This window comes from Salvelinus namaycush, chromosome 3 (genome assembly GCF_016432855.1).
Source record: "Salvelinus namaycush isolate Seneca chromosome 3, SaNama_1.0, whole genome shotgun sequence".
NCBI classification, from domain to species: Eukaryota; Metazoa; Chordata; class Actinopteri; order Salmoniformes; family Salmonidae; genus Salvelinus; species Salvelinus namaycush.
The window spans coordinates 11250896-11395074 of NC_052309.1; the positions used below are offsets into that span (position 1 = coordinate 11250896).

The 144179-nt window shown below is 43.4% G+C and overlaps 4 protein-coding genes, 1 long non-coding RNA gene and 1 pseudogene across 5 annotated transcripts in view; 1 reads left to right on the forward strand and 5 right to left on the reverse strand.

Moving 5' to 3' along the window:
• Positions 1-7886: 7886 nt before the first annotated feature.
• Positions 7887-9021, reverse strand: LOC120044207 (C3a anaphylatoxin chemotactic receptor-like). Its single transcript, XM_038988806.1, has one exon. It carries the CDS (start codon positions 9017-9019, stop codon positions 8018-8020), a length of 1002 nt encoding a protein of 333 aa, XP_038844734.1. The 5' UTR covers positions 9020-9021; the 3' UTR covers positions 7887-8017.
• A 24398-nt stretch (positions 9022-33419) lies between these two features.
• On the reverse strand, positions 33420-34362 carry LOC120044789 (annotated as a pseudogene).
• Positions 34363-41710: 7348 nt separating this feature from the next.
• Positions 41711-49051, reverse strand: LOC120044932 (C3a anaphylatoxin chemotactic receptor). The gene is made up of 2 exons (XM_038989678.1): positions 47864-49051; positions 41711-43252 (listed from the first exon to the last, which is right to left on the reverse strand). The coding sequence occupies exons 1-2, from the start codon at positions 47866-47868 to the stop codon at positions 42184-42186; spliced, it is 1074 nt and encodes a 357-aa protein (XP_038845606.1). The 5' UTR covers positions 47869-49051; the 3' UTR covers positions 41711-42183.
• Positions 49052-50180: 1129 nt separating this feature from the next.
• LOC120044208 lies at positions 50181-67958 on the reverse strand. Its single transcript, XR_005476526.1, has 4 exons — positions 67871-67958; positions 53412-53487; positions 53124-53195; positions 50181-50562 (listed from the first exon to the last, which is right to left on the reverse strand). It is a non-coding gene; the product is annotated as an uncharacterized LOC120044208 (long non-coding RNA).
• Positions 67959-68784: 826 nt separating this feature from the next.
• LOC120044790 (adenomatous polyposis coli protein-like) lies at positions 68785-113198 on the reverse strand. The gene is made up of 16 exons (XM_038989462.1): positions 113037-113198; positions 100744-100896; positions 93327-93411; positions 93050-93245; positions 92437-92545; positions 92149-92265; positions 91292-91375; positions 84891-84971; positions 84149-84250; positions 83732-83893; positions 79541-79763; positions 79109-79204; positions 78635-78774; positions 78116-78310; positions 77756-77970; positions 68785-76805 (listed from the first exon to the last, which is right to left on the reverse strand). The coding sequence occupies exons 2-16, from the start codon at positions 100876-100878 to the stop codon at positions 70364-70366; spliced, it is 8382 nt and encodes a 2793-aa protein (XP_038845390.1). The 5' UTR covers positions 100879-100896; positions 113037-113198; the 3' UTR covers positions 68785-70363.
• Positions 113199-123652: 10454 nt separating this feature from the next.
• LOC120044209 (band 4.1-like protein 4) overlaps positions 123653-144179 on the forward strand; it is a 104464-nt gene continuing 83937 nt past the window's right edge. Inside the window, exon 1 of the mRNA XM_038988807.1 lies at positions 123653-123751. Coding sequence (XP_038844735.1) covers positions 123653-123751 — 99 coding nt within the window. The remainder of the gene's footprint in view (positions 123752-144179) is intronic.

The following is a 144179-nucleotide window of genomic DNA, read 5'->3' on the forward strand; positions in this document are numbered from 1 at the left end:
TGGGCGGTTGCACAGACAAAGGAAACTAGGTTTCTAAAGAGAAAGGGAGACAATCACATTTCTCAATCAATTAACAAGCTCTCAATTAGGAGCACAAGGCAGAAGCACACATTAATTAGAGGGTGAAAAATATGTCAGTGCCCCATTTTCTGGTCTTGAAGAAAGAGTAGAGAATACTGTAGAAAGAATCTCTAAGATCACAATTATTTTGTATTCTGTGTAGAATTAAATTCCAAAGACAGTGGCAACACTGAGACAGAGGAACTTCCTGTGAAGAGACAGGCTGTTGACCCTCACATAAAAAGGGTTTAATTAAGTTTCTTCCCAAATGTGAGATTTATTTTCAATAAATATTTTTATAAAATAACCAGTAAAACTAACTATTGAGACCTACAATAAAACACAAATGTTTGCTGGTCGTTCGTTGATCACCTCTAACTACAAACTGGCATTCTGCTACAAATATTTAAAGTGCAATTCCGCCACTTTTCAACCTCCTATTTATCATCTCCAGCACCAAACCAATGTTTACAAAACAGCATGTTTCTATGATCTGTGGTTAAAAAGTTAAGAAATGTCCTAAAAAATATATTCTCTGTGAAATCCCAGGGTAAGATTAAAAGTAATTATACCCCTCATTGGCTAGAAGGGCATTCTAGAATGACATTAAAACCAGGTTACCGGACAGTTGGAAAATATATCGGGACACCTTGCAATCATGATGTACTGTAATATGCACCTGCACCAGTGGAGGCTTCTCAGAGTAGTAAGGGGAGGACCATCCAACTCAGTGAATTTCATTTTTTTCATATATATAGTGAAACATTATCCTTTTTAGATCAAACTGTGCTAAATATATTCACTTTGCCAAATAACTGATTAAAGGTCTACAGTAGCCTCAGCAGCACTCTCTGCGGTAGTACCATGGTGTAGCTAGCTAATTTAGCCTACTCAAACACCCGGCTCAAACAGGGAGGAATGCTATTTATGTTAGCTAGCTGGCTAAGGCTATCCAACACTGGAACTCTTCCAAGTCAAGGCAAGCTTTCGATTGTATTCATTTATTGCCACCGGGGCCCGCCGGTGTAACTTGCTGCTTGCTGTACACTGTACTACATGATTGTAGCGGGTTTACTAACGCGTTTGTTCTAGTAGCTATGTTTACTATGACGTTAACTAATATGCTGACAACAATTTAATGTCGGCTGTGTGTAGCGGTTAGCCGTTATGGTATGAAGGTTTGGCTTGGAGAGTTTTTTTTCGCCTGGTCACAGACAGTTGTTGTGTTGTGCACTGAAATCAACAAGCCAAGGGAAAAGGTGAGAGGAGAAGAGCACATAGATGCAAGAAGGAATTATACAATGAGCAAAGTGATGATGCTGTTTGTATCTGGCTGTTATTAAAACCTCTTTGGGCTAGGGGGCAGTATTTTCACGTCCGGATGAAAAGTGTGCCCAAAGTAAACTTTCTGCTACTCAGGCCCAGAAGCTAGGATATGCATATTATTAGCAGATTTGGATAGAAAACACTCTGAAGTTTCTAAGACTGTTTGAATAATGTCTGAGAGTATAACAGAACTGATTTGGCAGGCAAAACCCCGAGCACAATCCATCCAGGGGGAAAAAATGTTGAGCTCAATCTGTTTTCCATTAGGTTTCTATGGCAATCCCTTTTTAATAGAAATATGCTTGCAGTTCCTATGGCTTCCACTAGATGTCTTTAGACATCTTTAGAAATTGGTTGATCAAATCAAATCAAATGTATTTATATAGCCCTTCGTACATCAGCTGATATCTCAAAGTGCTGTACAGAAACCCAGCCTAAAACCCCAAACAGCAAGAAATGCAGGTGTAGAAGCACGGTGGCTAGGAAAAACTCCCTAGAAAGGCCAAAACCTAGGAAGAAACCTAGAGAGGAACCAGGCTATGAGGGGTGGCCAGTCCTCTTCTGTTCAAATGTTCATAAATGACCAGCATGGTCAAATAATAATAATCACAGTAGTTGTCGAGGGTGCAGCACCTCAGGAGTCAATGTCAGTTGGCTTTTCATAGCCAATCATTAAGAGTATCTCTACCGCTCCTGCGGTCTCTAGAGAGTTGAAAACAGCAGGTCTGGGACAGGTAGCACGTCCGGTGAACAGGTCAGGGTTCCATAGCCGCAGGCAGAACAGTTGAAACTGGAGCAGCAGCACGGCCAGGTGGACTGGGGACAGCAAGGAGTCATCATGTCAGGTCGTCCTGAGGCATGGTCCTAGGGCTCAGGTCCTCCGAGAGAGAGAAAGAAAGAGAGAAAGAGAGAATTAGAGAGAGCATACTTAAATTCACACAGGACACCGCATAAGACAGGACAAGTACTCCAGATATAACAAACTGACCCTAGCCCCCCAACACATAAACTAATGCAGCATAAATACTGGAGGCTGAGACAGGAGGGGTCAGGAGACACTGTGGCCCCATCCGATGATACCCCCGGACAGGGCCAAACAGGAAGGATATAACCCCACCCACTTTGCCAAGGCACAGCCCCCACACCACTAGAGGGATATCTTCAACCACCAATTTACCATCCTGAGACAAGGCCGAGTATAGCCCACAAAGATCTCCGCCACGGCACAACCCAAGGGGGGCGCCAACCCAGACAGGAAGATCACGTCAGTGACTTGATGTTTTTCCTTTGAGAAATGAAGAAGTAGCCCTGTTATTTTCATGTGTCACTCCAGGATATAAAGAAGCAAATTATTGAACAAAAGGACCTTTTGTGATGTTTATGGGACATTTTGGAGTGCCAACAGAAGAAGATCTTCAAAGGTAAGGCATGAATTATATTGTTATTTCTGACTTTTGTGTAGCACCTGCCTAGTTGAAATCTGATTTTCATGTGTTGGTATGCTGGGCGCTGTCCTCAGATAATCGCATGGCCTGCTTTCGCCGTGAAGCCTTTTTGAAATCTGACACTGTGGCTGGATTAACAAGAAGTTCATCTTTAAACCGATGTATTACACTTGTATGCTTTTGAATTCTTATTATGAGTATTTCTGTTTTTGAATTTGGCGCGCTGCAATTTCACTGGGTGTTGTCAAATCGATCCCGCTAAAGGGATTGGCGCATGAAGGGATCCATAAGAAATGTAAAGTGAACTGTGTGTGCTGGTGATCAGGGGTGTATTCATTCTGCCCATTCTGTTGGAAAAAAAATCTTAAACGGAAGCAAACGGAACAGAACAGGGATTGACCTACCTACATTTTGTCCATTAAACTCTTGTTTTGGTTCCATAACGGAACATTTTGCAACTGTTTTGACTAATGATTACACCCTAGATCAGCCAGATGCAGGCAAGAGTGTGCAAGGCGTTATTGAATGTGTCACTCACTGTCTGTCAGCCTGATTAGTCCAATTTGTCCCTCAACTTAAATTTGTAAGCTAGGTTGTAGCAACCTCATGATGGGTATTGTCACGCCCTGATCTGTTTCACCTGTCCTTGTGCTTGTCTCCACCCCCCTCCGATCCAATTCCTGCTGGTTGAGTCTCCGCAGGTTCCCGTGGTATTGGGATTCTCTTGGCTCCAGCGATACAATACTGGTGCCATCGTGGGCTGGAGCCTGTTCTGCCACACTCATTGCCTGAAGTCAGCTCTGCCTGCCCCGTGACATCTTCCTGGGGGCTTAGAAATTGCCCCGGACTTCTCCACCAGCTCTGCAGAGTACGAGGACCTCTGGGAGGGGTTTAGTAAGGCCAGGGCCACTTCGCTTCCGCAGCACCAACCGGTATCCAAGAAGGTCAAGCCTGAGGCGCTGGCACACCGCTTTAGTGCCGCGGCTACACCCCCGGAAGCTCGAGACCTTTCCCCTCCCCACTCCAAGATCATTAGCCCCTCTGCTGTTCATCCTCTGTTGCCCCGTCCCCTCCATATTTTTCCTACCTTTTCTGTGTCTAGAGTTAAAACCATGTTTGACTGCCCCTTGTCTCCCACCCCTCTTCCCTGTCTCATCGACGGTCGACCAGCATAAATGGTGAGATGCCTCCTGAAGGTTCGACCTCGGGGCAGGGGATTCCAGTACCTGGTTGGTTGTGAGGGTTATGGCCCAGAGGAGAGGTGCTGGGTCTCCGCTAGGGACATCCTGGACCCAGGCCTCAACTCTGAGTTCCAGCGCCAGCACCCAGCTCAACCAGGTATGCGCCCAGGTAGGACACCAGGTGGCGTCCCTAGAGGGGGTGGTACTGTCACGCCCTGATGTTTCACCTGTCCTTGTGCTTGTCTCCACCCCCCTCCAGGTGTCACCCATCTTCCCCAATTATCCCCTGGGTATTTATACCTGTGTTTTCTGTCTGTTTTCTGTGCCAGTTGATCTTGTTTGTCAAGCTTACCAGCGTTTGTCCTGTCAGCTCCTCTCTTTTCCCAGCCACTCTTTTTCTCGTCCTCCTGGTTTTTGACCCTTGCCTGTCCTGACCCTGTTCACTAATTGGTCTTTTGACCAATTAGATTAGCTCTGAAAAAGATCTGATGTGATTGGTTAAATGTATCAGATTTGGGATGCCTGTGTAAACGCAGCCATTGTGTTTGAAAATCAAATATTCTACATACATTCAATGAATGACAATAAAAAGGGTAATTCAATTTTCTTTGTGGTGTTTTAGTTTTTCATGGCCAAATAATTCAAAATTGATTGTGAAGCTTAAATAAATAAAAAATATTTAACCTTTATTTAAGATTAATTACGTTACCTTAAGATGATTTGGACATGATGCATGTTTGGACATGATGCACGGAAAATGCTAATATCTTGGATATTGACTTGAATTGTTTGGTGCCACAAACACTAAAAAGTTACAATTTGGAGATAGTGGACTGGTAAACAAGACCAAAGCATGGTGTGCTGTATTACCTTGTCCATATTCTGCTTACAGGGTAAGGAAACCAATATGTAATTTGAGCGAACTATGCCTTTTAATTTGTTCATGAAATGGTTGAAAAGATATCAATTCTATGGCTAGATGAAATGTTGGTAGAAAACAGGGCCCTTAAAACTTCATAGGGATAGGGGGCAGTATTTTCACGTCCGGATGAAAAGCGTGCCCAAAGTAAACTGCCTGTTACTCAGGCCCAGAAGCTACGATATGCATATAATTGGTAGAGTTGGGTAGAAAACACTCTACAGTTTCTAAAACTGTTAAAATAATGTCTGTGAATATAAGAGAACTGATTTGGCAGGCAAAACCCCGAAGACAAACCATCCAGGGGGGAAAAAATTGAGGTCATAGTATATCCCAATGGCTTTCTATGGGAAGCCCTATTTAATAGGAACCTGGTTGCAGCTCCTATGGCTACCACTAGATGTCAACAGTCTTTAGAAATTTTTCAATGTTTTTCTTTTGAGAAATGAAGAAGTATGGCTGTTCTTTGTAAGTGTCACTCTGAAGGTCTCTAGTATATTGGTGGCGTGAACTGGAACGCCCTTCACGTTGTTTTTATCCGGTATTGGAAACAGTTTATCCCGTCTTAAATTTTAGCGATTATTTACATTTTAGGATACCTTAGGTTGGATTAGGAACGTTGTTTGAAATGTTTGGACCAAGTTTACAGGTAACTTATTATATACTTTGTAGTCAGGTTGGGCGAGTTGGAACCGGTGTATTTCTGAATCAAACGCGCCAAATAAATTGACATTTTGGGGATATAAAGAAGGAATTTATCAAACAAAACGACCATTCATTGTGTCACTGAGACATTTGGGATTGCAAAAAGAAGAAGATCTTCAAAGGTAAGGCATTTATTATATCGTTATTTCTGACTTTTGTGTCGCCACCTGCCTGGTTGAAAATTATTTTCATGTGTTTGTATGCGGGGCGCTGTCCTCAGATAATCGCATGGTCTGCTTTTGCCGAAAAGCCTTTTTGATATCTGACACTGAGGCTGGATTAACAAGAAGTTAAGCTTTATTTTGATGTATTACAGTTATATTTTCGTGAATCTTGAATATTGATATTTCTGTAGTTTATATTTGGCGCTCTGCAATTTCACTGGATGTTGTCAAATCGATTACGCTAAAGGGATTGGCGCGCGAAGGGATCACTAACAGGTTTAACAGAAATATACACTCATCAATACACATTTAGCAAAACTTGATGCACTAACTGTAAGTCGCTCTGGATAAGAACGTCTGCTAAATGACAAAAATGTAAAGTGTAAATGTTCAGTATTTTAGTGATGAGGTGTTATTATCATCACACTTCCATTCTGAGACCTATCAGAATGAAACCACTCATTTGATAAAAAGGTTTCAGAGGTTTCTTGGAAAAGGTATCCATTTCAAACTGTTTGTTCCTTTTCCTGAGTGGAGCGGTGGTAGTCTAAGAGTGAATTGAGCTTTGTATTTACAGAATGTCAATGCATTTATGCGCATTGAGCGTAGAAAATGCACTCTACAGAAATAATTATAATTATAATTATTGTTCAGCATGTCCTTTTTTTGCATTTGTGAGAATAAGAGACAAGAGAATTATGTTTGCTTTTTCGTTATTTGTTTGACGTTTAAAATAAGTGAATAGAAATAGAATTACTAGAACAGACATTCCATTAAGTACACTGTCAAATTGCAGTGGTGTGAGGGGCTTTGTCCATTCTAGTTGTCCTATTTTTATGGCTCCTACTTTGTTTAGGAGGAAAGTAACACAAGGTCTGTGTCTACACAGGCAGCACATTTCTGATCTTTTTTCCACTAATTGATCTTTTGCCCAATCATATCTGTTTTGTTTTTTTCAAAATGTATTTTTCAGATTTGATTGGTCAAAAGATCAATTAGTGAAAAAAAAATCAGAATTGGTCTGCCTGTGTAAATGCAGTCATAGAGGCTAGAAGGGTACTTAAAGGGGCAATCAGCAGTTGAAACAATTACCACGCGTACACCCCACCCCTGTTTCTGTAAAAATATAAACGGGTGGGGATAGACCTCTCTCAAATTCATAGACAGAGCTATGGATGCAAGGAATGAACGTTATTGATATCAACATTTTACTTTAACTAGGTTTTGAGGCTATTTGGTGTTTGTTTACAAACGTTGGAGTAAAAAAAAGCTTATTTGGGGTTCTGATGGGGTACAACAGTTGAACTTAGCTCATGAGGCATAAGTTGCATTCTTCAAGAATCAATGGGTACATATCATCCATTTATAAGTTCAAAAAAGGATGTAGCAAATGCTGATTGCTCCTTTAAGTTCAAATGTGCATTTCCATTTCCAAGCAGCGGATCAGATAATAGTTGACTCCTCTTGTCCAAACTAAACTCCAGCCCACCCAACATGACAGTCATCACATACCAGGAGATAACTGAGAAAATGAAGCTGTCAGCGAGAGTGATCAGATTTTCTGACATATAAATGAACCCAAGCTGTTGTCACAACACTTCAATATTTAATCAGTTACACAGTGACTTCTCTAGCATCATGAGATTAGTCAAGTTTATCATATGGGGTTAGTGTGGTACTTATCATTGCTCTATAGCACCACTATGTGGCTTTAGTGGAGAACGTCTATGCCAACCAGCCAGTTGATCTTCAGACTGTTCATTTTTGAAAATGACAGATATTACAGTAAGCATGAGAGGAATGTGTAAGTGGGGGATGGCTGTAAAAATGTCTTTTTTTTACTTGGAATGCCTTTATTAGAGTAATCTAGACACTGGCTCCCAGTTCCTTTTCTACACACCAATAATAAAGAATATACAGTTCCAGTCAAAAGTTTGAACACACCTACTCGTTCAAGGGTTTTTCTTTTTCTTTCTTTTTCTTTTTACAATTGTCTATATTGTAGAATAATAGTGAAGACATCAAAACTATGAAATAACACATATGGAATCATGTAGTAACCAAAAAAAGAGTTAAACAAATATATTTTATATTTGAGATTCTTCAAAGTAGCCACCCTTTGCCTTGATGACAGCTTTGCACACTCTTGGTATTATCTATAACTTAAGTATGCTGTTTTATGAATACGACCCAGGAGAGTTATCAGACATTTCAGACTCAGACATGAGACACAGATGTGTGTGTTATGGCATCCTCACTGAAGACATTCTCAAACACTTTACGGAAAGAGACCCTGACCCTGTCCTTGAAGTCCTGGCCCATAAACACATACAGGACAGGGTTGAGGCAGCTGTTGACGTATGCCAGAGAGATGGCCAGGGGGTACCAATTCCAGGCTTCACCTGCCGAGGCAAACCTGCCATACCCAATCACCATACCTATGGTATGATACGGCAGCCAGCACACAAAGAACGCTGCCACCACGCCCAGAATGAGCCAGAAGGTCCTCTGAGAGTTGAAGCGAGCGCTGCTCACCCTCCTGCCGATGAGCAGGTAGCAGACAGCGATGACCAACAGGGGAACGAGGAAGCCGAGGACCAGCCTGGGAACATGGGTGGCTTTGATGGCCAAAAAGAAGCCCCTAATGTTGTTTTCGCCAAGGGGGTGTACAGAGGTGCAGATAATAATTTCGTCATTGTCGACACTATCGATGGTCCCATTATGGATCATGGTGGGGAGGCTGAGGAGCAAGGCCAGGACCCAGGCCAGACCACACAGCAACCAGGCCAGGGCGATGCTCCGGTGGTTCTGGGCCAAGACAGGCAGGATGATCAGGACAAAGCGGTCCAGGCTGATGAGAACCAGGGTGAAGACGCTGGCAAACATGTTGAGATACATGACAGAGGGGATAACCTTACACATAGCCTCTCCGAATGGCCAGTGTTGGTTCAGTATGATTTCAACCAATGAGAAAGGTATGGAGATACAGCAGAGGAGGTCTGCTACAGCCAGGTTTACAAACCAGACAGTGTTGACTGTCCTCTTCATCTTCACTCCAGCTATCCAGATGACAAATGCGTTTCCTGGGATACCAAGGACACAGGTTATGCTGTAGATGACCATGGACACCACCCGTATGGACTGATTTAGCTGCTCTGATTGATCAGTTTGAATGAACATGTCATAATAATCCTCCAAGTACTCCTCTGAGAAATTCATGTTGTCACTAGGGGAGGAATTGTTTGATACACAATGTCACTCATTGTAAAACACACCATTTTCTAAATGTATATTTTAACTTAACTTAGCATTGCAGTAAGGGTTGTCAGTGTGGTCATTCTTATAACCAGTCATAATTCATGTCAATGGTCTTGCTGTTTATATACCATGTGGCTGCATTAACAGAATTGAAATTCAAACATTAGCACCTTCAATGTGGAAAATGTTGGTCCTTAGTTTCTACTGTCATGAAACAGAGGGGTGTCAAATCCTCTTCACAAAGTTAAACAAATATTAGAAAATAATACTATCAATTATTTTTCCCAAGTTAATTATTTAAAAGGGGCTACGTAAGAGCACACCTAAAATTCAACTGAACATTTATTTCAAACTCACCTCTTCTTTCAGGTCTCTGTTCTGATTTTGTCACTTATCTTAAGGTTTTTTGTTTTTCAGGGATAGAACGTGATAGGGAGGGGCAAGATCGATGGGACGTAGGTGACAAAATACGTAGTAAAGTTAAAGAAAGAAGAAGTATTGAAAGTACCCGCTGGGCACACCACATAATTTCAACGTAGATAATTGGGTAATATTTGGTTGAGACATTGAGACTACAACCAACTCAAAAAGACAGGCAGAAGTTAGCTGAATTTACAATGAGTTATTACTATGCATTCAACCATCTAAATGCACAACCAAATTCCAATAGAAAAACAATGTCTACTTGTCGATTTAGTTGTTAGCCAAATGTTGATCACTGCGATTTCAACCATTTAAAAATACAGCAAAGTTCAAATGGGAATACAATGTCAGATATTTTGTTTATTTCTACAATATATTATGTTATCCCTGTGCTTCATCTAATAGCAGAACCAAACTACCTGGATTGCAGTTGAGATTACATTAAAAGTACATGGTGAAAGTAATCAAAGCCATTCGAGATTCTGCACAGATTAATACAGCACTTGTGAAGATCTCCACAGACCTGCCTCTACCTATGCATGCTATCTTATACTCAAAATGTGGCCATGGATGTGTTACTCATTTTAAGGCTGATGTTACATTTGTTTGTAAAATAGCCTTAACTTTAGGCTATTTACAGTATTACAAAAGTAATATCGTGTTTGGTTGACAACGCAACCAAATATCAACATTTAAAGGAGACGTAGCCTACTGCTTGGATAGTTTCATCTGAGCCACTGGCTTGATCCCATTCATTAACTTCGATTTTTGGTTGAGTTGGAGATGTGACTACAACATATCATTTGTTAACATGTCGACAAGTTATTAGGCTATTTATTGTATTCCAAAAGTGATACTGAATTGTGTCAACAGAACCAAATATCAACATTTGAAGGAGATGTATCTAATTTGATATGCAGTGGTGTAAAATACTTAAAGAGAAAGAGTTTTTTGGGGTATCTGTACTTTACTTGACTATTTATATTTTTGCAAACGTTTGCTTTTACTTCACTACATTCCTAAATAAAATTATGTACTTTTTACTCCATACCTTTTCTCTGACACCCAAAAGTACTCGTTACATTTTTTTAATGCTTAGCAGGACAGGAACATTGTCCAATTTACACACTAATCAAGAGAAGATCCTTGTTTAATCCCTACTGTCTCTGATCTGGCGGACTCACGGACTCAGGAAACACAAATGCTTTGTTTGTAAATCATGTCAGAGTGTTTGAGTGTGCCCCTGGTTATCCGTAAATTAAAAAGATTAGCTTAATATAAGGAATGTGAAATGATTTATATTTTTACTTTTACTTTTGATACTTTGTATATTTTAGCAATTACATTTACTTTTGATACTTAAGTATATTTAAAACCAAATATTTGTAGACTTTTACTCAAGTAGTATTTTACTGGGTGACTTTTACTTGAGTTTTTTTATTAAGATATCTTTTTCTCAAGTATGACAATTGGGTACTTTTTATGTGACAAAACAAGCAAGTACAGCGTAGAAAATCATTGCAAACCATCTAAAACCATTGTGATATATCTTTTCAATAACCCAAAATATTGTATTGTCAGCTAACCCTAGGCCTATTGTCTATGTTTAGTTCTATTCTGGGTTGAATTGAAACAACAGCTGTTGATGACATTGCATGTGCCATATGGGCCTTAGTATAATTGATGAGATATGAGTGATAAAGTATGGTCACATTTCATTTGCACTTTTAAACCTACCCTTAAGAATGACTTCTATAGCAACAGTGAATCTATTTAGGTGCTACGCACGAGTTCACCTAAAATTCAACTGAACATTTGCATCAAACTCAACTCTTCTTTCAGGTCTCTGTTCTAATTTTGTCACTTATCTTAAAGGTTTTTTGTTTCAGGGGAAGAATGTGATAGGGGGGGGGGAAATCTATGGGAAGTAGGTGACAAAATGAGTAATAAGGTTTAAGAAAGAAGAAGTATTGAAAGTACCCATTTGGCAAACCACATCATTTCAACATGGATAATCACATTTTAGGAAAGACCCAGATGCAGACGAAGTAAGTAGTGTCGAAGTAATACACGTTTATTACTAGAACAGGGGGCAGGCAAAACGACAGGACAAGCAGAGGTCAGTAATCCAGATCAGAGTCCAAAAGGTACACAACAGCAGGCAGTCTCAGGGCAGGCAGAGGTCAATAATTCAGTGTGGTGGGACAAGGTACAGGACAGCAGGCAGAATGGTCAAAACTGGGAAAACTAGAAAACAGGAATTTTAGAAAAGCCAGGAGCAAGGGGAAAACCACTGGTAGGCTTTACGAACAAACTGGCAACAGACAAACAGAGAACACAGGTATAAATACACAGGGGATAATGATGGTAGATGGGAGACACCTGATGGGGGGGTGGAGACAAGCACAAAGACAGGTGAAATAGATCAGGGTGTAACAGGTAATACTTGGTTGAGACATTGATTAATGAGATTACAACCTATACACACCAACTCAAAAAGTTTACTGAATTTCCAATGTGTTATGACTATGATTTCAACCATCTAAATGCACAACCAAATTCCAATGAGAAAACAATGTCTGTTTTGCGATTTAGTTGTCAGCCAAATGTCTATCACTGCGCTTTCAACCATTTAAAAGTTATCTCCATAGACCTGCCTTGACCTATGAATGCTATCTTTTACATGCCCACTTTATAGGATTACATAAGAAGAAATGTATAGTTGTTTTTGTTAACATTTCGACAAGTTATTAGGCTATTTATTGCAATAAAAAAGTGATACTGAATTGTGTCAACACAACCAAATATCAACATTTGAAGGAGATGTATCTTCTGCTTGGATAGTTCCATCTGTACCACTGACTAAGTCTGGCTTTAACTCTAGTTTGTCTACAAATTAATCCTTTGATATGTGGTGGTGTAAAGTACTTAAGTAAAAAATACTTTAAAGTACTATTTAAGTAGTATTTTGGGGTATTTGTACTTTACTTTCCTATTTACATTCTTGCCTACTTTTACTTTTACTACACAACATTCCAAAAGAAAATGATGTACTTTTTACTCCATACATTTTCCCTGACACCAAATGTACTCGTTACATTTTTCATGCCTAGCAGGACAGGAAAATGGTCCAATTTACACACTAATCAAGGGAAGATCCCTGGTAATCCCTACTGCCTCTGATCTGGTGGACTCACGGACTCACAAAACACAAATGCTTTGTTTGTAAATTATGTCTGAGTGTGCCCCTGGCTATCCGTAAATTAAAAAGATTTGCTTAGTATAAGGAATTTGAAACAATTTATACTTTTACTTTTACTTTTGATACTTTGTAAATTTTAGCAATTATGTTTACTTTTGAAACTTAAGTATATTTAAAACCAAATATTTTTTTACTTTTACTCAAGTAGTATTTTACTGGGTGACTTTCACTTTTACTTGAGTCATTTTCTACTAAGGTATCTTTACTTTTACTCAAGTATGACAATTGGGTACTTTTTCCACCACTGTTAATATGAGGTATTCACGTCTCCAACTCAACCTAAATTCTAAAAAAGAACAGGACTAACAGGATTAAAAAAGAACAAGACATAGAACAAATCTACTGCTTTTTAGACATGCTTTCAATAAGAATGACAGAAGTCACATTTCTAGGTGAATTTGGTCGGGTCCCCCCAAAATGTACATACTGTATTGCAGCTTTAAATTAAGTTTGATTTGATTTAGTCCTATTCGTTAATCTAGATTTTTGGTGGAGATGGAGGCCTATGATTTCCTAATCTGGCCCTGGATACATCTCCTTCAAAAGTTGATATTTGGCTGCATTGACAACCAAACACAATCCGATATCACTAAATATCATTCCATTTCAAATCAACCAGAGCTTGAAACCCTAGGCCTATTGTCTATGTTTAGTTCTATTCTGGTTTGAATTGAAACAACAGCTGTTGATGACATTGCATGTGCCATATAGGCCTTAGTATAATTGATGAGATATGAGTAATAAAGTTTGGTCACATTTCATTTGCACTTTTGAACCTACCCTTTAGAATGACTTCGATAGCAACAGTGAATCTATTTAGTTTTGAAGTGGAGTTTTCGCAACAATCATTCTCACGATAGTACATTGGTAATAGTCAGTGACAAATACCATAGCTAAACAGGGTTTGGTTAAAACCCTGGATGGGAGACCAAAGGGTAGCTGTAGATGGATCACTTCTCCAGTAGGAGGTGCTGCCCAGCCTAGAGTTTATTTTCTGATAGTGGATATAGATCTGACGTGGTTTTAAAGGTAAATATTCAACATATTGTATACAAGGTTTGTCTGTTGAAATTTGGTTACCATGATGACATAATCCTGTGGTTGAAATGTCACCTTCAAAACAACAGTTGATTACTTTTTTCAAATCCAATGTATTTCCACGTAGATTCCACGTCACAATATGTTGACAATATACGTTGAAACAATGTTGATTCAACCAGTTTGTGCCCAGTAGGTAGTGTCACACCCTGGCCGAGAGGGATTGTGAATATACTCATCCTAATACCATGGTTTTGACTATCAATCAATCAATCAAATTGATTATATAAACCCCTTTTTACATCAGCAAAAATAACTTTACAGATACCCAGCTTAAAATCCCAAAGAGAAAGCAATGCTGAAGCACAGTGGCCAGGAAAAACTCCCTAGAACGAAGGAACCCAGGAAGAACCCTTGAGAGGAACCAGGCTCAGAAGGGTGGCCTCTACTGGCTGTACCAGGTAGAGATTATGTGGCCATTAACTGGTTGCCTGACAATTCAAACTGAATTCTTCCGCTGCTCTGTTTGCTACATACTTCAGTCTGAGACTGCCATCGTTGAAGTTAGTTGTGGTGACGTCAAAATGAGGGGTGTTGTGCAAATCAAATTCATCAGCGATTGGATCATCTCTAACCAATCCAAGTATCAAATCCAATGACACATTTTCAAAATGCTGCTTTACCCACGTGTTTTCTGGCTCAACCCATCGGTTTCTGGGACCAATCAGAACGGTTAGAATATGTTCACGTTTGGTGAAGGACCAGGAGGTACTCAGATACAGACTCATTGTGGAGAAGACTGTGTGGTCCCATCTGGCTCAGTTGGTAGAGCATGGTGCTAGCATCACCAGGGTTGTGGGTTTGATTCCCACAGGGAAGCAGTATAAAAATGTAGCCTCTGACTACGTCACTCTGGATGAGAGTGTTTCCTAAAATGTAAGAAACTAACGTGTGTGATTTGGCTGGAGCAAGAAGTCAAGGTGGCCAGGCAAATTAAATGGTGGAAAATATATGAATATTATAGATAGATTAATACACATTTAGCTAAACTTATGGAAATGTTTAGTCTTAGTGAGGATGTGTTCCCATCATTACACTTCCACTTTGAGGCATGTGAGAATAAAACCACTCATATTAATAAACAACAATGCATGTAAAAAGTTTCAGATGTGTCTGGGAAAATGTTTGTTCCTTTTCAGAAACATTTAATTTTATCTATCTATCACTTCTCCACTCAGAAAAAAGGAAGTAACATTTTAGAGGTCTATCACTTCTCCACTCAGAAAAAGGAAGTAACATTTTCCAGGACACCTCAAACTCTTCACATGCATTTTGATCTATTCAAATGAATGGTTTTATTCTCACAAGCCTCAGAGTGGAACACATCCTCACTAAGACCGAACATCTATCAAATCAAATCAAAGTTAATTTGTCACATGCACCGAATACAACAGGTGTAGACCTTACAGTGAAATTCATAATTACAAGCCCTTGACCAGCAGTGCAGTTTTAAGAAAATATTATTATTTTTTAAAAGTAAGAGATATGAATAACAAATAATTAAAGAGCAGCAGTAAATAACAAAAGCGGGGCTATATACAGGGGGTACCGGTACAGAGTCAATGTCAATGTGCGGGGGCACCGGTGTCGAGGTAATTGAGGTAATATGTACATGTAGGTAGAGTTATTAAAGTGACTATGCATGGACAATAACAGAGAGTAGCAGCAGCGTTCCAGAGGGGTGGGGGGGGGGGGGTGGGGCAATGCAAATAGTCTGGGTAGCCATTTGATCAGGTGTTCAGGAGTCTTATGGCTTGGGGTAGAAACTATTTAGGAGCCTCTTGGACCTAGACTTGGCGCTCCAGGACTGCTTGCCGTGTGGTGGCAGAGAGAACAGTTTTTTAGACAATTTTTAGGGCCTTCCTCTGACACAGCCTGGTATAGAGGTCCTGGATGGCAGGAAGCTTGGCCCTGGTGATGTACTGGGCCTTACGCACTACCTTCTGTAGTGCCTTGCGGTCGGAGGCTGAGCAGTTGCCATACCAGGCAGTGAAGCAAACCGTCAGGATGCTCTTGATTGTGCAGCTATAAAACCTTTTGAGGATCTGAGGACCCATGCCACATCTTTTCAGTCTCCTGAGGGGGAATAGGTTTTGTCGTGCCCTCTTCACGACTGTCTTGGTGTGCTTGGACCATGTTAGATTGTTGGTGATGTGGACGCCAAGGAACTTGAAGCTCTCAACCTGCTTCACTACAGCCCCATCGATGAGAATGGGGGCGTGCTCGGTCCGCCTTTTCCTGTAGTCCACAATCATCTCCTTTGTCTTGATCACGTTGAGGGAGATGTTGTTGTCCTTGCACCACATGGTCAGGTCTCTGACCTCCTCCCTATAGGCTGTCTCATCATTGTCGGTGATCAGGCCTACCACTGTTGTGTCATCAGCAAACTTAATGATAGTGTTGGAGTCGTGCCTGGCCGTGCAGTCATGAGTGAACAGGGAGTACAGGAGTGGACTGAGCACGCACCCCTGAGGGGCCCCTGTGTTGAGGATCAGCGTAGCGGATGTGTTGTTACCTACCCTTACCACCTGTGGGCGGCCTGTCAGGAAGTCCAGGATCCAGTTGCAGAGGAAGGTGTTTAGTCCCAGGGTCCTTAGCTTAGTGATGAGCTTTGAGGGCACTATGGTGTTGAAGGCTGAACTGTAGTCAATGAATAGCATTCCCACATAGGTGTTCCTTTTGTCCAGGTGTGAAAGGGCAGTGTGGAGTGCAATGGAGATTGCATCATCTGTGGATCTGTTGGTGCGGTATGCAAATTGGAGTGGGTCTAGGGTTTCTGGGATAATGGTGTTGATGTGAGCCATGACCAGCCTTTCAAAGCATTTCATGGCTACAGACGTGAGTGCTACGGGTCGGTAGTCAATTAGGCAGGTTACCTTAGTGTTCTTGGGCACAGGGACTATGGTGGTCTGCTTGAAACATGTTCGTATTACAGACCCAGACAGGGAGAGGTTGAAAATGTCAGTGAAGACACTTGCCAGTTAGTCAGAGCATGCTCGGAGTACACGTCCTGGTAATCCGTCTGGCCCTGCGGCCTTGTGAATGTGTACCTGTTTAAAGGTCTTACTCACATCGGCTGCGGAGAGTGTGATCACACAGTCGTCTGGAACAGCTGATGCTCTCATGCATGTTTTAGTGTTACTTGCCACGAAGCGAGCATAGAAGTTATTTAGCTCATCTTGTAGGCTCGTGTCACTGGGCAGCTCTCGGCTGTGCTTCTCTTTGTAGTCTGTAATAGTTTGCAAGCCCTGCCACATCCGACGAGCGTCGGAGCCGATGTAGTACGATTCGATCTTAGTCCTGTATTGACGCTTTACCTGTTTGATGGTTCGTCGGAGGGCATAGTGGGATTTCTTATAAACTTCCGGGTTAGAGTCCTGCTCCTTGAAAGCGGCAGCTCTACCCTTTAGCTCACTGCGAATGTTGCCTGTAATCCATGGCTTCTGGTTGGGGTATGTACGTACAGTCACTGTGGGGACGACGTCCTCGATGCACTTATTGATAAAGCCAGTCACTGATGTGGTGTACTCAATGCCAGCGGAAGACTCCCTGAACATATTCCAGTATGTGCTAGCAAAGCAGTCCTGCATTTTAGTATCTGCTTCATCTGACCACTTTTTTATAGGCCGAGTCACTGGTGCTTCCTGCTTTAATTTTTGCTTGTAAGCAGGAATCAGGAGGATAGAATCATGGTCAGATTTGCCAAATGGAGGGCGAGGGAGAGCTTTGTACGCGTCTCTGTGTGTGGAGTAAAGGTGGTCATCAGTCATCAGTTTAATGAAACATTTTAAGAGTGAAGTGTGTTTTTTTTTTCAATTTAATGTTTTATTAGGTTTTCTTGTTTTTCAATCAACCAACAAAACACATTCCACATTCACAGATGTGACAGACTTAAAAAATATATAAAAAATATTAAAAAAGATATTAAAAAGATATTAAAATAATAATAATAAAATTAAAATAAAATAGATATATATATATTATATATACATACAGATACACACACATATATATATACACACACATATACATACACACAAAAACAAAAATATATATATATATATAAAACTTGCAACAGCACTATCAAGGTTCTTATTAGCTATTTCCAGCCTTAGCTGAGACGACGAGCAAATAATTAGTTTTTAGATTTTACAGCACCTTACACAACATGTATCTGCTCATTTCCCTAATCACCCCATTCACTCTGTCCAATTTTAAATATAGTTGAGTAGTGGAGACCAGAGTCTATCAAACTTGGGCTGTCTCTTGCGGAGGTCATAAGTGAGCTTTTCGAGAGGGAGAAAGTCAACAATCTGGTCAATCCACATTTTAAATGTAGGAGAGGTATTAGAGGCCCACAATAGAAGAATACATTTCTTAGCAAAGTATGTAAAAGTCATGAGCAAATTTTCTCTGTCAGGATCAAGAACAAAGTCCTGCTGGGCATTAAGAAGATAGATACACGGGGTCATATCAAACTGTACATCTAGTATTTTCTGTGCAGCAGTATGTATAGATTGCCATAATCTGGCAATCTCTCTACAGCTCCAAAATACATGCATATAGGTTCCACTTTCAGAGGTACATCTTTTACAGTTAGGAGAAATGTCTGTCTTCATTCTATGGAGTCTCAGTGTAATACAATTTTTACAAAAATTTGTAATTAGATTCTTTCATTAAGCTAGCTCCACTCAGTGATGAGCCATTGACATATGACCCCAGCTATACAATTAAATGTCAACTAGACACAGGATCAACAGTGAATGTCATAAGCTATGGGGACCTACAGCAAGTCATGCAAGATGGCAATCCAGTTCTCCTACCCAGCGAAGCTCTACTCAAGCTATATGACGGCACACTGATAAAGCCAACAGGAGAATGCAATCTCAAAGCAGATCATGATGGACAAATATTTCATATCAAATTTCAGGTCATGGAGACACCCCAGATTCCTCTGCTGTCAGCTGACACGTGAAAGACTCAGCCTACTACATGTGAACCACAGCCATGTGTTACATCACGTCGACACCCCAAGCACCACATCCACTGAGGTCATCATGACAACTGAGGAGATCATCTCCAAGTACAAGGACGTGTTGGATGGGCTTGGCTGCCTTCCTGGAGAGCTACACCTCGAAGTAGACAATGCAGCCCTGGCCTATGCAGCAGCTACCAAAACGGATACCTATTCCACTGAAGAAAAGGATCACAAAGGCCACAGAGCCTACACCGTGGATCAGTAACAAAGTTGTCATTGCAAAACCTGATAAGCTACAAATATGCATGGACCCCAGTGCACTCAAAAAAGCCTTACTGAGATGGCACTTCCAGATGCCCACAATAGAAGAGATTCTACCAGAGATATCCAACGCAAAGGTATTCTCAGTACCCGATGCCAAAGATATAGATGGCTGAGAATGCCATTTGGAATTAAGCCAGCAGCTGAAGAATACCAGCACAGACAATGTGAAGCACTACCGACTTAAAAGGAGTGAGTGTGATCGCAGATGACATTCTACTCTATGGATGTGGGGACACACACGAAAAAGGCGATGGCAGATCATGACAGAAACCTTACAGCTCTCCTGCAGGGAGCAAGAGATGTCAACCTGAAGCTGAACAAAAATAAACTACGGTTAAAGCTACCTAGTGTGACATACATGGGTCAACTTCACACCACAGAGGGCCTTCACCCTGACCCAGAGAAAATAACAGCCATTCAGAACATGGGTACATCAACTGACGTCAAGTCACTACAGCGGCTGTTGGGGTTTGTGAACTATCTTGCAAAATTCATGCCCTGCCTATCTGATGTGTGTGAGCCGCTCAGAAGACTGACTGACAAGGACGTTGACTGGACATGGCTACCACAGCATGACACAGCAGTTGAGACTATCAAACAGTTAGTTACACAACACCCAGTGCTCAAATACTACGACCTGAATGACGAAGTCACACTGCAGTGTGATGCCAGTGAGACAGGTTTGGGTGCAGCCCTTCTATAGAAAGGACAACCTGCTTATATTTGCCTCCAGAACATTGACTCAGACAGAACAAAGAAATGCACAGATTGAGAAAGAATATCTTTTCATTGTTTTTGCATGTGACAAGTTTGACCAGTATCTGCATGGCAGCGAGTTAATCACAATACACAGCGACCACAAACCGCTTGAGACGATCTTCAAGAAATCCTTACTCACAGCACCCAAGCGACTGCAGAGAATGTTGCTAAGGCTACAAAGATACCAACTCCACGTGTAATACAAACAAGGCAAAGAACTATTGTTCCACTGGATATCATAAGTTGAATGCACCAATTTGTAAGTCGCTCTGGATAAGAGCGTCTGCTAAATGACTTAAATGTAAATGTAAATGTAACTACATGTAGCTGACTTCCTGTCCAGAACAGCTCAATCAATCAGAGAGCACAGACAAATGCAAACACCAGCCACGGTCTACGCTATGGGTCTAGCCACAACTGACCTGGAACAGGTGGATCACACCAGTGATGTCAACATCTCAGCTAAGACAACGGAGTCAATCAAAGCACACTGTTCCCAGGACCCACTGTTTCAGGCTCTGTACCCACAAATCAACAACGGCTGGCCTGGACCCAAACAGGCTGTGAGTCACGCACTGAAAGATTTATGAACGTACAAAGAGGAGCTCACCACAGAAAATGTTTTCATCCCTGACATGTAACGTGGTGACTTTCTATACAAAATACACTCTAGCCACTCAGGCATAGAGGCCAGTCTCAGAAAGGCACGTGATGCTGTTTTCTGGCCAAGGATTACGGAGGACGTAAATATCTTTATCAGCAAATGTGTCACCTGTAACTCCATCCAGAAGAGACAACAAAAGGAGACCCTCATCCCCCACCAAATCCCTCCCCTCCCATGGTCCAAGATCAGGATGGACTTACTCACAGTCAACAAAAGCAACTACCTCATCATGGTCGATTATTACTCGGACTACTGGGAGCTTGACGAGCTGAAAGACACCACATCAGACACCATCGTTGAATGCTGCAAAAGGTAGTTCAGCGGACATGGTGTTGCCCACACTGTTGTTTCTGATAATGCCCCCCCCCCCCCCCCCCCCCCCCCCCTCCGGAATGGACTTTCAAAAATGTGCTGATGAGGGGTACTTTAAACATGTGACGTCATCACCGTATCACAGCCAAAGCAATGGCAAAGCGGAATCAGCAGTGAAAATTGCCAAAAGCTCCTAAAAAAGGCTGCGATGGATGGTGAAGACCCATGGAAAGCAGTGTTGGCATGGCATAATACTCCAACAGAGGGACTTAACAGTTCTCCGGTACAGCGACTCATGTCCAGGCGCACACGCACGATCCTACCCACCATGAAAAAATTGCTCAACCCCAAGTGGTACAAAATGTAATTCCAAGAAAACAAGCAAAAGGGCTGACCGCAAAACTACACTATGACACACATGCCTGTGACATGCCCAACATCATCCAAGGACAAACAATTGTTCTCTACTAGCAAATGGTAAAAATACAGCAGAAAATACATTTGTGCAGTGACTGAACAACGCAGGATCCCCCCAAACGACCAACAAACAAACACGGATGAGGATGACTGGGGACCATGGAACGAACCTGTTCCAAGCAGGTGGTGAACAACAGGCAGCTGATATGGAAGCAGCCCCATGCCTGAAAATATAACTCTGACACACCAGAACCAGGGCAAATATCAGGCCGCCTGTGAGATACTCCAGAGACTATGTTGTTTAATCTTAAAGGTTCAAATTGTTGGTCTTTTTTTTTGGTAAGAGGGAAGAGGGTAGTCTGCTTATTGACTTTAAAGTTGATGCTTATTGAAGGTACTTGAATAAGAACACAGTTATATATTTTTGTTAACAGTGTAATGTTTTCATTGGCAAGGGACTAACCCCAGTTCTCCTGTTTATGAGTCGAGGAGCAGTTATCTTCATTTGTTGTGTAAAGGAAGATGTTATGAGATGTCGCCAAGCCAATAGATGGCGCTGCTGTTATCTGTATCTGAGTGTGATGCTATATAGTACTAGTGAGCCAAATTAGGCATTACTTACTATGCACTGAATGGAGCTGTATGCATGCTACCGAGTGATGCTTAAGTAAATACTTTCTAATCAACATTATCTTGGTCTTGTATAGAACAAACAGCACACAAAACAGGCCCGAACAACAATGCATTGGCAGGGCATTTCAAGCAAAGCCAACTAGCAGTGATAATGTATTGGGCCTATACCTTACTGCACAGACCTCATTGCTACAGTACTGTTTTTAATTGGTTAATGTTGCATAGGCTTAAGTTTTTTATGTCATGTTCCAAAACAATCTGAGCAGTTGATCTTGGCTTGCATTTTGACTCAGAAAAGGTTGGTGATCACTGTTCTAGAGTTTTCCCTGTTAACACTATCAACGTTTCCCTTTACTGTGGAAATTGTAATCAAATCAACACAATATCAGCCACTTTCAATGCAACATACTGAAACAAAACAAACTATGCAAGAGATTTTATTGTAGGCAGAACGCATAGGAGTAAGATTCTATTGCATTGACGTGCACTACTCAGCCCGTACTCTACACAGACCTGTGCGGCATAAACAATAAACAAGCTGCGGTAGGCCTATATGCAAATAGACCATTGCCATCTGTTCCATTTACTTTGAACTGGACTGTGTTTACAGCATGAGCGGTCGTGAGTAGCTGCGCTTGTTTTGAGATCAAAGTGAGAGCTTCATGTAGCCACGTGTGCACATTTTGTATATATCCTTATTTAGTGAGTTATTACCCCAGTTATAGATAATTTGTAGTCAGCAATAGGGGAGTGATTGCTTCCTACAAGAGCACAAAATGTGTACATTTCTAAACATCTTTGTAAAACAAGTCAGGTAAAGAGCTTTTTATTTGTCTTAAAGGGACAGTGTTGTATTTTGAGACAGGTTTGAATAAGCTAAGTAGCCAATAGGCAGAGGGTAGCATGATTTCTCTGATTTCTCTGTAATAATGGTATGGGAATAATTTTAAAGTGGTTTCTTGCATCAAACAACATTATGATTAAATAGCCACAGTAGCCTACTTGGCCACTGTTAAAACTAACTTGAAGCGGGTACAGCCTCAGTGTTCACAGTAAACGTGCGCTGGAAGTTGTACAGGGTACAACACTGTACTCTACCCATACTTTTATTTTTGAGAGTATGTGGATGTCGGTTCTTGGTAAAAAATATATATGTCTCCCGGGTGGCGCAGTGGTCTAGGGCACTGCATCGCAGTGCTAGCTGCGCCACCAGAGTCTCTGGGTTCGCGCCCAGGCTGGGCTGGGTTTGCGCCCAGGCTCTGTCGCAGCCGGCCGCAACCGGGAGGTCCGTGTGTAACAGGGTTATATTGGTGATTCCCCTTGCCACTTTATTGTTAAGCCAATGGGTTTTTGGTTTTAGTTTTGTCTTGCCGTCACCTACTCAACATGGCATCTTATTGGCTGGTTTGCGTAGCTTGCTTACGAGGGAGGATGTTTCAGTTAGAATCGTCCCAGTGAACAAGCACCAAACCAGCGGTAAGTTGTTGGTTGCAAAGCACTGTACATCAAAAGTGATTTTTATACTCCCAAGTGATGATTTAAGTGTACAATTTATATAAATTTGTTTGTAAATGTTATTCGAACATCACACATAAGATGCAGTGTTTTTTGGAGAATATTGGTTGTGCATTTTGGTTGTAAAGAATTCCCGCCAGTACTAGCTAGCAACTTACTGTGTCTGGTGGGGGGGGGTCATATATTTTGTACAGTGCGTGAGTGCAGAGTTGGATGGTGAGCCGTGCATTGCATGACGTGCAATTTTGTGCTGTTCCTATCAGGTACATTGTTAAAGATATTATATTGTATATTGTAATTGTATTATTTTGGTAACTACATGGCCCAGTGAACAAGCACCAAACCAGCGTGCGTGAGTGCAGAGTTGGATGGTGAGCCGTGCATTGCATGACGTGCAATTTTGTGCTGTTCCTATCAGAATAAATCTCCATGACTGGTGCTACACGTTGGAGTTCGTGTCGAGAATTGATTGTACACAACGCAAGAAGAGTACTGTTACAGTGGTGCCGTGACCGTTCTTCTGGATCGGATCATCCTTCGCTGGATTTCCATCTCAGAACTTCGCCGTGGTTGCCGTTGAAGAACCAGATAAGACGTTGCTGGTGCAGTATAGTGCGATATCGCATTTCGCCACAAGAGGGCGCCGCCAACGTTTTATTATCGAAATTGATGATTTCTCTGGCTGAGACACTTCACAGATAAACTATATAACTTTTGTGTTACTTGTTTATTTGAAATTCTAATGTATATCTGATATGAGTAGGGTGAGTTTTACCTGTGTACTAGATATAGGTTAGATTTTGACGTGAGGTTAAAGAAAGAAATATATATATGCATTTTTTTTGCTAGTTACATTTTTATTAGTGTGTTGATTTCCCATTGTTAAAATGGAAGGTGTTGGGAGAGGTAGGGGTTTCCTGTCATTTAATCTGTCACCATCTGTTGGTAGGGGTTCAGGCAAAATTCCAGTTGCTTCTACACCTATGCCTAAACTGGAGGGTTTTGGGAGTTTTGATGATAGTGTACCCATGGAAACGCCCAAGGATGTGTATGACAGAGTTTTGCCAAATACAGGGAGTGGGGAGGTCTCCATGGATTTCATAGCAGACATAGTACAGCAGATTGGTCATTCCATTGGGGAGAACATTGCCTCCTGTTTGGAGTCAAAGGCAATTGTTGGACATGTTGGGGACAATGTTATGGGGAATGCATGCAGCTCTAGGGGTTTGGATGTGTCAGGCCTGAACCTGGTATTGAAGTCTGATATCAGGGAACCAGTGTACTTTCGGGGGGATGGCTCTGAAAAGTGCACAGTGCATGAGTGGGAGGATATGGTCATGGTTTACATGCGTAAGAGGGGCGTATCTGTGATGGACCAAGCTGTTGAGGTTATGGGTAGGCTTATGGGAAGGGCCCGCGATGTTGTTAAAGTGGGCATACGCAGCAATCCCTCCGTTGATTTATCTAAAGGCCCGAGTCCCATCTTTGACATACTGAAACAACATTTTAGTGACACTGCTTTTTCAAGCATGCCCCTCGCTGACTTTTATGCCACATTACCTCTGACTGATGAACAACCATTTGAATATTGGCTCAGACTGAACAGGGCTATGGAGGTTGCTGAAGATTGTCTAAAGAGACAGAAAAAAAGTGTTGAAGACCCATCTCGTGAGCTCACAGTCATGTTCATCAGACACTGCCCTAACGCTGAACTGTCCCTTATCTTTAAGTGCAAGCCATTACAGCAGTGGACTGCTGCAGATGTTCATGAGAGGCTGGATGAATACAGGAGGGAGCAGAGGTACTCTCACTTATCTAAGGTGATCCCAGCCATCACAACAATGAAGCAGGAAGTTGGTGCTGTCATGCCGATCACCATGCCTGCTGTGAGGCCCATCATGGAAGTACCCAATACGTTGCCTTACCCAGCCCAGACTATTCAGGGCTCAGCTGAGCCGATGGAACGTATCCTTGCAATGCTGGAGCGTGTGCTGGAGCAGAGACCACAACAGTCTGACCATAGGTTCCAAAAAGGGAATAGGAGCAAAGTGAAGTCTAATGGGCCATGTAACGTGTGCGGGGATGCTGGACATGATACTTACTTTCACTGCAGGGCCAATCACCTCTGCTTTCTTTGTCATGTAGCTGGCCACGCACGCTCTCAGTGCCCCAAGGCCGCAGCTCTGAGCACAGCTGGTGGAGTCCCTACAGTAACCACTGCTCAGCTTCCGGGAAAACTAGTAGGCCTGCATGTAGAAGGGGAGAGTGTTGGGCCTTTTGTAGAGTCCCCATCGGTGAGAGCTGTTGATTTGGAGTCTGTATATAAAAGTGTTTGTGACGAAATGGAGACTGAGAAGAGTATCATAATGCAGAACACACAGAGGCTTTCTGCACATGATGATTTATTTTATGCCAAGGTGTTAATAGGAGGAGAAGTGGAAGTGAGAGCTATGCTTGACAGTGGATCCATGGCTTGTACCTTGAGCTCTAGGGTCTTACCTGAACTGTTGCGTGCAGGAGTGTTGAAAAGTCCATCATTGAGTCCTACAGAGGTAGTCTTGGTTGGTTGTGGTGGGTTGAAGACGAGGCCTTTGGGAGTATGTGAGCTGGAGATGGAGGTGTACGGATGTAGAGTTGCCGTGCCTACACTGGTGGTTGAAGGCCAGAGTGATGACCTCATCTTGGGCAGCAATCTCCTAAAGCACTTGATTCGCCACCTGAAGACGGATGGAGATCTCTGGAAGAGGGTTTATACTCCTGTGTGTGACGGGGGTGAGGAGAGCAAGCTAATCAATATGATGGCTAATGTGGAGAGATGGAGAGACGGTGAAGTACCTGACAAAGTTGGAACTGTGAGACTAAAAGGGGCTGTGACTCTAGAGCCTATGCAGGAGCACTTAGTCTGGGGCAGACTACGAAACACTCAGAATCTATCAGCGGGCAGTGCTGTTCTCATTGAGCCCAGCAGTTCAAGGTCAACACCAAGGTCAATACTGGTAGGGAGGACAGTAGCTCTATTGCGGGGGGATGGGTGGCTCCCTGTTAGAGTGATAAACCCTTCTCAGAAGACAGTGACTTTGAGACGAAACGCCACTCTAGCCGATGTCTTTCCTTGCATGGCTCTAGAGGACTTTGACTGTTCGTGTGTGAATGATGATTCATCAGCAGCTTTGCAGCAGCAAGTGCAGAGAACGGCTGATATACTCACTGACTGCCAAGATGACTTGACACTGACTGATGACGGTTCCAGCCAACTTCACGATACTGACGGACCTGACAGTTCAAGCGATCCTGAGGTCTTACGTGACTTAGGTTTGACTGATATTGATGTCAACTCCTGTCAAGCGTCTCCTGCTGGTAAGAAGAAACTCATCCAGCTCATAGCTGAGTACCAGTCTATTTTTTCCAGGCACAAGTTGGATTGTGGAAAAGCTTCCGGATGTCTTCACCGCATTCAACTGAGTGATGAGAAACCCTTTCGGATGCCCTACCGACGCCTTTCACCAAATCATTATGAGAAGCTCAAACAAGCATTGAATGAGATGGAAGAACGTGAAATCATAAGGAAGTCTAGTAGTGAGTTCGCCTCTCCCCTTGTCCTTGTATGGAAGAAGTCTGGAGACCTGAGACTCTGTACTGATTTTCGTTTGCTCAATGCTCGCACCATCAAAGACGCCCACCCACTCCCTCACCAGGCTGACGCACTGGCTGCTTTAGGTGGAAATGCCTTTTTCTCGACAATGGACCTTACCTCTGGCTACTACAATGTGGAAGTGCATGAGGATGACCGGAGATTCACAGCTTTTACGTCGCCATTTGGATTGTACGAATACAATCGTATGCCACAGGGGTTATGTAATAGTCCTGCAACCTTTATGAGGATGATGCTAAACATCTTTGGGGATCAGAACTTTCTTAGCCTGCTGTGTTACCTTGACGATGTCTTGGTCTATGCGCCCACTGAAGATCTGGCTATACAGCGCCTGGAAATGGTTTTTGAGCGTCTCAAGGCTCACAACCTGAAGTTGGCGCCAAAAAAGTGTAACTTTCTGCAGAGGTCTGTGAAGTTTCTGGGGCATATCATTAGCGCGGATGGTGTAGCTACAGACCCTGAGAAGGTGAAGGCCATTACAGGAGTAACAGAAGCTGATCTGATGGAAGATGGCACTGACATTCCATCTCAGAAGAAGTTGAGGTCATTCCTTGGGATGGTGGTGTATTATCAACAGTTCATTGAAGGTTGCTCGACCATTGCAAAGCCTCTCTTTGGGTTGACTACTGGACACAAGGCTCCACGCTGGAAAAAGAAGCAACGCTCACCTGTCAGGAAGTTGACGGCTGCCGACTGGACAACAGAATGCAGACAGGCCTTATTCCAGCTGAAGCAAGCCTTACTGGACCAGGTTTTGTTGGCCCACCCCAACTTCGAAAAACCCTTTCTACTCTCGGTGGATGCATCCAGCAATGGCTTAGGTGCTGTGCTGTCCCAGGTGCAGGAACAGGGAGCTACAGCGAGACCTATAGCCTTCGCGAGCAAGTCCCTCAGTTATGCGCAGTCGAGGTATCCTGCGCACAGGCTCGAGTTCTTTGCCATGAAATGGGCTATCTGTGACAAGTTCCACCACTGGCTACGGGGGCAGCACTTCACGGTATGGACGGATAATAATCCCTTGACATACATTCTGACCAAAGCAAAGCTTGATGCTTGTGAACAGAGATGGGTCGCCAAGCTGGCACCGTACGAGTTTGACATCAAGTACATCCCTGGAAAAATAAATGTTGTTGCAGATGCTTTGAGCAGAGAGCCCTTCGTACGACCCAGTGCACTCCATCGCCTGACAAGGGTCCCGTACGAGACCTTACTAGCTGAAGCCGACGCTGTGCGCACAGACAGAGTGCAAGATGTGTTTCGCTGGTCCAGCCACCCCTTTGACAAAGCCTCTGACTCCAACGAAGTGGTCATTAGCTGTCAGGCTACTGTTGACCCCCCATCTGGTGCTTTATCAAGACATGAAGTTGCAGCTGTTCTTCATTCACACAGGGGCTGGGGGGATGAAGTGGGCACACATGCACTGCTGTTGCCACAGCTTCCACAAGCTGTTATGCCATCAGAGCAGACCGATGTCGATGTTCTGCCACACGACCTACTGATGAGTAAGCAGCGTGATGACAACGTGATCAGCAGAGTGATCTTCTTTGTGGAGAGGGGGAGAAGACCATCCCGGAGAGAGCGTGCCCATGAGAGTGTTGAGGTTTTGTGTCTTCTCAGAAGTTGGGACAAGTTGACCATGAAGATGGGTGTACTGTATCGTGTTTCAAAGAATGTGGTTACAAAGAGGAAAACGTATTTGTATGTAGTTCCAGCCTCCATGAAAGCAATGGTGTTGAAGGGTGTCCATGATGAAGCTGGTCACCAGGGCCAACAGAGAACAGTCTACCTGACAAGACAGAGGTTCTTCTGGCATGGCCTGGAGAGGGAGGTAAAAGCATATGTGAAGTGCTGCAGGAGATGCGTCGTGAGCAAGACTCCTGAACCGGAAGCAAGAGCTCCTCTTGAGAGCATAATAACAACTGAGCCTCTTGAACTAGTGTGCATAGACTTCTGGTCTGCAGAAGATTCTTCAAACAAGTCCTTGGATGTGCTCGTTGTTACTGACCACTTTACCAAATTGGCTCATGCCTTCTTGTGTCCGAACCAGTCTGCTAAGTCAGTAGCTCATCAGTTGTGGAACAACTATTTCTGTGTCTACGGGATGCCTCGCCGTATACACTCAGACCAGGGAGCCAACTTTGAGAGCGCTTTAATAGCCGAACTGTTGAGTGTTGCAGGTGTTCAGAAGTCTCACACCACGCCGTACCATCCGATGGGGAACGGGTCCTGCGAAAGGATGAATAGGACGTTGGGAAACATGATCCGGGCCCTGCCAACGAGAGCAAAGCACAGATGGCCTCAGGCGCTGAAGTCCCTCACGTTTGCGTACAATTGTACAATCCACGAGACCACAGGCTTTGCCCCTTTCCTGCTAATGTTTGGGAGGACGCCAAGACTGCCTGTTGACATAGTCTTTGGCTCTGTCATAGAGAACCCAGAAGTTGTTGACTATGACCAGTTTGTTAAATCTTTGAGGAGAGATCTGAAAGAAGCCATGAATGCAGCACAGGCATCTGCAGCGAAGCAGTTGAAGAGGCATGCTGACCTTTATGACAGAAGAGTCAGAGGAGCACCAGTGGAGATTGGGGATCGAGTGTTGCTGGCTAACAAGGGGGAGCGGGGAAAGCGGAAGCTTGCTGACCGTTGGGAGGATACTGTCTACCTTGTCACTGGGTTGAATGCTGACAGTCACACTTTTAAGATTCAGAACAGCTCCACTGGACGGGAGAAGACGGTACATCGCAACCTGATAATGCCAGTCAACTTTCTTCCTCTTCCCCATGCTGCCGTTGATGAGGGAACAGACATGTCTGGATTAACAGAGTCTGAGGGCATGAATGACAGCCTTATGGTCTCAGCTGCCATGGACACTGCAGTGGATGATGATGCTGAGTACAGAACAAGAGTGTGGGTGTCAGAATTGCCTTCTGAAGGAACAGGTGACACAAGCCTGGAGGGTGATGTGCGATCCTTGGATGCTCAGGATGTTCCACCTTTGGATTCTGTGGAAGATATACTGCAGCTGGAAGGTCTGCCTCGATCAGAGAGTCTTCAAGAATCTGACCGAGACCGTAACAGTGTAGTGAGTGAGCTAATTGACCAGTCTACTTACGATATCCGTACTGACCTACCAAACTCGGACCATTCCTTACCTGATCAGTTACAGACGGACTGTGTTGACAGACCCACTATTGCAACAGTACAAAACACTGTTACCCCTTATGCAGTTGAAGGTAGTCGGGGTCGTATTAGGTCAAGGGCAGGAAGACTATTTAAACCAGTGTCAAGACTGATTGAGATTATGAATCAGCAGACAGTTAGCTCTTGAAGGTTCAATATGTGAATAGAGGGTCAACGGTATTGACATCTTTTATTTGTTTTGCTTTTACATCATTGTGACCATGATTAGAGGTTGCAGGATGGTAATGTGACGGATATGATCAACTCTCTTATGGTAGTTTATTTTATTACTTGGATGTTTTAAAGTCACTGAGTGTACTTAACATGTAACAGGCATGTTTACCTATGAGGGCTAAGGGGATTGATCAACCGCTTTTCACTCTAATTCTCAAGGAGAATAGTCTAATGACTGGAATATTTAGTGACTGATTTAAAGCAGGGTCTGCATCCTTGATATACACAGCTTTACCTTTTAGTTTCTCTATTAGGTAGTCTAAAAATATATCTAATTTTTTTCTCTACATTATTCTGTACATATGTTGAGTGTCTCTGTATCTGGTATGTTTGCACAGTGCCGTTTTGTATTTTTATTATTTTTCTTTGCAAGTGGAATTCAGTAGGGGGGAGTGTAACAGGGTTATATTGGTGATTCCCCTTGCCACTTTATTGTTAAGCCAATGGGTTTTTGGTTTTAGTTTTGTCTTGCCGTCACCTACTCAACATGGCATCTTATTGGCTGGTTTGCGTAGCTTGCTTACGAGGGAGGATGTTTCAGTTAGAATCGTCCCAGTGAACAAGCACCAAACCAGCGGTAAGTTGTTGGTTGCAAAGCACTGTACATCAAAAGTGATTTTTATACTCCCAAGTGATGATTTAAGTGTACAATTTATATAAATTTGTTTGTAAATGTTATTCGAACATCACACATAAGATGCAGTGTTTTTTGGAGAATATTGGTTGTGCATTTTGGTTGTAAAGAATTCCCGCCAGTACTAGCTAGCAACTTACTGTGTCTGGTGGGGGGGGGTCATATATTTTGTACAGTGCGTGAGTGCAGAGTTGGATGGTGAGCCGTGCATTGCATGACGTGCAATTTTGTGCTGTTCCTATCAGGTACATTGTTAAAGATATTATATTGTATATTGTAATTGTATTATTTTGGTAACTACATGGCCCAGTGAACAAGCACCAAACCAGCGTGCGTGAGTGCAGAGTTGGATGGTGAGCCGTGCATTGCATGACGTGCAATTTTGTGCTGTTCCTATCAGAATAAATCTCCATGACTGGTGCTACACGTTGGAGTTCGTGTCGAGAATTGATTGTACACAACGCAAGAAGAGTACTGTTACACGTGGGGCGACGCACAATTGGCATAGCGTCGTCCGGGTTAGGGAGGGTTTGGCCGGTAGGGATATCCTTGTCTCAGTATGTAAAATGTAATATGTAATATGTAATATGTAAAATGTAAAAATAAAAATAAAATTAAAAATTAAAAATTAAAAAAAAAATATATGTAATAAAAATGTATGCACTCTACTGTAAGTCGCTCTGGATAAGAGCGTCTGCTAAATGACTAAAATGTAAAAAAATATATATATGTACCGGGTGGCCCTGCTGAAACATTAATGCATTTCCAACCAAAAGGTTGCAAGTTCAAATCCCCAGAGGATTTATGCACACTGTACGTCAAGTGTCCCTGAGCATTGCTATTTGTATGTTGGTGTTGTCAGATAATCTGAATTATTGAGTTGATTCGGGGAAACTTTTAGCAAATGCCAATTATTCTATTGCCAATCTCTATCACCAAACAGCGTTCCCCCATAAGGACATATGACAGAACCCTCTATTGGTTATAGTTTTTTAACTATCTCTATCATAACCACATACCTGGTGGCATAGCAGGAAATTCAGGTCACTGGCAACAAAGAGTTTGTGAGTTCAAAGCCCAGGTGAGATTCAGTCCGAAGTGTGCTAACAGTAAATCATGTTACAAAATGTTACACTTATCCTGTAAAATTACAAAAACATACCTGAGTTATAGTAAATATTATAATGTACAAGAGTGTACTGTAATCAGAATACAGCAGCATATTGTCATTTTACAACAATGACACCTTAATTCAACTGTAAAAACACAGTTCAGCTGTTAAAAATAGGATGTAAGTTGGTTCTGTATTTTTACTGTAGCCGGTAACTTACTGTCAAATCACAGGTAATTTTTAACAGTATGTGCCATAAGCACATGTACAGTATCATATACAGTAAGCTCCAAAAGCATTGGGACAGTGACACATTTGTTGTGGTTTTGGCTCTATACTCCAGCACTTTGTATTTGAAATGATACAATGACCGAGGTCAATGTGCATACTATCAGCTTTAATTGGATGGTATTTTCATCCATATCGGATGAACAGTTTAGAAATAACAAGACTTTTGTACATAGTCCTCCCATTTTAGGTGACCGAAGGTATTGGGACAAATTCACTTATATGTGTATTAAAGTAGTCAAAAGTTTAGTATTTGGTCCCATATTCCTAGCACGCATTGACAACATCAAGCTTGCGACTCTACAAATGTGTTGGATGCATTTGCTGTTTTGGTTGTGTTTCAGATTATTTCGTGCCCAATAGAAATTAAGGGTACACTCCTAGAAAAAAAGGGTTCTAAAAAGGTTCTTCGGCTATCCCTATAGGAGCACCCTTTTTGGTTCCAGGTACAACCCTATTGGGTAAATATCATATCCCCCCCACCGAAAAATGACTTCCCTGTTATTGTAATGTTGAGAGGTTAGCATGTCTTGGGGGTATAATATTTTTTCCTCTGCAACTTTGTCACTCATAATTATTCACGATGCATTCATGATGACACACACACACACACACACACACACACACACACACACACACACACACACACACACACACACACACACACACACACACACACACACACACACACACACGCACACACAAATGTTCCAATACAACAAGCTTATAAAACCATTAGAGGTTCTTCAATACTTTGTATAGGTACATAAACTTAGAGGTTATCATCAATTTTTCCCTCATAAGTGTCCAAATAAATACGAAGGGGAGTATAATGTTAAACATGCTGTTTATGAATACGACCCAAGACATTTCTGACTTAGACCTGAGCCACAGATGAGTGTGTTGTGACATCCTCGCTGAAGACATTCTCAAACACTTTATGGAGAGAGACCCTGACCCTATACTTGAAGTCCTGGCCAATGAACACATACGGGACAGGGTTGAGGCAGCTGTTGACGTATGCCAGAGAGATGGCCAGGGGGTACCAATTCCAGGCTTCACCTGCCGAGGCAAACCTGCCATACCCAATCACCATACCTATGGTATGATACGGCAGCCAGCACACAAAGAACGCTGCCACCACGCCCAGAATGAGCCAGAAGGTCCTCTGAGGATTGAAGTGAGCGCTGCTCACCCTCCTGCCGATGAGCAGGTAGCAGACAGCGATGACCAACAGGGGAACGAGGAAGCCGAGGACAAGCCTGGGGACATGGGTGGCTTTGATGGCCAAAAAGAGGCCCCTAATGTTGTTTTCACCAAGGTATGGTATGGTAATTGGGTATGGTACATCGATGGTCCCATTATGAATCATGGTGGGGAGGCTGAGGAGCAAGGCCAGTACCCAGGCCAGACCACACAGCAACCAGGCCAGGGCGATGCTCCGGTGGTTCTGAGCCCAGATAGGCAGGATGATGAGGACAAAGCGGTCCAGGCTGATGAGAACCAGGGTGAAGACGCTGGAGAACATATTGAGATACATGGCAGAGGGGAGAATCTTACACATACCCTCCGAATGGCCAGTGTTGGTTCAGTATGATTTCAACCAATGAGAAAGGTATGGAGACACAGCAGAGGAGGTCTGCTACAGCCAGGTTTACAAACCAGACAGTGTTGACTGTCCTCTTCATCTTCACTCCAGCTATCCAGATGACAGAGCCGTTGCCTGGGATACCGAGGACACAAGTGATGCTGTATTTGACCATGGACACCACCCGTATGGACTGATTTAGCTACTCTGATTGATCAGTTTCATTGAACATGTCATACTAGGTAGACATACTGTAGTCATGGTCCTCTCTGAATAACTCCCATTCATGTTGTCCCTAGAGGAGGAATTGTTTCACACACAATGTCTTACACAATTTTATCATTTTATGTTTCGTCTTAACTGAGCATAAAACTGAGGATTCTCAGTGAGTTCATTCTTGTAACCATTCAAAATGATTAGTTGTTGCTCTTTTGAAAAAGATGCAAACTCCTGTATAGCGGCATTTCCTGCTAATGCAGTAGGTTCCAGTATCACCCTACACTCATTTTCCCAATGCCCGATAGTCCCACATCTAAAACAGGGAGCTATCCCCTTACGCTTTGACGTTTTTTCGCTACGTTCCTTAGTCTTATCTTGGCCATTGAAACTATCGGTAGTGATTTTCTCTATGGCCCTATTAATTATTAATTATATTCCACTCTCAAAACATTGTCTTGAATTAAATTCACTAACCCTGCAATTATCGTTTGGATCACAGGGTTCAAACCTGCCATCAAAGCAGAAGTGCAAATTCTATCAATACACTCCCGTTCCCAGTCTTTCTGTGGCAGCATACTGGAACTCATTCTGGGTTTATCGTGATGCATTTTTTTGTTGATAGAATGCTGACATCAAAACGCTGGTATATTGAGCTTTTGATTCTGGTTTTATGTTTTTATGCCAAGTCATAATTGCCTCCCTGAATTCTTTATTAGATTTGAATTCTCCGTCAGTGGGAAAATGTTGTCCAATTTTATCTAATTTGCTAAATTTATCCCATATTCCAGCTGAATTGGTAGAATTCTCGGGCGCTTCTTTCAGCGCCTCTATGGCTTTATTAAACTCTGCTAGCTCTATATTACAGGGAGTAACGGGTCCGTTTGTCACCATATCAATAGTTATTCTGAAAGCCTTGAACCAGCATCTTTTAGACGCAGGCAGTTTATTTGAAAAGGTCAAAGGTATAATTGAGCCTCCTATAAATTTGCCTGACACCCCTGTGCACTCCTTCACCAGGTTCTGCTTTTCATCCTTCTCTGTTTCAGAAGTGTGTAAAGCCCTGAAAGAAATTGATTTTAAAAAATCCCCTGGCCCTGATGAACTAGACCCCCGCCTCCTACACCTAGCCGCAGACATCATTGCTCCCCCTTAACATGTATTTTTAACCTCACGCTTGATGTTAAGGAAATCCCCAAGTTATGGAAATCTGCTTTTGTACTGCCTCTCCTGAAAGGTGGAGATCCTTCGCTACTTGACAACTATCGACCCATATCAAAATTGTCTGTACTGTCAAAGGTACTGGAGTCCTTAGTTAGTAGGCAGTTAAAGACCCTCTTCCAAGAAAACAACATCTTAAATGGAATGCAATCAGGTTTTAGGTCTGGCCACAGCACTGTTTCAGCAACATTGAAGGTTTTAAATGACATCCACTGTGCTCTTGATAAGAAGTTACATTTTGTGTCTGTTTTTATTGATTTGTCGAAGGCTTTTGACACCGTGGAACATGCTGTGTTAGTGCAAAGGTTAATTGTGGAATTACTGGTCATGCTCTAGACTGGTTTATAAATTACCTATCAAATCGTACACAATGTGTAATGGCGGATGGTTGTAAATCTGTGTCCATAGAGGTGTGCTCAGGTGTTCTGCAAGGTTCTATTTTGGGCCCACTGTTGTTCATTTTGTATATCAACAACATTGGGGATCTTATTGAAACAGCGGATGTTCATTTTTATGCATATGATTCTGTTCTTTATTCAAGTTGTAGTAGTTTATCTGTAGCTTTTGAAAATGAACAAAAAGCATTTAACATCATACAACAGAATATGTATGATTTAAAGCTGATTCTAAATTCGGATAAAACAAAATGCATGGTATTTTCAAATGCCAGGCATGTTACAAATCATGTCATTGCTACATTGGCTGGACATACTATAGAGCAAGTTAAAGTGTACAAATATTTGGGTGTGTGGGTTGATGATAAGCTGAGCTTCACTGTGCATGTAGAGAACTTGATAAGGAAGCTCAAGCTGAAAATAGGATTTTATTACCGGCATAAGGCTTGTTTTTATTTTGAGGCCAGGAAGGAGCTGGTACGATGTACATTACTGTCGGTTTTAGATTTTAGTGATGCTATATATATGCAGGCCTCAGCCACTATCCTGAGAGCTCTTGATTCAGTGTATCATTCAGCCCTCAGGTTCATTACAAATCAGAAACATCTAACACATCATTGTGATCTCTACAGCGCTGTTGGCTGGTCGTCATTGACCTTGCGTAGGCTTAAACACTGGTATACACTGATTTATAAGGCCATATTGGGTAAAATGCCATTTTATCTCTGTTCTTTTTTAGTCAGGTCAGTAAATTAATATCAATTACGGTCCATTCTGATTTGCTTCTAACAGTACCAAAAATTAGAACAGGTCAAGGTAGAAATAGTTTGTTACTTAGCACCGTGGTCCTGGAATTCTCTCCTGAACATTTTAAAATGTGATCTAGTTTCATTGGTGGAGTTTAAACACTTGATCGATGTATATATCATAGAAGAGTGTAATTGTTTTTAGGCCAGCTGTTTTTAGTCAAGATGTTTGTGTTTTTAATGTAATATATAATTGTTGTACTTTATGTGTGTTTATAGTTTTGTTTAATGTTGTGTTAGTGCATGTAAGTTGTTTTGTCTGAAACGTTGTTCCCCCTGCTGCTATTGGACCAGGTCTCTCTTGGAAAAGAGATATTATCCTAATGAGAAAAAACCTGTATAAATAAAGGTAAAATAACTTTTTTTAAATTATTCCCTAAACACTCCCGATGGTGTTCAGGGTATTTTAGATTTCTTCACTCCCGTCTATAATACACACCTTTTATTAACTATGTTCTAAGATAGCACTACACACTTCCCCGGATAATAATAAATTGGTCATGGCACTTCATACTTTGTATTAGAACCGATACCATAGTATCTGCGAATTTATTACTGGAGAATAATGGCTTTTTGTCGTATCTCCTCCAATATCCCTATTATTGATAACACACACCACCAAAATCTGTCTTCCTATTTCCACATAATCTGCCATGGTTCAGTATCCCAACAGGGCACACAACTAACCTCCCATTCACACACACACTTTTATGGCTACTACAACTAGGCTCTCACCCTGTTATAGGTTATGCAGGGAACCAACCCCGCTGGATTTGACCCCCTAGGACTCACCCTTCGCAGGTTCCAGCCTACACGGGCTTACCTTCCGGGACTCACCCTATATTTATAGTAATCACAGATATTAACCCACTGGGGTTTACTATTGACTTTATAGTACTAGCAGGAACCAACCTACTAGGGATTTACCCCCTAGGACTTACCCTACAGGTACCAGCCTGTATGAGTTTAACTTCCGGGCCTTACCAGTTATAATAAAGCTATGACCGGTCGTTACACAATGGGCCTATAGAATTAAACTTAGGCTCTCCAGGTCCGTATCCCATAATTAGTTCAGCCAACGATTCTCATCTCCCCAAGATGTCAAAATGAGTGTACAGATATAGGAACTAGCCTACCTTGTTTGTTGCCAGCTCTGCTCCTGTCACGTTCTGACCTTTCTTTCCTTTGTTTTGTCTTTATTTAGTATGGTCAGGGCGTGAGTTGGGGTGGGCAGTCTATGTTTGTATTTCTATGTTTTCCTATTTCTGTGTTTGGCCTGATATGGTTCTCAATCAGAGGCAGGTGCTTTGTGTTGTCTCTGATTGGGAACCATATTTAGGTAGCCTGTTTTGTGTTGGGTTTTGTGGGTGGTTGTCTTCAGTCTTCGTGTGTCTGCACCAGATAGAACTGTTTCGGTTTCGTTTATGTTCACCTTTATTATTTTGTATTTCTTAGTGTTCAGTCTATCTATGTTTGATAATAAACGTGATGGACACTTACCACGCTGCGCATTGGTCCTCTGATCCTTCTAACTTCTCCTCCTCAGACGAGGAGGAAGACGACAGCCGTTACAGCTCCACTGATCTGGCCTCTTTGGTTTGACTACAAATCGTGGTGAATCCTGCCGACGCCGCCATCTGTTAGTTATTTACTCTGCAAAATAAGAACCTCACGGACACTAGAGAAGTTTTAACCAAGTTTAATTCTTCCCAAAGGTTCTGTACAGCTGTAATTCAGACAACCCAACATTTCTCCCATCACAGATATACAGTGGGGCAAAAAAGTATTTAGTCAGCCACCAATTGTGCAAGTTCTCCCACTTAAAAAGATGAACCTCCAAAGATTTTCTATGGGGTTGAGATCTGGAGACTGGCTAGGCCACTCCAGGACCTTGAAATGCTTCTTACGAAGCCACTCCTTCGTTGCCCGGGCGGTGTGTTTGGGATCATTGTCATGCTGAAAGACCCAGCCACGTTTCATCTTCAATGCCCTTGCTGATGGAAGGTTTTCACTCAAAATCTCACGATACATGGCCCCATTCATTCTGTCCTTTACACGGATCAGTCGTCCTGGTCCCTTTGCAGAAAAACAGCCCCAAAGCATGATGTTTCCACCCCCATGCTTCACAGTAGGTATGGTGTTCTTTGGATGCAACTCAGCATTCTTTGTCCTCCAAACACGACGAGTTGAGTTTTTACCAAAAAATTCTATTTTGGTTTCATCTGACCATATGATTCTCCCAATCTTCTTCTGGGTCATCCAAATGCTCTCTAGCAAACTTCAGACGGGCCTGGACATGTACTGGCTTAAGCAGGGGGACACGTCTGGCACTGCAGGATTTGAGTCCCTGGCGGCGTTGTGTGTTACTGATGGTAGGCTTTGTTACTTTGGTCCCAGCTCTCTGCAGGTCATTCACTAGGTCCCCCCGTGTGGTTCTGGGATTTTTGCTCACCGTTCTTGTGATCATTTTGACCCCACGGGGTGAGATCTTGCGTGGAGCCCCAGATCGAGGGAGATTATCAGTGGTCTTGTATGTCTTCCATTTCCTAATAATTGCTCCCACAGTTGATTTCTTCAAACCAAGCTGCTTACCTATTGCAGATTCAGTCTTCCCAGCCTGGTACAGGTCTACAATTTTGTTTCTGGTGTCCTTTGACAGCTCTTTGGTCTTGGCCATAGTGGAGTTTGGAGTGTGACTGTTTGAGGTTGTGGACAGGTGTCTTTTATACTGATAACACGTTCAAACAGGTGCCATTAATACAAGTAACGAGTGGAGGACAGAGGAGCCCCTTAAAGAAGAAGTTACAGGTCTAGGTCTGTGAGAGCCAGAAATCTTGCTTGTTTGTAGGTGACCAAATACTTATTTTCCACCATAACTTGCAAATAAATTCAAAAAAAATCCTACAATGTGATTTTCTGGATTTTTTTTCCTTCTCATTTTGTTTGTCATAGTTGAAGTGTACCTATGATGAAAATTACAGGCCTCTCTCATCTTTTTAAGTTGGAGAACTTGCACAATTGGTGGCTGACTAAATACTTTTTTGCCCCACTGTATATATATCCCACTTAAGACACTCCTTCTCTCCAATCCTTACATCTTATGGTTCCACAGGAAGAGGGTAGTAAACCTATATTACTCCCTTCAGTGGATCTGACCTCAACCGCTCATTCGCCTAGTCCACAGATGTCCATCTGCCTCCCCTATAGCAATCCTTTGATCTCCTCCCGTCCACCCAGCACATTCCACAGCCACTCTGTCTTTCTACAGATCTCACTCCTTAAATATACTATGCATCTGATCTATCATGTCTTTAATATCTCAATGTTCAAAATGTCGAATCGAACAGAGGGTACTATGGTGTTGTTGACCAGCTGGTGATACAATAGGACAGGTGAGAGAAGATCATTGCATGTAAATACATCTTGGCTGCCTGTGTAGAGAGTGAGTTACATTTCAGAGAATATATCTGATTCTGTGGACATATTTTTTATGTGTTTTTTAAAAGTTTAAAGTATAGGATAATGCCCTGATATTTAAACTCTGTCTGTTTAGATTTTTTTGTCTGTGGATGAGTGTCCGGGTAAGCCGGTTCGTTTAGTTTTGTGGAGAAGTGCATGCTTTTTTAAATCAAAGCACTTGAGATGAAGTTGGATAGCTTGGAGAGGATGTTATCATTAACAGTGTCAAAGGCTTTTCTGAGGTGGAGGAGAACTGCACCTACAACACCGTTTGTCCAGCTTGGCCTTGATCATCTTTAGGAGATCGCAACATATGTTTTCTGTAGAGTCTGTAGAGTGACCTAAACCCAAACTGCATGGGGTGAAGGGGAAAACTACCCACATTCAAGTGGACTGTTAGCTGTTCCATGACCACTTTCTCTGCAACCTTGGAGATGACAGGGAGGATACTGATTGGTCTGTAGTTGCTCATGTCATATTGGTCTGGTGATTTATATATTGGTGTTACAATAGATGATTTCGATGCCTTAAGAAATGTGTTTTTCCGTATTGAAAGGTTCATTATTTGGGTGAATCAGGATTCCTTTGTACTGTTTTAGAAGTGTACTTTGAAAGACCACAATGTCATTGGATTTAAGGTGTTTTTTTCTCCATTGATGTGCTATGCAAGGGATTAATGCTGTTTTCTTCCTTTCAGTTAGATGTGATGAAAAAATGACTGAATAAGAATAGACATTATCTCTCGTATACAGCATGTGACTATGTGATTATCAATGACCAAGGACACAGCTACTGATCAAAATAATTGATTTATTTGATAAAATATGCAACTGAGATTGGATGGTATAACATTTAAGTGTAATTATTGTCCACATCAATACACTACAGCATGGACCGGCCAATGATAGTCATACAGGACATAAGGCAGATTCCAAGTTTAAATACAGAAAGATAATTACTGGAACGGACATTCCCTTAAGTGTACTTTCACATTGTTGTGGTCTGAGGGGATTTGTCCATTCTAGTCATCCTATTTATATGGCTCTTACATCCATTAGGAGGAATGTAACACAGGGAAGATAACAAGGGAACTCAGGGTGAAATGTAAGTTTGTTTTCGAGCAGAGGATTAGCTAATAGTTGACTTCCTCCTGTTCCAATTAAACTCCAGCCCACCCAATGAGTCATCACATACAGGAGATAGCTCTGAGTAGGCCTGTCAGCAAAATGGTATTCTGATTGTTCTGACACATGAAAATTAACATTTCAATCTATTCATTTCCAGGGACAACTTCACTGGCAGCATATGGGGTTAGTCAAGTTTAATTATGGTGCTTCTCGAAGCACCACAATGTGGTTATCTAGAGACTTTTTATTTAACCTTTAACTAGGTAAGTCAGTTAAGAACAAATTCTTATTTACAATGACAGCTTACCCCGGCCAAACCTAGATGCTGGGCAAATTGCGCCCTATGGGACTCCCAATCACGGCCGGATGTGATACAGCCTAGATTCGAACCAGAGTCTGTAGTGACACCTCTTGCACTGAGATGCAGTGCCTTAGAACACTGCGCCACTCGGGAGACCAACTACACCAACCAGCACCAGTTGATATTTCTTGGTTTGTTTTTTTAAATGATAGATGCAGTGCTACATGAAAGTGTAAGATGGGTGGGTGACAAACTTTTTTCATTTGGTATGTCTTCATCAGAGTAATCTACAGTGTTGTTACTTCCTTCCTCCACACCCCACTAATAAGAAAAACAAGTGTAACAGAAGAGAGTTTAGGACAAATTGCAAACAAAAACCCAACAGCTTTATACAAAAAGCCATGCATGCAACATTTCAAATAAGGCATGGACTGAACTTTAAACCCTCTTTTGTTATTGTCAGTCTTAATTGCTTGTAAAATGTTTTATATATCAGATTATACTCATTTTAGGTCAGACATTTCTGACTCAGACTTGAGCCTCAGACGAGTTGGTGGCCCGTGAGAGCTGTGACTGTCCCTTGGAGTACACAGAGGAACGCAGAGTCACATCCTCGCTGAAGACCTTCTCAAATATTTTACTTAGAGAAACCCTGGCCCTCTCCTTGAAGTCCTGACCCATGAACACATACAGGACAGGGTTGAGACAGCTGTTGACGTAAGCCAGAGAGATGGCCAGGGGGTCTAGAGCCCTGGCCATGTCCTGGGAGGCTTCCTCGCCATACTCGATCATCAGTCCAATGACGTGATAAGGCAGCCAACACACAAAGAACGCTGTCACCACAACCAAAATTATCTGGAAGGCCCTCTGGGATTTAAAGCGGCCGCTGCTCACCCTCCTACCGATCAGCAGGTAGCAGACAGCGATGACCAGTAGGGGGATGAGGAAGCCGAGTATAAGCCTGGTGACGTGGGTGGCTTTGATAGCCGACTGGTTGCCCTCAGTTTTGTCTTGTAGGTGGTTATAGATGCACAGTGTTATGTTCATATCATCATGGACTTCTATTTCTCTGTAGATCATAGAGGGGAGGCTGAGGAGCAGGGCCAGGACCCAGGCCAGACCACAGAGCAGCCAGGCCAGGGTGATGCTCCGGTGGTTCTGGGCCCAGACAGGCAGGATGACCAGAGCAAAGCGGTCCAGGCTGATTAGAACCAGTGTGAAAACACTGGCGAACATGTTGAGGACGACCATGGACGGAAGAATCTTACACATAGCATCTCCATAAGGCCAGTGAGGGTTCAGTATGATGTCAGCTATGGAGAAGGGTATGGAGACACAGCAGAGGAGGTCTGCTACAGCCAGGTTTACAAACCAGACAGTGTTGACTGTCCTCTTCATCTTCACTCCAGCTATCCAGATGACAAAGGCATTGCCTGGGATACCGAGGACACAGGCAATGCTGCAGAGAACTATGGACACCACTGATATGGATCGATGCCCTTGTTCTGACACAGAGATTTCATATAACGGGTCATAATACAAGTCAAACTCCCCATGATCTTCTGTGACATAATGCTTTGAGAAATTCATGTTGTCCCTATGGAGAAATTGACACAGAATGTCACTCATATTCTGACTTAATCATTAAAACACAATCTATGTTCTAATTTAATGTTTCATGGCATTGAGGATTGTCATTGACGTCGTTAATTCATGATTGATGGAAACTGTCTGTATGGCATGTGTAACTACATCCTGCTATCAGAGCATTTCCTATTTTTCAGTAAGTAAATCTGTACAATCCATTTAGTATGTTATGTTACGAATAGTATGTTTAAATTTATGGATGTCCATCAACCATTTTATATGTTCCAACTACAATTTGCATTATATGTTACGAATTTGTAAAACATGTTACAAATTTGCAATAGTATGATATGTTACGAATTCTAGCTAGGTGGCTAACTTTAGCTAGCTCGCTAACGTTAGCTAGGTGTCAGGGTTAAGGTTAAGTTTAGGACTTAGGTTAAAGGGTTAATGTTAGGCTAAAGGGAAGGATTAGCTAAAACAGTTTTAACTTTACACATTTTTCGCCCGCTTTGAGGATAAAAACAGTGCCACCGACGTGGCCCTCTCCCAAGGGCATAGGGCTCTCGTTCTCTGTGGCCGACGTGAGTAAGACATTTAAGCGTGTTAACACCTCGCAAGGCTACCGGCCTAGACGGCATCCCTAGCAGTATCCTCAGAGCATGCACAGACCAGCTGGCTAGAGTGTTTACAGACTTATTCAATCTCTCCCTATCCCAGTCTGTTGTCCCCACTTACTTCAAGATGTCCAACATTGTTCCTGTACGCAAGAAAGCAAAGGTAACTGAACTAAATGACTATCGCCCCATAGCACTCACATCTGTCATCATGAAGTGCTTTGAAAGGCTAGCTAAGGATCACATCACCTCTACCTTACACCCTAGAAGACCAACTTCAATTTTCTTACCGCCCCAATAGATCCACAGATACAGTCGCCATTACACTCCACACTGCCCTGTCCCATCTGGACAAGAGGAACACCTACGTAATAATGGCATTCATTGACTATAGCTCAGCCTTCAACACCATGGTACGCTCCAAACTCATCATTAAGCTTGGGGCCATGGGTCTGAACCCCGTCCTGTGCAACTGGGTCCTGGACTTCCTGACAGGCCGCCCCCTCAGGTGGTGAAGGTAGGAAACAACACCTCCACTTCCCCGATCCTTAACATAGGGACCCTACAAGGGTGTGTGCTCAGCCCCCTCGTGTACAGCCACACAAGCCCACACAGAATGGGAGCGCCGAGTGCTCAAGCGAGTAAAAATCATCTGTCCTGGTTACAACACTCACTAGAGTTCCAAACTGCTTCAGGAAGCAAATTCAGCATAAGAACTGTTCGTCGGGAGCTTCATGAAAGCCAAAGATCACCATGTGCAATGCCAGGTGTCGGATGAAGTGGTGTAAAGCTCACTACCATTGAACTGTGGAGCAGTGGAAATGCGTTCTCTGGAGTGATGAATCGCGCTTCACCATATGGCAGTCCGACAGACAAATTTGGCTTAGGCAGATGCCAGGAGAATGCTACCCTGCCCCAATGTGCCAACTGTAAAGTTGGGTGGTGAAGTAATAACGGTCTGGGGCTGTTTTCATGGTTCAGGCTAGCCCCTTAGTTCCAGTGAAGGGAAATCTTAATGCTACAGCATACAATGCCATTCTAGATGATTCTGGGCTTCCAACCTCATGGCAACAGTTTGGGCAAGGCCCTTTCCTGTTACAGCATTCCCCAGAGCACAAAGCAAGGTCCATACAGAAATGGTTTGTTGAGATCGGTGTGGAAGAACTTGACTGGCCTGCACAGAGCCCTGACCTCAACCACATCGAACACCTTTGGGACTAATTGGAACGCTGACTGCAAGCCAGGCCTAATCACCCCAACATCAGTGCACAACCTCACTAATGCTCATGGCTGAATGGAAGCAAGTCCCTGCAGCAACGTTCCAACATCTAGTGAATAGCCTTCCCAGAAGAGCGGAGGCTGTTATAGCAGCAAAAGGGTGGACCAACTCCAAATGAATGCCCATGATTTTGGAATGAGATGTTCGACGAGCATGAGTCCACTTACTTTTGGACATGTAGCAGTGATTCATATGTTGATGATGTAAAGAATAGTTGCTGGTCTGTGGTTTGTGAATGTGGAGCAACCAGAAGCTGCACTTGACACATGAAATTGCTTATTCCAGTTGCTAATAAGCATGCACCCATTAAGAAAATGACTAAAAACGAGTAAATCCCCTTGGATTGATGAGGAGTTGAACAATTGTATGGTTGAGAGGGATGAGGTAAAAGTTATGGCAAATAAATCTGGCAGCCCAACTGATCGGCAAACGTACCGCAAATTAAGAAATCATGTGACAAAACTAAAATAAACTATGAAACAAAAGGTCAATTATATAAAGAATGATAGTAAAAATGTTGGGGGCACCTTAAATGACATTTTGGGGAAAAAAGCCAACTCTGCTCCATCATTCATTGAATCAGATGGCTCATTCATCAAAGCCCACTGATATTGCAAACTACTTTAATTACTTTTTCATTGGCAAGATAAGCAACCTTAGGGATGACTTGCCAGCAACAAACGCTGACACTACACATCCAAGTATATCGGACCAAACCAAGAATTGTACTTTTGAATTCCGTAAAGTGTGGAAGAGGTGAAAAAATTGCTGTCTATCAACAATGACAAGTCACCGGGGTCTGACAATCTGGATGGAAAATTACTGAGGATAATAGCAGATGATATTGCCACATCTTCAATTCAGGCCTGGAGGGAAGCTAAAGTCATTCCGCTACCCAAGAGTAGTAAAAAACCCTTTACTAGCTCAATTAGCCGACCAATCAGCCTGTTACCAACCCTTAGTAAACTTCTGGAAAAAAATTGGTGTTTGACCAGATATAATGCTATTTCACAGTAAACAGACTTTCAGCACGCTTATAGGGAAGGACACTCAACAAGCACAGCACCTACAGAAATGACTGATGATTGGCTGAGAGAAATTATAAAATGATTGCGGGGGCTGTCTTGTTATGACTTCAGTGCAGCTTTTGACATTATCGATTATAGTCTGCTGCTGGAAAAACGTATGCGTTATGGCTTTACACCCCCTGCTATAATGGGGATAAAGAGATACTTGTCTAACAGAACACAGAGGGTTCTTTAATGGAAGCCTCTCAAACATAATCCAGGTAGAATCAGGATTTCCCCAGTTTAGCTGTTTTTTAAATTTTTACTGACGACACGCCACTGACTGAGTAAAGCCGGAGTGTCTATGTATGCAGATGACTCAACACTATACACATCAGCTACTACAGCAACTGAATGACTGCAACACTTAACAAAGAGCTGCAGTTAGTTTCAGAGTTGGTGGCAAGGAATAAGTTAGCTCTAAGTATTTCTAAAACTAAAAGCATTGTATTTGGGACAAAACATTCACTAAACCTCAACTAAATCTTGTAATAAATCATGTGGAAATTGAGCAAGTTGAGATGACTAAACTGCTTGGAGTAACCCTAGATTGTAAACTGTCATGGTCAAAACATATTAATACAGTAGTAGCTAAGATGGGGAGAAGTCTGGTGCCACAAAAAAAGGACTTAGGAAAATTGCAATTGGCTAAGAACAAGGCAGCACGGCTGGCCATTGGATCTACACAGAGCTAATATTAATAATATGCATGTCAATATCATCTGGCTCAAAGTGGAGGAGGTATTGACATGTTGAATGAACCGAGCTGTCTGTCTAAACTACTGGCACACAGCTCGGAGACCGATGCATACCCAACAAGACATGCCACAAGAGGTCTCTTCACAGTCCCCAAGTCCAGAACAGACTATGGGAGGCGCAGCGTACTACATGGAACTCCATTCCACATCAAGTAACTGATGCAAGCAGTAAAATTAGATTTAAAAAAACCACCTTATAGAAAAGCAGGGACTGTGAAGCAACACAAACATAGGCACAGACATTACCAAACACACACGATAACATGTACTACGCACACACATAGATTTAGTACTATGTAGATATGTGGTAGTGGTGGAGTAGGGGCATGAGGGCACACAGTGTGTTGTGAAATCCGTGAATGTATTGTAATGTTTTAAACATTTTATAAACTGCCTTAATTTTGCGGGACCCAAGGATTTGCGTACAGAATAATACGAAATGCTCTGAGACTAGGCTGGTGACTAACTGGGGATACATAATAAATACAAATGTAGTGTAGCCAGTAGTTGAAAAGTTGCTAATTAACTAAGATGATAAAGCTGTTCGTGTTATACGCCCGCCCATCCACCCTACTTTTGCCTTAAGTAACCATCTGTCTTATGCAACCATACCATATCATACTAAATGGAGTGTCTCGGATTTACGTACAGAATAATACGAAATGTTCTGAAACTAGGCTGGTGACTACAATACAGTCAGAACGTTGTTTGTTAGTTTGCATAATTAGGAACTGAAGGGTAAATGTCTCCTCACAACACCACAAAACTGCTGGAAAAGGCCTTTACAATTTACTGCTAAACTATTGTCTATCACAGTATCTTCCATCCACAAGTAAATAACTTAAACAGGTGCTACAAAAGTTCACCTACAATTCTACTGAAAATACAAATCAATCTTACCCCATCTTTGAGCTTTCCTTTCTAAATGGTTTCAGTTTTAACCACAAGAGAGAACTGAGGCAAACCCACAGGAAACTACATCAGCAGCTGTTGATACCATCTAGCTAACAACATCCGAAATATACAGTAGGCAAATCCTTACTAAAGCAATTTCCCCCACTTCTAACCAGATACATCTCTTGCACATTATTGGAATAAACTCTGCTGTCAAATGAAAGCTGAAACGATGGCTAGGCGTAGACTTACAGAGCTACAGTACATCCAAAGCATTTGACACGGTTGATCATTAAATATTACTTTCTAAATTGCATTAAGGTTCATGATTACACATATAATTGGTTATATAGTCATGTTTATGATAGAGAGCAATTTGTTTATGCAAACGGCTGTGCATCTACCAGGGCCAAGATATCCTGTGGAGTGCCACAGGGTTTGATAATTGGAACTTTGTTATTCCTAATCTATATCAAGGTCCATGCTGCTGTGTGTTCCATACTTCCCATTCTCTTTGCTGATGATACCAATTTGATTTTATTACACAAGAATTTTGATGCACTAATTAATGAAGCCAAATGTTCTGAATGGTTCCAGAGAAACAAATTATTTTTAAAATGTAAAAAGAATATAATCTAACTTTATTGTATTCACAAGTAAGAATAAGAAATATTGTAAAAAATATATAAAAAGTGCCAGAATCTTAAAATCGGTGGGAATGAAATGAAACAAGTCACATCCACTTGATTCCTCTGAGTTCTAATTAATGAAAAGCTATCCTGGAAAGATCGTATTCAATTTGTCTGTAGCAAAGTGAAGAAATCTGTTGGTATCATCAGAAATATTACTGGTTTGGTTAATCAAGCTTGCTTACTCCATACTATAGTTTAATTTAGCCATATCTCTATTACTGTAATATTGTTTGGGCCGGTACATACGCCTCCTACCTACACAAATTACTCATCATACAAAATACATTTGCAAGACAAGCCACCTCTAATTTCCCGGTTCCGTCTGCACCTTTGTTTAAGAAACTCAATATCTTGTCTATTTATGACATTAATGTATGCCAAATATGCATTTTTCATCTACAAATACTCATACTTCCCAGGTGCATCCTGTTTCTATTGATCATCCTTGAGATGTCTCTACAACTTGACTGGAGTACACCTGTGGTAAATTCAGTTGATTGGACGTGATTTGGAAAGGCACACACCTGTCTATATAAGGTCCCACAGTTGACAGTGCATGTCAGCAAAAACCAAGCCATGAGGTCGAAGGAATTGTCCGCAGAGCTCCGAGACAGGATTGTGTTGAGGCACAGATATGGGCAAGGGTACCAAAAAATGTCTGCAAAATTGAAGGTCCCTAAGAACACAGTGGCCTCCATCATTCTTAAATTGAAGAGGTTTGGAACCACCAAGACACTTCTTAAAGCTGGCGGCCCGACCAAACTAAGCAATCGAGGTAGAGGGGCTTTGGTCAGGGAGGTGAGCTCCAGAGTTCCTCTGTGGAGATGGGAGAACCTTCCAGAAGGACAACCATCTCTGTAGCACTCCACCAATCAGGCCTTTCTGGTAGAGTGGCCAAACGGAAGCCACTCCTCAGTAAAAGGCACATGACAGCCCGCTTGGAGTTTTCCACTCAGACCAGAAACAAGATTCTCTGGTCTGATGAAACCAAGATTGAACTCCTTGGCCTGAATGCCAAGCGTCACATCTGGAGGAAACCTGGCACCATCACTACGGTGAAGCATGGTGGTGGCAGCATCATGCTGTGGGGATGTTTTTCAGCGGCAGGGACTGGGAGACTAGTCAGGATCGAGGCAAAGATGAACGGAGCAAAGTACAGAGAGATCCTTGATGAAAACCTGCTCCAGAGCGCTCAGGACCTCTAACTGGGGGCAAGGTTCACCTTCCAACAGGACAACGACCCTAAGCACACCGCCAAAACATCACAGGAGTGCCTTCAGGAGAAGTCTCTGAATGTCCTTGACTGGCACTGCCAGAGCCCGGACTTGAAGCTGATCAAACATCTCTGGAGAGACCTGAAAATAGTTGTGCAGCGACGCTCCCCATCCAACTGACAGAGCTTGAGAGGATCTGCAGAGAAGGATGGGAGAATCTCCCCAAATACAGGTGTGCCAAGCTTGTAGTGTCATGCCAAAGAAGACTCGAGGCTGTAATCACTGCCAAAGATGCTTCAACAAAGTACTGAGTAAAGGGTCTGAATACTTAAGGAAAAGGTTTACGTTTTTTTTTTTTTATACATTTGCAAAAATGTTTTTGCATTGTCATTTAGGGGTATTGTGTGTTCATTGATGAGGGATTTTTTTTTAAACATTTAGAATAAGGCTGTAAAGTCAAGGGTTCTGAATACTTTACGAATGCAACGTATCCCCAAAATATGTATTTTTACAATTATATGTGACTGATGGCATAAACATCACAAGTAGGCCTATACAAGATAATGACATCACATAAATGAGTCTTCTTTCATTCTTTCTGCCATTGTACAAGTTCCTTGCGAAATACTTCCTTTCTTTGTTGGTTTCGCACAGCAACATGGGGGCCTTTGTGTGGCTACTTCCTCTTTCTTGCTTTTCCTGCTGCCCTCCCCTTGCTAGGAGCCAGAGTCTGCCACCGCACCGGTCTGGGTCTTCAGTTTGGGGATCATCTCAGCACAGTAGATCATCACGTCTTTACCTTCGGGGACATTCAGACAGGATAATAAAGCTGTAGTACTAAAGTGTGTTTTACACAACTGTGTTGCATCCACAAACTGGAATGTGTAACATGTAGGAGGGCATTGTTAGAGAAGGACCATAGTGCAGAACTTTCAAACATGGATCAGAAAGAAGAATCATTTTAAATAACCCAAGGCAGGTGATTTTTTATTTCACCTTTATTTAACCAGGTAGGCAAGTTGAGAACAAGTTCTCATTTACAATTGCGACCTGGTCAAGATAAAGCAAAGCAGTTCGACACATACAACACAGAGTTACACATGGAGTAAAACAAACATACAGTCAATAATACAGTAGAAAAATAAGTATATATACAATGTGAGCAAATGAGGTGAGATAAGGGAGGTAAAGGCAAAAAAAGGCCATGGTGGCGAAGTAAATACAATATAGCAAGTAAAACACTGGAATGGTAGATTTGCAGTGGAAGAATGTGCAAAGTAGAAATAGAAATAATGGGGTGCAAATGAGCAAAATAAATAAATACAGTAGGGGAAGAGGGAGTTGTTTGGGCTAAATTATAGATGGGCTATGTACAGGTGCAGTAATCTGTGAGCTGCTCTGACAGGTGGTGCTTAAAACTAGTGAGGGAGATAAGTGTTTCCAGTTTTAGAGATTTTTGTAATTCGTTCCAGTCATTGGCAGCAGAGAACTGGAAGGAGAGGCGGCCAGAGATGACCAGAGAGATATACCTGCTGGAGCGCGTGCTACAGGTGGGTGCTGCTACGGTGACCTGCGAGCTGAGATAAGGGGGGACTTTACATAGCAGGGTCTTGTAGATGACCTGGAGTCAGTGTGTTTGGCGACGAGTATGAAGCGAGGGCCAGCCAACGAGAGCGTACAGGTCGCAGTGGTGGGTAGTATGTGGGGCTTTGGTGACAAAACGGATGGCACTGTGATAGACTGCATCCAATTTATTGAGTAGAGTATTGGAGGCTATTTTGTAAATGACATCGCCGAAGTCGAGGATCGGTAGGATGGTCAGTTTTACGAGGGTATGTTTGGCAGCATGAGTGAAGGATGCTTTGTTGCGAAATAGGAAGCCAATTCTAGATTTAACTTTGGATTGGAGATGTTTGATGTGAGTCTGGAAGGAGAGTTTACAGTCTAACCAGACACCTAGGTATTTGTAGTAGTCCATATATTCTAAGTCAGAACCGTCCAGAGTAGTGATGCTGGACGGCGGGCAGGTGCAGGCAGCGATCGGTTGAATAGCATGCATTTAGTTTTACTTGTATTTAAGAGCAGTTGGAGGCCACAGAAGGAGAGTTGTATGGCATTGAAGCTTGTCTGGAGGGTTGTTAACACAGTGTCCAAAGAAGGGCCAGAAGTATACAGAATGGTGTCGTCTGCGTAGAGGTGGATCAGAGACTCACCAGCAGCAAGAGCGACATCATTGATGTATACAGAAAAGAGAGTCGGCCCGAGAATTGAACCCTGTGGCACCCCCATAGAGACTGCCAGAGGCCCGGACAACAGGCCCTCCGATTTGACACACTGAACTCTATCAGAGAAGAAGTTGGTGAACCAGGCGAGGCAATCATTTGAGAAACCAAGGCTATCGAGTCTGCCGATGAGGATGTGGTGATTGACAGAGTCGAAAGCCTTGGCCCGGGGGCTGTTCGATGCTAATGCAGAACGCCATAGGATGTTTTTGTGTTGGTTAAGGGCAGTCAGGTCTGGAGAGAACCAAGGGATATATCTGTTCCTGGTTCTAAACTTTTTGAATGGGGCATGCTTATTTAAGATGGTGAGGAAGGCATTTAAAAAAAATAACCAGGCATCCTCTACTGACGGGATGAGGTCAATATCCTTCCAGGATACCCGGGCCAGGTCGATTAGAAAGGCCTGCTCGCTGAAGTGTTTCAGGGAGCGTTTGACAGTGATGAGTGGAGGTCGTTTGACCGCTGACCCATTACGGATGTAGGCAATGATGGTAAATGATTGATGGTAAAAAACTAACTGCATTGCTTCCCGTTTTTCTAACTTCAGCCATAGGTCATTGCTTCTCCCCTTCACAAACAAGCACTCATGTGACGCGAACTTGTCTGAGCAGAGAGTTCCATCCTCCTGCTTCAGCTGTACACACACTCTTCCTCTGAACGTCACATCCCTGTTCCACTCTCTAGAGTACATCTCGTTCTGTGATAGATAAGTAAAATAACAGAGACTTTTAAATTGTGCAATGCCATACCTTAACCTACTATGATTACATTTGGTCCTGTGTAGTTCAGTTGGTAGAGCATGGCGCTTGCAATGCCAGGGTTGTGGGTTCGATTCCCACAGGGGACCAGTACGAAAATATATGCACTCACTACTGTAAGTCGCTCTGGATAAGAGCATCTGCTAAATAACTAAATGTTAAAAATGTTTGACAATGGAAAATGGCTGTTGTGGATTCACCTAGGTGGGAGCTACTGCTACACAAATGGTAGTGAATGAGGCGAGTTACCCTCTTATTTAAAGCATGTAAAAGCACTTAAACGTATGCAATTCATTATTGGATGTAAGATCTGCCATTACCTCCATAAGAACATTTGCCCCCCCTACTGTCAACACATGACGGATCTCAGCACAAGAAGGGTTCTCCACTGCCTGGTTGGGGAGACAGAGATGAAAACCAAGATGTCAGACATGTCCCTCAACACTCGTGTTGACAAACTACAACAACAAAAAATCTGTTTCAGAAAGAGTTTGTGGTAGACCAGTGGTGGGTGTGTGTACACATTCACCAGGATAGATCTGCAAAAGCAAGTGGTCGACCATGTATTGAACCAAACAAATAAAAATAATCCTGCAGGTTTGGTTTACCTTTTCAGCGGGTATCCGTCTCCCCTCTGCTAGGGTCTTCTTACTGTTTACATAGGAAGGGTATATGCAGATAAACCTACAAAAGAAAGATGAAAAAAAATGATTACCTTTCTCCTAGCAGCAGGATATTATGCTGGCAGCATGATCACAGATTTATTTCCTCCAAAATAAGAGTCCTCCTGCAAAGACATGTTCACTTTGGGAATATCCATTTTTTGTTTTGCACTCTGGTGCAGTACAACGGTCTTTCACAGCATTGCAAGCACCTCTGGGGGAAAAAATAAATAAAAAGATTGTTGTACGCATTTTATTTTTTAAACCACCAATTATTTTGAAAGTTTATACAAATACTGGTATGTTGAAAGCTATTGTGTAGGCTATATTTAAAGAAATATAATTTTAATAAAATACAACTGTGGCCTCCCGGGTGGCGCAGTGGTACACGCCATACAATACACGTATATGGGACACTTATTGGCTGGTAGAGAACTTTTCTACGTGTCTCAGCTAAAGCAGGGTGGGAAATACTCAGGGGGACTGTGTTATAGACATGCATTTAGTTCTGCATGTTATAGTAATTCCCAAACAATAAATACATGTACTGTTGTGTTGAACATCAGTTGTAAAGACAAAACAACATTTGCTGTCCCCAGTCCACCTGGCCTTGCTGCTATTCCAGTTTCAACTGTTCTGCCTGCGGTTATGGAACCCCTACCTGTCCCAGACCTGCTGTTTTCAACTCTTAATGATCGGCTATGAAAAGCCAACTGACATTTATTCCTGATTATTATTTGACCATGCTTGTCACTTATGTTCAAAATGTTCATCTTGGCCATGTTCTGTTATAATCTCCACCCAGCACAGCCAGAAGAGGACTGGCCACCCCTCATAGCCTGGTTCCTCTCTAGGTTTCTTCCTAGGTTTTGGCCTTTCTAGGGAGTTTTTCCTAGTCACCGTGCTTCTACACCTGCATTGCTTGCTGTTTGGGGTTTTAGGCTGGGTTTCTGTACAGCACTTCGAGATATTAGCTGATGTACGAAGGGCTATATAAAATAAACTTGATTTGATATTTTTTTGCTTACCCTGTTTGCTTCCAGTGTGAAATAAAATGTAAACAAAGACAAAATAAACAATGATCGACTGGCATACCTGTTAACGACCTAGATTAACCTAATGGTGATGGTAATTGATACACCGTTACACATTTAAATCAGCCCAAGGCCAGCCTTGACATGCCAAAAAAAAGCAGCAGGTAAATCGCTTGGCCTGACAAAAAAAAAGATAATTTTTTGGGACAAGATACATTTTTTTACAAGTGATTATTATTTGCCCGTTGTCTTACTAGAAGGCCTAAGAAAGCACAATGAGGATGAAATACACTTGATCAGTTTTATACTTTATAAAATAATGGTTGTTTTTACTTGTGCTCCTTTCAACCTCCTTTCCAATGGCTGGGTAGCATTTCCTACAGAATGCTCTCATCCGATAGGCCTACCAGTAAAAGGAGTGGTGTCATATCCCCTCAACCAGAGAAATGAGCCAATGGACATTTAAAAACACCTTGTTAACTCAGCTTGGAGAATTAACCTTCAACTTGATCCATTCAGAGACAATCCTCATTGCTTTATCCTACCGCTTTTCAATTATTGCATTGGAATATCATTTATATTCCTGAATTGATTGCATTCAATACAAACTGACCCCAACCCTAAATCCAACACTCAAATGAGATGAGGATCCCACTGCATTCAATGCATTACTGTTCCAAAGGCTATCCAAGTCACTTTAATTTAGTGTTTTACTCCGTGTTCAAGTAAATAGTTAAATAGTTTGTTTCTTTGTAATTTGAATATTCAGTGTATAGGCCTACATTGCGTAAAAATACATGCAAATCATGGTCCTGTTTTGTTCTAAACTCCCTTTTTCAGGACCCTGTCTTTCAAAGAATTTGTACATTTGTAAAAATCCAAATAACTTCACAGATCTTCATTGTAAAGGGTTTAACTTCACTAGGGTAGGGGGCAGCATTCGGAATGAAAAGTGTGCCCAAATTAAACTGCCTGCTACTCAGGCCCAGAAGCTAGGATATGCATATAATTAGTAGATTGATAGAAAACTCTAAAGTTTCCAAAACTGTTAAAATAATGTCTGAGTATAACAGAACTGATATGGCAGGCGAAAACCTGGGGAAAATCCATCCAGGAAGTACTATTATTTTGAAAGGCAGTTTTTCCATTGAAAGCCTATCCACCATACAAAGACTTAGGACCCAGTTCACGGTCTCTATGGCTTCTTCTACATGTGGCCAGTCTTTAGGCATTGTTTCAGGCTTTTACTCTGAAAAATGAGGGAGATACAGCACTTTCAATGAGTGGACAGTGAAAATGATCGGGAAAGCGCCTTTCTTGTTTCTCCTTTTCTATTGACGAAACTTTTGTCCGGTTGAAATATTATTGATTATTTATGACAAGAACAACCTGAGGATTGACTTTAAACATCGTTTGACATGTTTCTACAAACTTTATTGTACTTTTTTAAAAACTTTGTCTGGATGTTGAGAGTGCGCATTGTGCCTTTGGATTACTGTACTAAACGCACTGATGTTTTGGGTCATAAAGAGGGACATTATCGAACAAAACAAACATTTGTCTAACATGGAGACCTGGGAGTGCCACCAGATGAAGATCAAAGGTAAGTGATTAATTTTAACGCCATTTCTGACTTTTGTGACACCTCTCCTTGGTTGGAAAATGGCTGTATGGTTTTCTGTGGCTAGGCGCTGACCTAACATAATCGAGTGGTGTGCTTTAGCCGTAAAGCCTTTTTGAAATCTGACACAGCGGCTGGATTAACAAGACGTTTATCTTTAATCCTATGTATAAAACTTGTATTTTTCGTCAATGTTTATGATGAGTATTTCTGTAATTTGATGTGGCTCTCTGAAATTTCACCGGATATTTGTTTGGAGACAATGATTACTGTACATAACGCGCCAATTTCAACTGAGGATTTTGGACATAAAGATGAACTTTATCGAACAAAATACACATTTATTGTCTAACATGAAGTCCTGTGAGTGCCATCTGATGAAGATCAAAGGTTAGTGATTAATTTAAATCGCTATTTCTGACTTGTGAGCCCTCTCCTTGGCTGGAAATTGGCTGTATGGTTTTCTGTGACTAGGCGCTGACCTAACATCATCGCGATGTGCTATCGCCGTAAAGCCTTTTTGAAATCGGACACTGTGGTTGGATTTACAAGAAGTTTATCTTTAAAATGGTGTATAATACTTGTATGTTTAAGGAATTTTAATTATGGGATTTCTGTTGTTTTGAATTTGGCGCCCTGCAATTTCACTTGCTGTTGTCGAGGTGGGACGCTACCGTCCCACTGGTACCAGAGAGGTTAAACACTGTTTCCCATGCTTGTTCAATGAACCATAAACAATTAATGAACATGCACCTGTGGAACGGTCGTTAAGACACTAACAGCTTACAGACGGTAGGCATTTAAGGTCACAGTTATGAAAACATGGGACACTAAAGGAGGCCTTTCTACGGACTCTGAAAAACACCAAAAGAAAGATGCCCAGGGTCCCTGTTCATCTGCGTGAACGTGCCTTAGGCATGATGCAAGGAGGCATGAGGACTGCAGCTGTGGCCAGGGCAATAAATTGCCATGTCCGTACTGTGAGACGCCTCAGACAGCGCTACAGGAAGACAGGACGGACAGCTGATCGTCCTCGCAGTGGCAGACTATGTGTAACACCTGCATAGGATCGGTACATGTGAAAATCACACCTGTGGGACAGGTACAAGATGGCAACAACAACTGCCCGAGTTACACCAGGAACGCACAATCCCTCCATCAGTGCTCAGACTGTCCGCAATAGGCTGAGAGAGGCTGGACTGAGGGCTTGTAGGCCTGTTGTAAGGCAGGTCCTCACCGGCAACAGCACCACCCATGGGCACAAAACCACCGTCGCTGGACCAGACAGGACTGTCAAAAAGTGCTCTTCACTGATGAGTCGTTGTTTTGTCTCACCAGGGGTGATGGTCGGATTCATGTTTATCGTCAAAGGAATGAGAGTTACACCGAGGCCTGTACCCTGGAGCGGTATCGATTTGGATGTGGAGGGTCTGTCATGGTCTGGGGCGCTGTGTCACAGCATCATCGGACTGAGCTTGTTGTCATTGCAGGCAATCTCAACGCTGTGTGTTACAGGGAAGACATCCTCCACCCTCATGTGGTACCCTTCCTGCAGGCTCATCCTGACATGACCCTCCAGCATGACAATGCCACCAGCCATACTGCTCGTTCTGTGTGTGATTTCCTGCAAGACAGGAATGTCAGTGTTCTGCCATGGCCAGCGATGAGCCCGGATCTCAATCCCATTGAGCACATCTGGGACCTGTTGGATCGGAGGGTGAGGGCTAGGGCCATTCCCCCCAGAAATGTCAGGGAACTTGCAGGTGCCTTGGTGGAAGAGTGGGGTAACATCTCACAGCAAGAACTGGCAAATCTGGTACAGTCCATGAGGAGGAAATGCACTGCAGTACTTAATGCAGCTGGTGGCCACACCAGATACTGACTGTTACTTTTGATTTTGACCCCCACTTTGTTCAGGGACACATTCAATTTATGTTAGTCACATGTCTGTGGAACTTGTTCAGTTTGTCTCAGTATTTGAATCTTATCGACATACAAATATTTACACGTAAATTTTGCTGAAAATAAACGCAGTTGACAGTGAGAATGTTTCTTTTTTTGCTGAGTTTAGTAAGGAATCCCCCTCACTAGTCACCTATCAAATCATAGTAATGACATTTCATCGTTCAGTCATGCCAGACTTTCTGTACGTGTATGGTTACAGTGCTATCAACTGGCCCCAAGCGCAACAAAACCCGCTGGCTGAGACAGATCTCGGGTAGAGAGGTGAGGAGTGGTTAATTTGCATAACTGTATAAACACTAAAAATAACTATTTTGTATTGCATCTTCTCTGGTTTACAAGTTTAGTTTTATTTCCCCTTATTATTCATTTTACAGTAACACCTACAGTCCAGTCTTCATTTACCATGATCATTTTAGTATATGGACATTATTTCCAAAACAAAACTAAAATGAATTAGTGTTACAAAAACACTCTTTCCTTAGGTTTGTCCTGGTGGTGGGTGATTCTAATCTTCGTGCCTTAGTGGATGATATTGTGCACATGCAAAACCGAGCTGGTCTCACAGGTCTTGCTACCCTCCGTGGCTTTTGGCTTCATGTCCACTCCTGGAGACCGATGTTTGTGGACTGTTACCACAAGGCCTTGCCCCGGACATTGTCTATTAGCTCCTAGTAACAACCTTATAGACCGTCCATCCATCGACCAGGCAGGAATAGAGTTTTAAAGAACTACTCCGTGTTGCTCTGTTGAAGTGGACTCGGGTAATTACCATTACTAGTTCCAAACACATAACATAAGTGAAATTCACAATTTCCAAGACAATGTTTTGCAAATTACTAAAACTCTGCAATGCTTCTGGTAATCATTTTCAGATCTTTGTCCTTGACTTCCCACGTGGAATAGATCGTAAAAATGGCCTACAATACCAAGAGCAGCTGGAATTGGAGTATAAAAGCCAAGCATGGGAGCTACAGTATATCACAAAAGTGAGTACACCCCTCACATTTTTGTAAATATTTGAGTATATCTTTTCATGTGACAACACTGAAGAAATGACACTTTGCTACAATGTGAAGTAGTGAGTGTACAGCTTGTATAACAGTGTACATTTGCTATCCCCTCAAAATAACTCAACACAGCCATTAATGTCTAAACCGCTGGCAACAAAAGTGAGTACACCCCTAAGTGAAAATGTCCAAATTGGGCCCAATTAGCCATTTTCCCTCCCCGGTGTCATGTGACTCGTTAGTGTTACAAGGTCTCAGGTGTGAATGGAGAGTAGGTGTGTTAAATTTGGTGTCATCGCTCTCACACTCCCTCACTTACTGGTCGGTCACTGGAAGTTCAACATGGCACCTCATGGCAAAGAACTCTGAGGATCTGAAAAAAAGAATTGTTGCTCTACATACAGTGGTTTAACTGGATAGGTTCCACTCAGAACAGGCCTCGCCATGGTCGACCAAAGAAGTTGAGTGCACATGCTCAGCGTCATATCCAGAGGTTGTCTTTGGGAAATAGACGTATGAGTGCTGCCAGCATTTCTGCAGAGGTTGAAGGGGTGGGGGGTCAGCCTGTCAGTGCTCAGACCATACGCCGTACACTGCATCAAATTGGTCTGCATGGCTGTCGTCCCAGAAGGAAGCCTCTTCAAGATGATGCACAAGAAAGCCCGCAAACAGTTTGCTGAAGACAAGCAGACTAAGGACATGGATTACTGGAACCATGTCCTGTGGTCTGATGAGACCAAGATAAACTTATTTGGTTCAGATGGTGTCAAGCGTGTGTGGCGGCAACCAGGTGAGGAGTACAAAGACAAGTATGTCTTGCCTAGTCAAGCATGGTGGTGGGAGTGTCATGGTCTGGGGCTGCATGAGTGCTGCCGGCACTGGGGAGCTACAGTTCATTGATGGAAGCATGAATGCCAACATGCACTGTGACATACTGACGCAGAGCATGATCCCCTCCCTTCGGAGACTGGGCCGCAGGGCAGTATTCCAACATGATAACGACCCCAAATACACCTCCAAGACGACCACAGCCTTGCTAAAGAAACTGAGGGTAAAGATGATGGACTGGCCAAGCATGTCTCCAGACCTAAACCCTATTGAGCATCTGTGGGGCATCCTCAAACGGAAGGTGGAGGAGTGCAAGGTCTCTAACATCCACCAGCTCCTTGATGTCGTCATGGAGGAGTGGAAGAGGACTCCAGTGGCAACCTGTGAAGCTCTGGTGAACTCCATGCCCAAGAGGGTTAAGGCAGTGCTGGAAAATGATGGTGGCCATACAAAATATTGACGCTTTGGGCCCAATTTGGACATTTTCACTTAGGGGTCTACTCACTTTTGTTGCCAGCGGTTTAGACATTAATGGCTGTGTTGAGTTATTTTGAGGGGATAGCAAATTTACGCTGTTTACAAATTTACGCTGTATACAAGCTGTACACTCACTACTTTACATTGTAGCAAAGTGTCATTTCTTCAGTGTTTTCACATGAAAAGATATACTCAAATATTTACAAAAATGTGAGGGGTGTATTCACTTTTGTGATATACTGTAGGTGTGACTTACAGAAGGGCTTCGTCCAATGCCTTCCCAAAAGTGCTTCTGCTCCCACAATAAAGTACACCGGAGTGATAATTATGGGATGCCAATTTTGGTCATGCTGATCAAAGACACTTCGTTCGAGGGACTGAGGGGTACATGGGTGCAACTAGGCCTACTTCTGCTGGGACCCAAAGTGTAAGAAATCTTATTTTTTTCAATGTTAAATTGTGTAATTTTTTTCTACTTAGTTTCTCTGCATTTATGCAAAGTCCAGTCCACAAATAAGGTGTCTAATGCATCACAACGATTTCAGGATGGGGACAGAGGCAAGGTTGGCTAGACCAATGGCACCACTGATGAACCCCCAACAGCTGTGGCTTCTCCATCAGTAGCTAAGCTAAGACTTAAGGCCACCAATTCTACTGGACCCCCAGCAAAACCCCTGCCTGCAGCTTCACCTGCTGACCCACTTGTTCCTACACCTTCTCCATCAGTTTAGCCATGGAGGCATGATGGTTTTTTGTGCCACGCTGGCGTGCAAAAAAGTACTTTCAGGTGATCCGGAGGGTATGCATGTTATTTACTGTTGTCCTTGACAGAAATAGTATCCACATTTCTTTAAAAGCTGCATATAGGCCTAGGCGATCGTGTTATGCAGCTAAAGGAAGGAGTAGGCAGGGATGTAAGGTGGTGAGGCAAGAACTATGTACAGGGATGGAATCTGTGCAGGACACTGGTGTTAAATCGGGAGGACCTAGTGCTTTAGTAGGAGTTGACCATACTGATAAATACAGTTGAAGTCAGATGTTTACTTACACCTTAGCCAAATACATTTCAACTCAGTTTCACAATTCCTGACATTAAAATCCTAGTAAAAATTCCCTGTCTTAGGTCAGTTAGGATCACCACTTTATTTTAATAATGTGAAATGTCAGAATAACAGTAGAGTGATTTCAGCTTTTATTTCTTTAATCACATTCCCAGTGGGTCAGAAGTTAACATACACTCAATTCGTTTTTTGGTAGCATTGCCTTTAAATTGTTTAACTTGGGTCAAACGTTTTGGGTAGCCTTCCACAAGCTTCCCACAATAAGATGGGAGAATTTTGGCACATTCCTCCTGACAGAGCTGGTGTAACTGAGTCAGGTTTCTAGGCCTCCTTGTTCACACACACTTTTTCAGTTCTGCCCACACATTTTCTATAGGATTGAGGTCAGGGCTTTGTAATGGCCACTCCAATAGCTTGACTTTGTTGTCCTTAAGCCATTTTGCCACAACTTTGGAAGTATGCTTGGGGTCATTGTCCATTTGGAAGACCCATTTGCGACCAAGCTTTAACTTCCTGACTGATGTCTTCAGATGTTGCTTCAATATATCCACATAATTTTCCTTCTTCAGGATGCCATCTATTTTGTGAAGTGCACCAGTCCCTCCTGCAGCAAAGCACCCCCACAACATGATGCTGCCACCCCCGTGCTTCATAGTTGGGATGGTGTTCTTTGGCTTGCAAGCCTCCCCCTTTTTCCTCCAAACATGACAATGGTCATTATGGCCAAAAAGTTATATTTTTGTTTCATTAGACCAGAGGACATTTCTCCAAAAAGTACAATCTTTGTCCCCATGTGCAGTTGCAAACCGTAGTCTGGCTTTTTTTAAATGGCGGTTTTGGAGCAGTGGCTTCTCCCTTACTGAGCGGCCTTTCAGGTTATGTCGATATAGGACTCGTTTTACTGTGGATATAGATACTTTTGTACCCGTTTCCTCCAGCATCTTCACAAGGTCCTTTGCTGCTGTTCTGGGATTGATTTGCACTTTTCGCACCAAAGTATGTTCATCTCTAGGAGACAGAACGAGTCTCATTCCAGAGCGGTATGACGGCTGCGTGGTCCCATGGTGTTTATACTTGCATACTATTGTTTGTACAGATGAACATGGTACCTTCAGGCGTTTGGAAATTGCTCCCAAGGATGAGCCAGACTTGTGGTCTACAATTTTTTTCTGCGGTCTTGGCTGATTTCTTTTGGATTTTCCCATGATGTCAAGCAAAGAGGCACTGAGTTTGAAGCTAGGCCTTGAAATACATCCACAGGTACACCTCCAATTGACTCAAATGATGTCAGTTAGAAGCTTCTGATAGGCTAAAGCAATGACATCATTTTCTGGAATTTTCCAAGCTGTTTAAAGGCACAGTCAACTTAGTATATGTAAACTTCTGACCCACTGGAGTTGTGATACAATCGTCTGTAAACAATTGTTGGAAAAATGACTTAGGACATCTACTTTGTGCATGACACAACAGACATGCCAAAACTATAGTTTGTTAACAAGAAATTTGTGGAGTGGTTGAAAAACGAGTTTTAATGACTCCAACCTAAGTGTATGTAAACTTCCGACTTCAACTGTACATGTCAATTTATTCTGATATATGCTAACAGAGGATTGTCACAATAATGCTGTTGAACCACCCAAAATTGAATGGGGGTGGCCATGATGTTGGGGAACACCAGAAAGAGGAGAATATTTTATCAGGCTATTTCAACGGCAATACAGTCGGTGATGACGCATAATAAAAGAAACAAATCTCCATTTAGGGTGGAAGTCCAAATTCTGCAATGGCCAAATGCTAGAAAAGATGCAACGTCAAGTAGTGTCAAGTGGCTTAGTTACCTTTGGAATGCCAACTGTGGTAACATACAAGCTCTCGTGTAGCTGGAACCGGCAGATTTTTTATGGAATATCTACATAGGCGTACAGAGGCCCATTTCAGCAACCATCACTCCTGTGTTCCAATGGCACGTTGTGTTTGCGAATCCAAGTTTATTATTTTAAAAGGCTAATTGATCATTAGAAAACCCTTTTGCTATTATTTTAGCACAGCTGAAAACTGTTGGTCTGATTAAAGAAGTAATAAAACTGGCCTTCTTTAGACTAGTTGAGTATCTGGAGCATCAGCATTTGTCAGTTCGATTACAGGCTCAAAATGGCCAGAAACAAAGATCTTTCTTCTGAAACACAGTCTATTTTTGTTCTGAGAAATGAAGGCTATTCCATGCCAGAAATTGCCAAGAAACTGAATATCTCATACAATGCTGTGTACTACTCCTTCACAGAACAGCGCAAACTGGCTCTAACCAGAATAGAAAGAGGAGTGGGAGGCCCCGGTGTACAACTGAGCAAGAGGACAAGTACATTAAAGTGTCTAGTTTGAGAAACAGATGCCTCTCACAAGTCCTCAACTGGCAGCTTCATTAAATTGTACCAGCAAAACACCAGTCTCAACATTAGTGAAGAGGCGACTCCGGGATGCTGGCCTTCTAGGCAAAGTTGCAAAGAAAAAGCCATCTCTCATTTGTATTTAAGTGATAAAAAAACAAACGGGTTAATGAATGTATCGTTAAAATGCATATACTTTGTACGTAGAGACACCATCATATCTCTATAGAATCTACAAACATTGAGGAAAGGAGTTATATATTTTTATGAAGAATGTAATGAGGGCCTTTACAGAATCTCTGATATCAGTGAACAAGTACAGTCTTGTGAGTCAGATGTTATTCAAACATTTCCCCAATTATCTTGATTGTAAAGTTCTTTCTGTTTTGACATTTCTGAAGAAAATGTCCACTTTCAAAAGAAAGTCACAAAAGATTACTTAAAGCAAACAGTAAGTGTCCAAATCAGCAATTCAGAAAAGTAATTTCACAGTTGGATGCAGTGAAAACCGGACAGACTACGTAACCATTTCTTCAACAGAGGCTTCAAAACAGCGATATGCGACATAGAATCTTCTGTGAAGGAAACACTACCTGAAGATTTTATTTAAAAAACAATACCATATCATATTTCATAAAGAGACATCAAATAATTCCTTTCACTGCAAGCATCCCAAGAAAACAAGATGTGTAAAACATGTAATACTATTAACAACTTTTAGCAGTCAAGCTCTAATGTCATCCATGCTCCAAAGTCATTACTTGTGAAGGTAGACACACTAGCAGAGAGCTGTTTACACAATAGCTTGAATATATCCTGCTACATATATACAGTGACAAGAAAAAAATATGTAAACCCTTTGGAATTACCTGGATTTCTGCATAAATTGGTCATAAAATTGTATCTGATCTTCATCTAAGTCACAACAATAGACAGTCTGCTTAAACTAATAACAAAAACTATTTTACGTTTTCATGTCTTTAGACAGGTAGAAAAGTTATCTTCAAGCCCATATTTATCCCATGCACAGTCTATTACAGTATATGCCATTGTTCTCTGCCCCCTCTATAGAGCCCAACGTGCTGCTGGGTATGTAGGACACAGTCCACCTCCAAAACTACACATGTTTGGTTAGTAGAGACCCGATTGAGTATTTCCCACTCCACTTTAGCTGAGATGTAGAAAAGTTCTCTACAGCCTAATATTCTCCACATTGTACAGTTGAAGTCGGAAGTTTACATACACTGAGGTTGGAGTCATTAAAACTCGTTTTTCAACCGCTCCACAAATTTCTTGTTAACAAACTATAGTTTTGGCAAGTCGGTTAGCACATCTACTTTGTGCATGACAAGTAATTTTTCCAATAATTGTTAACAGACAGATTATTTCACTTATTATTCACTGCATCACAATTCCAGTGGGTCAGAAGTTTACATACACTAAGTTGACTGTGCCTTTAAAAAGCTTGGAAAATTCCAGAAAATTATGTCATGGCTTTAGAAGCTTCTGATAGGCTAAGTGACAATTTGAGTTAATTGGAGGTGTACCTGTGGATTAGAGGTTGACCGATTATGATTTTTCAACGCCGATACTGATTATTGGAGGACCAAAAAAGCCGATACCGATTAATCGGCCGATTTAAAAAAAAAAGTATTGTAATAATGACAATTACAACAATACTGAATGAACATTTATTTTAACTTAATGTAATACATCAATAATATCAATTTAGGCTCAAATAAATAATGAAACACGTTCAATTTGGTTTAAATAATGCAAAAACAAAGTGTTGGAGAAGAAAGTAAAAGTGCAATATGTGCCATGTAAAAAAGCTAACGTTTAAGTTCCTTGCTCAGAACATGAGAACATATGAAAGCTAGTGGTTCCTTTTAACATGAGTCTTCAATATTCCCAGGTAAGAAGTTTTAGGTTGTAGTTATTATAGGAATTATAGGACTATTTCTCTCTATACGATTTGTATTTCATATACCTTTGACTATTGGATGTTCTTATAGGCACTTTAGTATTGCCAGTGTAACAGTATAGCTTCCGTCCCTCTCCTCGCTCCTACCTGGGCTCGAACCAGGAACACAACGACAACAGCCACCCTCGAAGCAGCGTTACCCATGCAGAGCAAGGGGAACAACCACGCCAAGTCTCAGAGCGAGTGACGTTTGAAACGCTATTAGCGAGCACCCCACTAACGAGCTAGTCATTTCACATCGGTTACACCAGCCTAATCTCGGGAGGCTTGAAGTAATAAACAGCGCAATGCTTGAATAATTGCGAAGAGCTGCTGGCAAACGCACAAAAGTGCTGTTTGAATGAATGCTTACGAGCCTGCTGCTGCCTACCATCGCTCAGTCAGACTGCTCTATCAAATCATAGACTTAATTATAACATAACACACAGAAATACGAGCCTTTGGTCATTAATATGGTCGAATCTGGAAACTATCATTTCGAAAACAAACCGTTTATTCTTTCAGTGAAATACGGAACCGTTCCGTATTCAACAATTTAAATTCAACAATTTAAAAAAAATATATATATATACACATACTTGTGTATTGATTTTAAAGAAAGGCATTGATGTTTATGGTAGGTACATTGGTGCTTTTTTCGCAAATGCGCTTGTTGAATTATCACCCGTTTGTCGAAGTAGGCTGTGATACTTTTTGGAGAAATGTCCTCTGGTCTAATGAAACAAAAATATAACTTTTTGGCCATAATGACCATTGTCATGTTTGGAGGAAAAAGGGGGAGGCTTGCAAGCCAAAGAACACCATCCCAACTATGAAGCACGGGGGTGGCAGCATCATGTTGTGGGGGTGCTTTGCTGCAGGAGGGACTGGTGCACTTCACAAAATAGATGGCATCCTGAAGAAGGAAAATTATGTGGATATATTGAAGCAACATCTGAAGACATCAGTCAGGAAGTTAAAGCTTGGTCGCAAATGGGTCTTCCAAATGGACAATGACCCCAAGCATACTTCCAAAGTTGTGGCAAAATGGCTTAAGGACAACAAAGTCAAGCTATTGGAGTGGCCATTACAAAGCCCTGACCTCAATCCTATAGAAAATGTGTGGGCAGAACTGAAAAAGTGTGTGTGAACAAGGAGGCCTAGAAACCTGACTCAGTTACACCAGCTCTGTCAGGAGGAATGGGCCAAAATTCACCCATCTTATTGTGGGAAGCTTGTGGAAGGCTACCCAAAACGTTTGACCCAAGTTTAAGTTGTTTAAGGCAATGCTACCAAATATTAACTGGGAATGTGATGAAAGAAATAAAAGCTTAAATCACTCTGTTATTCTGACATTTCACATTCTTAAAATAAAGTGGTGATCCTAACTGACCTAAGACAGGGAATTTTTACTAGGATTGAACGTCAGGAATTGAGAAAAACTAAGTTTAAATGTATTTGGCTAAGGTGTATGTAAACTTGACTTCAACTGTATATTTCATTACTATTACATGAAAAAAAGGTTAAAACAATTTGTTTTAATAATTCTCATTGCATTTTCTTTGTGTCACAATAGAAGTGGCCACTGATTAATATGCAATATCTCTTGAATGAGTTATCCACATTGCAATATTTTGAAATGTGGGCGTTTATTTTGAAGGTTTCTTCATTACCATACAAAAGTGGTGTCATCTTTTGTGCTAGCTATTCATTGTCAACATTGCCTGGCTAGCTTGATGACTAGCTAACTGGCCAGGTGTTCAGCCAACTCATTCAACTTAGATTCAGTGCACTGACACAGCGTTGCACATCGAATATATCTTGCTAGCAAACTGACTACCATTTCAACTTAAAACGTATATTGTTTTATATGCAACAATGAAATAAGCATTGGTAGCCAACTGACTTCCATATTGCCTAGCCATTTTCACTTGCACGCCAAGTTAGCAAGCTAGCTTACAGATATATGACTGTCTTCTCTAAGCTTGTTTTCTTGTCACATGTATGACTTATACTCACAAACATTTCATGGGACAAGAAGAGACATGCATCTTATATTACCTACCTTTCTTTTCAGATGGATTATCACTTAGCAGAGCCATCTTCTCAAAAGGTACCAGGCTCACTTCGCATTGGCTTCCTCGTCAGCTAGCTGGAGCAACTACCTGTTTACAATGCGATTTAATTAGCTGATCCGTAGTTCTGTGATTGGTCAGCCCACCGGAAGTTAGTTTATTATTGTTGTAATTGGACAATTCCGTTTAAAGAGACAATAATGATGCATTTCAGATCTGGTAGTGGCCAAAGATTGCAATGTACAAAAATGATCAAACTAGTAATGCCTGCTAGTGATGATAATCCTGCTAAACATAACCATAACTGAGGTCTCAAAAAAGTGCTTCCTCCTACGTGACACCTTTTGTGGGTGATGCAGTATCCTTCATCACAAACTACACATCAATTCATAATTTCTGTAATTTATGCAGGGAGAAACTTCCCAAGTTCTCCCATGTCACCCTGCTCCTCCGTACACTCTACTGGCTTTCAGTCGAAGATCACATCTACTACAAGAGCATGGTAGCCTACAGGGCAGTAAGGGGAACTGCCCCTCCCTACCTTCCGGCTATGTTCAAACCCTACACCCTAAAATGAGCCTTCCGTTCAGCCACCTCTGGTCTCTGGGGCCCATCCACCACCCTCAGCCCAGTCAAAGCTCCCCTCAAATGTGTTTTGTCAACACTTGCACTTTACTTTTCCTCCTTACTAGCTCAGACTTTGCTGATAGCTACTTTTAGGAAACAACTACTTATGACTGAGATATGTAGTTGTCCCACCTAGCTACCTAAAATGTAATATGTAATGCCTGGAGAATATGTAAAAAGAATTAACACTGATGGAAAGTGCTATGATGGGTGTGATCTGATTGAGCTGATTTACTGGGGATTCACCAGTTTCTACATTTTATTCATGATATCCCATTGATTATTGATGAATATAACTTATAAATGCCTCACCAGCTTAGTTCAACTGTCGTAAACCATCAGAACCCAAAACAAGCTTTATCTTCAATTTTTGTAAACATACATGTAAATAAACTGTATAGCCTCAAAACATGGTCAAAACTATAATTTTGATATAATGGATGGTCACAGACCTTGCATACATAGTTCTAATTTAAGCGGTTACATTTCTCCAGCCCCATTCCACAGCTTTTTACCAAAACAGTGGTGAGGAGACCACTTCATCATTTCAAATGCGGATTGCCCTTTCATGTTACTGCACTCGTACAACACAATAAATGTGTATGTAGTTGTGTAATGAATTCATGCCTATAGCTATATCCCCTTGGCTTGTATATCAAAACATAGCTGCACTAAGGACACGAGTTCATCATTCACTGTAAGCAGACCTTAAGTTCCATTCACTACCAAAATATCTTCAAGGCAGATGATAATTAAACACTTGCACTGTTCAGTAACACTGGACACCAGTTTTTCACCCCATTTTAACATTATTTATTATGTTGATTTACAATTTGGAATGTGACTTTTTTCCTTTGAATATCCGACCACAAATGTATTGCATGGGGGAGAGAAAAAAAGTATTTCAGACAGTGTAATTTTTGGGTAGAACAAAATAGTACATAATCTCCTCTGATTATGTGCTTTAGCATTACAGTGATTACAGGGGAAACTAAAACTACCTTTAAAAAAAAAAAAAGATAATCCAACACCAAAACCCTAGTAATATTTGTGTTCATACAGTCCTTCAGAGTCTTAGTTAAAAAGCAACTAACTCACCTGATAACAATTAACCAACAAACAGCAGAGCCATGTATCGGTCTACTCTCATATAATCTATTTTCCAATGAAAATATTTCTCATTCGAAAAAGTTGTCAAGGTTAACTTGCGGTTAATTCCTTTACTTTCAGAGCACACATGAAATAGTGTACAATTTTACACTACAGCTACCAACATGTCATGTGACGACATAAATGTTAAGCTTTACCATCTGGGCAGTTTACATGCAAGGATGGGAAGCTTATAATACATTTGCATTAGTAAAAATTAGAATTACTTTTATTTCTGACCTAAATACAGGCATATAATTGTATTTTTTTTATCGAATGGAGTAGTATTAAAGTCGATCTTCAAGTGTTTTAACATCCCAAATATGCAACTTTAAGTGATTATCTTTGTCAAGTCGGACAAGATTCAGGATCTTGACAGGGGTTTAAATTAAATACATAATTAAAATCTGTACAGTACAAATTCACATACATTATCCTTCAGAGGTCTCCCTCTCTCCCTCTGATAACCAGTGTCCCAGCCACATTCCTACCAGCAAAAAAACAGGGTCCATCAATTAGGCATTAACTACAATAACAGTCTAGTGACTAACTATTTACATGTTTATTTTTTACACCAAAAATTGTGATGAATCTGTTCTTTGCTTTGATTGTGTTTGTTGTAAATAATTATTTACAACAGAGATCACTTGGTATGTTCAAGACATTTCCCCTAGATCATCTGTGTGTGTAGTCTAGCCTCAAGTGACTTAAACTGAGGTTACAATGTAGGACCCACTTTCACCAGCACTTTCTCCTTTAGAGTCTCTCTTTTTTGCACTGTTGGTTACACTGACAGGCGTGGGTATCTGTGAGGGTCGTGGTGGTGTGGCACTGTCAGCACTGCTCTTCCTGGAACTAGGGGTGTAGTTGAAAGGGCTGACCCTGGCAGCCACAGCCCCACTCGGTGAGCTGTGTTTGCTAGAGGTGGAGGAGCTAAAAGGGGTGCGTTCAGCAAGAGACAGTTCATGGGCCTCTGGGATGATGCTTGGGTTACTCTGAGCAGGCTTGAGGTCTGGCACTTTCTTATCAATACTCTCACTGCTCCTAAACAAGTTTAAATTAGTCTCTGAACCTAGCCTAAGAGCATTTACACTTTCATTTGTGGACTGTTTGGGATGGGTTTCACTTGTCAAGAGATCAACAGAGGGCATTTTGACTATAACACTGTCAATTACTGGAGGGGTGTTTGCTGTTGGGGATTTTCCAGACCTTGGGTTGTTAATGGGACAGTCCTCAATCCTCACCCACACATCCTCAGTCTTGGACACTGCAGGGCTCATTTGGTACCCCATGGCCATGGTGTCCATGGACTCTATGGAGGAAGAATCACGGCCTTCTGACTGAGACATTTCACTATCCTTTATCTTCCTCCATGTTCCTTTTAAAGGGTTTCCATCTTTGCCGTGTGGGGACCTTTGGGCTGGACTCAGTGGTTGTCGTTCATCCTCACTTTTGCCCTTTTCACTTGACTCAGAGGAGGCAGAGAGGATGGAAGAGGAGCTGCCGGTTCTCTTCCAGGTTCCAACCCTTGGGAGAGAGGAGGAGTGTTTGCTGTTCTCCCTCTTCCATGTCCCTTTCCTGTTAAGATTAGGGAGCCTAGAGGGGCTTTCTGAATGGGACCTGGAGATGTCATGCTTCCCTCCTCTTTGAGGCTTCTCATCCACATTTTCGGAGGAATTTGGATTTTGAGGGGACTTTTTCCAGTTGCTTCCTTGACAGGGCAAAGTTAACGACATATCTGGCAAAGACGGACTCGACACAGGCGTTTGAGACTGGCTGGTAGAGGAGGGGGACAGAGACTCGAACGAAGCAGACTCTTCCAATTTCCTCTTCAGTGTTGGACTAGGGGCCTCTTTGATGAACGTTGACTGGCGAACTAGGGCAGGTTTCTCCGACCGGTCTGACTCACTTCCACTAGACTTTGTGGACGACATCCTGGACAAATCTTGCTTCTTAGAAGGGCCAGCAACTCCACACTGGTTCAGACTCTTTGAGGCTGATTCACTCCTAGGGATTCCGCTAGTGCTTCTCGTCAAGCCAGTCTGCTTGGGTGGCGTTTGCTGACCCACCGGTCTCCCAGGGGAGGTGTAGGCCATCCTGCCAGAACCAGAAGACTTAGTTGACAATGTGCTTGGAGAAGCAGTGCGAGGCACTTGGGATAATTTGTTTGAAGGGCCGAGACCATTTCTTCCAGGTGACACAGAGGTGCGACCAGGTGACTGCATGGGTCTGGTGGTCAAGGACTGCTGAGCTGGTCTGGATGGTGTGGAGTCTCTGGATCCAGATCGTGATGAAGCTTTACTTGATCCCGATTGAGATCCAGGCTGATCCCTGGCTGGACTAGGATCAGATTTAGCAGGTGGTTTGATGCTTCTGGGTGAGTTACTGGAATTCTGCCCTTGAGTGGGGGGAGTTTTTGAGACAGAGGCGGGACCACGTGGTGGAGGCTTCTTTTGGACTGGGCTAGTGCTTGGAGAACTACTTCTAACGCCAGGGACCTGGATCATTGTCCTCCCACGAGAAATCATGGGAACACTAGGGGCAGTCGGCCTCTGCTGTAATGAAGCTGGGGTCTCAGTGCTGGCACGTGGTTTTCCTGTTATGAGACTTTTGTAGACTTTCTTGCCCCCTTTAAGAGCTTTTGCTGCCTCCTCTTCCTTTTCTTTTTTTTGGGCTTCTAAAGTGCTCTTTTCACCAGGCTTTAATATCCGTGGGCGTCCTTTGTCGGATGCAGATTTATTATCCTCTGAATTTACGGGCAGGTGAAAAGGGGAGCCAAGGGATATTCCAGATTTGAGGGAGAGGATTGAGTCAGAGTCAGATGAGCCTTGTCTAGAGAGGCTAGCAGCTGCCTGGTGCAAACTGCTGACGATGGAATTGGCACCCTCTTGGATGGCCTTCCAATCAAAAGATTCAGAGTCTGGAGATAAGGCTTGTTCAGAAACTGGACTATGTGTATCAGTGAGATCCAATGTGAGATCAGGCTCCTCCATACTTTTCTCCTCAGTGGCATCTCCTTGGTCATTTCCGCCCTTATTTCTGGCTGTCTGTTTCTTCTTTTTTGGCATGGCTGAACTGATGCACTCTTGTAGAAGGTCATCTTCTGAATCAATGCTTAGTGAGCTGAGTGAACTGTTTCTTGAGAAACACACAGGGGTGTCTTCTACATGAAAGGCTTTTGGTGCGTAACCAGAGGCTTGGGGTTTAGAAGTAGCTTCTACCTGAGTTACATCCTCCACTTCTTTTGGCTGGAGGTCTTTGTTGTTGTTCTCTTGGTCAATGTCACTTAACGAGCTGAGAGATGAGTTTCTAGAGAAACACATTGGTGTGTCCTCAATGGAAAACTTCTGCTTCTCATCTGGCACTGGTCCCGCATTTTCTTTGGATGGTTGTGGAAAGACTGCCTGCTTCTGCTGCAGAGGTTTTGTTGGAGCAGTCAGTGGTACATTTGTCCTGTTTGTTCTTGCGGATGGCTCTCCACGGTTTTTCGTTGACACTTTTCTCTGGTCTTTGTCTTTTCTAAGTTGTGCCTTTTCCTTTGAGAGATCAGGTTCATCATCCTCAAAATCCAAGGAACTCAGGGAGTCATTGCGTGAAAAGCAATAGGGTGTACCCTCTATTGGTGTGTAATTCTGTGGCGAGTCAAAAGCAAACCCTGGCCGTGGCCTCTCATCTGCATTTGGTGGCTTATCTGGGAAATTTCTGGAGGCCATTTTTGGCTCAAGCATTTGGGTTTCTTTGTTTTTATCAGGGTATGAAGCAAAGTTGAAAGGGGGCTGGGGCTTTTTAATCATCCTAGCTCTGTACTCACTACTCTGTGGCATTGGTTTAACAGGGGATGTGGGCTTCTTCTTTTCAACCTCCTGTTTGACTAGACTAACAGGAAAAGCTGATGAAGGGTGCTGTGGTTGATCATTCATTTTCTGTACTCTAAAGGGCTTGTGGATTTTACCTTTTGGCATGGCTGAACTGATACACTCTGCTAAGATGTCATCCCCTTCATTTTCTACAGCGGCAGCTTGTGTGAAGGAGGAAGTAACACCTCCATCTTTTTCATCTGTACTTTCCCCTTCTGGAATAGTATCCCTTATTTGACTGGAGGATACTTCTGCACAAGGAGGAGCACAGCTTTCAGCATTGGCCAGCTCATTTGGGGGTGAATCAATGGTGAGGTCGCTGAGAGATGTAGCTGTTGAGAAATTTATAGGGGTTCCCTCTATGCAGTAAATCCTAGGCATGTCCTCTCCATGGGTGAAGCCAACAGTCTTCTGTTGTCCTCGGGTTTGTGAAGGGAGTAACTTGTACACAGGAAGTTGGCTTGGTTTATGGGCAGTAGGTGGTGGTATTCTAGAAGTAGTGTTGGAAGGCGATTGCTTTTTGGGTTTTCTCGATGACTTTGTTGGCATGGCTGAGTTTATGCAAGCCTCCAGTATTTCTATATCGTCATCATCTGAATCATCCAAAATGTCTTTTTCCACCTCACCAGGTGAATGCTTCTCTTGGCTTGGGGATTCTGTAGTGTCATCATGCTCATGCTCAGCCTCATTTCCCTGGTCATCTTCGTGAACAGGAGACATGATCTTGAGCTCATTATCTTTCTGAATGTAAGGTTCATCTAAGCTTAAAGCACTGAGGCTGGATGCACAAGAGAATCCATCTGGGGTACTCTCTGTCGCAAAGTGTAGGAGGGTGTCATTATCCGGAAGCACCTGGACTCTCTGGACAGCAGCGTGTACAGCAGCATGCCTTGGAGCCAAATCCGCCCTCGGCGGCGGCGGCGGAGGCACCTTTTTGTGTTTCATTGGTGGTGGATGTTGATGTTGTGAGGGTGGTGGCGTTTTGCTTCGGCTCGGAGGCATGGTCTGACCAGGGCTGTCGGGCAGATCACTTGGGCTGATGATTCCACTGGGCATCCCGCTGCACAATTCACTCTGTATAGAGCTAGCGATGGAGTTGCTCTCAAAGCTGTCCAGGGAGCTTACAGATGTGCATCTGCTGAACATGAGGGGCGTCTCCTGCACATAGTGTTCTGGGGGGCTTTTGGGAGTCTGGGCACCACTTTTGGATGGTGATTTGGCTCCTGATGAAAACTCAACGGCTTTGTGATGTCTGGATCCGTCTCCATGAACTTGACTAGTCCTTGGAGGCTTTATTCGGACATACTGCACAGACGACTGGCCCTCGGTTGTGCCTTGTTCTTGGGCGTGACTGCCAGTGGACTCTTTCTCAGAGATGGGAAGAGTTGGGTAGTTGCTAGCAGCATTCACATTCCTCTTGCACCCTTCCATTTCGTCCTCATCTGAGGACAAGGATGACAGAGAGCTACCCCTTGAGAAACAGATGGGTGTGTCCTCAACACAGTACGTCTGTAGGGTCTCTTGATTGACGGTAGGAGGTTTGCATGTTGTGTTCTTCTGGCCTGGTCGAGTTGGCCCTGACCTCGTTTGAGCCGAGGATGGATGTAGCTGCATTTGTCTCCCTGCATTCTTTTTGGATGTCACGGATGATGTTGAACCATCTTGGCTTAGATGGTCTTTCACTGAGCTCTGAGTGGAGGATGACTTTGAATGACTAAACATGGATTTTTGGGAGGAGGTGTCGGAGTACTTCAGACTGTAATCAATTGGTTGTTCCGTATGAGGCCCCTTGTTGTATTTCATACTGTAATTGGTCGGCTGGTCATCCTGTTGTTCTTCCTCTGAGTATCGCTCACTGTAATTGGTTGGTTTGTCATCACCGTAATCATCCACAGACTGGCACATAGTCTGGTTGTTCATCTTTTTGTTCATTCCTTGAGTGGGACCAGCATTGCTTTGATCTTGTTGGTGTTGGTTGGTGTTCCTTGATCTGAATCCTTGTTGCATTTCTGTTTGCACAAACCTGGGCTTGTACTTCAATTTCTCCTCCCCCTCACTGTTGCCCTCCGTGTACATGGGGTAGCCTGGGCTTTGAGATCGCACAGACCTCTGATCTGTCTGTTTCATCTCCTCCATGTGCTTAGGCCTCGCCCATCTCTCATTTTGGCTTGGACTTTGCTGACCAGAGTTCAGCTGCTCGTCAGAATACTTTAGGCTGTAGTTGATAGGTGTGTCAACTTCTCCGTCATCATCTTCCATGTGGTTGGCATTGTGGATCTTATGAGCAAGGTCTGCAGGATATTTTCTATAGACACAACACTTCCCCTCATCATCCTCAGAGTATGAGTCCACAGATGGCTTCATCTGTCCTCTTTTGCCATAGCCGTCAGTGCTGTTAACGCTGTTGAGACTGTCGTTGGATGCCTTGTATTCCAACTTGGGCATTGGACATGGTCTGCCCGAATGATCGGGTTTATTATAGGGATATACATTTGAATGACCATGTGCTGCAGTTGTACAGTGAGGGTCTTGATTTGGGGTCTCCGGGGACCGGTCATCCAGGCCAGTCAGTAAGTGAATGCTGTTCACTTCCTCCATCACCATGGCAATCTGAGCAGCTGTTGTGGCGGGCATTTGCATTCTCTTAGAGTCATGATCTGGGTGGAAACCACTGGGTGCACCCCTCTGTCTGTCTCTGTCCTGGCCCCGATCCCTCTCGGCCCTAACACTGTCTATGTTCCCCCTTGGGTTGTCTCTGGGTGACGGGCTCGACAGAACTGGTGTGTTCACGTAAGGGGAGCGCACAGGCACACTGTTGGGGCTAAACCCGTCTGATCTAGAGACACCATCGTAATCACTGTAGACATTCTGCTTGTGCCTGCTTTGTTTACCCCTGTGGGACGCCTTGGGGCTTAAATTGTCAATATTGTCGAACGTCTCCGAGAGGTGCTGAGAGTCCAGTTCCTCGATCAGGGCTTTCTGTTTCCTGACGTGAAGAGAGGGCAGGCTAGATCCAGGAGACATGATGTTGGCATCCTTGTATTTGGCGGGCCTGTTGGCCATGAGGTTCCTCAGTGCTGCGGCACTGCCCATAGCGATCATCTTGTGCTTGGAGTGGATGAGGTTCTTCAGCATGCTCACAGCACCCATTTCCCACAAGGCCTCCTGGTCCTTTGCATTGCGGGCCGAGAGGTTCCACAGCGTGCCACACGCGTTGCTCACGATAGTAAGGCTGTGAGACTTCAGGTGCTGCAGGAGTGTCTGAAGACAGCTGTTCTCTCTCAGGATTTGTCTACAGAGAGAAAAAAAAAGCAACACACGGTCTTATAAGCTTTCAAGTGTAAGAACATTAAACATTATTACAGAGGAGTCAGTATAATAACATCAAATATTTAACAGCACAACACTATAATGAATAGCGATGCACCGATGCCATTTTTGGCCGATAATTTCCTTGCCCCCAAAAAAACGATACGGATAGCGATACTTAATTTTAGAGGCCTTTTAAGCATTCTAGTACAGTTAAATAGTTAACACACACATGGACATAGCGGTCTAAGGCACTGCATCTCAGTGCAAGAGGCGTCACTACAGTCCCTGGTTCGAATCCAGGCTGTATCACATCCGGCCGTGATTGGGAGTCCCATAGGGCGGCGCACAATTAGCCCAGCGGCATCCGGGCCGTCATTTTAAATTAGAATTTGTTCTTAACTGACTTGCCTAGTTAAATAAAGGTCACACACACAGACAAAAAAAGTTATTTTGTTGGCATTTACGTATGTCCCCATTACCAGTAAAACAATCAAAACCTATTTCTTTGACTAACGTTCTGTTCATTTGTTTCATTCTCAACCAGGATTACTATGGTAAGAATTCCATGAATTCCATTATCTTGGCTTTAATGGATTTCGCCTTTGAGTTGTCTCGCTGAAATGTTCTTACTCTTTCAAATGCCTGCTCGACTTGTTGACTGCTCGATCCACACAGCAGACATTGTGGGCTTGGTCAGGTGTGTTGCACGTGAAGCGCAACATTTTACGTGGCGTCATTACATCCTGTACCTACATTGTATAGGTATGCACAGCAGCTTTGACATCGGTTTTTAACATTGGCGTTAAACTAGACATCGGGCCGATACAGTTGTTGGCATTTTTAGCAAACATCGGCCGATTCCGATATATTCACCGATATATCGTGCATCCCTAATAATGAATGATTTTTTTAAAAATCGAATAGACATACCTGTGATCTTCATTTGTAGCGATGAGACTAGACACATTGCGCAAGATGCCTCCTCCACTTTCAATGATGGCGAGGGTGTTGGTTTGGCTTCGGTACATCAAAGTGCTAACCAGGAAGGCCAAAGCACCCTCTACAGCACAGATATCAGCTTTGTTTTCAGTGCAGTGAGCTGACAGGTTCCACAGGGCACTGAGGACACTCTTCAGAGTAGACTCCTGTGAAGGGAGAAGAGGACATATTTATCAGCCAGTGAATACATATTTAGGCAAATCTTTATCAAATTCCTATTGTACATTTCATTCACATATTTATACATGTGCTCCTTATGTATTTGTATCAAAGTGAGTGGTGATGTCTCACCTTCTGTACCTCCAAGGCACACTCCATCAGAGCCCTGACACTGCCCACCTCACGGAGGGTCTTCTTACTGTTCACATCTGCACGCCAGGACAGGTTCCTCAACACACTGGCAATCACCTGCTGTAGATCCTCACTCTCAGACTTCAGCTGAGCCACCATGGCCCTCATGCATCCCTTCATGGAACATAGAGTGGCCTGAGGATGGAAGATACAGAAAGATGCTTACTATTCATTTGAAGCCATACTTTATGAACAAGCACAGAGATTGCTTATCCTCGAAGACACTATTGCCTTTACTTTCAAGTGTGTTTACACATATTGGCCGGTTTCCCAGATCCAGCCTACTCCTGGACTACAAAGCGTGCTTAATTGAGATTGAAAGAGCTTTTAAATACAGGAATAGGCTTAATTTGGGTCTGGGAAACCAACCCTAAGGCAGAACATTTGCAAAATATTAGGTCAGAATTCCACACACATCAACTACATCTAAGGTTAAATCATCCAGAACCAGAAGCTAACCTTATTGGCCACGTCCCCGAAGGTGAGGTTGGTAAGGGCCATGCCAGCGTATCTCCTCAGAGTGACGCTGTAGTGGTCGCTGGTGAGGCCGTATATTTCACAGTCCACTTGGAGGAGCTCCCCTATAGCCTGCAGCCCCCCTGGGAACACACAGCACAGCAGGAGAAATGTCAATCAATCATTGAATGAGTCTGCCCCATGAATGTTCTACTATATGATGTCCTATGCAAGACATTGCATAAGAGCCTACATCTTTACAGGGATGAATACATGCATTAACCTAGCTCTTTTCTGTTTTGGTTTCTTGGGTAATGAAACATTAAACCGATCAAATAAAGATTTTGTTTCATCATTTCTCTTTTAAGATAACTGCCTGGAAAGCAGTGGCAAGTGTTGCCAAGTGGACTATCCTGGTTAAATAGCCTAAATAAAAAATTGCATTTGGTCAGAACAACAGTTTGAGTGAATGCTTACCGAGCTCATTCATAGCGTGCCTGTGCTCTTCATCAAAGGACAGCTTCATTAGAACACACACCGCTGGGCAGATCTGATGCTCCACGGGAGAGGGCACTGGGACAAACACAATCCATTCTAATAAAAACAGATTCCCCCTCCAAATATCCATACCCTAACTAAAAGACAGTTCATCCATCTGAAATAAGTAGGCCTTACTCAAGTTGTCCTGCATTACCCATCCAATTATCCATTTAATACATTAAACAAATCAAGTACAAGTGATCTGAGCAGGAGGTACTGGGGGTTTACCCCTCCAAATACACAATGAAAAACAAAACCAACAAATCATTACAACCGTCGCTTTAGTCCTTACTGGGTTTTTGTCATACATTACTCATCCAAATAACCATACCCTAACCAAAGCATACAATACATCTGAGCAGGCCTTACTGGGGTTTTTATCCTGGTCCACTCCCCTCTCATGGTTCTCCTGCCACTCCCAGCAGGTCTCGCAGTAAACTCTGATCTGCTCCAGGAGGTGCAGCACTCTGATCTCTCTGCGCCCTCTCTTATCGTCAGGCTGGGAGTGGATAATGTTATGGAGGGCGGCGCTGGCTCTCGCCCGGGCCTCCTTGCTGCCTCGGGAGTTCCCCAGCAGCACTGAGTCCTTGAATTGAATAGAATTTTATAAAATAAAAAAATCAGTTTCACTTGAAAATAGTCATAAAAACACTCCTTTCCAAAGTGGTCCTCGACGGAATAAATAACACCTAGCCTAATGATCAAATCAAAGTTTGTCACGTGCGCCGAATACAACAAGTGTAGACCTTACAGTGAAACGCTTACTCACAGGCCCTAACCAACAGTACGATTAAGTAAAAAAAATAGGTATTAGGTGAACAATAAATAAGAAATAAAAAAACAGCCAATGAAATTGCAGGGCACCAAATTCAATCAACAGAAATCTCATAATACAAATGTCTTAAACATACAAGTATTAGACACCATTTTAAAGATAAAATTCTCGTTAATCCAACCACAGTGTCCGATTTCAAAAAGGCTTTTCGGCGAAAGCAGAACATATCATTATGTTAGGTCAGCAACTAGTCACAGAAAGCATACAGCGATTTTCCAACCAAAGAGAGGGGTCACAAAAAGCAGAAAGAGATAAAATGAATCACTAACCTTTGATATTCTTCATCAGATGACACTCCCAGGACAACATGTTACACAATACATGTATGTTCTGTTCGATCAAGTTCATATTTATATCCAAAAACCTCAGTTTACATTTGGCTTTGCCTCCAAAACATCCCGTGAATTTGAACAGAGCCACATCAATTTACAGAAATACTCATAATAAACATTGATAAAAGATACAAGTGTTATTCCCAGAATTAAAGATATACTTCTCCTTAATGCAACCGCTGTGTCAGATTTCAAAAAAACTTTACGGAAAAAGTACACCGTGCTATAATCTGAGTACGGCGCTCAGAGCCCAAATAAGCCATAAAGATATCCGCCATGAGTCAACAGAAGTCAGAAAAGCATTATAATTATAAATATTCACTTACTTTTGATGATCTTCATCAGAATGCACTCCCAGGAATCCCAGTTCCACAATAAATGTTTGATTTGTTCGATAAAGTTCATCATTTATGTCCAAACACCTTTTTGTTAGCGCGTTCAGCCCAGTATTCCACATTCATGACACACGATCACTAGGAGCAGACGAAAAGTCAAAAAGTTCCGTTACAGTCCGTAGAAAAATGTCAAACGAAGTATAGAATCAATCTTTAGGATGTTTTTAACATAAATCTTCAATAATGTTCCAACCGGAGAATTCCTTTCACTTCAGAAATGCAATGGAACTCAAGCTAACTCACATGAACGTGCATGGTCAGCTTGTGGCAATCTGGGAGAGACCTTACTCAATCCCCTCTCATTCGCCCCCATTTCACAGTAGAAGCATCAAACAAGGTTCTAAAGACTGTTGACATCTAGTGGAAGCCTTAGGAAGTGCAATATGACCCCATAGACACTGTGTATTCGATAGGCCAAGAGTTGAAAAACTACAAACCTCAGATTTCCCACTTCCGGGTTGGATTTTTCTCAGGTTTTCGCCTGCCATATGAGTTCTGTTATACTCACAGACATCATTCAAACAGTTTTAGAAACTTCAGAGTGTTTTCTATCAAAATCTACTAATATGCATATATTAGCAACTAGGACTGAGTAGCAGGCAGTTTACTCTGGGCCCGCTTTTCATCCAAACGTGAACATGCTGCCCCCTATCCCAAACAAGTTAATTTATCATCGAATCACAGCCTACTTCGCCAAATGTGGGATGATTTAACAAAAGCGCATTCCTGAAAAAAACACAATCGTTGTACCTAACCATAAACATCAATGTCTATCTTAAGATCAATACAACAAAGTTTTTATTTTTTTACCTGCATATTTAGTTAAAAGAAATTCATGTTAGCAGGCAATATTAACTAGGGAAATTGTGTCACTTCTCTTGCGTTCATTGCACACAGAGTCAGGGTATATGCAACAGTTTGGGCCGCCTGGCTAGTTGAACTAACTCGCCAGAATTTTACATAATTACAACATAACATTGAAGGTTGTGCAATGTAAACGTAAAATTTAGACTTAGGGTTGCCGCCTGTTCGATAAAATATGGAACGGTTCCGTATTTCACTGAAAGAGTAAACGTTCCGTTTTCGAAATTATAGTTTCCGGGATTTGACTATATTAATGACCAACGGCTCGTATTTCTGTGGTTATTATAATTAAGTCTATGATTTGATAGACCAGTCTGACTGTGTGGTGGTAGGCGGCAGCAGGCTCGTAAGCATTCATTCAAACTTTACTGCATTTGCCAGCAGCTCTTAGCAATGCTTGCTTCACAGCGCTGTTTATGACTTCAAGCCTATCAACTCCTGAGATTAGGCTGGCAATACTAAAGTGCCTATTAGAACATCCAACAGTCAAAGGTATATGAAATATAAATGGTATAGAGATAAATAGTCGACGCGTCAATTTCTATAATAACTACAACCTAAAACTTCTTAACTGGGAATATTGAACCACCAGCTTTCATATGTTCTGAGCAAGGAACTTAAACGTTAGCTTTTTTACAATGGCACATATTGCACTTTTCCTTTCTTCTCCAACACTGTTTTTGCATTATTTAAACCAAATTGAGCATGTTTCATTATTTATTTGAGACTAGATTTTATTTATGTATTAATTTAAAATAAAAAGTGTTCATTGTCCATTCAGTATTGTTGTAATTGTCATTATTACAAACAAAAAATATATATATTTTTAAAATAAATTAAAATATAAATTTTTAAAAAAGGGCCGAGTATCGGCTTTTTTGGTCCTCCAATAATCGGTATCGGCGTTGAAAAATCATAATCGGTCGACCTCTAGTATGTACGTACAGTCACTGTGGGGACGACGTCCTTGATGCACTTATTGATATATATCCAGTGACTGATGTGGTGTACTCCTCCATGCCATTGGAAGGATCCCAGGAACATGTTCCAGTCTGTGCTAGCAAAACAGTCCTGTAGTTTAGCATCTGCTTCTTCTGACCACTTTTTTAGAGACCGAGTCACTGTTGCTTCCTGCTTTAATTTTTGCTTGTAAGCAGGAATCAGGAGGATAGAATTGTGGTCAGATTTACCAAATGGAGGGCGAGCTTTGTATGCGTCTCTGTGTGTGGAGTACAGGTGATCTAGAATTTTTTTCCCCTCTGGTTGCACATTTAACATGTTGATAGAAATTAGGTAAAACTGATTTAAGTTTCCTTGCATTAAAATCCACGGCCACTAGGAGCGCTGCCTCTGGGTGAGCAATTTCCTGTTTGCTTATTTCCTAATACAGCTGACTGGGTGCAGTCTTAGTGCCAGCATCTGTCTGCGGTGGTAACTAAACAGCCATGAAAAGTATGGATGAAAACTCTTGGCAAAAACTCTACTTCAGACGAGCAAAATCTAGAGACTTCTTATATTTCGTGCACAAGCTGTTGTTTACAAATATGCACAGACCCCCTCGTCTTATCGAGGAGTGTGCTGTTCTATCTTGCCGGTGCAGCGTATATCTCGCTAGCTAAATATCCATGTCATCATTCAGCCACGATTCCGTGAAACATAAGCTGTTACACTTTCTGATGTCCCATTGGTAGGATATTCGTGATCGTACCTCGCCAAATTTATTGTCCAATGATTGCATGTTGGCAAGTAATATTGACGTAACGGCAGCTTTCCCACTCGCCGTCTATGGGTCCTTACGAGGCACCCCGCTCTGTGTCTGCGTCTCTTTCTCTTGCCAATGACGGGGATGTCGGCCTTGTCGGGTGTTCGAAGTACATCCTGTGCGTCCTGCTTGTTGAAGAAAAAAATCTTTGTCTAATCCGACGTGAGTGATCGCTGTCCAGAAGCTCTTTTTTGCAGTAAGATACGGTGGCAGAAACATTATGTACAAACTAAGTTACAAATACGGCGAAAGTTTATCACTTCAAAGTATTAATTAAAACACTCCTTTCCAAAGTGGTCCTCGACAAAATAAATAACACCTATACCATTGACAAAGAATAAGACAAAGTTACCAAACAAAAACATTACAAACCTTGTCGTTGCCATGGAGGAGTTGGATGAGTAAGGGAAGACAGCCTGACTGGCGCATGGCGATGCAGCTGTCCTGGGAGCTGGACATGGCCAGCAGAGTGCGAGACATGTCATCTTTATCATGGGTCCCCAGCATGGAGAGAAGGGAGTAGACCATCTCCACCTATAGGGTTAGAGGGCCGACCGTGAGAAAAACTACTTTGAAGACACGCCCTGATGATACACAGGTCAATTTATAGGTTATTTATATCGAAATGGATCAAATTGTCCCACTTAGGATGCAATCTAATTTATGTGAGCTACCCTCTGTTTAAAAAAAGCTATTTCTATAAAATGTTTAAACTAGATAACATTTCACATTTTTGGTTTGGGCATACAGACAGCACTCAACCTGAGTGTTAGTAGAATCTCTGGATACCTTGGTGCCCAAGTGACTGGTCAGTCTGCGGGGCACAGAGTAACTACCCCCACCCAAACTCATTTCACTGGCAGAGTCCTGATCAAGGCGAGAGTTGGAACCCTAGATGAGAAACATTTATTTTGTTAAACTTTTTAAAAGCTTTTTTAAAATTAAAATGTATTCATATTGCTTGCTCGCAATTTCCTACAGTATAACATCATTGCCTTTCTCATAAAAGCCATTAGTGTGTCACAGTGTGACAGTTTTTTCCATAGAACATTCCCAGCAACCTCATTCATTCTGCTAAGAATCGAGGGAAGTGAGACTACATTACATTTTAAAAGTCATTAAAATATGAATCCAACGGTTTAATCGCAAGCCTCAGGGATAAAACATACTCTGGAGTAAGACACGAATCATTAGCATTAAATGGAAAGTTAAGGCACAAAGCACGGCAAAAAAAGGCAGCTCACGACAGCTCAGCCAAACTCTCCTAACCAACATTACCAGTCAGTCCAATGGCGGAAGATATTTTCTGGAGCATTATAGGACCAAAGGAAGAAAATGAATCCGTCAAACGTTAACTAAGAATCTCTGGGGGTGCAAGCACTGTGTTAGTTTGAGATGGACTACATTGCAGTCAAACTATGCAGAATCACAGTCTACAAATCACATTCCAATATGCTACTCATAATGATTTAATAACGATCCCTTCAAACATGCCAATTGTCTTGGATCAGGTATGGAAGGCGAGTCTTACCTGAGAACACCCAGCGCTAGGCCCACCACTGTCCCCTGAAGCCTGGCCTCCCTCATCCTGGGCAGCCGGGTCATGCTTGCTCTGCATGAGGGAAAGAAAGAGGGAAAGAAGGGTCAGACCTCCAGAGGAGCGAACCATTCATGTAGCAGGCTAAATGAGAGATGAGGAATGAGTCAACAGAAAGAGACAGGAAGCAGAACCAGTCACCTGAAAGGAAGGGAAGAAGAGGCAGAATCCGTTCAAAAAGAGGAAATAGAAAACAGCAGGCGGAGAGACTGGAAGGAAGGAAAGCGAGAAAGTGCAAGACAGAATGAAGGGGAGTGAGAGAGAGTGGGCGAGGGAGACAGGGAGTGATGGCAATAGAGAGATCGAGAGTAGGCGTGAAACTTTTTTGATACGTTTTTATTACAGTACTGGGTGGGGTGAATATATTTTATGTGACACAAACAAAAAAGGTAAACTAGTAAATAGCCTACAGCAAAGTGTTTAACTTGTTAACCATTTCTGCTAGTTAGTTTTTGCTACCATGTGGGTTTTAGCTTGCATGAGCCTGCTAACTGAGGAGTGTTAATTCACCTGTTTCCATACATGTTTCATTTTAAAACATGTATCTTACAAAGGAGTTGTTTAATCTAACTGCTTAACTATATCTGTACATGGAAATGCATTTGAGATTTTTTTCTAATCTTTACAGGAAAATGCCACATGCACTATCTGACGTGTGGCATTTCACTGCAGCGAATGTAGAAGGAAAAGCTGTGTACATTTGCTAATACTGTGCCAAATCATATGCGATGAATGCAACAAAGATGCAGAATCATCTGGCCAAGTGCATAAAGTTCCCTCAGCACTCACAACAAGTGACCTCTGACCAAAGTCCCTCTACTTCCATTTGTGGTGAAAGTGATGAATCAGACAAAGCTCATCGTCCTCCTGGAATCAATAGTTTTTTTGGACTCAATGGAGGAACGTAGTCAGAGCAATGCTGATGAATGTCATGCTCGAGCTGTGTATGCAACTGGTTCACCTATGATGCTCACTGAGCAATGTGTATTGGAAGAGATTTCTGAATGTTCTTCGCCCAGCATACACCCCTCCCACCAGACATGCTTTATCTACTAATTTGCTGGATGCAGAGTTTAAGTGAAGGTCAAGCAAATCATAGAGAAAGCAAACTGTAATGAACAATTAACCATCTCCCCACCCCTCAACCAGTATTCTACAAGAGCACAGACACACTGGTCTCTACATTGCAGATGAGCTGAAGACAGTCATCAATGACCTTGGACCACAGAAGGTATTTGCACTGGTGACAGACAATGCTGCGAACATGAAGGCTGCTTGGTCTAAAGTGGAGTCCTACCCTCACATCACACCCATTGGCTGTGCTGCTCATGCATTGAATATACTCCTCAAGGACATCATGGCACTGAAAACAATGGATACACTCTACAAGAGAGCCAAGGAAATGGTTAGCTATGAAAGGTCAAGTTATAGCAGCAATCTACCTCACCAAGCAAAGTGAGAAGAATAAGAGCACCACATTGAAGCTGCCCAGCAACACCCGTTGGGGTGGTGTTCTCATCATGTTCGAGTCTCCTGGACGGGAAAGAGTCTCTCCAAGAAATGGCTATATCACAGTCTACCGATATGGACAGCCCTATCAAGAGGATCCTCCTGCATGATGTATTTTGGGAAAGAGTGGTACGCAGCCTGAAACCTATAGCAGTAGGCATTGCACGGATTGAGGGAGACAATGCCATCCTGTCTGATGTTCAGACTCCGCTTGCAGATGTAAGAGAAAAAAATCCATACTGCCCTGCCCACTTTACTAATGCTCCAAGCAGAGAACTGCAGTTCTGAAATGCATCAAAAAGACTTCTGCCTGAAGCCCAAACACACCGCAGCGTACATGTAGGACCCCAAGTATGCTGGCAAGTGCATCCTGTCTGGTGTAGAGAGCAACAAGGCCTATGGTGTCATCACTACCGTGTCTCGCCACCTTGGCCTAGATGAGGGCAAGGTTCTTGGCAGTCTGGCGAAGTACAGTTCCAAGCAAGGGCTTTGAGATGGAGATGCAATATGGCAGTCGTGCCGACATCTCATCAGCCACCTGGTGGAAGGGACTTTGTGGATCTGAGGCTCTTTCCCCTGTTGCCTCCAAATCCCACCAACAATCAGCACAACTGGTTCTTGTTTGGGAACACACACACACCAAGATGACCAATACAAGGGTTGAAAAATTGTATTTGGCAAATGTGAGGCTTTTTGAGCCTGACAACGAGCCATCCTCAACAAGGTTGGAAAGTGACAGTGAAGATGAGGTCTCAGAGTCTGATGTTCAAGAGGTGGACATTGAGGAGGTCAAGGGAGAAGACATGGAGGCCTGAGAGGAAGACAACCAAAGCTTTAGTTTCTAGACTATCATTTTACAGATGTATGTTGAAAACATTTTGGGGAGACGCGATGATCATTGGGGATCATTCAATATTACCTTTCTTTTGTTGTTCAGTGAAATCATCCCATGTGAAGAGTCAACTCATTTAATTAAAGTTCTATTCGTAACTAAATTGTTTTTTCTATTAGAAGGATTTAATCATTTGCAATTCTGTCTACTTATGATAAGGTAAAATGCTTATATTTCTGTCTCCATATGATATGGTAAATATATCCAATACAAAAAATATCTACATTTAATATGGCTGCAAGGGGCAGTATTGAGTAGCCAGTTAAATCGTGCCCATTTCAAACGGCCTCGTACTCAATTCTTGCTCGTACAATATGCATATTATTATTACTATTGGATAGAAAACACTCTCTAGTTTCTAAAACCGTTTGAATTATTTCTCTGAGTGAAACAGAACTCATTCTGCAGCACTTTTCCTGACCAGGAAGTGGAACGTCTGAAATCGATGCTCTGTTCTTCTTCATGCCTATACATGGGCACAAGACCTATTAGTATACATACACGTCATACACCTTCCTCTGGGTGTCAAGCAGGCTGTGAGAGAAGAAATGAGGTGATTATCTCGATCTGGGATGGAATAAATCCTCTTGGAATGACATGTACCCCAGTTCCGGTACTCTAAAGAACGCGATTTGGACAGTGGGGTTGCCTTTTGTTTTGCTGACGTTATAGGCGACTATTATTTCCGGCTTCGATTTTATTTGATACATGTCACCATATCATCGCAAAGTATGTTTTTTGAAATTTATTCGGGAGTTTTGCCGTGTTCCGTTCTCTTCCGTTTGTTTACATGGAGAGATCCGTGCAACCCGGCTAGCGCGCTTGCTAAATGGAGAGAGAAAGTTGCCATTCTGAATCCAAACAACGACTCATCTGGACAAAGGACACCTTGTTCAACATTCTGATGAAAGATCAGCAAAAGTAAGACCCAATTTATGATGTTATTTCATATATCTGTCGTAGTCGCCGGCGCCCAAGTGTTTCTGGCTATTGTGCTAAGCTAATATAACGCAACATTTTGTTTTCGCTGTAAAACACTTAAATCGGAAATATTGTCTGGCATCACAAGATGCCTGTCTTTCATTTGCTGTACACTATGTATTTTTCAGAAATGTTTTATGATGAGTAATTAGGTATTTGACGTTGGTGTCTGTAAATATTATGGCTGCTTTCGGTGCAATTTCTGAATGTAGCTGCAATGTAAACTATGATTTATACCTGAAATATGCACATTTTTTGAAAAAAACATATGCTATACAATAAATATGTTATCAGACTGTCATCTGATGAGGTTGTTTCTTGGTTAGTGGCTATTTATATCTTTATTTGGCCGAATTTGTGATAGCTACTGATGGAGTCAAAAACTGATGGAGTAATAAAAGTGGAGTCTTTTGCTAACGTGGTTAGCTAATAGATTTACATATTTTGTCTTCCCTGTAAAACATTTAAAAAAATCGGACATGTTGGCTGGATTCACGAGATGTGTACCTTTCATATGCTGTATTGGACTTGTTAATGTGTGAAAGTTAAATATTTAAAAAATATATATTTTGAATTTCGCGCCCTGCACTTGAAGTGGCTGTTGTCATAAGTGTACCGACGTCGGGCTTGCACGCCAAACAGGTTAAATGGTATTAATATGCATATATTTCTGTTAATTCCCACGGAAAGTTTCCACCTCCGAATATTCCCCAAAATGTGCAACCCTAATGGCGATAGAGATGGATATAGCATTCAGTCACTAGGCTAGCTAGGGCAGCTGCAGGAGCATCAGGCTTCCTCATCCCTGACCTACATAAGCTGTAGCTCAGCCTGCAGGATGACAGTCGAAGAGGGGGGAATTAAATGTGTCCAATGATTTATCCACTCATGTAGAGGGGGAAAAGTATGCGAGCCAGCACACATGCAGGGCATGAGACTAGTAGTGTACACACAATTACCAACAGACAAAAACACACGAGCACGCATACTGTATGGGCCACCAAACAAACACATCTCACATGATGCAGGCATGAGTGCACTGGCTTGAATACAGTATTCATGCACACTGACGCATGAACACACACACCAAGGCCTTATGGCTTCTCAGCTGTGCATCCAACAGGAGCAGAAGGTAGGTCACTGGTTGACTGACTGCACACATGCTCAGTCATCAGGTCAGCTAATGTGTCTAGTGCTGCAGTCGAACAGGTCCCCCTTCATTCAATTAAAATTGGATGGAAAATAAAACGAGTATATAGATTGTGTGCAGGTCTGTCTCACACCGTCTCTTTTCTTTGTGCCAGACTGTGTTCAAATGCCTTCTGTACATGTATGTATGTATGCATGTATGTATGTATGCACAGTGCCATGCAAAAGTATTAATCCCCCTTGACATTTGCCTAATTTGATGCATTACAACCTGTAATTTAAATTGATTTTTATTTGGATTTCATGTAAATGGACAAAATAGTCCAAATTGGTGAAGTGAAATGAAAAAAATTACTTGTTGAAAAAAATATATATATATATTTAAAACAGAAAAGTGGTGCGTGCATATGAATTCACCCACTTTGCTATGAAGCCCCTAAATAAGATCTGGTGCAACCAATTACCTTCATAAGTCACCCCCCACATAATATATTTGAATTTGGGGCTCTGCATTTTTACTGGCTTTTGGCCAAGTGGGACAGTAGCGTCCCACATATCCCAGAGAAGTTAACGAGAGAATCACTGACATGATGTCAGCTGGTCCTTTTGTGACAGGGCTGAAATGCAGTGGATATGTTTTTTTGGGATTCAGTTCATTTGCATGGCAAAGAGGGAATTTGCAATTAATTGCAATTCATTTGATCACTCTTCCTAACATTCTGGAGTATATGCAAATTGCCATCATACAAACTGAGGCAGCAGACTGTGAAAATTTGTATTTGTGTCATTCTCAAAACTTTTGGCCACGACTGTATGTATGCATGTATACGTTTACTGCTCTAGGGATATAATTAGTTTTGATTATATTATTTACTATTATGTATTGATATATTTTTTGCCCTCCTTATGCGATGCGCACTGCAGAGAACACCGGAAGAATTATCACTAAATTATCAGTGAACTATTGTAATGTGTGTCAATTAATCCCATAAGGGATGGGTTGCCAACTGGCGATTTTACACAAAAATAAAATGAAAATTCGTCATTCATTCAATAGCTCTCTTTTTAATATTTAACACAAGGAGAGAGGACAGGAGAACGCCTATGGTTGATTTCACCCCCCAGAATCAGGGTCAGAAGTTATAAACCTGGAAGCCATTCTAGTGTTCTTAGGAGCCGCTGTAAATAAATGATGCTCTTGTTTAGAGGAACAGAACACTGCAAAATGATTGGATGAGAGAGGACAGTGTGTTCAGTTCAGATAAATCACCATATTGGATCAGTAACAAAGCATTATTGTACACTTGTCCATGTGACATTTCTCTGTAATGCAGGGATGGAGGCTACGCATCAATCCCCATTGCATAGAAAGGGGAATGGTGCAGTTAGCGCACCCAGTACAACATCGAGGATTAAATGGATATCAGCAAATGGGATGGCTGACTGACATGGCACGACACTCAGATGTAAGCAGCTTTTGGTTCTTTACATGACTAAAAGCCAACAAACTGTTCCCACAGAATGCCTGTTGAAATGGAGATGTCCACACAGGCCAGGCATTAGCCAGAATACAGAGAAAGTATTGCCAGAAAATCACTGTAAATACATTTAGGGCTGGTTTCCCAGACACAGATTATGCTTAGTACCAGACAAATCAAAGGGCATTGTAGTCATTTTGAACAGGAATAATGTGTCCGGGAAACCAGCCCTAAATATATTTACAGTGAGATATTCTGTACCTCTATTGTTTCCGGTAGGTACATTCTAGTGTATTACATCTGAGGCTGGGGTGAGTATCACATACCTCTGGTTCTGCAGGTGGAGACTGGACATGCTGTTGGATCTTCAGTATGTCCTTCTCTATCTGCTGAATACGAGTCACCCTCACCTGAAACACAGCAGGACATTTACAGGATGCAATCACTCAGAGGACGATAACCGGATATTACAATTACCAAATCAAATGTTATTAGTCACATGTGCCGAATACAACAGGTGTATACCTTACAGTGAAATGCCTACTTACGAGTCCCCAACCAACAACGCAGTTTAAAAAAATACGGACAAGAGATGAAAGTAACAAGTAGTTAAATAACAGCAGTAAAACAATAGCGAGACTATATACAGGGGTTACCGGTACAGAGTCAATGTGTGGGGTCACCAGTTAGTTGAGGAGACTGGACATGCTGTTGGATGTAACACTGACTGAATTAAAGCATTCGTAGATGCAGACCGATGTTGTAGAATTTTGTCATTCTAAGTCAATTTACTAAATGTTCTACCTCAACTGCCTACATATCATCCTACTTAATCAGTATCCTTACTGACCATTCTGTTCTTCCTGTGTGTATGTTTCCTAATCAATGACTCATCCTATACATGTCATTTCTCTACCTGCTCTCCCTTTCATTTCACTGTATGCATTCATATTTTTTTTAATTTGAACCTTTATTTAACTAGACAAGTCAGTTAAGAAAAAAGTATTATTTACAATGACGGCCTACCGGGGAACTAGTGGGTAAGTTATCTGCCTTATACAGGGGCAGAACGACAGATTTTTACCTTGTCAGCTCAGGGATTCGATCCAGCAACCTTTCGGTTACTGGCCCAACGCTCTAACCACTAGGCTACCTGCCGCCCCAAATTCATCTCATCCCTGACCTGTGCCCTCTTCTCCATATCCTGGCAGGTTCCCAGCTGTTTCTCCATGGCGGCTCTGATCTGCCTCGCCTCAAACTCCAGTTGCCTACGGGTCATATCCGTCTGCAGGGAGAACTGCTGCAACCGCAAACAGGATCAACAGACATCAGGCTTGGCGAAACGTTGAATATTTAATAATGCAGAGAAGATAACTGCATACTGTCAGTTATGGTATTTTGGGAGTATCTATAAGTCACTATACTCCATCCCAACACACGGCATAATGCTGAACGACAAATAAACACTTACATTCTCAGTCAGTGGTAGGCTGTCGATCCTCTTGGTGAGGTTCTGCAGCTGTGCGTAATACTGGTCCTTCTTCTTCTCCTCTTTCTCCAGCTCCGCCATCAATAAGAACCTGACAGGAGAGACAATCGCACCAATCAGAGTCCAAGAGTAAAAAAAAAAAAAAAATGTTTTTAAACTGCCCGAAGTCAGAACAAATAAACTCTAATCAAAGACCTAAGACAAAAACACATATACAGCATACCAGAATAAAACAGGGTAGGTGTCCTGAATACGACCGCCTAATGCATCCTGTCTGTGACTAATGCCAGGAATACACTTTGCAACCTAACAATGTTAGCATGATGTACTGTGTGATGGAAGCCCTCACACTGCACCATTGCACTCATAATGTGATTTGGCCGGGAGAGGCAAACCACTCATCAATTAATATTGCAGCAGTAAATCACAGTGGATGCATCCCACATGGTACCCTATTTGCTATATAGCCTGAAAGGGCTCTGGTACTGCACTATGTAGGGAATAGGGTGTCCTTTGGGATGGAGACTAAGTATAGCCTGCATTACTCAAAGACAAACTAATGTGAAAATACAAAATAATTCAAGCAGGAGCTCACCTCTCCTTCTCCAGCTCCTCCAGGTAGCCAGCGCTATCTCTGCCCCCATTGGACAGCCCTCTCTTGGGGAGGGACCCCAAGGAACCCATGGGGCTGGGGCTGCTGTCCTCTGAACGCCCAGAGCCTGAACCCTGCATGGAAGACGGCTGAGGTCTCAGCTTCACCCCTGGGTAAGTGTTAGGATCCAGGCTAATTTCTACCGGAGGAAGGAATATCAGGTTATTTAATAGAACGCATTTCAATCAGCTAATTCTGTCACCCCATGTGTGATGCCTACCTTTCAGTCTTTCTAGGAGATCGATTTGTCCGGATGAATCGGTAGAGTCTTCTTCAATGCTTCCCTGTATGTGTTTCAGCACCTCCTGAAATACAGGAAAAACAATCGGTTTTAATGTATTGTTTGAAAACACACAACCGCGAATAAGAGCACTGAACAACATCTAGGTGCACACACACACACTTCCAAAGGAAAGAACAGCAATGTTCTTTTAGTTTAGGAAAAAAAAAAATTTAAGCCACAAAAACAAAGTTAAAGTCCATTCACACCTGAAAAAAGTCAAGCCAAACCTACTGACTCACTGCAGTGCAAAATAGAATGTTTGCCTCAACCCCCCCCCACCATCCCATTCCAGAGACAAGGAACCGGTGGTTTGTCATGCTGCCTGATGGACAGGGTGGAACAGTGAGAGGAAAAACATCCAACCACCGGCTTTGATGTACCATCAAAAACCGAATCAAATTAAATTTGTCACATGAGCCGAATACGACTGGTTCAGACTTTACCGTGAAATGCTTGCTTATGAGCCCTTCACAAGGATGCAGTTTAAAAACCATCATTTTTAAAAATGGTAACGCAAGAGGAATAAAATACACAAGAATGGAGCTATAGGCCTCCCGAGTGGCGCAGTGGTCTAAGGCACATCACAGTGCTAGCTGTGCCACTAGGGATCCTGGTTCGAGTCCAGGCACTGTCGCAGCCGGGCGTGACCGGGAGACCCATGGGGCAGCGCACAATTGGCCCAGAGTCGTCCGGGTTAGGGGAGGGTTTGGCCGGCCGGGATGTCCTTGTCACATCACGCTCTAGCGACTCCTTGTGCCGGGCGCATGCACGGTGACAAGGTCGCCAGGTGTACAATGTTCTCTCTGACACATTGGTGCGGCTGGCTTTCGGGTTCAGCGGGCATTGTGTCAAGAAGCAGTGCAGCTTGGCTGAGTCGTGTTTCGGAGGACGCACGGCTCTCGACCTTCACCTCTCCCGAGTCCGTACGGGAGTTTCAGCAATGGGACAAAACTGTAACTACCAAATGGATACCACGAAATTGGGGAGAAAGCTTACTTTTTTTTTTTTTTTATCCAGTACTGTATTGTAGGTTGGACCCTAAGTCTCTCTGTTCCTAAAGAGCATGCCACTAATGGCTTTCTAAGAACTGACCCCTTGAGGGCATCAGTGACTTTGCCCTGAAGGGAGAGACGCTTTCTTTAGACTTGATATTGTTCTCAGTGTACTCTACTCTTCAGTCAACCAATGACATTGCTATCCTTGAGCACTTTTTCTCCTCCTATGGACATCATCTCCCATCCTTTCAGATAAGGTCTCTACATAGTCGTATACGCATCTTAATCTTTAGCCTTTTCACAGGCAACCAACCCAAAGACATACAGTAGCAATACATTGTTAGCTGTAGGCCTACATCCACAAATGCAAAAAAAATAACTTGGTATATAGTGGGAAAAGCAGCCTAGTTAGGACATTACACCATTAAAATGACCAATCTCAAAATGGAACTCTGAACCCACTTGAACTAATATACAACACATTATGAAGATCTTACAGATCTTGCTCCCTCTACGGTTTGTTTAACTACGTGTCCTGTCCATAAACAGTTAACCGCTCAGCTCTACAAAACATGACTGGAAGAAGTTCATGAACTTGATTAGCCTATTGAAACTGGCTTGTTGCAGGAGGACTAATACTTACCACAATGAACCTACAACGGTGACAGAGTGAAGGGTGGAAAGGCATACTTCCGGAGGAGAATAATAAATCCAGCGTTAAAACTAGGCCTATAATCGGAAGGATACAGCATAGCGAACGAGAGGCTGGATACGATCATGTCCATATAGCTCAGGAATCCCAGAGTACAGTACTACCGCTGTAGCAGCAGTGGTAGTCTCCACAGCAGGCAGAATCCTTCAACCAATCTGGACTTTATATTAACTGCAAATTTGTACTGTGGGTCATTAAATCAAAAGTTAGTTAAAAAGTATTACCAGGTTGAACAGTTCGTTAGCTTATGTTATTTTTCAAGTGGAATAGAAAGAGTAGTCTCCTGTCCTCCAGTGAGTCCGAGAGGAGAGCGAAGCATCAGAGCGATGTCCGACGACACAATATCCGGCGACAACACGGCTCCCGCTCAGAAAACAGAACAGGGTTTTCCTTCCACCCTGCCTGTCCCGTCTCAGTCAGTCAGAGACCAGGGGCCATCAAGAGGCTACGTCCATGCAGCTGCTTCCCCTTAGATTGAAGGGTTACTCACAACGTAACCAACGCATGACCCGGACGGTCACAGTGTCCGCCAACCTCTACCCTGTGACCTCTGACCCTGGCCCATGCATCGGTGAGCAGGCTGAAAGGGGGTCAGACGGGAGGGCTGGACGGCAGGAAACAAAAACACACAGCCCTGACTGTGTGATGCGCTCTCTCTCTCCCTCGCTCTGTAAAGCATGTGTGACGTCTAGACACACCACACAACGGCTGCATTATCAGGCTGGGATCATATGATAAAGAGCCCCTCATTCTATTCACAGCAGTTCCAGGCAAAACCACTCCTCTATTCAACCATCGGGGGTGACGGACATGTTGTTGCTAACGTGAATAGAATACAGCTCATTTATAACGTAGACTACTAGCTGACCGTAAATTCAAGACCAAGAGGAGAATCCATATAGATTGATCTGGACTATAAAAAGACCTATAAAACAAATAACCATGGGGTCATTGAGAGTAAATGTAGGAAAGTACAAAACAATACAAATCAAGTCTGAACTTCAATTAGTTGGATAACCAAATAAAAAAGTAAAGTTAACCTTGAAGCTGCCACATCCATACCAAGTCAAGTTGTCAACTCTCGTTAAATTATATTTTTAGTCAACTGCTGTCCAAGTCTCAGAATTCTGGATCTGTTTGTTCAATCCGAAATGGGAAAATGGACACACTCTTCCCCAATAAACAAATCCAACAGAGAGACCGGCTAGAATACCAGTGTTTCGCTGCAGTGTTTGAGTGTCCTGCATACCCTTCACACACACACACTTCAGACAGGCTTTAAAATGGTCATCCAATACTCCTAGTAACTCAAATCAATGCTGTAAAAGTACCCATCTACAGAGCCAAAACCCACCCAGCATGCCAGGGTCTCTCATTCTCATCAGGCTCCGGTTTCATCTGAGCTGGGCTCCCATGAGGCCCTGGAGTTTGGTTGTTGGTTGGCCTGTGAGCCCGGTTTGGGGGGGGGGGGGGTGAACCATGCCATGTCCGGCTTTTGTACTGCACTCGGACTGGAAAAAGATAGACTGTCCTTGAGAATGCAATATTTTTGTTGTTGTTATGCATGTGGTGTGTAATAAGGAAAAAAACAAGCATTGATGTCAAGGGAAGGCAGGCCTGGAGGGTTTAAATTAGAACACTAATGTGTGAAGTAACCTTACTAACTAGGCTGTGCTTAACGAGAGACCCAGAACACCACAGATTCCTGTTGGGTAGTTTTAGTATGATAGTCCACCAGAAATAAGAGTTCTCAAAATAGAAAAAAGCATGGTAGAAATATAGGAAAAAGGGGTGTTCTGTTTTGTTCAAAAGCTATTAATTGATTGGAAACCCTTAATTTCCATGTCTGAAACTCCTTGATTAAACTTTTCTGCTAAACAAAGTGGATTCATAAAAAACTGAGGAAATTCAGGGCCCCAAATATTTTACACTTATGTAAGTAGCCAGGTCTGAACTTTTCACAATAATATAAAGTTCCAAGATATGCGTTAAGTAGAAAGCTTAAATCATAACCTGTCTGATCTGAGAACTAAGTCTGTTTCAACACTCCCAGTGGCAGTATTACACTATTATGTTGTGGAATGAGCCACTAGTACGGATCCCACAAAAGGCCATTTCAATTTCCCTAGTAACTTCTTATGAAGAAACTTTGCCAGAAACTTGAGATATCAAATGCAAAAATGTCACTTTATAGCATCCCTTTCCACATACAGGATGGGATGACTGAGGATTTATAGAGGTTTAGTGCTCATCTAAAGCTGTAGGGTTTATGTTAGAACTGGGTTACATAAGATGCAAGTACAATTCGATGTGTCTTCGTGCGTGTGTGAGCGCACGAGCTCGTAAACATCATTATTGAACTGAAATGGAGCTCGTTGTGCTGTGTGTAATTGGCTTGGTGTGTAGGAGAGGAAGCCTGCTCAGTGCTCATTGATGGAGATGCTGTTGTTCATGCTCTCCTCTGGTCTCCCTGCAGCTGTGAGCATGTGACAGCCTGTATGCGTCCCAAATGGCACCCCATTCCCTATATAGTGCACCCTATGGGCCCTGGTCAAAAGTAGTGCACTATAAAAGGGAAACATTGCACCATTTGGGACGCAGACCCTGAGCCCCGAGGAGAGAGGAAATGTCTGGATGTCGGAACTGAGAGAGGCGCATTCATCAGATACAATGAGAGGAAGGGAGAGAGACGCTAAAAAAAGACAGCTTTTCCCGACGTGCAGAGGGAAGGGAGCGTCTCAGAGCGAGCAGTGTGTGTGTGTGTGTGTGTGTGTGTGTGTGTGTGTGTGTGTGAGCGAGCAGCCTACGTCGATCTAAACGTGCCAGAGGGAGATATGGTTTCTGATGAATATGAGATTGATTAGCACAAAGGGAAAAGGCGGACTGTCTTTAAATCTCATCCATTAGTCATAAACAATATCATTATTCACCCCCTGAATAATCTCATTATTTATGATTAATCTTTTATGATCTCAACATAATCAGTTCTCCCCTGTAAGGAATACTAACAAGCCATATTTCTACAAGATAGGCCTAATAATTCTCACTTGGTTGCAAATGATAACCCTTCCCCCTATTTAGACTACATAGAAACATTGCATTACAGTACTTTAGAGTTTATTCTTACTTAGGCTACCATTAACCAACAAAACAGCCCACTTACGATAAACATTAAGCTAAACTCTATTTAGTAAGCATTGCAGGATGCAGGAACCTAACCTCCAACACTATAGTTCACAGTCCAGGAAGAATTTCTCAACAATACAGGTCAACACAATGGATGGCGTCGTTGCACCAAAGGCAGAAATTATACTTGAATATATTTTTTAAATCATTCTCTCTCCTTAAAGAGTTAAGCTAATGCCAGAGAAATCCCTAAGCCAAACCCAGGCTTGTTCTGTATCTGCAGCAGCACAAAAGGGGTGTGCAACAGCCACCTCCCTCCAGCATGAAATATCAGACTGCAGAGTAGCAGGTAGCCTAGCCCTAGGCTTACTAAACTGACTGAGTTGGCAGGTTTTCCATTTGAGCCAGAGCGGATGCAGAGGCAGAGCAGAGCTGATGGGGTGTATTGTTAATAGATAGCTTAGCAGCAGTGCTGAATGTGCCAGTCTAAGGGTAGAACCGGCAGACCCCCCCCCCCCACGCACCCAAAAGTGAGACTGAGGCAAACCTCAAACCCAGCTCCAAACCTACTGAGATAAAGGATGCATAATCAGTGTTAGGCTACTCACAGAGTAGGACTCTCCTCAGACAAGGGCAGAGCAGACCCCCTCATTTAAAATGCCCAAAAGTGAGAGAGAAACCTCAACCAGCTCCAATGCTACTGGAATATGAACAGTCTTAATGTGTCAGTGTTACTCACATTAAGACTCTCCCCAGAAATGACTAATACTGACTAAGCCTGCACCAAACATATACCTCACCCAGTCCCAACACGCTGTGAGTCCTTCCACGGTGACACTCATTCCCTCATTACCAGGAAACACTCTACAAAAGCAACTAGGCATTTTAATAGATCAGAGTATCAACACCTAGCCCATATCCCCTAGGCATTTTAATAGATCAGAGTATCAACCCCTAGCCCATATCCCCTAGGCATTTTAATAGATCAGACAGGATTACATTGGATAGGTGTAAGCAGTATGGCAACAATTCCACCTGGTCTATCAGACATCTAGATGGAGCTACCAGCCTATTACCATCCTGTCAGATCTACACAAAGGGTAGGCTAGGGGTTGATTTGTGATTGAGAGACGGATTTGCGGTCTCTTGTCCTTAGTTCCTGGGCTAATGAGTAGTCCACTACATTCACTCGTACATTTAAGAAAGTAGTGCTCCCTAATGTGAGGTGGCATCACTCACTACCCAGGGGTGCATTGTGGAGTAGAAGACATTGACAGAGATAGTTGAGAACCCAAATGTTCCTGTGAGAACAGAAAAGCCCTAGGAGTTTAAATCACCTCCTGAAGCCTCAGCCTGCCAGGTCACATCATCCAATTAAAGCAACGGCACCTAGCAGGCTGGTACATTCAACCCCTCTGTGTGTGTGTGTGTGTGTGTGTGTGTGTGTGTGTGTGTGTGTGTGTGTGTGTGTGTGTGTGTGTGTGAGCGAGAGCGAGATTCCGCAGCCTAGCAGCTCTTCTCATGAACAGAGTCCAAGACCGTGTCTGAAAATGTCACTAACTGCCAAATCGCTCCTTCCTCAGTCCTTGTTTCCTCAATTCCTATGAAAATGCATTGGAGGAGAAGATCCAAGGGGCCTCCCTCAACCCCCCATTTTCCTATAAGATTTGAGAGGAATTGAGAAAACGAGGACGACAGCTAATAACGTTTTCAGAGAGAACAACTCTGGGCTGCAGATAGGGAGATTGAAGCTGAGGGGCTAATTCAAGTGACAATACAGGGGAATTTGTCGGGCGAGCGAGAGGCCTGTGAAGGGGTTTTGTGAGACTGTCGACAGGATGAGGAGGATATATTTATTTCTGTCTTGGATACTAGTTAACATTATCTATCCATGCTACATCATGGGGTCTTCCTCGGTAGCTAGGCCTATATTGAGAGGGGGCGGATTAGAGAGTCTAAATTCTTTCTAAACTTCAGCAGAGCACTCAACCCTAACACCTTACTTCATGCATATTGGTTGTTCAAAGCTGGAAGACAGACTATGTTCTAAGATCTTGCCTAAGGAAATATCCCACTGCTGTGCTTGATGTAGCCTACTGAGTGAAGCAATAACTGGGACAAACACAGCAACGACTGTAGCGTGAGGCAGCTTGATGTACAAGTACACCCCATGGACAGGACGCCTTACCCCAGATCTCTCTCCTTAATGCGGAGTGCCCATTTTTACAGTCTTTGGTATGACTCAGCCAGGGATTGAAATCACACCCTTCCAGTCTCAGGGTGGACACTAAGGCCACTGAGTTGGTACAAGCATTTGAGTGAAGAGGAAAAGCTGGCTTGTGTTCAGTAGACATGAAACAGAAACGCTTTGTCTGTACTTCTCCAATAAGAAAAGTCAGTTTACATAGCAAAATGTTTTGCTACATGTGCCATAATTAACACGACCTTTGACCCAATGTGCCATAATGAACACGACCTTCGACCCAGGGTTCTTAGTGTACCATAGAAGAGGTCTGATTACCTTCATATTGGAGGCTTCCGTCTCCAGTTTGGTCAAGTGGTTGGAGTTGTCTTCAAGCTCTTGTCGAAGGTTGGAGTTCTCCATCTTCAGTGCCTCCACTTGCTTCAGCAGCTGATCATAAGACGCTGCAGCCATCTTGGACTACCTCTTGACCTAAGGACAAGGACACATTAACAACGGTTAATAAGGTTGAATCAACTCCTACTAGCACTGGAAAATTTCCCATAAAAACAGACAGACCGCCTCAATCACAATTAATCTGGAAGCCTACATTTGATTGATGGATATAATTAAGCTAGGCTACATTATGGTCAGTGGTGAAAGTGTCCATAACACAATGTCAATTAGTATTCAGCTCTTCATAGAAAATGGGCTTTAAAAAGCCTTGATACATTCATAGCACCATTTCCTCTACCATTACATTGGCAAATTACAGTTCAGCAATGGTTATAAGAATTAAAACCTTTTTCAATCAGAGAGGCAGGACTTAAGACGAGGCCAGTTGCTCAAGGGCCAAAGCAAGTCACATTAAAACAAAAAGCAGCACACAAGATTTTATGAAAAACGGTTGAGAATAAGATCTGGAGAATAAGAGTTGTAAATGTCTTACATGGCTTTATGTTTAGAGCAATTCACACACAGGTTTTAAAAACATTAGGCTTGTGAATAATTCACGCCTGGGCAGATTTTACAAGCCGTGTCAGTGGTTGGACTAGCTTTACTGTATTGATTTTTTTAACAAGGACTTTGATCAGACAAACGGTTGTTGGAAGAAGTGGATCATCGTAATTACGATAACAGTTCAATAATAGCGTAGTTATTAGCCTGCATTTTAGCAAAAAAAATATTGAGAAACATTAATTTTGTTTAGATGCAAGAACAAAAAGACAAAAAGAGGATTAAATGCAAGGTCCAATTTTTCCAAGTCTCCAGCTGACATGGAAGCCCAGTCCACCACTGTGAAGCTACAGCCAGAGCACAACGGTGCCATACCATCTCTTGCCATACCACCTGTCAAATGGTTCATGGCCAACTACCATGATATCCCTCCACTGAAATTTCAATGCACATGGCATTGTCTAAACACCACAAAATCCAATAGATTTTAACCTTATATTTTCAATATTAACCACATCCTACAACACTGATAATCCATATCATGTTCACTGACCACATCTGTACAATTTAAGCCTAGGCCAAAATGGGCACGGTTTACACTATACTCCTTGTTAATGCAACTAAAAATCTATGCTATCTACTGCAACCAACATTTGCAAGGACCATACCACAGAGACTGTGCATTGCATCTACTATGAGTAGGGCAGGCCGTGGTTTACTAATGTGTTAACTTGGGTTTCTCTGAGAGCAGCTGAGAAGAGAGGATCTAGAAGACAGAAATGTAGTCAACCAGCTAAGGGACCACCATTACTCACGCAACACAGAGCCCCCTACAGCCCTGTGAAGACAACTCTACATGACAGAGGGACACTCGTTCGTCTTGCTGAGGAAAAGTTTTTATTTTTAGATCATCCATCATGGAGAGGGTAGGTGGCAAGCAAACGGGGATGAGTAGTAACTGGATCACAGAGGTGGAAAATGTATCACTCTTTGGTTACCAAATGATCAGTGAGTGACATGTTAAATATCAGCAAAGGCCTTGGCATGAAGGCTTACTCTTTGGAACTCTTTAGCAATGCTACCACTATAGCAGACTCCGGCACGAGCATACAGACCTAACTAACCTTAACAGTGGCTTATATTATCCCCTGGTCGACATTGACTAATCGATCAACTTCACAGTGCAATATTAGTAATTCAGAACCATGATATTGGTTTGTTTGACACAATGTCCTGGTTCCCTAGACTAGAGTAACATTTGTTTGCCAAAGATTCAATGAAGCGCCAATCGAATTCAGTGAGTCAATTAGGCTGGGTTGATTGGGCAGTGAGTCTGTCCCAAAATGTCAATACTGCCCTCACTAGGCTGGATCCTATACACAGGACGGGTAGAGAAGAACACTCGCAGCATTCCAGAACCACCCTGTGAGTTCTGTCAATGCACTGTCTAATGAACACATAATATATCAGGGTTCTACATCTATTGATAAAGGGGTAACCAAAATTGGATCGGGGATGTGTATTTAAAAAAAAAAAAAGTTATTTTATGGATACACTGCCACTTCATGCATTTACATTACAGTGGAGAACTGCAGAAGGTGAGCCAAAAGACAAGCCCCTGTTGGCAGATGCAGACTGAAGTAGTTCAATTGGCAGCCATTTTGGAGATTCAATTCTAGCCTACGCCATAAAAGAGAGAGCTTATCATCACCATCATTTAACAGCCAGCGTCTACAACTGCTGACTATGAAGAGGGATGGGATACAGAATGAGGTTGCAATGCTACAATGATCATTGTACTGTGCCCCAGTGTAATATCAACATAAATTCTATAGTATTATAGTAAAATATGGCTGTTATAGATATCTGGCAGGAAGGTAGAATACGGTTACACAAATTGTATTAAAAATTACACAAGCCCGTAGGCCTATATCAGTTTCATAATTGCATTATCAATTACGTCAACATCCACATCAGTTCATAATCGTATTATCAGTTAGACCCATCTGCATGAGCTCCCTGTCATCACCACACCATTTCCGTATTAGGCTACTTCTCCTGCCCCTTACTGTACAGTTTTAACCTATATTTCACAAAATGAATTTCCTCCAGATATTAGACTAATGCGCTGTTATTTTAATTAGGCTAGTAGACAACATTGATCGCTCTTCCTCGGTCATTCACTAGTGTGCAATAAACGTAGGCTAGGTCATGGATGAAAACAAAACGTTTTTTTAGTACAAATAAATTCAACTGATACAATGTGTAGGCTGTAACTGTACAATACAATGTGTAGGCTGTAACTGTACAATACACACAAAGCTTGCAGGTAAAAAAAAAAATGTTTAAAAATAATCTAGAATCTTACCATGTCCTCTCCCTCTGCATCATGTAGCTATACACCCACAGAACTCAGCCCACTAAAAATCAGTCAGTAATATCTCTAGATAGAGAAAACAAAGCAACACAACATTGAACAAAGCAAACCGCTACTGGCACCATATAGGCTAAACCTGTCAAATATTGCCTACAAAAGGGTTTGAAGGGGGCTCGAGCGAGAAGAAACACGAAGGGGGAATGAACAAATGAATGAAAAGAACAACAGAGCAGGGGCTGAGAAAGAAGAGGACTGCATCCTTTTTCTACCTCATGAATATTGCATCAATGTTCTCAAAATACATCCTCCCCTTAAATTGGCTAATTCTGAGTATCCATTTTGCAGGTTGATGCTTCCTGGTGCATTAAAATGTATAATGAAAATGACAAATCCTCCTTGTGTCCAATTCTCTAAATTAACATCTTCCTCTCTCGAAAATGAGGATTCCATCTTGACACGATAAAACAACCAGGCAGGCGCTCACATTTACCTTACGTCTGGCAGTGAACGTAGCACTGCACTGGATGGATGAGGCTTTTTGTGAATCTGTGAAAGGGTGTGTGTGAGAGAGAGAGACACACTAGGGATGGAGACCCCCCCCTCAGCAGATAGCTAAACCAGAAAAACCCCAGCAGTCAGCTGCTGAGCGACAAATGCCCTTCCCTTGACACCACAAAGAAAAAGTAGGCAGACAGTGGTGTGAGCTCACACACACATACACAACCCAACTAACCCAGCCCTTCACAGCACAATACAACCAGGGATTAGCCAATGACGACTTCAACAGACGACACAGCCACTGTCAGACTGACCCCATAGCAACCCTACAGTGTCCAAAGAAAGACAGCGTCGCACAGTCACAATGACACATCTGCTTTGTTGGAGCATAACCGGTAGCTAGGCTAATCAGAAGTCTCTCCCTCTCTCCCTCCAAAAGGCTTAGCGGCTACGCCTCGCTATTCACACAAACACACCATTATTCCCCCAGGAGCTCCCTGCCTGCCCCTAATCCCCATTAACAGACAGAATTTTAAAAAACGTCTCAATTTTTGTCCTTTGTAGAAAGGAGAAGTGGGGGTCTTTTCAATAATTGACAAAGCAAAACCTTACCCCATTTCGATAGCAGTGACAGTGTCCATCCCATCTCCTTCTCAAATGTGTCCGATGCTGAAAGCACATCCAGCCAGCAACCGGTCACATGACCACTCGGTACAGCCAATCGCCTGGCAGCGAGGATCAGGCAGGGACAGCCCTGTTCTGCTGTTTCCGTGGCTGGTTCTGCAGTGACCGATGCTGGCTGGCTTCCAGCTCTGTGGCACAGCTGCTTCTCCCAGCCGACTCAATTAGGGCTCTTATAAAGCGGTGAGGAGGAGTCTACCGTGTCCGGATGGGAATTCACAATTTTCTGGACTCAGGTTCAAGCAAATATCATTTTAAGCTTTTTTTTTACTGTTGAAAATGACATCTGATTTCAGGGTAGTATGTCAAGTTGCTCTCCTTAAATATAAGTCTTCTATTTGTTTCTGAATTGTTTAAATCAAATATTTCCCCTGCCGGCTCCTGATATCAGGGCATAAAAACTACAATCAGTCTCCTGAATTAGCCTAGTGCGCATACGTGCGCCCAGCTGGTGCACATGCGCACTAGGCCCAACTCTTTTCCCCTGGCTAAACTAGCTGAACTATGCTAGTTTTCGTCCTCATTACCAAACTTCATAAATACTCGACCCTCAGCTCCAAAACTCCTTTGCTGGTTATACAATAAATCTGTAACTTAGAAATTTGCTGGAAAGAAACTTACTTAAACAATGTATTGATTTATTGTTTGGTTGAATAGTTTGACTGGTTCGAGATATCTGTTGTAAGATGACAGTGGCAAAGGATATCATTGCTACTTAACTAGGGCTGTCCCCAACAACAAAAAAATCTTTGGTCGAAATCTGGTCGAAATCTTTCGACCAAACGATTGGTACACATTTTTAAAAATGTGTATTTTTCCCATATATATAGACCTATGTGTTTTAATAAAATCAACTAGCTTGTCTGATGCTTTAAGTGCACTGTTTGATTAAATAATTAAGACACAAATGACTAAGAGTGAGTCTGACCGCAATTGATTTGATTGTGTCAGACGGGGCTCAGACTTGTTGCACTATGTTAAAAAGTGTCTGTGTGACTAGCACCCGTTGTCTTTCTCTTCTCTCTGCTGCAGCGACCACCACAGAACATCAAGTGTTTATCGCGCTGTCCGTGTTGCTGAAGCTGTAACATAATTACAGCCATTTCTGACTGAAAAGTTCTGTTATCGAAATCTCTCATTTGTTTAGGGAAAGAAAACATTCCCTATTCCCTCAACCCTTGCTCTCTTTACGCGGCACATGTATGCATCGCAATCCATGCACGTGACCAATGGGGCCTGACTTAGTCAATCATAATCACATCAAATTGGTTACAACAAACTCAGAACACTAACAGCATAATGGATGCAGAGGACGTGACAAATAAACTTGAAACAGGGGAATGTTTACTGGTTGCTCAGGACGGAAAGTGGAATAAAGTGTGTGTAAAAAAAATGGATTAGTTGTGGAACCTACTGGCGATCAAAGAATGTAAACAATGAATGTAAATACCAAATAAATGATAAGCATACCAGTGTTACAGCAAAGACTAAAAACAGTTAAATGCAATTGCTGACATGGAATGCTTTATTTATTGTTTAGGCTAATTGTTTAGAATAATTATTCTAGGGTCGCTTTGTTATGTTAAAACTACAAATGCAACATGAGCTGAAATAAAACTACTTTTCCACACACAAAGCTTAATTCTCTAAAATGTTGTGCACAAATGTGTTTACATCCCTGTTAGTGAGCATTTTTTCCTTTGCCAAGATAATCAATCCACCTAACAGGTGTGGCATATCAAGAAGCTGATAAAACAGCATGGTCATTACACACATTACACTTGTACTGGGGACAATAACAGGCCACTTTAAAATGTGCAGTTGTGTCACACAGCACAATGCCACAGATGTTGAGGGAGTGTGTAATTGGCATGCTGACTGCAATAATGTCCACCAGAGCTGTTGCCATAAAATGTAATATTCATTTCTCTTCCATAAGCTGCCTGCAACTTCATTTTTAGAGAATTTGGTAGTACGTCCAACCGGCCTCACAACAACACAACACGTGTAACCACGCCAGCCCAGGACCTACACATCCGGCTTCTTCACCTGCGGGATCGTCTGAGGGGGGGGTGGGGTGTTGCTGAGGAGCACTCTGTCTCTAATATTGCCCTTTTGTTGGGAAAAACTCATTCTGATTGCCTGGGCCTATGCCCACCCGCTTGGCTCCATGGGATATGGAGTGATTCTGCCAACACAGCCAGATATGTACGCTGTCTTGTACCGTTAACTTTTTTCAACTGTATCATATTTGTTGATTAAAATCTGACTTTATTAATATAAATGAGTAATCCAGGAATGTCGTGAGAAAACTCGAGAAAATCCGAGAGCCCTGAAGGTCACACCATTGAACGGATTGCAGGGGGCGGAGGTTAAGAGGGCACCACACACCTGAAATCAACACAAAAATAACCCCCAGAGAATCAATAGTGACAAACACAAATATGGGGCAAACACCCAGGACCAAAACCAAACACTGATATAACAATCTGCACAATTGGGTTAAACCTCCCTTATTTTTATTTCACCTTTATTTAACCAGGTAGGCCAGTTGAGAACAACTGTGACCTTACGCTAATAGGAGATTTGCGTATTAGCTTAGTCAGCCTGTTAGACAAAGGATCTCATCATAAACTTGAAATAAACCCTGTTTAAACAAATTAGCCTAGTGTTGCCAGGAAATAAACAGACAAATAAAAACATCTGCAAAGTTGAATCGTACAGAACAGCCTAAGAACTAAAAGAACACACAGTTATAGATAGCTCTGTCTTATTGACGTGGATGTCGATTAAGGCAGCCCCGCACCTCTCTGATTCAGAGGGAGGTTAAATGTGAAAGACATTTCCATTGAAAGCATTCAGTTGTACAACTGACTAGGTATCCCCCCTTTTCCTTATTGACCACCTAACTGCTAGCTAGCCAGTTAATATAACTTCTCCCCCCCGAAATGTTAGCTAACTAAGTTAGCCATGTTATGAATAACACTCATCTGCTGTTGACATCAGGATACGATGAGAGCACTAGTTAGCTCCAAAAGTGGTTAGTAACTTTGGCTGCATGCTGACAGTGATTAGACATCCAGGTGCTAGCTACACTACAAGCATTTTACCAGGTTCCCTTGAAGCAACTGTAATGACAGTCCACCACAACATACCCAAGAGTCTCCTGATTAGCAACAGGTAGTCTGTTTAATTTTATTGTGTATTAAAAACAGTTTGAGATCATTGTGAGGGGGATTTTGCCAGTGGTTGAAGGGGGAATAGGGCTTCCCAGGAAAATGTTGTCTGAGGTAACCAAGGGGGGTGGGACTTAGCAAAGTGTCAATTGACACCTGAGTAAATAAATACATTTCCAATAAATACTTGACATACAACATAATTGGTTGTGAGACAGAGTGAAAGCATTGACTGACTGCCTGGAAGGAACCCGCTAGCTAGCGTGGAAGTCAAACACATTCCCCTGTGAGATCTAATTCCATAACAATAGCAACCCCATGCCCAACTCAATAGATACCCATCATGTGAGTGGAGGAGCACAGAGAGAATACTGGATGTCCTGGCCTTCACAGCAGGACCTGGGTTCAGGAGTCTTTTCCTGTCAGGAGGAGCTCATATTCCAACCAAGCAGAAAATAGTACTAAAGTGTTTAGGCTATAGACTGATGCTGTTATAGGATTAGGGCTATAGCCAGATGTTCTACAGGGCTCTACAGTGCAACCATTTTACTCGCATATGCGCATAAATATTTAGCTGGGTGACCTGACATGTTTATTTTGCAACACCCGTGTGCCTAGAAAAATTAAAGATTCTAGCTTTAATACAATATATTTTCCCATTGTGTTGCTACGTTTTTCATTGTGTGGCTACATTTTTCAACTTACGAGATCTTCAATGTATTGTCAATTTCTGGCATGGAATAGCCTTCATTTCTCAGAACAAGAATAGACTGTCGAGTTTCAGAAGAAAGATCTTTGTTTCTGACCATTTTGAGCCTGTAAATCGAACCCACAAATGCTGATGCTCCAGATCCTCAACTAGTCCAAAGGCCAGTTTTAATGCTTCTTTAAATCAGCATAACAGTTTTCAGCTGTGCTAACATAAGTGCAAAATGGTTTATAATGATCAATTAGCATTTTAAAATGATCAACTTGGATTAGCTAACACAACATTGGAACACAGGAGTGATGGTTGCTGATAATGGGCCTCTGTACGCCTATGTAGATATTCTATTTAAAAAAAAATATCAATAACAAATCAGCCGTTTACAGCTACAATAGCCATTTACAACATTAACAATGTCTACACTATTTCTGATCAATTTTATGTTATTTTAAGGCAAAGAATTTGTTTTCTTTCAAAAACAAGGACATTTCTAAGTGACCAAACTTTTGAACGATAGAGTAATTGTCTCCTCCATCTTGGATTCACAGCGCCACAGTACCATTGTTGACTATATTTGCCTACTCAATTAAAAACCTGACAAATAAAAGACATCTGAATGAGCTTCTTGTTAGTGTTAAATCATACTCATCTCTCTCCCTCTCAATGGTTGCCCTGTATCACCACGCAACAGAGAACGACGGGAAAATGAAAACGTATTTCTAAAATGCAGGTTTTTTCATGCAAATGAAGACTGAAAGAGCCAGGGGAAGCCAGACCTTGGCAGCCAAGTACCCTTGGACCACGTCCCAAACGGCACCCTAGTTCCTATATAGTGCATTAAATTCGACCAGAGACAATGCCCCCGTAGTGAATAAAGTGCCATTTGGGACACCGTCTTGTTGGCTGGCCTGGTCCCCTCTCTCATTGTTGGTGTTGTCCTTAGTATAATTCTCACACATTCATTCGCCTATGTGTGGGAAACATTTTTCACCAACTTAGCTCAATTCAAGGCAACAAGCTAACGATATACCATAGAGAGACCAAACACTGACAGTCCTCCAACCCAGTCAACGCAATAGTGGGGTACCCAACGGGAATAACAGTAATTTCAATAATGGAGCCACTTGACAAGATAATAGGCCTATGGCTTGACACTGCTAACACTGTTAGGGTTTCCACAAGGGTCAATGTAATACATCAAACACATGTCATGGTAATATACATGAGTTTTCTATCAACATGGAAAGAGCAATGCAATAAAAACACTATCCCAGAATAACTTGTGGGTGTCTGTGGTCACCAAAAAAGATGAGACAGGAGAACATGGGAACGCGGGGCGGCAGGTAGCCTAGTAGTTAGAGCATTGGACTAGTAACGAAAGGTTGCTAGATCGAATCCCTGAGCTGACAAGGTAAAAATCTGTCTTTCTGCCCCTGAACAAGGCAGATTAACCCATTATTCCTAGGCCATCATTGTAAATAAGAATTTGTTCTTTTTTTATTTCACCTTTATTTAACCAGGTAGGTCAGTTGAGAACAAGTTCTCATTTAAAACTGCGACCTGGCCAAGATAAAGCAAAGCAGTGCGACACAAACACAGTTACACGTGGGATAAACAAACGTAGTCAATAACACAATAGAAAAATCTGTATACAGTGTATGCAAATGAAGTAAGAAGGTAAGGCAATAAATAGGCCAATAGTGGCAAAGTAATTACAATTTAGCAATTAACACTGGAGTGATAGATGTCCAGATGAGGATGTGCAAGTAGAAATACTGATGTGCAAAAGAGTAGAAAAACAAAAACAAATATGGGATGAGGTAGGTAGTTGGTTGGATGGGCTATTTACAGATGGGCTGTGTACAGCTGCAGCGATCGGTAAGCTGCTCTGACAGCTGATGCTTAAAGTTAGTGAGGGAGATATGTCTCCAACTTCAGTGATTTTTGTAATTCGTTCCAGTCATTGGCTCAGCAGAGAACTGGAAGGAAAGTTAGGTGTTAGGTGCCAAATTAGGTGTTGGATTTGAGGATGACCAGTGAAATATACCTGCTGGAGTGCGTGCTACAGGTGGGCGTTGCTATGGTGACCAGTGAGCTGAGATAAGGCGGAGCTTTACCTAGCAAAAACGTATAGATGACCTGGAGCCAGTGGGTTTGGCGTCAAATACGTAGAGAGGACCAGCCAACGAGAGCGTACAGGTCGCAGTGGTGGGTAGCATATGGGGCTTTGGTGACAAAACGGATGGCACTGTGATAGACTACATCCAATTTGATGAGTAGAGTGTTGGAGGCTATTTTGTAAATGATATCACCGAAGTCAAGGATCGGTAGGAGTCAGTTTTACGAGGGTATGTTTGGTAGCATGAGTGAAGGAGGCTTTGTTGCGAAATAGAGTTTACAGTCTAGCCAGACACCTAGGTATTATAGTTGTCCACAAATTCTAAGTCAGAACCGTCCAGAGTAGTGATGCTAGACGGGCAGGCGGGTGCGGGCAGCGATCGGTTGAAGAGCATGCATTTCATTTTACTAGCATTTAAGAGCAGTTGGAGTCCGCGGAAGGAGTGTTGTTTGGCATTGAAGCTCGTCTGTAGGTTTGTTAACACAGTGTCCAAAGGGACAGAATTATACAGAATGGTGTCATCTGCATAGAGGTGGGATCAAAGAATCACCCGCAGCAAGAGTGACATCATTGATATATACAGAGAAAATAGTTGGCCCGAGAATTGAACCCTGTGGCACCTTCATAGAGACTGCCAGAGGTCCGGACAACAGGGCCTCCGATTTGACACACTGAACTCCGAGAAGTAGTTAGTGAACCAGGCGAGGCAGTCATTAGAGAAACCAAGGCTGTTGAGTCTGCCGATAAGAATACGGTGATACGGAGTCGAAAGCCTTGGCCAGGTCGATAAAGACTGCTGCACAGTACTGTCTTTTATCGATGGCGGTTATGATATCGTTTAGGACCTTGAGCGTGGCTGAGGTGCACCCGTGCCCAGCTCCGAAACCAAATTGCATAGCAGAGAAGGTACGGTAGGATTCTAAATGGTCAGTGATCTGTTTGTTCACTTGGTTTTCAAAGACTTAAGAAAGGCAGGGCAGGATGGATATAGGTCTGTAACAGTTAACACTTAACTGACTTGCCTGGTTAAATAAAAAAATATATAAAAAAATGTGTGGCTGTATTTGAGGTAACCACAAAGGTTACCAGATGGTGCAAAGAATTGCAAAATTGGAGGGACCGGTAGAATATAATGCTGTCTCACATAAGTCTGCAACACAGTCTTTGGGCCCCCCACACATATGTTCATTTCCACCACACCTGATGCAACTAGTCAAAAGGAATCAGGTGTGCTGGTGGTGGAATTGAACAAATATGTGGAATGGGCTGGCTGGCTGGGGGTTTCCAAAGACCTCTGTTGGGAAACACTGGGCTACAGAAGGCTAGACAAGCAAGTGCATGATGTTGTAGACAACTGAGCAGAAAAACAACAGTATCTTGTTGTTATATTCCTGTAGAGTAGCCCATAATGTAAAGTTGTTTACAACTCCAATGTTCAGCTGCCTAATGAAACATAAAAATACTTTCACAACATCCTAGCGCCTGATCAATAACAGTGTACGTGGCTAATTTGTCACACAAAGGGTTTGTTTAAGCAATGCAATACAACCTACTGGATACAAAGTAGCAAGCCAAACTTGATGGAACGTAAAGTAGCTGTAGCGATTGTAATATTTTAGTTAGAAAGTTCTTCGTACATTAGTAAACTTTGTAACAAGCTCGTGATACTTGAAAACGCTCAATTACTTTACTGCACGGGACGCTGCACGGTTATTTTAAAACAACTTTGACGTCCATAATTTATGTGTAAGAAAGTAACTAACATAACGTTTCTTTAAAGTGCTGGCAGCTTGCCCCCAAAAAGTGTCGTCCTCTTTATTACATTTCCGATAGCTAGCAGTAGCCTGGGATAATTGTAGGCTACCTATCAGAAACTAGCACGCAAGCTAAAGGAAGTTCATGCCAGCTCATTTCCATAGCCATGCTCAAAATAGTTGACATGAGTTCGTGTCCTACTCAGTTGAAAAGGTCTACCGGAGGTACTTGCATTGCCAGATAAATGTGTTTTCTTCCAGTCAAAACAGGCTGCTTTGTAGCTAACGTGTATTAGATTGCTCGCTAAAAAGCTAACGTTAGCTAGCTCGCGAGCTAACATTTAGCTAAGGTAAATTATCTTACCTGTAACGTTATCAACATTCGCTCCTATTTGCACCGAGTACTTTATAGTGTATTCCAGGGTGAAATTCACTATCAAAACCTCGAATCTAACTTCATACGGGGGTCCATTCCTATACTTTGAAATGTTACAGTCTTCAAGACTCGAACTAAACTTTTTTCTATTGTGTCTCCCTCCGCTTTTTTTCTTTGTACTCTTGCTTCCTTCGTTACGCCATGTTGTCTCTACTGTCAGCTTGCGCGCATGCTTGATGATGATGCGCAAAGGGTATCCGCCCTCAGGCCGTGAGAAGAGAATGGTTGTGCTATCTGGGATCCTTGGGATGTCCCTACCCTTTTATTTTTTATAAAAAAATATTTAACTAGGCAAGTCAGTTAGAACAAATTCTTATTTACAATGACGGCCCACACTGGGCCAATTGTGCACCACCCTGTGGGACTCCCTATCCCGGGTGGAATCGAACCAGGGTCTGTAGTGACGCCTCTAGCACTGAGATGCAGTGCTTTAACCACTGCGCCACCCGGGAGCCCCAATTCTAACCCTAAACCATAGTTTCGCAAACTCGGTTCTCGTGACGTTTCCCCCCCCCCTAACACTACATAGTTGATTCAAATGATCAAAGCTTGATGATTACTTTATTATTTAAATCGGATGTGTAGTGCTAGGGCAAAAACTGAAACGTGCACCCCTTAGTGTGCGAGGGCCGAATTTAGGAAACCCTGCCTTAACCCCCTACCAAAGTACAGGGCGGTGCCTCTGGAATTTAAACACTGACTGAGTGAGCAGATTGTACTCCTATTAGAGAGATTGTGAGAAAGCCAGTTCCTCAGTTCAGGGTTCTCTAATGTTGATTAGAGATTAACAATGTTTGCAATTCTGTGCCATGTCACTCAACTATGATTAAACAATTAACTGTCCATTTACCATATACAATGTAAATGTGGTCTGGAAGTAATAAACATTAATACAATGGCATCAATACTAAAATAAGGCACATTCATTTAGCAATAACAAACCAAGATATACAGCTCTCATCTATAATAATCCAATAACTGAAACGAAAATACAAGTAGCTAGCAACATCAAACTAGCCAGCTAACAATGTTAGATAGCTAGCATAAAAAATGAGATACATAATGCTGTAATAATTACGAAAATATTCTTAAACCATTGACAACTTCATCAGTAAAATATGAGGAAAACAAATACCATACTTACAGTTCTGGTATTTACACACAGTGATGAATACATTGGTTAGAAAGGAATAATGTCCAAAAACTGAGATTTGTGTTCACAGCAGTAGGTGGCGAGCTGCACTTGATAATGAACCGAACAGTCTGCAAGCTTGTGATAGCTGTGACATCATCCCTGAGTTCTTAAAGGGACAGGCTTTCATACACAGCCTCCCCGAATGTCTGCTAAGACATTCTAACCAGAGGGAAAGTCTGTTATAGGTAGCAGGTACTTCTGCGTCCTCATCAAGGATGGCTGGGAGCTGCACCAGTCAGGCTACTGGTTGTAGGTAAGTCCAACCCTTGACTTGAATAGCAGCAGTCCTAATGCGTTCATCAGCTCCAGGGTAAGTATGAGTCACCTTCCCAACAGGCCAAAGAGCTCGTGGGAGCTGAGGGTCCACAATGAGAACCACTTGATCCACAATAAGTTCCTTTCCACCCTTCCTCCACTTCTGTCTTTCCTGTAGACTTGGCAGGTAGTGACGAACAAGCTGGGACTAAAAGTGATGGGCAAATACTTGGCTATGCCTCCAGCGGCGTTTTCCTAGGATGTTACTGGAGTCATACAAAGCCTGAGGAAGAGATGCGTTGCAGTGTCCAATGAGTAGGAAGCTTGGTGTAACGGGATCTGGGTCCACGACATCAGAGGAGATTTACCCGAGGGGTTTTGTGTTCAATAGTCCCTCCACTTCCGTAAGCACAGTGCGGAGCATAGTTTCAGTGACGGTCTGTTAGTTAAATATGACCTTGAGAGCAGTCTTCACTGCTCTGTCAGGCGCGCTTGGCGGGTTGAACCGGAATGTTATCCTCTGTTTGGCCAACTGTTCCTTCAGGTGGGGGGGGCCATGGCTTTGAAGGCCTATCGCAGTTATCGTTCTCCAACTATTGTCCGAAAGGAGCTTGAAAGGCTTCCCTCGACGCACAAAGAAGCATCTTAGAGACATCAGGAAGGCATCGGCATCCAGACTCTCCAGGAGGTCCAGGTGGATGCAGCGGCTAGTCTTGCATTTGTAGACTACTCCCCATCTCTTTTTGTTGCGATGTCCGATTTTTATGTTGAATGATCTGAAACAATCCACTACGGTAGAGTAGACGGGTGGTTTGTGCAGTCACAGAAGAGCAGGAAGAAAGTCTGCCATCTTAGGAACTTCAGGTTTGGCTCGACATGTTTGGCACTGAAAATTCCAGATGGCCTCCATTCCACGCAGAATCCAGTATCTACGATGCAGTTCTGACAGAACCCTCACTGGACTGGGATGAAGGAGAGTCTCGTCGAAATTTTGAATGAGCAGCTTGGTCAGCGGATGATGTGGAAGGTGCATAGCAAGGTGCATAGCATCCATCTCCAGGTGCTCTGCTCTGCACAGTCTACTGCCAACTCTGAGGAGTCCTGAATCATACTCAGGAAACAAGGGACCCAGATGACTGTTAGAAGGTATAGACCTGAGGGCACTGACCTCTTCAGGAAACAATTCCATCTGAGCTTGCTTCAGGATGAGATTCTCTGCGGCTATGTATTCTGCTGCTTCACTGGGGGAAATAGAGAGTGGATCGGCCACCCCATATAGGGATCTAGTTGTTGCCTTTATGAGGTCTTTCCATGTATTGAACTTGCTGATATATAGGAGCTGAGGACTGTAACTGACAGACACATGTCTGCAGAAGGCTGATTTCTTCAGTTTGCTGTCGTCAGGCTCTGGGTCAGCAGAAGGCATTGAAGGCCACTGATCTTCTGAGTGTTGGAGGATCTCAGGGCCTTGGTGCCATCAATGCAGTTGGGCCAGCTCTTTCAAGGCCTTGCCCTGAGTGAAATCATCCGCCGGGTTATTCGCGGTATCCACATACCTCCAGTTAGCTACATCCGTAAGGTTCTGAATCTCTGCAACACACTTTCCTAAAAATACCTTGTATCTACAAGATTCTGACTTGAGCCAATGAAGGACTGTGGTGGAATCGGACCACAGGATGACTTGTCCGATGGGCAGAGTGAGTTCTGCTTGGAGGAAGCTGGCCAGCTGAGCTCTTGTGAGTGTGGCACTCGACTTCAAGCGTGGCATCGACAGCTGCTTCTTTGGCACAACGCGAGACCTGGCCAGAACGAAGGAGATGTGTACCTGCTTCTGGTCATCCACAGTCCGCATGTAGGCAACAGAGCCATATGCTCTCTCTGACGCATCACAGAATACGTGGAGGTCTCTGGTCAACTTTTGTGTGTCAGCATATTGTGGTGCGTAACTTCTGGGGAGGTCCATTTGCATCAGGTCAGGAATCTCTTGTTCTCAGCCAAGCCATCTGTCCAGCAGGCTCTAAGGCTGAATGGGGTTGTCCCAACCTATCTCTTCTTTCCACAGGTCCTGGACTAGTACCTTTGCTCGGGTTGCGAGAGGCACAATGTAGCCTAGCAGGTCGTATTGGCAGGTGAGCACACTGTAGATATTCCTCATTGTAGATTCGGAGAGCTCAACAGTGCAGTGCTTGTAGCCCAAGGAGTACGGTGCTTGCTGGTCTTGTTTTGATAGTCACCAGCTTCTCACTCACATAAGGAAAGGTATCGATCAGCCAAAGCTGCTCCATGTTTCTGAAGAGCTTGGCGGAAGGAGAAATGGTAGTAGTGAGCAGGCACTGTTGTTCAGCTGGTGCTGTATGGACAAAGCAAGTAGGGTCTTGCAAGGACCAGCCGAGTTCAGTGTGGACAGAGATGTGTTCACCAGGTGGGCTTGTACACACTGCCTGTATGGGTATAGGGAGGTGAGCCATGTCAGAACCAATCAGCAGCAACGGTTGAGGGTGGTCCACTGGTGGCAAAGGCAGCTTACAGAGGTGGTTGTATCGCCTTTGGGGAACAAATCAAAGGTAACTAAGGTGCCTTGCAGTCGCACAATGTCTTGTCGAAATCTCCTGAGGGTCTTAGGCTCAGAAGTAAGGTTTAGTTGTTGAACAGCCAAGTGGCAGGATGATGCTATGCTCCAAGCCATCGTTGAGCACGGCGCATGGCTCCAGGGCTCGGTGTCCATTGCATCAGCAGTAGGACTTTCACGACCTTCATTACTTTCGCCAATCGGTTAGGTCTGTCCAGGTACACCTTGGCCGTCGGGGCACTCACCATCCATGCCAGGTGGCGGAGAAGGCCTCGGTTGGTGCCATCTGTCCCAGATATGGTGCTGCTGGATAGGGATAGGGCATGCCTAAGCCTGGATGGAAGCCTGGTGCTGCTGGAGCTGGATAAAGCATGCGTTGTCTCTAGCTGATGTTGTAGGTCATTGAACTCTGTGAGCTTCATTCTTTCCTCCAACATCACTGCTTGGAGGTCTGATAGGTCTGGGAAGCGGCTCATCGATGAGTGGGCACTATATCTGGAGCTGGTAGCTCTCCTCTGATCGGATGTCTGCTCGACTTCTCCTTCGTCCTAATGAGGGGGGTGCCTGAGTTGTGGCTAGGCATTGTTCCTGGTGAGGGAGATATTCAACAGCAAAATCATCCAGGTGAGCTGGGGGGGATGTCTCTCTCTGTGAATGGGGCCACACGGATGGGTCAGGTGTGTCCGTATGTGTTGGATCCATATCTTCGGGTTGTTTACTCAATCCAACTGTGAAGGATTATGAAGTGGAGGGCGGTGCCTCTGGAATTTAAACACTGATTGAGTAGGTGAAGTTATGGAGATTGCACTCCTATTAGAGAGATGGTGAGAGAGACAGTTCCTCAGTTCAGGGTTCTTTAATGTTGATTGGAAATTAATAATGTTTGCAAATCTGTGCCATGTCACTAAGCTTTGATTATCCAATTAACTGTCCATTTATCCTTGCAAGATGTGGTCTGGAAATAATAAACATGAATACAATGGCGTTAATACTAAGATATGGTGCGTCTTTTTCCCAACGCAGTTAAGCCAAAACTGTTTCAGTATGATATGTTGGATAAAGGAATAAAGACAGACACCAATGTCAAGTTCAATAGCCTTGTTCATGCATTGTACAAATACCTACATGCGGAGTCCGGGGAACAGTCCGGCTAGTCGATTACCTATCAACTAGACTCCGTAACAAAAACCACGCCCAGTTATTCAGAGGGGTGTTCTACTACGCTCCCATTGGCTAGCTAGAGTTGTCTCACTCACAGGCAATCAGCTCAGAGACAGTGACCCTCCAAGGTAAGGATAGAGAGAGTGTCATTTAACAATTAGCTGCCTACCGTAATGCAGGCCTATTATTATCATGTTTGCCCATACAGTGGGGCAAAAAAGTATTTAGTCAGCCACCAATTGTGCAAGTTCTCCCACTTAAGATGAGGCCTGTAATTTATCATAGGTACACTTCAACTATGACAGACAAAATGAGAAAGAAAAATCCAGAAAATCACATTGTAGGATTTTTAATGAATTTATTTGCAAATTATGGTGGAAAATAAGTATTTGGTCACCTACAAACAAGCAAGATTTCTGGCTCTCACAGACCTGTAACTTCTTTAAGAGGCTCCTCTGTCCTCCACTCGTTAACTGTATTAATGGCACCTGTTTGAACTTGTTATCAGTATAAAAGACACAATCATTTCAATGGTCTTGTTATCATTGCAATAGTAACATATTATATATTTCATGTCAAAAACATGAGTTGTGTTCATAATGGTGAAGTATTTTGCAAGATTTTCCCAAAATTCTGACAAATCTACATTCAAAGAACAAGTGACACAGATTCACCTTTTTCACAGAATTTTGTAATCATTACCAAAGCTAAGATGAGTTTTCATTAGTGTAGTTAGACCACTGGGAATGGCATTGATCACAGAAATAAACTCTGAAAGGTATTGGAAACTCTTTCAATGTTATAAATTGTTCATATGTGAGAATATTACCCTTGTTGAAAACATCAAGAACAAAGTCAATATTCCTTTCATGCCAGCTTGTAACGGCAGCATTCCCTCTCTTCACGAGAAGAGAGAGTGTAGCAGGGATCGGACCAACACGCAGCGTAGCCAGTGCTCAACATGTTTAATTACACGATAAACAGTGAACACTTACAAAACAAAATAACAAATGTGGCAAACCGATACAGTCCTTTCTGGTGCAGACAAAACACAAAGACAGGAAACAACCACCCACAAATCACCAACACAAAACAAGCCACCTATATATGATTCCCAATCAGGGACAACGATAGACAGCTGCCTCTGATTAAGAACCATATTAGGCCGAACACAGAAACAGACAAACTAGACACACAACATAGAATGCCCAACCAGCTCACGTCCTGACCAACCCTAAAACAAGCAAAACACATAAGAACTATGGTCAGGACGTGACACAGCTGGGGTAGAACAATGACTTATTCCTTACAGTTATGTCTGAATTATTCCACAAAGAAGCTTTGTGTGGAAAAATTGTGTAGGAAACATATTTTCCAGGCCATTATTGCTTGTTGGTGAAACCTAGCCAATTTAGCAGGTAATCTTTCAGGAATATAATTACATTTCAGTCAAAATTGAAAACCTCCCAACTTATTAAATACATTATTTGGAATGAAATACCATATTGAATCAGTATTGATCAAACATCTTTTCAACCAGTTGATCTTGAAAGTGTTATTTATGTCAACAAAATCCAACACTTCTAGACCGCTGTCACGTCCTGACCATAGAAAGCCTTTATTTTCTATGGTAGAGTAGTTCAGGGCGTGACTAGGGGTTAGTCTAGTTTATATTTTCTATGTGGGGTTCTAGTTTATTTTTTCTATGTTGGTGTTTTAGTATGATTCCCAGAGAACACCAAGATTGGCAAATTCGCCACTGGCGCCCTGTGCTCTTCACAGATGAAAGCAGGTTCACACTGAGCACATGAGCACATGTGACAGACGTGACAGAGTCTGGAGACGCCGTGGAGAACGTTCTGCTGCCTGCAACATCCTCCAGCATGACCGGTTTGGCGGTGGGTCAGTCATGGTGTGGGGTGGCATTTCTTTGTGGGGCCTGTCTCCTGGTAGCGCCTCCATGCTCTGGACACTACGCTGACAGACACAGCAAACCTTCTTGCCACAGCTCGCATTGATGTGCCATCCTGGATGAGCTGCACTACCTGAGCCACTTGTGTGGGTTGTAGACTCCGTCTCATGCTACCACTAGAGTGAAAGCACCGCCAGCATTCAAAAGTGACCAAAACATCAGCCAGGAAGCATAGGAACTGAGAAGTGGTCTGTGGTCACCACCTGCAGAACCACTCCTTTATTGGGGGTGTCTTGCTAATTGACTATAATTTCCACCTTTTGTCTATTCCATTTGCACAACAGCATGTGAAATTTATTGTCAATCAGTGTTGCTTCCTAAGTGGACAGTTTGATTTCACAGAAGTGTGATTGACTTGGAGTTACATTGTGTTGTTTAAGTCTTCCCTTTATTTTTTTGAGCAGTGTATATTCACCTAGATAACCCACCCTAGTCACATCCCGACCTAACCAACATAGAGAATAAAAAGCTCTCTATGGTCAGGGCGTGACAGCAACCTGGTCTTTGTCTCTTAAGAAAAGAGTAGTATCATCAGCCTGTTGGGAAATTTAGATTTCTTTGTCAAATTTGGATTTCTTTTTCAAATTTGCATTATTCAGAATATCTAGAGAAAAGTTCCACAACCAAAATGAATAAAAATGGCGAAATTGGGAATCCCTGTCGTACACTTCTGTTGATACTGAATCTTTTGGATGTATTAAGGTTTAGTAACACAAAACTATTTATATCTTTGTAAAACATGCGAATTACTTTGATAAAATGTTCACCGAATCCAAAAAGTTTAAGAGACCTAAAGAGAAATTAATGTTCAATTGTGTCAAAGGCTTTACAGAAGTACAAAAATAAGACAACCGCATCTGAGTCAATTGCATCTGAAAAATCTATGAGGTCCAAGACTAAACGAATGTTAGAGCTTATGTGACGGCCCTTCATAAATCCTGTTTGAGTCTCGTTTATAATGGTATCTATACCTTTCTTTAATCTTTTGGCATAAACCAGAGCAAACAATTTGTAATCAATATTTAATAGAGTAATTGGTCTCCAATTGTCAATAAGACAAGGGTCTTTATCGGGCTTTGGAATCAATGAAATAAGGCCCTGTTTCATAGTGGAGACCATTTCCCCATTTGTTATGCAATCTTGAAACATATTAAAAATCGGGTCTTCTAGTAACTCCCAAAACTGTCTATAGAATTCAACTGACTGGCCATCAGGGCCAGGTGATTTCCCTTTTTTCATTGAATTCAGAGCCTCTCTAATTTCTTCAATTGACACAGGTGAATCGCAAACTGAGTGGAAATCATCCTCAATTACAGGGACATAATTCTGAATGTGGCAAATGTAGCTTTCACAACCATCTTCCTGAAATTGAGAGCTGTAAAGGTTTTCATAAAAGGAATTGACAAATGATGATATTGTAATGGGATCTATGCATAAAACATCGTTAATTTTGAGTGCAGTTATAGATTTTCTTTTGTAGTTTCTCTTTTCAAGTGCAAAAAAGTAACTAGTTTTTCTTTCCCCCTACTCAATCCATTTAGCTCTTGACCTTACAAAGGCACCCTTTGCCAGATCCGTGTAAAGTGTTCTAATTCTAGTTGTAAAGACTTTAATACAGACTCCTCTTCTTCAGATAGGTTATCTTTCTTTAGAAAACTGTCAAGCTTGCTCATCATCTCTTTTTCTCTAAGGTTCTTTAAGTGCATCAGCTCTTTGGCGTTTTTAATGCCTACCACTGACTTTATATTTGAAAAATTCCCATCTACTTCCATGACCCAAGTCTTTTCTTGCAAAAATATCTTTAGCGAACTGAAGACTTTGCAAGTGTGCGATAGCTATGATGTCATCCCTGAGTTCTTACGTAGAAGCGTGGTGGCTAGGAAACAATCCCTAGAAAGCCAGGAACATAGGAACAAACCTCTATCTGTGTGTAGCGTACCACAGTAGATAGGCTACAGGATATTTTCAGTTGATTTGTGCTCACATATTTTCAGAGCTAGAAGTGCTATCTTGCTCTTGCTTTGTACTAATATCTGGTGTTCGGGAAACTAAAAAGTTATCATCCCCCTCCATTACAATAATCAATTCAGTTCAACCAATACTCAACTATTGTTCTTATGTTATGTTGGTCCGTGTGGAATGCACATGATGACCTTATTTCCTCTGTTTCCAGATAAGGGTTGCCCAATATATGTCTTTATGGACGTATGTATGTGAAGTCTACATCTGTGTGTTATAGCCTTTGAATACATAAATGAATAAGGTGTAATTGCCAGTTAAAGGTGGGATACTTATGTCTACTGTAGGAACAATGGGTCAGTGGGCTAATCAACCTTAGGCAACACACCTTTTCACATAGAAATAGGATTCTAGTTCTATGCTCCCCCCCCCCCCCCCCCCCCATATGCAACCTCCCATAGAGTAGGCTTACTGTAGCCTACAGTGGGTTTTAAAATAGGTATTTTGAAATTATGTACAGGCATACCAATGTCCACACACACACAGAAAGAGAGAGAGAGCGAGAGAGCGACCACGTTGCAAATCCCCGACAGGTGGCATAATTGTATCATCTATGAATGCATTTTGGCTGTATGGCTTCAATGGGTGGGAAGTCCAGAGGGGCGGAGTCATTTATATCGGGTAGCTTTGTCTTGAGAGATGGTCACCGCTCCTTAGCAACCGGCTGTCTGAAATGCTGAAGAGTGGCGGGGTTTTGGCTCATTTTTCTACGCCGACAAGTGCAGGCTACGCCTCTACCTTCACGTTTAGTATTGCTGGATATAAAACAAATTAAAACGAAAGACTTGGAGATCAAAAGCGGATCACTTTTAAAGGAATTCATATTTTTCTTGGACATCCCTGAACATTGGACCTGGGTGACACTGAAGAGCGCAGAACCCACGTGCTTATTGGAAGGAAGGAGCGCTGCGGTTTGGAGTCAAATTGAAAGAAGGCTGATTTGTTGAAAGACCGACCTACAATCCAAAACAAAAGTTTTGGGAATATTTGGGAGAGAGCATAAAGGTGTGTAGCCTATTGAGACCCGTACAACTACAATATTATTATAAGCATTTGTTTACAGTATTGTGACTATTTTATAAAAACTTATTTAATCCTTGTTTTAGCAGGTGCCGTTTCGTTACAATGCATTAATGTCTACTGATAATACAATAATAATTTCAATGGTTGTGTCTTTTCTTTTGCAGATCAGTGATAATCACAAAAGGATTGGCGAAGGAGTGGTCTATTGAAGAAAACCCCCTGATGAATTTGACTTTTATTCACTCCCAACATTAGTCCATCATTTCTTATGAACAAACACTCGTTTACCATTGAACTGTCAGAAGTCAGCTAAACCAGTGCTCTCCTTGTATCCCCTCAAAAGAAAAGACATGAGTTGCTTCTGCACTGCTCAGGAGGAGTTTTATTGTGAAGTTCTACTGTTGGATGAAACCAAATTGACGTTAACTACTCAACAACAAGGAATAAAGGTAAGAGACGATCCCTTTACACGCCCTCACCTGTCTGTCAGGTGAGGCGGTTGACAGGTAGCCATGCTTTAATGAGGGGTCTGTCATCACCGTGCGCGCGATGAGGCTTGTCAAGAATCTGTGCTGCTACTTTGACTGATGCGTGCGGTTGTTGGAGTCTGTATTTTTGACTCACTTCTTCTACTCAACGTTTGAGATGGCGTTTGAAAGCCCAACGAGAGAGGTTGCCAACCATATAGGCTATGTATGTTGTCTTTTGAGGCGACATTATTACGAAAGAAAGGTAGCCTTACCGTCCTACAGGAGCCATTAAAGTAGCCTGTAGTCTTACTGTAATTTGCTGTGAACTCTCTGACTCTGTGAAACAAAATACAGGACCCAAGGGCTGTAAAGAAACATGACTTGGCTATTGAAGTGGCTTTGATAGTCTCCATGACTTATTTCTGGTTGTGAATTACATCTGAAATGATACTATAGGTGATTTTCATCTAAACAAAAGCATAAGAAGGACATCATTGGATGCCTGAAACTGGATGAGAAGCAACCAGAGCCAGTTTTTTTGTTTAACTTGGTCATGTGTCTGTACAGTATTTGATTTATAGCAGCCTACTGTACAGGCCACAGTTTCTCAGTACATTAATGCTCATTTTGATCCTCAGAATGTTATATTAACAGATGGTATGTTAAATCCACAAGTCTGCTACCACACACAGTCAAATACTGCACCGAGAAAGAAAAACCCAGAGCATGCCTTACATTTTTTGTCTAAGTGGAAAACAAAGACTTAAATGTATCAATGTCAGTGTTCTCTGGTTTCTTCACCTGGGAGCTCAGTGTAAACCCAGACTTCATGATGATAGAGACAATACTGGTGCAACTTAACTTCAGTTTCACTAAAGTATTTTTGGAGAGCTAACTGTCTGTCATTCTACTAGGGTTCTAAACGTCAAACAGAACCACTCTATGACTGCTAATCAAAGACTGTTATGTTGCTATTGGTTTTATGTTCCGTTTTTCTCTTGACTAGAGAATCCCAACTCACATGGCCAGACTGGGAGTTCATTAGAAGCTATGAATATGGGTTTAGTTTATGGGTCGGCTATAATCTCTGAAGAAACTCAAGTCTGGCTGCATGTCGGAAGGCCTGAGGCAGAGAGGGATGTAGTAACGCATGATGACTGCTAGGGCTCAACAGCATCTGGTTGCTTTGCCTCGCCTTGCCCTCTGACACTCTCTTGTCTTTACTCTCCCTGTGTGTGTTCCACTAGTCCATTGGAGAGATCAGGTTACTCATCCTCTTTTAATTGTTAATGTGAGAGGCTGAGCATGAGCAGGTGGGCTCATTGGCAGCAATGGTGCAGTATCAGGTCTAATACACAGTATCAGCTGTATATTATGCACTTATATGTAAGGCAGAGCAATATGTATAGGCTGCATATTCTCTGTGTATGGCTCTGGTGTAAGGTTGTTGTGGGGAGGTTTCGAAAGAATGCATTCTCACTGTACTGATCCAGCAGAGTAGGATTATAATCCTGGTTTTGTCAGTGGTTAGATTAAAAACACTAGCTCACCGCAGTGGAGTTTACCTCTGGGTTGGTCCCATGGATGTTACTAGCTACATTCAGAGAATAATGTATTGGGCTCTAGGATTCACCAGATCCCAGCATAACAATTTATAAGAACATTTGAGTTTGTTGGGGAGGGTTTGTAGTTGGTTCTCACAAACTTTTTTTTATTACACACAAATATGTGTTATAAACAAGTGACAGACTCTTGAAGTGAAAGTGGATCTAATCCTATTGATACTGCTCTCTGTTGCTGTCAAATTAGCTTAATGTTCAGCAGTGTGGCGTGACATATTTTCCTGGCCCCTGCATCTAGTGACACTACTGCTACTGAAAACCACATGAATGAGAGACCAGACAGAGACAATGAAAGGGTTTGAGTTAAAAGGTTTTGGGCCAAAATAAAGAGATGGAATGCGGGGCTGAACAAAGCGTGCGTTGGGGTAACACATTTTTCTTCCCGGAGCGTCGATCACAGAGTGAGGCACTCGGTCTGTCAGTCAGATTTCTTATTTTTGTCTTCCTCTCAGACAACGAGCCCAACTAACTAACTAACCAATCAAACAACCAACAAGCTGGTTAGTTGATCTCCACACGCATGTCCCAAAAGGTGTTGACCACACGCGTGTCCCCAAGGTGTTGATCTCCACACACGTGTCCCCAAGGTGTTGACCTCCACACGCATGTCCCAAAAGGTGTTGACCACACACGTGTCACCAAGGTGTTGACCTCCACACACGTGTCCCCAAGGTGTTGACCTTCACACACGTGTCCCCAAGGTGTTGACCTCCACACACGTGTCCCCAAGGTGTTGACCTCCACACACGTGTCCCCAAGGTGTTGATCTCCACACACGTGTCCCCAAGGGGTTGACCTCCACACGCATGTCCCAAAAGGTGTTGACCACACACGTGTCCCCAAGGTGTTGACCTCCACACACATGTCCCCAAGGTGTTGACCTCCACACACGTGTCCCCAAGGTGTTGATCTCCACACACGTGTCCCCAAGGTGTTGACCTCCACACACGTGTCCCCAAGGGGTTGACCTCCACACGCGTGTCCCCAAGGTGTTGACCACACGCATGTCCCCAAGGGGTTGACCTCCACACACGTGTTCCCAAGAAGTTGCGCAACACCACTCCAGATTTCACGCTGGTGTCCTGTCACCCACCTCGAGACCTTCATCTATGCTTTTTATTTTATGCTTTTTATTTTATTATAGTCTTGAAAGGGTTCAAAATATGAACAGAAGTTAGGTCCTTGATTTACTGCTGGTGCTGTGCAATCATAGATTGATATTATTCATTATTTCTTATGTTTGTCAAAGCTTTTATGCTTGGCTGCTGGGAACACATACAGTAAGAGTCTGAGGTGGGCTGAGATAAACCCATAGTCTGTGCCGTAGCTGTATTACAGTGAGCAGCACTGAGCCTCTTACACAAAGGCTCCATTGATTATGGCCCGTGGGCTGTGTTCGATTTAGTGAGGTACAGAACTGCTCACGTGTTGCTACCACATCAAACCAGTGCAGAACAATCGCAAAGACAGCGGCCGCTGACCCTCAAGACCCATCTGTTTTCTGTGGCCTTGGATAGAGAGGCACTGGCCTCTTAGCTTTCTGGATAATAATTAACGAAAACAATGCTGCTTTTTGGGAGAAGCTAGCCGCAGCTGCTTCCTTCCTTGTCGTCATTCAGAATGTCTTTGTTCTCCAACATCCACTAAATACAATGAGCATGGTGCTTTTTTGTACGACGGGTCACCTCCTAAGGCTGTCACAAAAAAATAGGCATCATTTCATGCCGGTGTCAGGAGAGCAGGGCTCTACAGTGTGACCATTTTACTCACATATGCGTCTAAATATTTTGCTGTGCGACCTGGAATTATAATTGAGGCGCACCAGTGTGCCTAGAAACAAATCACCCAGATGATAATGGTTGCAATGATTACTTCACTGTACAGCAGCCCTGAGTGCCATGGAGAATACACTGAGTGCAGATTCATGACCGTCATGTTTCACCATTACTATAAAGAAAACGGCTTATTACTTCAAATATTTGTAATTGTGCTCCTACATTTTTCAACTTGTGCTTCTTGTAAAAAAGGTCACCGTAGAGCCCTGTACAGGAGAGACGGATTGCTACACCAGGAGAATGATGCATGTGTGGGACAGACATTCATAGGCTTGGCTTAAGGCAAAGTTTTTACATTTTGTAATTAGGAATACATACAAATTCCTGCGTGTGCGGAATGTGTCAATTCCATTGTGTCTTTAGAGATCTAGATTGGTATTTGTGACTTAGGGAAGTTAAACAAAATACCATTTGAATCACGTTAACCTATTTAGACATAAAATAATATTTTTTGACAGTGTTCAAAAGACATTTCTCGCCTTAATATCCTCAGACATTAGATTGATACGTAAAATCTGTGAATTCCTGAAAGTGAAAGTCAAGAGCTGGTTGCTATGGAAACTCATTACTTTCTAATGCACCTGATGGCTACTGGAGGATCATGTGGGATCTGCTGCTGACACGTCACCGGAGGGCAAATAAACGAATACCTCCCTGTTCAATCATTATTGGCTTGCTCTGTTTTACTCCAATTTGACTCAGGGCTGTTTTTGTGTGGTGAAGAGACATTCCCATTTCACTCTTTGAAACTGTGAAGAATTTCTGCATGATGTGGATGCACTCTACCCCAGACTGTGTGAAATTTGTGTTTGTTTTTTCCGTAGACACAATCGGTATGTCTTTAGGTAGGTAAGTGATAACTAACACATTTACATGTTAGTCATTTAGCAGATGCTGTTAGTCAGAGCGACAGTTACAGTTGGTGCATTCATCTTTAGATAGCTAGATGAGACAACCTCATATCACAGTTGTAGTGATATTTTTATCCCCTCTATAGAAGTTATCAGCAAAGTCAGTGCTACTAGTGCAAGGTTATTATTATTTATTTTTACATTTCATTTGGGGGGGAGATAAGACTTAGATGTCTTATTTAAGATACTCTTTAAGAGGTAGGGCTCCGTAGTCAAGCACCATGTTCTTCAAGCTTCGACTGGAAGCCAGTGGAGTGTACGGAGGAGCGAGGTGACATAGGAGAACTTGGGAAGGTTGAGATGACACAGCTCAGTTCCATCACATACAGTATATTTACTGTACCAGGTGGGCGGAAAATGCCCAAAACTTGTTCCTCTGTTAGCTGACATCGCACAACAACAAACAACAAATGCTCAGAGGCACTACAGTACTGGAAAACCACTAAAAGGATGTGTGTTGGTGCCATATCTCTGTCTGTCTCTCTGTCTCTCTCGCACGCACTCTCTCTCTCTCTCGCTCTCTCGCTCTCTCGCTCTCTCGCTCTCTCGCTCTCTCTCTCTCTTGGAGACAAACACAGACTTCCCCGGGCTTGGCTTCTCAGTAGGGTAGAGCACTGGGGAGTTAAATACACACGGACTCCATCTGGATCAAAGAGGGAGTGGCAGACGAACACGCCACATCTGTGGTGTATGTAAACACATGCACACAAACTCACAAACACACACATATGTTTGTGACAAGATCAAACACTGTGTGTCTGTAAGGGAGAGAGGACATAAGTCCCAGGAGAGAACATTAAACTTTATAGCAGTATATTAGCCTGAGTTCTCTTAAAGAACCTGTCCTGCCTCATACTGTATCTACCTGTTGGTCAGGCAGACCAGGTAGCAGCTCATTGTGTAATTGGGACTGAGTATTGATCCACATATTAGCTCCTAATGCTGGTGTTACTAAACACACACACACTCACAGCCTCTGGTGTGAATTATTTACTAACATGTTCCTGCTAATGGCGCAGGGAGCAATTATAGTCTAATTTGGGATGCTCAGATTCTCATCTCTGGGACTGGCATGTAAGTGTGGATCTAATAAATGAAAGTGATCTGTTTATTGATTCAGTAGGATATGTTAAGCGATTGGCGTGGAAAACCCCCCCCCCAACAACATTCAATGGAGTCTTTGAAGACAGATTTCAAGAATGTGAATGTTCAAAAGCCAGGGTGAGGGTACAGCTTTCCAGGTTAGTCTTTGAGGTTGACAGTGTGTGGCGGTGTTAGATATGATAACTACTTAGCAACAGCCGCAGTGTCTACTTACCTTCAACTGCTGTCGGCACAGGTATAAAGGGATAATGAACGATGGTAGATTCTGGGCCCTGGATGATTAGATCTGTGTGTGCGCGCCCACACTCACACATACAAACACACACATGCAAACACACATTCGCATGTATCTTTAGTTTAATTATAACAAGCCCTCTGATATTTCTATTTTTGAAAGGAGACAAAGAAAACTAAATAGAGTTTTTGATTTGCAAGGCTTGCTTGTCACAATCGCAAACCATTCCTTTCTCATTATAACAGGAGAACAAACCATTCCTTTCTCGTTATAACAGGAGAATAAACCATTCCTTTCTCATTATAACAGGAGAATAAACCATTCCTTTCTCATTATAACAGGAGAATAAACCATTCCTTTCTCATTATAACAGGAGAATAAACCATTCCTTTCTCATTATAACAGGAGAACAAACCATTCCTTTCTCGTTATAACAGGAGAATAAACCATTCCTTTCTCATTATAACAGGAGAACAAACCATTCCTTTCTCGTTATAACAGGAGAATAAACCATTCCTTTCTCATTATAACAGGAGAATAAACCATTCCTTTCTCATTATAACAGGAGAACAAACCATTCCTTTCTCATTATAACAGGAGAATAAACCATTCCTTTCTCATTATAACAGGAGAATAAACCATTCCTTTCTCATTATAACAGGAGAACAAACCATTCCCTTCTCATTATAACAGGAGAACAAACCATTCCTTTCTCATTATAACAGGAGAATAAACCATTCCTTTCTCGTTATAACAGGAGAACAAACCATTCTTTTCTCATTATAACAGGAGAATAAACCATTCCTTTCTCGTTATAACAGGAGAATAAACCATTCCTTTCTCATTATAACAGGAGAATAAACCATTCCTTTCTCATTATAACAGGAGAACAAACCATTCCTTTCTCATTATAACAGGAGAACAAACCATTCCTTTCTCATTATAACAGGAGAACAAACCATTCCTTTCTCATTATAACAGGAGAATAAACGGCACGCTGTGATAAATTATGATTGCGGTAAATACAAATTCTAATTTTTAAGTAGCAGATACCTGCAGACAGTGGTGTAATCTGATCTCTCACCCTGATATGTTACCAGTCGATAAACAAGTGTGAGCAACAGATAGCGACAGGGCAGGGGAGCTGTAGTGGGGAGAACCAGAAGTACTGAGGTGTGAGTGAGCACGTCCTTGCTCAATCCGCCAAACAGGAGGGTATGAGCTGAGGGGAGAAAGAGAGAGGGAAGATTTAGTGGGATTTCAGGGGGACTGGAGAAGAACAGTGCGATAAACTCTGCATGGCTGCCTGTCTTTAGTCACCCTGAGCAGCGTAATCTCTCTTCTGACAGCTCGGGATTAAATCAGATTAAATTGTTGTCATTCACATACCTTCTTTAAACACCTACACATGACAGGGTTTTAACTCAACTTTACAATGGAATTCCATTCTGATTGAACTATAGCCTTGGGTTTTTTGAGAAGTATTTAATGTGTTATTTGTGAATTTGCAAAATAGGAGGATGTAGATGATGCTTGTTAAAGTTGTTTTCTGCACCACTTGTCCTTTTAGGCATGGATCAGCAAATACCATTCAAACTCTCGCTCGCTCGCTCACACACACACACACACACACACACACACACACACACACACACACACACACACGCTTGCATCTTTAGTTTAATCATCACAAGCTCTCTGACATATGCTAATTTCTGGCATAAGACAGAGTGCTCTATCCCTATGGTCACAACTGACAGGAAAAATTAAGCTCTAACCCAACTCTGTGAAGTCATCAACACTGTGCTCTAACCCAACCCTGCTGAAGTCATCAACACTGTGCTCTAACCCAACTCTGTGAAGTCATCAACACTGTGCTCTAACCCAACTCTGTGAAGTCATCAACACTGTGCTCTAACCCAACTCTGCTGAAGTCATCAACACTGTGCTCTAACCCAACTCTGCTGATGTCATCAACACTGTGCTCTAACCCAACTCTGTGAAGTCATCAACACTGTGCTCTAACCCAACTCTGCTGAAGTCATCAACACTGTGCTCTAACCCAACTCTGTGAAGTCATCAACACTGCTCTAACCCAACTTTGCTGAAGTCATCAACACTGTGCTCTAACCCAACTCTGCTGAAGTCATCAACACTGTGCTCTAACCCAACTCTGCTGATGTCATCAACACTGTGCTCTAACCCAACTCTGCTGAAGTCATCAACACTGTGCTCTAACCCAACTCTGCTGAAGTCATCAACACTGTGCTCTAACCCAACTCTGCTGATGTCATCAACACTGTGCTCTAACCCAACTCTGTGAAGTCATCAACACTGTGCTCTAACCCAACTCTGCTGAAGTCATCAACACTGTGCTCTAACCCAACTGTCACGTTCCTGACCTATTGTTCCTTTTTCTTTTATTTATTTAGTTGGTCAGGGCGTGAGTTGGGGTGGGTTGTCTTTGTGTGTTTTTTGTATTGTCTAGGGTGTTGTATGGTTTAGGGGGTTAAGTAGAGTAGATGGTTTAGTGTTCAGTGTAGGTGTCTAGGAAAGTCTATGGTTGCCTGAATTGGTTCTCAATTAGAGACAGCTGGTTATTGTTGTCTCTGATTGGGAGCCATATTTAAGGCAGCCATAGGCTTTAGCTGTTGTGGGTAATTGTCTATGTGTAGTGTTTGTGTCAGCACTATTTATATGTATAGCTTCACGGTCGTCAGTTTGTTATTTTGTTAGTTTTTGTATAGTTGTTCGTTTCTTGTTTTTTCTCTCTTCTATAAGAAAAGAAGATGTATTTTGCACACGCTGCGCCTTGGTCCTCTCTCTCTTGTCAAGACGATCGTGACAGAATTACCCACCAATCTAGGACCAAGCGGCGTGTCAAGCGGCAACAGGACCCACCTACACAGGATTCATGGACATGGGAGGAGATATTGGATGGAAAGGGACCTTGGGCACAACCGGGAGAATATCGCCTCCCTCGTGAAGAGCTGGAGGCAGCTAAAGCCGAGAGGAGGCGATATGAGGAGGCAGCACGGAAGCAAGGCTGGAAGCCCGTGAGTACTACCCAAACATTTCTTGGGGGGGGCCTTAAAGGGAGTGTGGCGAAGTCAGGTAGGAGACCTGCGCCTACTCCCTGTACTTACCGTGGAGAGCGAGAGTACGGGCAGACACCGTGTTACGCAGTAGAGCGCATGGTGTCTCCTGTACGCGTGCATAGCCCGGTTCGGTACATTCCAGCTCCACGTATCGGCCGGGCTAGATTGAGCGTTGAGCCGGATGTCATGAAGCCGGCCCAACGCATCTGGTCACCAGTGCGTCTCCTCGGGCCGGCTTACATGGCACCAGCCTTACGCATGGTGTCCCCGGTTCGCCTACATAGCCCGGTGCGGGTTATTCCACCTCCCCGCACTGGTCGGGCGACGGGGAGCATACAACCAGGTAAGGTTGGGCAGGCTCAGTGCTCAAGGGAGCCAGTACGCCTGCACGGTCCGGTATTTCCGGCGCCACCTCCCCGCCCCAACCCAGTACCACCAGTGCCTCCTCCACGCACTAGCCCTATGGTGCGTGTCTCCAGCCCTTTACCACCAGTGCCTACACCACGCACCAAGCCTCCTGTGTGTCCCCAGAGTCCTGTGCGTCCTGTTGCTGCTCCCCGCACTAGCCCTGAGATGCGTGTCCCCAGTCCGGTACCACCAGTTCCGGCACCACGCACTAGGCCTAATGTGCGCTCCCAGGGTCCAGCATGCCCTGTTCCTTCTCCCCGCACTAGCCTGAAGGTGCGTGTCTTTAGCCCGGTACCTCCAGTTCCGGCACCACGCACCAGGCCTACAGTGCGTCTCAGCCGGCCAGAGTCTGCCGTCTGCCCAACGGCGCCTGAACTACCCGTCTGCCCAACGGCGCCTGAACTGCCCGTCTGCCCAACGGCGCCTGAACTGCCCGTCTGCCAAACGCTGTCTGAACTGTCCGTCTGCCAAGCGCCGAATGAACTGCCCGTCTGTACTGAGTCTTCAAAGCCGCCCGTCTGTACTGAGCCTGCAAAGCCGCCCGTCTGCCATGAGCCTTCAGAGCCGCCCGTCTGCCATGAGCCTTCAGAGCCTTCCGCCAGACAGGAGCCGCCAGAGCCTTCCGCCAGACAGGAGCAGCCAAAGCCTTCCGCCAGACAGGAGCAGCCAGAGCCTTCCGCCAGACAGGATCAGCCAGAGCCTTCCGCCAGACAGGATCAGCCAGAGCCTTCCGCCAGACAGGATCAGCCAGAGCCTTCCGCCAGACAGGATCAGCCAGAGCCTTCCGCCAGACAGGATCAGCCAGAGCCTTCCGCCAGACAGGATCAGCCAGAGCCTTCCGCCAGACAGGATCAGCCAGAGCCTTCCGCCAGCCATGAGCAGCCAGAGCCTTCAGCCAGCCATGAGCAGCCAGATCCGTCAGCCAGCCATGAGCAGCCAGATCCGTCAGCCAGCCATGAGCAGCCAGATCCGTCAGCCAGCCATGAGCAGCCAGATCCGTCAGCCAGCCATGAGCAGCCAGATCCGTCAGCCAGCCATGAGCAGCCAGATCCGTCAGCCAGCCATGAGCAGCCAGATCCGTCAGCCAGCCATGAGCCGTCCAGCCAGGATCCGCCAGAACCGTCATCCAGCCAGGATCCGCCAGAGCCGTCATCCAGCCAGGATCCGCCAGAGCCAGCCAGCCAGGATCCGCCAGCCAGCCAGGATCCACCAGAGCCAGCCAGCCAGGATCCGCCATCCAGCCAGGATCCGTCCCTCAGTCCGGAGCTGCCGTCCCTCAGTCCGGAGCTGCCCCTTATCCTGGTGCTGCCCCTTATCCTGGTGCTGCCCCTTATCCTGGTGCTGCCCCTTAGTCCGGTGCTGCCCCTTAGTCCGGTGCTGCCCCTTAGTCCGGTGCTGCCCCTTAGTCCGGTGCTGCCCCTTAGTCCGGTGCTGCCCCTTAGTCCGGTGCTGCCCCTTAGTCCGGTGGGGTTAATGTGGAGGGTGGCCATTTGGAGGAGGCTAAGAAAGCGGGTAGTGACTATGGTGGGGTGGGGACCACGACCAGTGCCAGAGCCGCCACCGTGGACAGACGCCCACCCAGACCCTCCCCTAGACTTTATGCTGGTGCGCCCGGAGTTCGCACCTTAAGGGGGGGGTTATGTCACGTTCCTGACCTATTGTTCCTTTTTCTTTTATTTATTTAGTTGGTCAGGGCGTGAGTTGGGGTGGGTTGTCTTTGTGTGTTTTTTGTATTGTCTAGGGTGTTGTATGGTTTAGGGGGTTAAGTAGAGTAGATGGTTTAGTGTTCAGTGTAGGTGTCTAGGAAAGTCTATGGTTGCCTGAATTGGTTCTCAATTAGAGACAGCTGGTTATTGTTGTCTCTGATTGGGAGCCATATTTAAGGCAGCCATAGGCTTTAGCTGTTGTGGGTAATTGTCTATGTGTAGTGTTTGTGTCAGCACTATTTATATGTATAGCTTCACGGTCGTCAGTTTGTTATTTTGTTAGTTTTTGTATAGTTGTTAGTTTCTTGTTTTTTCTCTCTTCTATAATAAAAGAAGATGTATTTTGCACACGCTGCGCCTTGGTCCTCTCTCTCTTGTCAAGACGATCGTGACACCAACTCTGCTGAAGTCATCAACACTGTGCTCTAACCCAACTCTGCTGAAGTCATCAACACTGTGCTCTAACCCAACTCTGTGAAGTCATCAACACTGTGCTCTAACCCAACTCTGCTGAAGTCATCAACACTGTGCTCTAACCCAACTCTGTGAAGTCATCAACACTGTGCTCTAACCCAACTCTGTGAAGTCATCAACACTGTGCTCTAACCCAACTCTGCTGAAGTCATCAACACTGTGCTCTAACCCAACTCTGTGAAGTCATCAACACTGTGCTCTAACCCAACTCTGCTGAAGTCATCGACACTGTGCTCTAACCCAACTCTGCTGAAGTCACTGTGCTCTAACCCAACTCTGCTGAAGTCACTGTGCTCTAACCCAACTCTGCTGAAGTCATCAACACTGTGCTCTAACCCAACTCTGCTGAAGTCATCAACACTGTGCTCTAACCCAACTCTGCTGAAGTCATCGACACTGTGCTCTAACCCAACTCTGCTGAAGTCATCAACACTGTGCTCTAACCCAACTCTGCTGAAGTCATCAACACTGTGCTCTAACCCAACTCTGTGAAGTCATCAACACTGTGCTCTAACCCAACTCTGCTGATGTCATCAACACTGGCCACTTGCTGCAAGTGCTTTCTTCTCCTTAGGCAGAGATTGAGATACTCTGTATTACAAATGGGAGCACTGAGAGTTGCCTAATTTTTCACCTGATTTACATTTTCAGAATGTGATATTAAAACGACAAGCAATACTAGTGTCAGAAACATTATTTAAGAACTTTCAACATGAATTATTACTGTTGTTTGAAAATCAAATTTTTAAACCTCTGCACTGCAGACTTCATCCCAGTCAGATAGCTCAGTCTCTCGCTCTCGTTCTCCCCCCCTCTCTCGGTCTCTTTATCTATCTCTCTCTCTCTCTCTCTGCCTGTAGGGTTGCAGATAAACTTTCACTTACAGTCTGGCTGTGAGGTCTCATGTTTGTTGCTTCAGATCCAAATACTCACATCTGAGATGTTTTTGGAGCTAAACAGTTTCCTTATCTGTCCTACTGTGCCATGTAATGTCTATTCACATTACAATACTGTAATTGCTATTAAAGCATCTCAATTATCAATTTAACTTCTTAACACATACGTATTCCCCAGATCATACAATGGTAATGTCACAGTTGTTATCATGTATTTAGCTTTACTATCTTGCCTGGTGATTAGAGTAGTCGTTATCATCTTCATAATGTAGCCTATATCCATTAATACTCCATTATGTTGTGTTTTCCTCGGCTCTAGTTTTATCTTTGACTTTAGTCTCCTTGGTGACCAGGCAGGACTCAGCATTTAGGATATGGCACAATGTGACCGTGTGTGTGTGTGTGTGTGTGTGTGTTTTGGAACATTTGAAATCTCAGCGAGCCAAGGTCACTCCTTATCAGGGGTTGGAACCAAAATTATATTCCAATCGTTTCGTTCTGAACCAAACCATTTTTCCCGTTCCGTTTCACTGTTCTGACCAGCAAAATAAAGTTCTGAAAAAAAGTACCGGTTTATATAACTTTCCATTGTGTTCTTTTTTTTTTAAACCCTGAATTATTGTTATTATTTTTAACATTTAGCTCAACATTAAATTACTTCTCCAATCAGTGTGGATAGAGCAGCTTGCTATGGAGTGGGCAAGCTATAGTTGTTTAAATCCATTGGACAGACAGGTGGAGGGCACAAGATGCCACAGAAAATTTGGAGGAGGAGGCTTGCCTTGAAGCGCTGGACATCTTGTTATTGCTGCATTATCTGAATTAGGCCCACAGAATTATACCTACAGAGGGGCGTATTCTATGAAGGAATTTATGTCTTTGAACTCCCAAGAGTTGGTTTAAAGTTGGACTGCTATTTAACAAGTTTGTGTGTGCAGAGCGGCACCAGAATTCAAATAAAACACATTTGACCTTTTATAAGTTAATAAATCCAACGTGAAACGTGATAGCTATATCCTTAACTAGCATTGAAAAAGTTGATCCATTCTTCTCTAATAAAAAATCCCTCTCCCTAATTTCTTAATCACTCTTGTAACGTCAGTACAGTAGCCTATGCTTCAGAGGGGGAGGGGCAGGTAGCTTAAACACACACAGGTAAAGATTTCCAGCTGGCTGGTAGGCACTGGAATAAGTTTCTGAGTGACAGAGAGGGCTTTGTAGAGGCGCTTTTTTTTTTGTGGGATTGGAAAAAAATGCCCCGTACGTAAAATATAGTTATTAACCAGTTCCCATGCTTTTAAAATAATGGTTCCGTTCCGGAACATTATGGATCACCCCTGAACCTTAAACAGAATATGTGCTTTGCTTTTTACTCTGCAGTCAGTAGGCAGATATTTTAGTTATCTCGCTTGGCTTTGGTGAATGTATGTGGCTTGTGATCACAAACCTCTGCTTGTTGTTGTTGTGTAATTTGCGAGTGTGTATAGCGTTGTGTTCCATATGTTTGGGTCCAAGATTCTGTTGTTCTTTAGGCTAGACGGTGTCTCTCTTTGTAACAGTCAATTGAGTTTGTTTGTGTATAAATTACTATGCTACCCTTTGGTTGTCTTCAATATGCACCCAGGCCGGATTTGAATAGCTATTCTCTGATCTCTCAGTTTATCCTTCCCTTATCCTTACCCTGAGTTCACAGATTACGCAATCTCGTGGATATTTGTAAGGCGCTGCACTTTTGTTATAGACCGTGTTTTTGGCACTAGTATGTTTTATGTGCGGTCGTTGTTGACCGGTATTAAAGTGCGCCTGTTTACTATAATCCGCTCTCCTGCACTTGACTCCGCCTCCCACAAACACGCCTAACAGAATTACACACCCAACTATGGAGTCAGCAGGAGCAGGTACCCCGGTTAGAGGAGTCGAAGAGCGTGTCCAGGAACATTCGGCTATGTTACATCATCTTGGTGCCATGATGGATCGCGTTGTCCAGACTATGGACCACTGGGAGAGACAGGAAGTCTCTCTAGTGCCTCGACCAGCACAACCGGGGTTACCTCTACCCGTCCCATCCGGAGCCAGTCCCAGTGGGAAACGTCTCTCCCTTCCCAGGGAGTATGATGGGACGGCCACACAGTGCCAGGGCTTCCTATTACAACTGGACCTTTACCTGGCCACTGTGCAACAAAAGTGCAGCGCCTGACAAATATCCACGTAACAATAAACAATTACACACAAAGACATGATGAGGAACAGAGGACTAAATACATGTAGATTGATTGGGGAATGAAAACCAGGTGTGTATGGAACAAGACAAAACAAACGGACATATGAGAAATGGAGCGGCGATGGCTAGAAAGCCGGTGACGTCGATCGCTGAACGCCGCCCAAACAAGGAGAGGAGCCGACTTCGGCGGAAGTCGTGACAGTGGAGTGCAATAGAGATTGCGTAATCTGTGAACTCAGGATAAGGATAAGGGATAAGGGCCACTGTGCACCCAGCTCCCTCGGGAAGGGAGAGAGTGTCTGCCCTCGTCTCATGCCTCTCAGGGAGAGCTCTGGATTGGGCAAACGCCGTGTGGGGAGAAGATGACGCGGTGTTGGACCACTTCGAGGAGTTCACCCGCCCGAAGGGAGAGCGGCGGGAGAACAACTCTTCCATTTGAGGCAGTGTACGAGGAGCGCCCAGGAATTCGCCCTGGAATTCCGGACCTTGGCCGCCGGAGCAGGCTGGAACGACAGGGCCCTCATCGACCACTATCGGTGCAGCCTGCGCGAGGACGTCCGATGTGAGCTGGCCTGCAGGGATGCCACCATCTCCTTCGACCAACTGGTGGATTTGTCCATCTGGTTGGATAACCTGCTGGTCACCCGCGGATGTCCAGAGGGGGCTCTGTCGGTGCCATCTACCAGCATCCCCGCTCCGGTACCCATGGAGTTGGGAGGGGCTGTGCGTAGGGAGACTGGAGGAGGAGCCATCACGTGTACCATCTGTGGCCGCAGAGGGCACACTGCCGGTTGGTGCCGTGTCGGTTCCTCTGGGAGTCGAGGTAACAGGCAGGGCACTCTGGCGTCACCCCAGGTTAGTCTGCACCACACTCATCCAGAGTCCTCTGTTGATCACCTGTTTGTACCTGTTTGTTTCCCTGATTTTTCCCCGCATTCCCAGCATAAGGCGCTCGTCGATTCAGGCGCAGCTGGGAATTTTATTGACAGAGCGTTAGCCCTTAGTTTAGGGATCCCCATTATTCCTGTAGTTAGACCTTTCCCAGTTCACGCTCTGGATAGTCGACCATTAGGGTCCGGGCTAATCAGGGAAGCCACCATCTCCCTAGCCATGGAGACGCAGGGGGGTCACGAGGAGAAAACCAGTCTCTTCCTCGTTGACTGTCCTGCGTTTCCCGTGGTACTAGGCCTTCCCTGGTTAGCTCATCATAACCCCACTATTTCCTGGCAACAAAGGGCTCTTACAGGGTGGCCACGAGAGTGCTCGGGGAGGTGTGTAGGGGTTTCCGTTGGTGCTATGACGGTGGAAAGTCCAGACCAGGTCTCCACCGTGCACATCCCCCCAGAATATGCCGATTTGGCTCGTGCCTTCTGTAAAAAGAAGGCGACTCAATTACCACCTCATCGACAGGGGGATTGTGCGATAAATCTCCTGGCAGAAGCTGCGCTTCCCAGGAGTCACGTGTATCCCCTGTCGCAAGCGGAGACGGTGGCTATGGAGACATATGTCTCTGAATCCCTGCGTCAGGGGTACATTCGGTCCTCCACTTCACCGCCTCCTCGAGTTTCTTTTTTGTGAAGAAGAAGGATGGAGGTCTGCGCCCGTGCATTGACTATAGAGGTCTCAATCAAATCACGGTGAGGTACAGTTACCCGCTACCTCTTATCGCCACGGCGATTGAGTCAATGCATGGGGTGCGCCTCTTCACAAAACTGGATCTCGTATAAGATGGTGCATATCCGGGAGGGAGATGAGTGGAAGAGAGCGTTTAGTACCACCTCAGGGCATTATGAGTACTTAGTCATGCCGTACGGGTTGATGAATGCTCCATCAGTTTTCCAATCCTTTGTAGATGAGATTTTCAGGGACCTGCACGGGCAGGGTGTAGTGGTGTATATCAATGACGTTCTGATATACTCCGCTACACGCGCCGAGCATGTGTCCTTGGTACGCAGTGTACTTGGACGACTTTTGGAGCATGACCTGTACGCCAAGGCTGAGAAATGCCTGTTCTTTCAGCAGGCCGTCTCCTTCCTAGGGTATCGCATTTCCACATCTGGGGTGGAGATGGAGAGTGACCGCATTGCAGCCGTGCGTAATTGGCCGACTCCCACCACGGTAAAGGAGGTGCAGCAATTTTTAGGGTTTGCCAATTACTACCGGAGATTTATCCGGGGTTTTGGCCAGGTGGCAGCTCCCATTACCTCACTGCTGAAGGGGGGTCCCGTAAGGTTGCAGTGGTCGGCTGAGGCGGACAGGGCTTTTGGGCAGCTAAGACCTCTGTTTACTTCGGCTCCCGTGCTGGCCCACCTGGATCCCTCTTTGGCGTTCATAGTGGAGGTGGACGCGTCCGAGGCTGGGATAGGAGCCGTGCTCGCACAGCGCTCGGGTACGCCACCAAAACTCCGCCCCTGTGCTTTCTTCTCTAAGAAGCTCAGCCCAGCGGAGCGTAACTATGATGTGGGAGACCGGGAGCTGTTGGCTGTGGTTAAAGCGTTGAAGGCATGGAGACATTGGCTTGAGGGGGCTAAACACCCTTTCCTCATCTGTACTGACCACCGCAACCTGGAGTACATCTGGGCAGCGAGGAGACTGAGTCCTCGTCAGGCAAGGTGGGCCATGTTCTTTACCCGTTTTGTGTTTACCCTGTCCTACCGACCAGGTTCCCAGAATACGAAGGCAGACGCACTGTCCCGGCTGTATGACACAGAGGAGCGGCCCATGGATCAGACTCCCAAACTCCCGGCCTCTTGCCTGGTAGCGCCGGTCACGTGGGAGCTGGTTGCGGACATTGAGCCGGCATTGCGTACAGAGCCCGCTCCCCTCCAGTGTCCGGTCGGGCGTATGTACGTTCCGTCTGCTGTCCGTGACCAGTTGATCTATTGGGCCCACACGTCACCCTCCTCTGGTCATCCGGGGATCAGTCGGATGGTGCGCTGTCTGACTGGGAAGTACTGGTGGCCCACCTTGGCTAAGGACGTGAGGATCTTTGTTTCCTCCTGCTCGGTGTGTGCCCAGTGTAAGGCTCCGAGACACCTGCCCAGAGGTAAGCTACACCCCTTACCCGTTCCACTACAAACTTGGTCACACCTGTCTGTGGATTTTTTAACTGATCTACCTCTTTCACATGGAAACACTACGATCCTGGTCGTTGTGGATCGTTTCTCTAAGTCCTGTCGTCTCCTCCCTCTGCCCGGTCTTCCTACGGCCCTACAGACTGCGGAAGCCCTGTTTACTCACGTCTTCCGGCACTACGGGGTACCTGAGGATATAGTGTCTGATCGGGGTCCCCAGTTCACGTCGAGAGTCTGGAAGGCGTTCATGTAACGTCTGGGGGTCTCGATCAGCCTTACCTCGGGTTTTCACCCTGAGAGTAACGGGCAGGTAGAGAGTCAACCAGGATGTGGGCAGGTTTCTGCGGTCATATTGCCAGGACCGCCCGGGGGATTGGGAGCGGCGTTATTGCCCTGGGCCGAGATGGCACAGAACTCGCTTCGCCATTCCACCACTAACCTCTCCCCCTTTCAGTGCGTATTGGGGTACCAGCCGGTTCTGGCGCCGTGGCATCAGAGTCAGACTGAGGCTCCTGCGGTGGACGACTGGTTCAGGCGCGCGGAGGAGACATGGGAGGCTGCCCATGTTCACCTCCAGCGAGCTGCGCTTCGCCAGAAAACCAGCGCGGACCGTCACCGCAGTGAGACCACGGTGTTCGCACCGGGGGACCGGGTCTGGCTCTCAACCCGAATCCTGCCCCTCCGCCTGCCCTGCCGGAAGCTGGGTCCGCGGTTTGTGGGGCCCTTCAAAGTCCTGAGGAGGGTGAACGAGGTGTGTTACAGATTACAGCTTCCCTCTGATTATCGTATTAACCCCTCGTTCCATGTGTCTCTCCTCAGGCCGGTGGTGGCTGGTCCACTCCAGGAATCTGAAGTGCGGGCGGTCCACCCCCTTTGGACATCGAGGGGGCCCCGGCGTACTCCGTTCGTTCCATCCTGGATTCGTGGCGTCGGGCCTTTAGTACCTCGTGGAGTGGGAGGGGTACGGTCCGGAGGAGAGGTGTTGGGTCCCGGTTGCGGATGTTTTGGACCCCGAACTACTGCGGGAGTTTCACCGTCGCCGGCCGGATCGCCCTGTGCCTTGCCCTCCGGGTCGTCCCCGAGGCCGGTGTCGGCGCGCCGCTGGAGCCGCGCGTCAATGGGGGGGGGGGGGTACTGTCACGACTTCCGCCGAAGTCGGCTCCTCTCCTTGTTCGGGCGGCGTTCGGCGATCGACGTCACCGGCTTTCTATCCATCGCCGCTCCATTTCTCATATGTCCATTTGTTATGTCTTGTTCCATACACACTTGGTTTTCATTCCCCAATCAATCTACATGTATTTAGTCCTCTGTTCCTCATCATGTCTTTGTGTGTAATTGTTTATTGTTACGTGGATATTTGTCAGGCACTGCACTTTTGTTATAGACCGTGTTTTTGGCACAAGTATGTTTTATGTGCTGTCGTTGTTGACCGGTATTAAAGTGCACCTGTTTACTATAATCTGCTTTCCTGCACTTGACTTCACCTCCCACATACACGCCTAACACCACACTGCCCTCACCCACCTAGATCAAAGGAATACCTATGTATAAAAGGAATACCTAAAAATGCTTTTCATTGACTACAGGTCAGCATTCAACACAATGGTCCCCTCCAAGCTCATCACCAACCTCAGGACCTAGGGACTGAACACCTCTCTCTGCAACTGAATCCTGGACTTCCTGACAGGCCGTCCCAAGGCAGTGAGGGTAGTGAACAACACATCTGCCACGTGGATCCCTCCTGCACTCTCTGTTTACTCACGACTGTGTGGCCACACATGACTCCAACACCATCATTGAGTTTGCTGATCACACGACGGTGGTAGGACTGAGAGAGGTCGTTATCCTGGCACCACACGGCCAGGTCTCTGACCTCCCCCTATAGGCTGTCTCATCGTTGTCGGTGATCAGGCCTACCACTGTTGTGTCGTCGGCAAAATGAATGATGGTGTTGCAGTCGTGCCTGGCCATGCATTCATGGGTGAACAGGGAGTACAGAAGGGGACTGAGCACGCACCCCTGAGGGGCCCTTGTGTTGAGGATCAGGGTGGCAGATGTGTTGTTCCCTACCCTTACCACCTGTGGGCGGCCCGTCAGGAAGTCCAGGATCGAGTTGTAGAGGGAGGTGTTTAGTCCCTGGGTCCTTAGTGTAACAGTATAACTTTAAACCGTCCCCTCGCCCGGGTCAACAGCATCAATGTAACAGTATAACTTTAAACCGTCCCCTCGCCCCGATACGGGCGCGAACCAGGGACCCTCTGCACACATCAACAACAGTCACCCACGAAGCGTCGTTACCCATCGCTCCACAAAAGCCACGGCCCTTGCAGAGCAAGGTGCAACACTACTTCTAGGTTTCAGAGCAAGTGACGTAACTGATTGAAACGCTAGTAGCGCGTACCCGCTAACTAGCTAGCCATTTCACATCCGTTACATTAGCTTAGTGATGAGCCCGGAGGGGACTATGGTGTTGAACGCTGAGCTGTAGTCAATGAATAGCATTCTCACATAGGTGTTCCTTTTGTCCAGGTGGGTGAGGGCAGTGTGGAGTGCAATAGAGATTGCGTCATCTGTGGATCTGTTGGGCCGTATGCGAATTGGAGTGGGTCCAAGGTGTCTGGGATGATGGTGTTAATGTGAGCCATGACCAGAATTTCAAAGCATTTTATGGCTACAGATGGGAGTGCTACGGGGCGATGGTCATTTTGGCAGGTTACCTTGGTTTTCTTGGCCGTTAATGATAAGGGAAGGATAAACTGAGAGATCAGAGAAAGCTATTGAAATCCGGACCGTGTGCATATTGAAGACAACCAAGGAGTAGCA

Excerpts from the sequence above, each read along its gene's own strand:
- LOC120044207 (XM_038988806.1), bottom strand. The coding sequence starts at position 9,019 with ATGAATTTCTCAGAGGAGTACTTGGAGGATTATTATGACATGTTCATT.
- LOC120044790 (XM_038989462.1), bottom strand. The coding sequence starts at position 100,878 with ATGGCTGCAGCGTCTTATGATCAGCTGCTGAAGCAAGTGGAGGCACTG. Across the intron at positions 92,546-93,049 it reads GAGGAGCTGGAGAAGGAGAG|GTTCTTATTGATGGCGGAGC; the intron begins GTGAGCTCCTGC and ends CTCTCCTGTCAG. Across the intron at positions 92,266-92,436 it reads GCCTACCACTGACTGAGAAT|CAGTTCTCCCTGCAGACGGA; the intron begins GTAAGTGTTTAT and ends TTGCGGTTGCAG.